This window comes from Gigantopelta aegis, chromosome 4, assembly GCF_016097555.1.
Source record: "Gigantopelta aegis isolate Gae_Host chromosome 4, Gae_host_genome, whole genome shotgun sequence".
In the NCBI taxonomy this organism is placed as follows: Eukaryota; Metazoa; Mollusca; class Gastropoda; order Neomphalida; family Peltospiridae; genus Gigantopelta; species Gigantopelta aegis.
Window position 1 is genome coordinate 16,590,198 of NC_054702.1, and position 130,744 is coordinate 16,720,941.

A 130,744-nucleotide genomic window follows, 5' to 3' on the forward strand; every position below is an offset into this window, starting at 1 on the left:
CTTCCCTTTTCCAAATGTCCATCAAATCTTCTATGGATTTGTCTATGAACAAAATTGATTAGAAACTAAAAAACCAAAACAAAAACAAAACAACAATGTTTATGCTCAAATATATGTTACTCCAACATGTTAAAATTTGCTTGACCCTACTTTGTTTGTAAAAAGTTAAAAGTTTGTGTTATTAAAAACACCACTAGAGCAGATTGACTTATTAATCATCAAACATTGGGTAATTTTGACATATACCGGTAGTCTTGGAGAAAATACTGCTACATTTTTTCATTAGTAGCACCATCCCATAGACAGGATAGCACATACCACTGCCATTGATATACCAGTCGTGATGCACTGGCTGGTATGATATACAACCCAATGGGGCCCACCAACGGGAATCGATCCCAGACCAACCGTGCATCAAATGAGCACTTTTACCACTGGGCTATGTTCTGCCATATGTTTGTAAAATACCTTCCAACTAACCCAGTATAAAAACAGAGGGTTGGGTAACCTGGTTACAGCAAAGTTTATTAAATACTAGCGATAGTTAAATATTCTGCTAGGGCCTAATCACAAAGTTCTCTTCAAAATTGCAAAGTTTAGTGAATTAGGTCCTGGGTTAGCATAACTAGTTTTTAGCCTACGGTATGTCTCAAGGAAATCATCCCCATCCCTGCCAGTTATGACAGGCGACAGACTAATCAAGTTTGTAAATACTTTATATAAGTTTAATATCAATATTATTTAAATATTAAATTAGCCACAAAGTCATAAATAAAACTATTTTCAAATTTTGATAGGGGTAATTACTTAACGACACATTTGACACATTTTAATTAAGGTGATATGGAGTCAGACATTTTAACTAAGGTTATAAGGACCGTTCAGATAATGAGATGAAATACACAGCCTCCATACCATGGGCTACTCTTTTTGTTTAGCAGCAAGGATTTTTTTTTTTTTATATATATATATTCAGCATCCCACAAACATAATAGTACATTCCACAGCCTTTGTTACCCCAACTGTGGAACACTGGCTGGAATGAAATGCTACCAGTAAAAGAGTTAAAACATATGTGCATGCACTTACCAGTGTCAAAGTGTGTTTTGTTTAATGACACCACTAGAGCACATTGATTTATTAATCATTAACTACTGGATGTCAAACATTTGGTAATTCTGACAGTCTTACAGAGGAAACCTGCTACATTTTTCTGTCAATAGCAAGGGATATTTTATATGCACCAATCCATACAGGATAGCACATACCATGTCCATTGGTATACCAGTTGTGGTGCACTGGCTGGAATGATAAATAGCTCAATGCCCCCCCCCCCCCCCCCCCCCCAAAACAGGATTCAATCTCAGACCGACCAACATCAATTAAGTGCTTTGCCACTGGGCTACGTCCCACCTATTTACCAGTGTATCAAAGTATTCCATGTCAAACTGCAACTAATAGAGATGATCATCAGGTGAGTGCTTTACCACTGGGCTACGTCTCTCCCCCACTTACCAGTGTATTCCACGTCAAACTGTAACCAATAGAGATGATCATCAGGTGAGTGCTTTACCACTGGGCTACGTCTCTCCCCCACTTACCAGTGTATTCCACGTCAAACTGTAACCAATAGAGATGATCATCAGGTGAGTGCTTTACCACTGGGCTACGTTCCGCCCCCACTTACCAGTGTATTCCACGTCAAACTGTAACCAATAGAGATGATCATCAGGTGAGTGCTTTACCACTGGGCTACGTCTCTCCCCCACTTACCAGTGTATTCCACGTCAAACTGTAACCAATAGAGATGATCATCAGGTGAGTGCTTTACCACTGGGCTACGTCTCTCCCCCACTTACCAGTGTATTCCACGTCAAACTGTAACCAATAGAGATGATCATCAGGTGAGTGCTTTACCACTGGGCTACGTCTCTCCCCCACTTACCAGTGTATTCCACGTCAAACTGTAACCAATAGAGATGATCATCAGGTGAGTGCTTTACCACTGGGCTACGTCTCTCCCCCACTTACCAGTGTATTCCACGTCAAACTGTAACCAATAGAGATGATCATCAGGTGAGTGCTTTACCACTGGGCTACGTCTCTCCCCCACTTACCAGTGTATTCCACGTCAAACTGTAACCAATAGAGATGATCATCAGGTGAGTGCTTTACCACTGGGATACGTCTCTCCCCCACTTACCAGTGTATTCCACGTCAAACTGTAACCAATAGAGATGATCATCAGGTGAGTGCTTTACCACTGGGCTACGTCTCTCCCCCACTTACCAGTGTATTCCACGTCAAACTGTAACCAATAGAGATGATCATCAGGTGAGTGCTTTACCACTGGGATACGTCTCTCCCCCACTTACCAGTGTATTCCACGTCAAACTGTAACCAATAGAGATGATCATCAGGTGAGTGCTTTACCACTGGGATACGTCTCTCCCCCACTTACCAGTGTATTCCACGTCAAACTGTAACCAATAGAGATGATCATCAGGTGAGTGCTTTACCACTGGGATACGTCTCTCCCCCACTTACCAGTGTATTCCACGTCAAACTGTAACCAATAGAGATGATCATCAGGTGAGTGCTTTACCACTGGGATACGTCTCTCCCCCACTTACCAGTGTATTCCACGTCAAACTGTAACCAATAGAGATGATCATCAGGTGAGTGCTTTACCACTGGGATACGTCTCTCCCCCACTTACCAGTGTATTCCACGTCAAACTGTAACCAATAGAGATGATCATCAGGTGAGTGCTTTACCACTGGGCTACGTCTCTCCCCCACTTACCAGTGTATTCCACGTCAAACTGTAACCAATAGAGATGATCATCAGGTGAGTGCTTTACCACTGGGCTACGTTCCGCCCCCACTTACCAGTGTATTCCACGTCAAACTGTAACCAATAGAGATGATCATCAGGTGAGTACTTTACCACTGGACTATGTCCCACCCCCACTTACCAGTGTATTCCACGTCAAACTGTAACCAGTAGAGATGATCATCAGGCAGCTCACTCTGGTTTAACTCTGTCAGTTTCGAGCTTGCCCCAAGGAACTTGGCAAAATTCTCGTAGGAAATTACTGGTGTCATGGTTACTTTCACTCCACCAAGGCGCCAAAGGCCAGAAATGGTACGTTCCATCCCAAGAATGTTCATTACTTCAAAAACTGTAAAAAAAAAATCAATAATAAAAATTAACATATCTAAGATAAAAAAAATACTGTGTACATTTGAACGTATCCATTTAACATATATTACTGAAAAATAAAACTATTTTCTTTACTTTTGTCCACGATTAAAGTACTGTACGTTTGAGATGATCACAATAAATAGGTTATTTCACCAGATGAATAGGAAATTAAATAAGAATCTATTATGCATTGTTTATATTTAAAGTGAAACGTTTTGTCATAACCTAAATGTTAATAGACAATATTTGGGTAGAGGGCCTATATTGACTAATAAGACGATAAAAATAATATCTCTACTGTAGAGGTATTACTTTTATCCTCTATTATTAGTCAATTTGGACTGAACATATACACATTGTTTGATATAAGCTGATAACAATAAATAGGTTATTACTTAACCAAATTTATATAAAAAAAAAAATTAGCTTTAAGTTTATGTTTAAAGTAAAAAAGGTTTGTCACAAGCTTTAGTAATAGACAACTGTCATAAGGGATATAAATTATGTTCAAATCCAACAATGTTAAAAGAGGCGTTTTTTATACCAGTGCAGGGGACAATATTTCAAAATCTTAGGTAATCGAAAGTCAGTTCTCATGAGGTTTACTCAGGTAACCGATTGTTCGGTTACATGAATATAGTTCTAGTAACCGATGAGTTAGACCTACCTAATTGTAAAACATCTGAACTACGGTTCTATGCTACATTGGTGGTTCAAATGTATTAAAAAAATAAACAAATTTTCAATTTGACTTCTAATCGGGTACTTTTAATTTTAGAAATTAATTGTTCACATGATTTAAAACTTGCCTAACTGACATGCGAACAAGACAATGATTCTCGTAAAATATTGTGTGCACTGCAGTGAGTCATACCACAGTAACATATGTATACCACGATATCTGGAACCACATACAGTTAATCATACAGTTTTCATAAATGTGAATAAAAAAACTCACATTTATATACGTTATGTAGGTAGTAAGTGATTATGATCCAACAGCCCTTCCACCCACCCCATATATTCAATTAATATTATTTAAAGTGACAGACCCTAGTCTCTATAAAAACGTTTAATCAGAGCTAACTCTGGCACTCGCCAAATTCAAAAACAATTGGTGAATTTTGTTTTAGTTTTGCAAAATAATTTCATGAAATAAATATTTCCGACATTTTTGAAGTTTAGTAGATAATTTGGTGAAATGTTCTGCTAACCCAGAGGTAGCCCTGCTTAGTGGTTATCGAGACAAACTAAAGTTATTTTTAGACGGTATTTCCCTGTTCCCTGTATACCCACAGACTTTAGCTTCTCTCCGTTATAACCATATCCAATGTGTTGCAGGTTTGTAGATTAACTAAACTTGATGTCCATTGTCATGGGTTGAAACTATGGTCTGCTCCTTTAAGGCTAAGATAGCTGATCTGGTACATGTAGCTAAGTCACTGCTATATTGGTAATGGTTCTGATTCTAGTAGACATAAGGTATCCATAAAATAAATTAAAACCATATTACCTTCTAATGCTACATATAACTTTACAATAGAATGGTAATAAACAATTATTTAAATGCAAAATTTATTTAAGTACATGTAGTTACATGCATTTTATAAATAATGTGTTACTACCATCATATTTATCATCTTAATTATGGTTGAATAGTGAATCCAGTCAAGTAAAATAAACCATTTAAATTTTTATAAAAAGACATTTTACGTTATGTCCGCTTAAATGGTGTCTTATATTTAAAGCACGAATGCAAAATTGATTACGCAAAATTATATTTGCACAAGCGACGCACAAACGAAATGATCATTCTCACAATTTTCAGGGGCCCGTTTTAGACATTTCTTCAATCAAAAACAATTAGTATCACCCACATGACTGAATCATAAGTTAAATGTTTTAATTATGTGTCTACATCAGACAAATAGTAGTACTTAATAGTATACTGGTGGCAGTGGACACACATGCAGTCTTACTGTTTACAAATAGAAAGATAATAAATGTGTCTAAGTTAGGGTACACAAATGACAAAATTAATCGTCATGCATGGTCAAACATTAATGTGGACACAGTTCACATAAAAATAATCCCTGTGGTAAACTGGAAAGCTTAAATGTTGTTTTTCCAAAAGCAACACATTTTTTTTTCAATCAATACAACTGTAGTACAGTGTACTTAAGTTACTAAAACATTGTGTTAATATATCCAGGGTTTTATTTCTTATATTTGACTTAATACACATAGCTTTGACATTCGGTTTAGTGTTATGTTATGTACAATAAAATAGAGAATTTTCAGTTTTATTAAAAAAACATCTCATTGAGCCAAGTTAGAATTTAAAAAGAGTAATACTATATATGCACTTGTATTTATTCAAATTAATATTATTACATTAGGAAACATAATATGAGAGGGAAGGGGTGTTTGTCAAGTGTTAGTATCATTCTCAAAATTTATCTTTATATAATAATAAAAAATGGAAACTATTTACTTTCAGATTGGGAATTTTTAACTCCAAAATTGGGAATAAAAACGACATAGCCTATAAATAAAAAGGATAGGCCTAAATAAATTAAATGCCTCTTCCATGTTTTTCATATTTCTGTACAAATGTAATAGGATTAATAATAATATCACCCACTTCACAATGTGGCTCAAAATAATTATGAAAAAATATCATAAAGCAAACAACATATAAAATAATATAAATAAATATAAAAAATAAGAAAAACTCACTAGCAACAATTTTGGACTCTCCCGAAACCTGTGAGCAAAAGTAAACAAATAAAAATGTTATTTCTTTATAATATATTAAAATCTGTACACATGTATTCAAGTAACGTTTGCATGCAACTACGCACATCTGTTCACAAATTTCATTACAATAGTATTCTTGTATTAAAGCAGCATAATAAGTTTCCTTGTTAACATATTTAAAGTGGTTCAATAATTTAATAAATGTACCTACAAATCAGGTAATATTTATAGTGTGGTCCAATAACGTAATAATTTCACCAATCAATAATGTAAGAAATTATTTGACAATCATACATAATGAACATAACTTAGTTTACATGTAGGAAAAGAATGTTTGATCAAGGACACCTGATCAAGCTATTGTTTGGTCTAGTGTGTTAACAGAAATACACTGACACTGCATAAGCGACTCACAAACTGCAAGACATATCAATTCCACATACATTACTAGTCCTTAAAGTTGCAGATATCTGGTCAATTGACTCGCAGAAATAGTTTTAAAATGGATTGTATTAACTTGAGGGGACTATAGGTTTTGTCACCATCCTTTTGTTTATCTGTCTGTCCCACATAGTTTTTCCGATTTTCCCCCCAGTGTCTCAAAATACTAAGCTGAAATATTGTGCATAGCTATATGCACCATCTTGTTACAGATAAAGTTCAACGTTCATGGCAATTTACCCATTTTTGACAATTATGGCCCTTGAACGAAGAATAAAATTCCAAACATTTTTTTCCAAAATTGCCTCCAGATATTAAGCTGAAATTTTGTGTATAGGTTTATTGTGTATAGTTACAGATCAAATTTGTCTTTTATGTCGATTTCCCCAATTTCCCCAGAGTTATGGCCCTTGAACTTAGGAGATTTATAAGTATTTATTGGTATGAACATAAAGCCTAGATCTGTAATGACAGTAAGTGAACCTACTTTTATAACAATTCCAATTTCTCTTTAAAAATATTTATCGAGTCTTTGTTCTGTATGCATATTTCAGAAACATTACCCCCTCAACCATGTAGTGACATTAAAACCTAAAACTGTTGAAGCACACATGCATGAAAAAAAATAATTCTCAACACGAAATTAGAAACCTAACATATCAATGCCTAGGAAGAAGTGGACCATTTCACACATTCTTTATTGTAAACAATTTTAAAACCCAAACAACAATTCAACATATTTCGTGGTGTCGTTAATACTGCTTAAAAGAAACAGAATATTGCCAACAGTCTTTGAAACTTAAATATTTCTGTTTTTATATGCTCAACTTTGCAGCAAAAAGCATCTATTTCAAAACAAAAAAAAGTATTGCAAAGGAGCATCAACTCCCACTCTCCTCCAAAGACAAAATATGCCAAACCAATAATTTGGGCCTGGGCATTTATTTTGTTTTCTTGATTAGGTTACACTTTATTTTGTTTTTCATAATAACTGGTTGTGATATATAGTGCCCACAAAAAGTAGCAGGGTTCGAGTTTTATCCTTGCAATGACAGCAAACGACATGGTTATGCTCTGAAAATCAGATGTCATAGACGGCACCAAGTCCTTCCCATACATTCCAGGTTGTACATGTAACATAATAAAATTATCACTAGCTTATATGATAAAAGAGCCCAAAACACCAGGGTGAAATAATTTTTATCTATATAAAGCTTGATAAGTAAATTGCCTGTGTGCCCTTTAAGGAAGTTTGCCTTGGTATCCCTCCAACTTACTTTGGTTCCCTAATTTCAGTTAAATATTTTTAATTCGACCTTTAATTAGGGAATATTGATTCACAGCTGCTCGTTGGCAACGTTCTCCAGGATTACATCAAACATACATGTTTGACTGTCATTAAATCTAGCATGAAACTGGATTCATCACTGAACATTACATGTGACCATTAAGCCTCGGTCCAATGTCTATGTTGTAGATGTAGATATCTGGCAGCGACGGGAAGAATGATATACAGTCAACATGATCTCAAATTGAAGACAATCTGAATACTCACTTGCATCCCAATAGACCTCTTTCACATTCCCATTGCACATGTGCCCGAATTGGACGGTATCGAGGCTATATACAAATTGGGGGGCATGATCGACAGTTGTCATGAGCGTCGGGCGTGAATCTCTAGAGACTAAGGTACATATTTCGTATAAGATGTTAAAATGGCTGTGAAAAACGGTCTACTAAAGTTGACATCGGAATGGTTTAAGACCAAAAACAGTGAAACTTTTACTTAGATGAAGTCTCTGGAGCCGCCTGTCAAGGGAATTTTAACAGTGCAAAATTAAAAGATTCATACAATAAAATTAACTTTAGTGGAATGTGTTTGCTACTTTTAACAATTAGAATTATAGTTAAATATTCACGCGGATTTACCAGTTATGTTTAATTCTCCACATGTATCAGTATTTAAAATTTAATAAAATATGCCTCCCCTTCCCCCTAAAAACCCCAACAAAACCACTAACTCACATAGACCTTTATCACAGCTCTATTTTCCCCTTATCGTTTCATTAAAAAAGACAGTCGTACAACTACTAATCAGTGTTACATGTCTATCCACAAATTATTTATGTATTTATTTATTTACTTATTTTTATTATCATTTATATCAGATACATACAACTTCACTTGAAATAATATCTGATATTTACGAAATTTTAAAACATATGAGCTGTCACAAGCGAAAACCTACAACCTAGCATGACGTCAGAAACCCGAGTAAACGCGGCTGTTCGCGTTGTTTGTTTTGAAGAATTTAGAAGATGACATCTTCTTCTTTACATGAAGATCAGTTTGAAGTAAACATATCTGTATGTACAATAGTGTTTGGTTACTATTTTGTATTTTGTACCTGAGAACATTGGTCGAGATCGTTAGCGATACCATCAGTACTTTGATACACACTTACAAGCATAAGGAGAAATCCTATATAACGATATGGTATGCAAGTATCACATGTTTTTATAACGTACATGATTATACATAACAAAGTTCAGCAACTTTCCCATGCAACCCGATATGATCCTAATTTGATGTCTGGTCTAACTTATGAATATTGTATATAACTTCAGGCCCGTAGCCAGCATGATTGGGGGGGGGGGGGGGGGGAGAGAGAGAGAGAGAGAGAGAGAGAGAGAGAGAATAGAAATTTCATATAAACGGAACTCATCAAACGCGAGCGCCAACGACGCAGAGCCCTAGACGGGGGGTGGCAGGGTGTCCCCAGATATATATATATATATATATATAGAACCCCTTGCCAAACAATGAGTTGACGCCGGTTACACTCGAGAATAATACACGAACTTTTGTTGCGAAATATATGTTAACAAGTTGCATTAAGTTGTGGTATGCATGTAAAATAGCCTGGTCACAGAGCCACGACAAGAAACCGTTTGTTTTCAGTCGTACCAATGTATTTATAATAAATGATACATGGCATACTTCTCACATCCCACAAACAGGATAGCATACACGACGTCTTTTGATGGATCATTGGTTGGGACGGGAAATAATCAAACGGGCCCACTGAGAAGGATTGAACTTTCAGCAAATGGAACCTCAGACAGACGTTCTTGCTACGTTATCCCGGTCATTTGGGGACAAGAACTTTTATATGTAAAATCCGATTTTTTTCTTCATTTGAGCGGAACTCTCAATCCTGCGTAGGGGGATTGTCCGATACCCTGACCCCCCACCCCCCACCCCCCACCCCCGGCTACGAGCCTGATATGGTACTTAATATGTTTGCTTCAAACATTCAAACGAAGTACCTTATGACTGGTACCTTATGACTGCGCATAATAAACTTCATATGTATAATTTAATTTTATTCCAAATACCGAACAAATTTTTTAACAACTTGGTGAAAAGAAATCCCGACAAAAATCCTGAATGTATTTTATCTGTATAATGCTTTATAAATATTTAAATCATGTTAAATACAATAAATATCTGCATAAATACATGCACGCACACATTAATATTATTTCAGCCTATATCCTATATTTATTGTGTACGATGCGTTAACAACCAAATATTTTTTATTTCGTGATACGCAATAATTCACAAATGTCTCCAATAAGTCTCGTTGTGGATGTCGACAGAATTTTCGGGTTCCCTACTGATAGAATAATTAATCATGGAGATATTCACATTCCTATTGCGTGGCCCTCACATTGTTCATGCCCCCCAACTTGTCCACAGGTCTATTTTTGCGAGATCTCGCGGTTTGCGTCCTCAAGTTACCCCTCAATGGGCACATGCGCAGTGGAATGTGAAAGAGGTCTATTGCATGTACATGCTGTTGTTTAAGTCGATTATCATTAATCTAATGAAGAAAGGCCAAGTAACTAAAAATCTGTCCTGGCAACAGGTTTTTACATTGGCTTGAACAAGAAATAGCCCACAAATGGAAAGCTATCCTTGAATAACCAGGCATCTTTTCTTTCAAAAAACTGAAATTATATTTATATACAACAATGCATGTGAATTTCAGGGTTTTCATGTCCTCATAAATGCGTGAAAGTCAGAATATTGGTTACTTTAAGTATGAATAGACTGAAAAAAATAAGGAAACACAGACATTGAATTAATTTTTTAAATTTATTTATAGAGTAAGACAAAAAACCAAGCATTTTCATCCTCAAGTATGTGTGTGTGTGGGCTGTTCAAACAAACTAACATTCGTTTTCCATGGTCTACAAAATTTCCCAGCCTCATTACCTCACTAAAGCTAGTCTACTTCCACCAATTAGGAGTAATGAATTTTAAAACTACTTCCCCATTTAGGGCAGTAGGCCTACACACAATCGTAGGGAAAAGTAAACTAAAGGTCATAATGGTAGGGATTCACGATATTTACAATAATAGTAGTGCTAAGATTGTTAATTTATTCCAAAAACTAGTGTGAAAAATATCATTCGTAATAAAACATTTTGATGAAAAAGTTACGTTTGTTTTGTTTAACGACACCACTAAAGCACATTGATTTATTTATCATCTGCTACTGGATATCAAATATTCTTAGAGGAAACCTGCTACATTAGTAGCAAGGGATCTTTTATATGCACAGACAGGATATCACATACCATGGTTTTTGATATACTAGTCGTGGTGCACTGACCAAAGTGAGAAATAGCCTAATGGACATTTCGATGATCATCAACTAATTTTCAGGATAATGGGCCATTTGACCGGTACATGGTTGGCTTTCGAGACGTTTCGGCCCTGGTCACGTCTCGATTTGTGTTTGATTAAATTAAACTATTTATCAATGTGTGTTTTGTTGTTTATTTTAGATATCATTAATTAATTTGTGTGCAATGCTTTGTGCTATTAATTATCAATTGATTTCCGACAAAGATGTGTGTGTGCTTGCATGCGTTTAAGTGTAAAATGGCTTTACAGATTGTAAGCAAACAATTCATATTAGCAGGCCATTATACTACATTAGAAATTAAAAAGAAATGTTTATAATATGCTTGTATCCCAATTATTTTGTTTTCCATAACATTTATCTTGGGGCAGGATATAGCTATCAGATGAGTGCTCACTTGAGGTACTTGCGTCACATGATCGAACTACCTTGGTGGAACCATTCAACTAATTGGGGTTTTTCTCGTTCCAACCAGTACACCACAACTGGACAAGGGCCGTGGTATGTGTTTTCCTGCATAGCGGCTGGGGAATGATCATCATGATGATGATGGCCACCATTAAATAACATGGTCTTGCTGGAGTTTTAATTTCAATATACTGTAACTCTACTTCTTCAAATACTACCAAATGGCAAAGTTCTACAAGATGAGGAATATTCTTTCCATACCTATCATATTCGATTTTTTATTACCCTAACTAAGTTTGGGACGTCCCTTAGCACTACATAGTTTGTGGGGGTTATAGCGAAAACGGAACCGTGCCAAAACGGCCTCAGGCGAAAACGGAACCAAATTGGAAAAACGGAACCTGTGTTGGCTAAAACGGCACCAAAATCTGTGGACAAAACGGAACCTGCGTTGGCTAAAACGGCACCAAAATCGATGACTAAAACAGCACCGAAATCAAAACCAAAATTAAGGCATATAAGGCATACACTTTTTAATGAACTTTGTTAGTTGCCTTTGATGACAACTTTATATAACTCGATAAGAAGTCCAAGCCTCCAAACCATTGTGTTTTGAGTTTAATTGTAGGCTATTATATAAGGGAAAAAAAGATCTGACAACTGGATCCTCTTACTTAACGCACAGCCATGGCCCAGTTCATGTAGACTAAACATCCATATTTGTTGGGGGGGGGGGGGGGGGGGGGGGAGAGATAATATGTGCTATTATAACATGATTGCTCATAGTTCATTTTTATGTGAATTAAATAAATGAAATTGTTTATATACCTAAGTGTTGTTATTTTAAACATGCACAAATAATCTCCATTATAGATGTAAATATTTTTTATAAATAAATAAATAGGCGAACAAAATAAATAAAAGTAACAACTATTCAGCTTGTTGGGTTGAAGTTATCCACTTTCAATATTTTCGCTAGTTCTTTTGCCATTTCAGTTAAAATTGGCCCAGATAACGGCATATCTTTCAGTGGGGCATTCGCAAACCACTCAGAAAGGTCTCCCTCAACATTCGCTACTTTTCCTGTTCTCTGCCGTTTCTATTTGGATTAGCATTGCTGTGATACTGGTTACGAATTTCCTCTCTTTTGGTGGATATTTGAGAAACTTGTGATTGGGAGCATTTGATTATCAAAACATCTATTGACTGTTATTCCAAGTAGGGCCTCGATTAGTGACGTCAAGCATCATCTTAGCACATGCTCAAGCTAAAAATAACAGTTATACTGAAGGCACTAATTTACTCTATTACCTTTTTAAATACAGCAACAACTGACAGATCTCATGAAGGAAGTCAGATGTAATAAAGTAAAATGATGTTTATTTATTTACAAAACAAGCAATCGATTGTTGTGTACTTAACCAAGCAAGCCCGGCAAGGCTGTGCAGTGAACACCGTCACCGTGAGCTTTGATGTTTTGTCTGCGACATTCCGGCTAGACGGAATCGGTGATGGGGATTAACATTAGCAATACAGGTGTAATTCTAGTAACTTAAATGCTTGACAATCAACAGTCGTCAGTCAGTCTCAGTCTCTCTCACTCTCTCTCGTGTGGTTCCGTTTTACCCAATACAGTGAGGTGCCGTTATAGCCACAATCGGTTCCGTTTTCGCCAACAAAAATGGTTCCCTTTTGGTAGTGGTTCCGTTTTAGCCTGATTCCGTTTGTGGTGCTTAATGCAAATTACGTTGATTCATACCCGGAGATGGGGGTTGATTTACAAAATTCTTTGCCTATTTTATAACCGCTGTAGTTAGTCTAAATGAATTTATAACTCACTTTAAATCGGTGAACAACTTTTGTAGCGTTCGAATATGCAGCAAAAATGCCGCACATTTTTTGAACAAATAAAGTGAAATCCATGGAATCCGTGCGTGGCAAAATATCTACAACAACTAAATACAATTTTGACATCTTGGTTCTTGTATAATAATAACTGACAACTCTGAAAAGCTAAAGCTAAAAAAAATATGAACTGTCTTCCTAAATAAATGTAATGCAAAAGAATAGAGAAAAAAAAATCAATCAACTAGCACACAACTAATTCTGCTGAATATTCCGCTGAATTATAGTATACATTAGTATAAATCTGAACAACAAAACGAAAATGACCGACAACCAGTTAGCATGGCCCCGCTCTTTGGTTATGTCCCTTCGTTCCTCAAAGTGCTCCAGGTTATAATATACCAAATAAAATCCCATAGGTGACAATGTTAACGTATGTGATTAAAATATTACAGTGTATAAATGCAATATATAAACGAAACTATCAGGGTTTCTGACAGAGGGTACGGAAACTAAAATCTTGTAAATGAATGTATACTTTTTTGTTGTTGAAAGAACTGCTATTAAAAATCTCCTAAAAAAACATTAATGAAACACAGTGTCCAATTTCAGAACACATATTCTACAATATTGTCAACTGTTGAACACATCCTACAGTACTGCCAACAATACAGCCAACTCAGAGATGCTCACTGGCCAACACCGAAAAACACCGAAGAAAAACTTTATGGAGACCAAGAATCCCTCCGTGTCACTGTCATATTCATTCTGGCAGCAAAGATCTCCCTATGATATCATTACAAGAAAAAACGAAAAGAATATCGAAGAAGATTTCAGAACATTTCAAACCCATAACTACCTATTCTGTTATGATCTGTTTTGGTTTGACACATCACGGAAGGCACCGAGCTAGTTGGGGACCATTTTACTGACATCAAAAATCAATTTTATTTTATTTTATTTTGTGGGAGAGCGATTTAGCTAATTCTCCGAGTGTTTTTCCCACCGTCCTAACCAGTGCCTCAAAAGCAGTGGTGTATCTGTAGGAAAAACGTGGCTAACGAGTTTATTATAAGCTAAACCATGAATTAAAAATACCAAATGTTTAATGATTCAAAAAATCAATCAACGAGCTCTACATTTTTCATTAGTTGTACTCAAGGGATCTTTAATAAGCAGCATATAGACAGGATAACACATACCAGTCGTGGTACACATAGAGAATAATACATGAATGGCCATTATATATATATATACCATTTACCTCACAACTAGTTGCTTTAAAATGTATCTAACGAGCAAAAGCGTGACTTACGCGTCACAGACACATATTCATGATTGCTTTTTTATTGGACGTACGTATGGCATATTGGTGACCAAGGGTCTCATTCACAAAGTTCTCTTTGGCTCTGCTAGACAACAAAGCATCCTCGTTGCAAGTCTTTTAGCATTGCACTACGAGATCGCAAAGTTGCGAGAGTTTAGTGTGACGGAACATGCTCTTAATTTTGTTTTCGCCTGTGGCGATATTAATTGTTTTAGAGGGCCGTGTGCAGTTCCAATATGCACTTAAGCCCAGGTGGGCACTTTGTTACGTAATACCTCCGCGCGACCGTGGTCGAGCTGTGCCTAATACACACCCAGCCCAGGTGCGCAGGCCATGTGGCCAGTAGTTACGTAATACCTCCGCGAGGTGGGCACTTTGTTACGTAATACCTCCGCGCGACCGTGGTCGAGCTGTGCCTAATACACACCCATCCCAGGTGCGGAGGCCATGTGGCCAGTAGTTACGTAATACCTCCGCAGGTGCGGTTTTTACGACTGTGATTTTGGCGACTAGGCGTCAGCAAGTCTGGCCATCTAAGGAAAATTGTCGTCTTGGTCCTTGTGGAAATATCACTTGTAGGTATTCGGTGCCGCCTTGTACCCCCAGGCGATATTAGGCTTTTATAATAAATAGCTAGGGTTTTAGAGATATCAGCGAGAAACATAGGAAGACTTCCAGGGGGAACGTTGTCCGTCCGGACTGGTAAATATATTATTTCTGCTCTGTTGTATAACCTTGATATGATTGATGTGACTTTAAATATTTTAATACTGTATTATACCAATATTATTTAGACGGTGCTGCCGGTAATCTGACGCAGTAAACTGTAGGCTCACTGTCTAATATATATAAAGCTTAACCAGTCATCCTAGAGGACCTAGGTAAACTGTAGGTTATTGTCTTTATTGTGATAGGTACTAGTATTAATTCTGTATTACAAGGTTATCGAATGAGTAGTTAAGGGTTAATTAAAAATTAACCAGTTAGGAATAGAGTTGTAATTCCTTTATTACTTAAGTTCCCCTGGAAGCGTTTCTCAATTATCACACGTGTGGGTGTTGTGTCACGGTGAAGTGATTAGAATATTGTATAAACTAGACACCTAGTGATTAACTCATTAAGTGATCAGTTCTGGGTTGTTGCTATTTGTTGTTGTTAATTAACTACTGCGGCAGTACATTTGTCAGCGTAGATTAATACAGATTCCAAAGTGTATTGTGTTTTTGTTGTGTTTTCTAGTGAACTAAACGTGCTATATTATATATACTTTATATAAGATCTTATCTCTGTTCATACCTAGAGACGAGCCACGCGGGTATATACTGCCCGATACAGAGAGATCTAATAGATATACAGTTAGGAGAGATATTTGGATAATCGTGTTTCATTCAGTTACGGGTATTATAGGATCCCCGTGACATTTAGTGAATTAGGCCCCTGGTCACCACCTATAGGAGCAGCCAGTCGTATGTCTTGAAATTGTTAACACACGTACGTGTTCAAACAACTGTGTTATAAAAAATGAGAAATAACCCAGTGGTCACATATCGACCGCGCATCAGGCGAGCGCTTTACCATTTGGCTATGTCCCAAAAAATAAGATATCTGCCTCCTGATATAATCTTAGAGAGGAAACCCGCTACATTTCTCCATTAGTAGCAGGGGCGTAGGAAGGTGCCAAAGTGTGTGTGTGGGGGGGGGGGGGAGGCACTCGCACACACATACAAATATATATATAAACCATCGCTGCTGCTACTGTATAAAGAAAAGCGTAAGGGGCACATACCCACTTATCCCTCCCCCGCTTCCTACGCCTGTGAGTAGAACCATGCCACAGGCAAGATAACACTTACCACGGCCTTTGTCCTGGTACACTGGCGTAAACGATCGAGAAATAGCCCAATGGGCCACCAACAGGCCTCAATTATACATCGAATGCTTTACTGTATACATCATTACAACAACAACTCATATATTTTATATATGGATGATATAAAATACATGTATAAAATGTATTATATGTTGTGTAATGTCAAATCGATAGAATTTGCAAGCTCATCCTTAATCACCCTGTAGATAAAAATGGTACCGTCCAAAGATGGAAGATGGTGGGTCTGTGGATGTGATTTGCAGACGATTTCTGTTACTTAACAGTTAGTTTGTTGTTTTTCATGTAATGAATTACAGAATATATTTCTAAAAATATATGTGCATTACTGACATTGTTATTATTTTGCAAATCGTGATGTAATGACTTTATTTCGTAAATCCCAAGTCCAAAATATTACCGTAAATGTTTCATTAAAAGTAGCATTATTAGTTGCTTTTAACATAAATAATATTGATTGAATCTTATAAAACCGAAAAGCGAGCGCAATAGCTAAATATTTTAGAATAACAAAACACTATGTTCTACGGATACACAAGCTGATACGAAATGACAGGTGTTACACACGAGGAAATCCAGGACAGCTGTATCGGGTCGTTTCGCCCTTATTCCCGATCAGATATAGGTTATCAATTTGTAACCCTTTATCAACCATAAACACCATTTATATGTATATATGTGCAATATTAAAAATTAAAGAACCCCTCCCCTCACACCATCCCAGTTCCTACGGGCCTGATGTATTTTATATTAATAAGTACAAAGACTAGCCTACACAATGATATTGTCGATAGGACATATTAGTTATAAAGTGCTTTGGTGTGTGTGTGTGTGTGGGGGGGGGGGGGGGGGGGGGACCACTTTTTTGCAAATTTGCGAAATTGGCCTCTGTAATATCTATGCAGAAGAAGATTTATGATGAAATATTAAAAGGTCCATTTGCTTCAGTATGCTATATATGGCATTGTTGTTGTCCTTATTATCAAAATATACCGGCCTCGGTGGCGTTGTGGTTAGGCCATCGGTCAACAGGCTGGTAGTTACTACCAAACGGGAATAAGGGCGAAACGTCTCAGGGTCGAATAGGAATAAGGGCGAAATGACCCAGATTCCAGGACAGCCCTGCAAACTGCCATTTTTTGACACGAAAGAAAGAAAGAAATGTTTTATTTAACGATGCACTCAACACATTTTATTTACGGTTATATGGTGTCAGACATATGGTTAAGGACCACACAGATTTGAGAGGAAACCCGCTGTCACCACTACATGGGCTACTCTTTCCGATTAGCAGCAAGGGATCTTCATTTGCACTTCCCACAGGCAGGATAGCACAAACCATGACCTTTGTTGAACCAGTTATGGATCACTGGTCAGTGCAAGTGGTTTACACCTACCCATTGAGCCTTACGGAGCACTCACTCAGGGTTTGGAGTCTGTATTTGGATTGAAAATCCCATGCCTCGACTGGGATACGAACCCAGTACCTACCAGCCTGTAGACCGATGGCCTAACCACGACGCCACCGAGGCTGGTTTTTTTTGACACGATGATCATAATAACACCCCTGATATGTTTGTGGTCAACAGTGACGGATCCAGAAAATCTATTTGTGGGGCCCCTGTGACATGAGGCGGAATACCAAGGGAACTTTGGGGGAGGTTTGGAGGGGATCATAAAAAAATGAAAATTAATATATGCCTATAATAAAATTATAACTGTCGCAAAAGTTATTGTGGGGGGGGGGGGGGCTGTGGCCTACTAGATCCGCCTCTGGTCAACATATCCCCAATAAATATCTTAGTAGAACAAAATCCACTCCTGCCATTGACTCACAGTTCACAGATGTCCAGACCTGCATTCATTTCTTTGGACAGGCTACAGAATTCTTTTCTGGTTGGTCTAGGATTGACCCCTGTCAGTGGGCCCCTTTGCGCAATTTCTCGTTTCAGCCAGTTGTACTTGTGTAACAAAGTCCATGGTATGTACTATTTTGTCTGGGATACTGCATTTAAAAGCTCCCTTGCTGCTAATCGTAAAGAATAACCCAGTGCCTTATGGCACTGGGTTTCCTCTCTCATTATCTGTGTAGTCCTCAACCATATGATTGATGCTATATATAACTAATTAAAATGTGTTGAGTTCGTTGTTAAATAAAATGTGCCTTCATTCAAGTTAGGGGGATGTTCCCTCTGCTGCCTCCCCTCAATTCCTTCTGGTCTTGTGATACATATTTAACACATGTATTTATAAACTATAATAAAACAAAATGCAAGATTCGTGTTTGATGTGGATGTAGATAGGTAAATCTTGCTGGGGGGGGGGGGGGGAGAGAGAGAGAGAGAGAGAGAGAGAGAGAGAGAGAGAGAGAGAGAGAGAGAGAGAGAGAGAGAGAGAGAGAGAGAGAGAGAGAGAGAGAGAGAGAGACAGACAGACAGACAGACAGACAGACAGACAGATGAAAATAGCTCTTGGATCAATGCAGTTTTTGATGGATTATAAATTTAATAATAAAAACAGACAAATTGTATGATTTTTAATGAGACTAAGCATTACAAATGTCACCATCAGATGACATCATTTGGTAATCAAAGAGCCGGGTAACTGAATTGTTTGTGGTTGTAATATGAAATATTTAATTATTAAATTAGCTCACCTGTGTGAACAAAGCCTAGCTAATTAAAACATAAGTTCTTTTTTCATTTTAAAAATTGTTCAATATTTAACAAATTCCATACATAATATATACACTTGAGAAATTGCCCCTTTTGGACTTCACCAATTTGCGACTAATATATCACAGGATATATACTCCCTGAAATTTTAGTAGACATCCAGTCAGATTTGTTGTTGAATTAGAATTACATGTTTATGAATATGTGTATTATATATAATGTCAGTTTCAGGTGGGTGTGGATGTTGACCGAAAAAAAGACAAGATATTGAAAATCTGACTCCAAACAGACATGGCGACAAGAGCTGCAACATGTAAGTTTCATCTCATTTTAAATATAATATGGGCTTATAGCCATTCAATGTTCCATTATGCTATCCTAGGATACAAGTCAGCTATGTAGGCTGCCTGTCCAGCACACAAGATTAATTGTTAGTGGTTAGTGAAAGAGAAGTAATGCTGTATTCAAGTGTGCACATAATTACTGTTTCGACCAACTTGAGACTGGAAAATAGTGTCTGAAAGTTAAAGTTAAAGTTTGTTTTGTTTACCGAGTACATAGATTTATTAATGATCATCTATTGGATGTCAAACATTTGGTACTATTGACAATGGGGATTGACCCAGACTGACATCAGGAGAGTGGTTTACCACTGGGCTATGTCCAAAATGCTTTGAAATGTGACCTTTATGCAGAAGAAAAATGGCGATGAAATATTTTTCTTAATATCATTTTTATGATAAAAATAAAGCATACACCTAAATGAACCATTAAAGACAATAAAATGTACAGATAAAATTATGTTTACTTTGGCCATAGAATTATTTATCAACCTTTTCAACTTTGAAGGGAGTTAGTCACTTTATGTTTTTAATCCTAGATTAGTGCCTGCTGTTGTAGTTTTGTTAATTTTATTTGGTGTGTGTATTTCTCTTTCAGTCACATCAAAGATTCGGAATCTGAAAGATTACCACTATCGCATCGTCAACAATTTAACACCACTGCCAACTGGTGCTGACATCGCCAACACACTGAAATATTTCTCAACAACCCTCTTGAAGTAAGATGTTTGTTTTTAGGAGTAACAATATGTGTATTACTTAATATTATTGGCATGTGTCTATCAGTTTTTAATTTATAATAGTGCAATATTTTTCTAAAGTTATATTTGAGATTACATATATCTATTTTGTATAATCAAACCTGTCTATAATGACCAGCAAGGAATCTAAAAAAATCTGAGGTGGATCTGAGTGCAATTCATAAAAAAGCAGGCAAAGAGGTTCATGTGATATTTATGTAGGTAACCGATTGTTCATTGAAAACGCACTATCCAATATTCTGTTATTACCACTATCGCATGTGTGAGGTTGCTATAAAACACACATTTAATTCTAACCCTTGTATAAAATCTTGTGGTTATTTCTTGTCTACCAGAATCCATCCAGTTATACAGAATCGATTGAATGTGTTTGTTTTTCTTTTCATATCCTTTTTAGAACTACAAATCTTGACATGCGTCTTCAGTGGTGTTCAGTATATTTATATTACTTGACTATTATCAAATGTTCCAAAAGTTGTCTAGAATACATAATTTTTAAAAGTATATTAATAAAGTTCTGGTCAGCCTTAAGTATGCAACTTTTAATTTTAGAATGTAACAATTCACCAGGTAACAGATTAGCAGTTTGTGTGAATTTGAATTTGTGTAACTGACTAACGTGAAATATTGTGCCCTGAAGAGGCACTTACTATGATGTTATTTGTTTTGTCTTTGCAAAACAAGGGGTTGGGTATAGTATGTATGTGTGTGTGTGGGTGGGGGGGGGGGGGGTATTAAACTTATGAAAGATAAAATTTGAGCTCTGTGGCTCTGCTTAAGACAATGTTCATTTGCTTATTTTTACCTTGAATTAGGATAACTTATGTGTAAATTATAGCTAAGACTTAGTCTCTGGTGTCCATAGTAGACAAGTGGTTGTTACAAAAGGTGTCCATTACAGCAGATTCAGCAGTATGTTAAAAAAGGTTTTAAAATATGTAACTCTTGAGTTAAAAACTACACCTGTTATTGTTCCAGTGTGTTAAAGGATGTACCGAACATTCCTGCTGAAAGTTACGGACCACGACAGCGTGACAGTGTCCGTCTGTCCGTCTTCCCCAACCTCAACTACTGTGGACTGTACCACTCTGTCATGAACATCATTGACCTCTTTCCCATGACACAGATTGAACCGACACAAGGTAAAATTTATGTCGCATTTATTTAGTGTTATTATATACATGTTCATCTAGATCAATACATTTTTAACTAATTTTCATTTATTCATTCATTTTTGATTGATTGATTGATTGATTGATTGGTTCGTTCATTCATTCATTCATTCATTCATTCATTCATTCATCCATCCATCCATATGACCGTAAATAAAATGAGTTGAGTGCGTCGTTAAATAAAACATTTTCTTCCATTCATACCTCCACCCATCCATACATATATCCACCCATCCATCCATCCATCTATCCATGCCCACCCATTCACATGTACTCATGCACTTGCTCAACCTACTCATATGGCTATTTGCTTTCCATATTATGGCAATTATCGCACAGATTGAAAATCTTAAGAGATTATTGGAGCAATTTTACTACATAGACTGTTAACTTATTAGTTATTTCTCATCTCAGCTAGTGTTAGACATTATGTAATGAAGAATACACAGTTAACTGTCGATTCTTGAAAAATAACCCACTCGCCCCTACCGTGTATTCTCCTACTTAATCCATTATTTATTTTTTTAAATTATGTGACTGCTAAATTAACGTCTATTTGATCTTTCTTAATGAAAATATTGGTTAAAATGGCATAGAATATTTACAAAACTAATAACCCAAAATGGTAGAATCCTTTTGGACCTAACCTGAACGATTCGGTCAAGTAAACCTCATCAGCGGATAGCTGGCATTAAGCATGATGCACGTGCTAAACGTGTAACCTGTGATTTCCAATGTAGCTTCTGACACTCTTCATTGTGTTCTGCCAGAATATATTACTATTACTAGTATCAGGTTTATAAGGCTTAAATTACATGTTCATTTGATGATGTAGATGCTTGGCCTCATGGCCTCATGTATTTGTTTACAATATACAAGTTCTGTCGGTAGTGGGTTCGAATCCCAGTCCCAAACTCATAAAAAGTTAAAATTGCATTGTTTCACAGGTGTTGATTCTTGAAAAATAATCTACACCTTGAACAATAGTGTGACATCACAGATATGGATTAAGCCAAATTATACACAGATAACAGCTTGCAGAATGAAATATTTTTAATGACTAAGAATTATTTGGTTTATGTTAAGTATTGTCTGTTTTTTCTTTTACGTTCATCGGGGTATGAACAAACAAAATCATCTGCAAACTGTGAATCGGCAAAGCCATTCTCACGTAAGTTTGCGGATGGTTTTTTTGTTCATACCGAGATGAACATAAAAGAAATAACAGCAATACTTATACTTAAATTTGAAACATACTAATAATAACATTAAAAGTTCATATTTTATTTTGAATTATTTTTTTGGTTAAAACAATAACGCTCAGTAAGACAAATTACCAATATAAAATGACATCATCAGGTATGACGACGTGATTTTCACAAACTCCTGTTGCTATAGCTGGACCTATGGGATGACGTTATATTGTAATGAATGTAATGGAAATTTAATTATAAGAGTTTGAAATGTGATTGAAATGTGATTGTAGTGAAAATGTTCTGTCTTGTTTGAAGGAGATTTTCTTCCAGTCTTTTTTGTTTCCTTTATCAGATGAAAATTTTTGTTTGTTTTATTTTTAGCTCTGAATGTTGGAGAAGCTGTTCTCAATGTTCTTGGATGGCTTGTGCCATTTCTCGAGCATGATCTTCTCGATTCCCTGCCCTACACCGTAGCATCAACCCTTGCCATCTTCCCACCAACTCTTCATAAGGATACCATTGATCTGCTGTGCAGTCGACTCCTACCAATGACGTTAGGTATTGTCATTATGAAGTATTTTCTTAAATAATGCAGTAACATTTTCAAAAAAGTCAGTGTGCCAAAACATCAGTGTGCTATCAGCTCTTAGACGTTTAAAATAATGTTATAAAGAAAGGGCCAATGATGTTATATTTTCCTGAACTCCAAATGTGTAAGTGAATCAAGAAGAACTAGTATTAAAAATAAATAAGTTTAATTATACAATTTTGTTTTATGATTTACATTATACAAACAGAGTCAAATATTGTTTATCTTCTATTGTAACAGAATTAAGATATGAAAAGGTAAAAACTAATCAATTTTTTTCTCTTTTTTTCTGTCTGATAATTATACATGGTATTAAAGTGATTTACATGGTATTTAACATGTGATAATTGTGATGACTTTTGTTGTAGGCTATGATGGGTGTACAGAACCAACATATGCTAGTGAGTCAGCTGCAGCTATTATAACCCTAGTCTTTCAGCATACTGAAAATGGAGGTATTAGCTAACATTTTGCTTTAAATTTTTACTGAAAATATTTTATTGTTAATATTTTAAATAACTCTACACATTAAAATCATCTGTGTTTCTCTTCCACTTTCTTCTTCTTTTTTTCTAAAAGAGATCACAATAAAAAAATTAATGTTTAAATAATATCCCAACATTAAAACAAATCAGCTATTGGTTGTCAAACAAAGGCAATCGTATTATAAACGTATAATTTTTGCTAACAATGATCTTTTTGTTTTGATTAACACCCAGTTACAGGGCTAGCTCTGGCACTCATCAAATTTGCTAATTGCAAATTTCAAAAACAATTGGTGAATTTTATTTTGATTTGGCAAAATAATTTTATGACATAATAGATATTTTGTTGGAAAATATCTGTGTTTGTGCAATTTTTGATGTTTAGTAGATAATTTGGCAAAATTTTCTGCTGACAAAAGCTAGCCCTGAGTTATTTTTGTCTCCCCCCCCCCCCCCCCCCCCCCCAAGGAGTTGGCAACCAAGATATAGGGTTAACTTTTCTAATGGCAGCAACATCAAGTGTTTAACTCTAAATTAAGTTTTTGTGTTGAGCTCTGTTTGTCACAAACTATAAATTGTAGGTCCGTGAAACTTGAGTCATAGTTGTACATGTACATGTATCTTATCTGTGCAGGTTCATCTTGGTACAAGTTTGAAAAGGATACCTGCTTATAAAAGTCATATTTAGCAGATGATTTGGTAAATGTTCTTTTTGTTTAATATTTCAGCATTCCACTCCCAGATTCTGGAGACGTTAATGAGCATGAAAAAGGATATTGTGAAGGTATCTGGATATTACTTTATATGTATAGTAGAACATTTTACTAAAACTAACCTGTAAAATCAACAGAGTGGAATCAAAGTTTTCTAGGTTTGTTTTGAATACATAATACAAAATGCCATTCTATTGAGACTGTTGAATCTGTCAGGTTCATCAATAGTAATAACGTGTCAGTTCAATTCACTTCTGCTTCACTGAACGATCTGTGAAAGCTTGTACTGAATTCAGTCTGGAGTTACAGTCAATGTGAATTTCATTAATAAAGGGGTGTTCTCACTGTATAATGTATACAACTTGTATTACATGATTTGTCATACTCTCTTATCATTTCTCATGACTTGTAATGTTAGGACTAAAATCTTAGCAGACAATATGATTTTTTGAGACAGTATATATGTGCTATTGGCCTGTCGCATGATATTTTAAAATCAATATGAAGATACTGTTTGCCATTCACATGATGTTTTGTCTGTTGTAGGATGTACTATTGTCCCAGTATGTGATATTTTAAGACAGTATGAATGTACTATATTGGTCAGTCAGATGCAGATGATGTTGTGAAACCGTGTCAACATACATTTTGCCAGTTATGTGATATTGTGTCTGTTGTAGGATGTGCTGAGTATCATGGCATATTTTGAGACAACATGAATATATACTATTTGCCTATCACATATTTGCCTATGTGTCTGTTGTAGGATGTGCTGAATATAATGGTGTATTTTGAGACAATATGAATATATACTATTTGCCTATCACATATTTGCCTACCGTATATCGCTGTGTATTAGCCGACTTTTTGATACAAAATTTATCAAGTCAAAGGCTGGGGTCGGCTTATCTAAGGAGTCAACATTTTATAGTAAATGTAAAGTTAGAATAGTGACGTCATGGCTCGACTCGATCTATTGTCATTATTGTGCTCTGCATTTCCGCTTTCATAAAGGTTTAATATTGCATTTTAACACAAGCTATTACAAATAAAAGATATTAAAATTGTATATATATGTTCATCTTTAATAAATGTTGGTGTTTAAAAGTTATTTAGTAATATTTATCTGTTTAAACAACAATAAATGGTGACCGATCAAAACAATTTCGGAAAACTTCGCAGGTCACGTGTCATTACAAAACTGCTTACTAAACCGGTGAACACGTTAATTGTTCCAGCTTCATTTGTTTTGTTTGTCGGCTTGGGATTAATCGACACGGGTGGTTGGGTATGGTAGGGTATAGCCGACTACATGTAGTAATGAAAAGACCGATTAGCACAATCAACAATGCAAACAGTCACTGTGTTTTTAACGTGTGGCTGCAATCAAGAATGTTTAGGTATATTTCGCTATCTTGGTACTTATATTTTACGAGAAATAAATTAACCGGACACCGTTTCTATAAACAGAAATCGGCTACTGCTTCCGGATAAGTTTGCTGTGACAAATGACGTTTGAAAGCAGATGTACTTTGTCATTTTGTAGACCACACAGACATCTGACTTGGTTAGTTTTATATAGGGGGGTCGGCTTATATACAAGGTCTATAATTTTAAAGCCGATTTGGATGGTGAAACTAGGGGGTCGGCTAATGCATGGAGTCGGCTAATACACAGCGATATACGGTATGTGTCTGTTGTAGGATTTGCTGAATATAATGGTGTATTTTGAGACAATATGAATATATACTATTTGCCTATCACATATTTGCCTATGTGTCTGTTGTAGGATGTGCTGAATATAATGGTGTATTTTGAGACAATATGAATATATACTATTTGCCTATGTGTCTGTTGTAGGATGTGCTGAGTATCATGGCGTATGGTCCGCCAGCCGCGCGTGCTCCTGCTGCACATCTCTTGTTTTACTACTGGCCGCAGCTGAACCCGAGTCTGAGCGATCGGCGTGGAATTCATTACAAGTACTGTGGTGAGTTCACGATTTCACAGCACTTTCTTCAGTTTACTCAAGCTTTCTGGCTTTGTGCTTATAAAGTCTAGACTTGAAATATAATAAAGTGTCTCCCATTATAACAGCATGAGATTAAACGTTTTAAAAACTTTGTTAGTCTTTTATTCTGGAACTCAACAGTTTTATGAGCACAGGCCCAGAACATAATAATATTGTTATGCTTATATAAAATAGTCTTTTAGTTACAGACAGAAGTAGAATTTAATAAAGCTTTATCTTAGTCATTTGCAAATTTAATTTACATATTTATGTGTACCACCATCTGGTTTTTAGATATGTTGTGTTCATAGTATGCAGTGAGTATTTGTTTTTATAATATTTTTATGGATATAGGACATATTCAAACTTTTAACTTAAGTCACTACCACACCATGAAAAAGAAATTAAATTATGGTTTGATTTACCATTAAGAATACAATGTTTTTTTTTTTATTGTTGCTTATCAGGAAAGGAATTTACTGGTAAGAAAGATGTGTTGAAACTCTTTAAATGTCATATATAGGTTCAAGTATCAATTGATGCATGGTTAGTGATTAATTTTCTGTTTTTATTATTTCATATTTGAAAACTTATTAATGGATTTGTTTTTTTAAAAAAAGAAAGAAGAAAAGAAAGAAAACAAACAACTTAAATGTAATTTGGAATAAAATAATTTTAATTTTATATTAGTCTTTGGCTATGTCTTGGGGATATGTTTTAGGAATCCATCGTCACCGTAAAATTATGTAATATTGATATAGATATATTTATTAATCCGATGCTTCCGATCTAAAATCTGGGATTTGTGAAAGCACAGTATCCTACTAAATTCACAGCTTTTCTAGGGTTAAATATTTAACCACCGATATTTGAGAAAATAAATATATTTTAATTTTTCCATTTTTGTTTACTTTTATGTTTTTAATATATGTGTGCAGTAGATGCTTATTCGTGTTTATTTATATTTTTGTCCTCTTTATTTTGGTAATAGATTTTTTTCCATATTCTCCTCCATTGCCAGTAATTGGTACTTTTTAGCATTATTATCATTGTTTGCAATAAAAGAAACTGACAAAATATCAGTACATTTTTACATGTAATGTACAAAAAATATATATCAATGGACATGTTAATCAAAATCATCAATCACTTTAACTGTTTGTATTGTTTGACATACATCAGTAATGTCATTAAGAACAGAAATAACAGGTGAAAATAAAAGTATAGCCAACTATTCCTGTCTGCTATGAATGTCCTGTGACATAATCAAGGTAATACTGACACCTAAGAATGAAGCTAATTTCATTGGCTTATTTTAAATATTAACATAATTATGCATTATCTACTGGCTAATTATACCAATCAGGAAAGAGCTTTCAGATGCATGTGATAGGGTTATCAACATGCGCAACTTAGAGATCATGTTATATATAATATATTATATATATGTCATCATCTTTCAGCCTGGCCTCCAGTGCTGTGTCAGAGGAAAGACTGTGTTAACTCAAATAATTGTCAAGCTGTCAAGGTTTGTTGTGGTATACATTGTTTATCTTTGTTTTATAAGCTATGGCATTTGTTATATTGAACATTACAGAGCTCAAATTTAATGTTGGCCATGTGGCAAATTGCCGCATGCCATGGTCATATGCTCCAATCCTCTGAAAATTTAACAATCTTGCAGCCAAACTGGCTGTGCATTATTTTGAATGATAATAACTGATCATCTCACTTAAATTGACTCCTGAAAGTTGTTTTATTACAAAAATATGAAATTACACACTTACTTTTTTTTTAATAGGTGCTAAAATAGAAAAATTGTCTTTCTAACTCTTATTCCAATTGTTTTCTCAAGGAACCTTAAACATCCATGTTTACTATTTTAATTAAAAATGAACTTACTGTTTTTTGGGCATTTTACATAATCGTGAATTATTTTATGTCATCATTCTCCATATTATTTTCAGAATTTAATTTTACATGTCAAGGAAAAATGTTTTCAAAATTTTTATCACTGACAGTTGCTTTCAACTTTAAAAACTGATTAACAAATGGTTTTTAACATTTTAGAATTGTGTAGCGAACTCTGAAACTTGATTACCAGATACTGAACAAAATGTTCCCTGCATATATGCAAACGTAATTTGATCTTTCGTCTTCTACTGTGTTTTGTTTCTGATTACACAGATGTGTGTCAACCCAGCTCTGGCTATCCAGTCAGGCAACACTCCGCCACCTCTCTACATCTGCGGTGACTGTGCGGAAGTACTGAGACGCGAACACAGTGACTACATGGTGGATCTTCTACTTCCAATGACACACGTCTCAACTATCTGTGAAAATAAGGTATCTGAATGACACATCTGTGTGAAAATAAGCTATCTAAGATATCAACTTGATATATCTCAACTATTGATCAAAATAAGGTATCTGCATGACATGTCTGTATGAAAATAAGGTATCTAAGATATCAGATAAATAGAGGTTATTACCAGAGTGTTTTTCGGTATAGTCAATATCATATATTAGGAATAAAAATTGTATTATGCAAGCCTCTGGCAAGCATAATACATTATTTTTATTCCTAATATATGATACACGATCATATGATACACGAGGGTAATAATCTCTTTATCACATAATCTCAAGCTTCATACAGCTTGTTTTTGTAAAGTGTACATGCAATTTTAATTCCAGTCAGCCATTACTAGATATTCAAATGACGTAAGAATATGTGGTGCGCTGTATTTTTGAATGGAAATGATACCAAACTCGAATGACGTCATTTTAGATGTCCTTACATCAAAATAAATTAGGGCATAACATTTTTTGTTTTCTGAAAGCTGGACAGCTTTCAGTGTCAAATTGCCATTGAAATGTTTTTATTTAAGGAATATGAATGCATACATCAATTATGGAGTGTCACCAAAGTACGTTTGCTTAAATGTCAATAAACCTACTGCCGTAACCTCGATTAATTTACATCTAATTTGCAAAGTTATCAAATTCTTAAAGTATGTGATCTGAAAAATATCACATACTTTGATTGCACTGAAAATGTAAGACATTTATATGATAAACATATATATCTCAACTATTTATGAAAATAAAGTATGTACATGTATATATTTGTAAGAGAATATTTTTATTACCATTTTCATGTTATTTGAACATGTAGTATATGTAATATGTGTGTTACAGTCAAACCAGTGTTTAGCAGCCACCAAAGGGAGTATCAAAAATTCACCCTTTAAGACAGGTGGCTGGTTAATAATGGTTAGTGTATTTGGAAGAATAAAAATGGGGCTTCTTTAACACAGGTGGCTACTTAATACTGGTCAGGTTATACTATATCAGATGATTTGGTAGAATGAAAATGGGGCCTGTTAACACAGGTGGCTGTTTTAATCTGGTTGCCACGCTGTACGTGCAAAGAATTTGTTTAAAAAAAAATAATTACTAGTATTCTTTTAGTAATACTTGGATTATAATTGTTTTGCTTTCCTCGCTATAGAACTGCAGATCTGAGAACAACATTGCTGAGTGTACATGTTTCTCCATTGAATGTGCCAGCTTCAATGGTAATCGACCAATCCGCTATTGCCGCTCATGCCATGAGTTTCGCCATGGTAACCACAGTGGGCAGAACCATGTGTTTCATCTGAGTATTACTGATATCTGGAGCTGTAATCAAGAGATACAGAGATACCTCATGGATGGCATTGTCAGGTATTACCAGATATGCCATAAGCCTAATATCTCTTTTGTGTGTTTATATATACTGTGTAACTATGTTGTACTGATAAGATTGTAGCTTAAAGCAATAAATGAATTGAATTGGTCTGTTGTCTAATTGTTGTTCTCTGTTCTAGTACAGTCAGTTTATTAGTAATAACATGATCCTGTAAAAACAATATGGTTTGTTTTGAAGAAAAAAAAACATTGTAAAAAAAAATTAACCTCCACACAATAATGCCTATTGAGATCCAATTGTCTATTTATCCATGCATGCATTTAATATAGTTAACATAAATTATTTGATAATGAACACTTTGACGCTTTCACTGATTTCTTAAATTATTGTGTCACATTTGCTTAATAGAATAATATATATACATGTGCCATTTTCAGCTTAATGAAAGAAGCTCAGCCAATTGAATCGAAGCGAATGGTAGAAATGGGTGAGGAACACCGTCGCCCAATGGAAGAGGAGGAATATTTTGAGGTGGAGGAAGGGGGAGAGCGCAAGCTGTTGAGCCGTTATGGAATATGGCTGCTTGTGGAACTGTGTCTTCCGGAAGATGAAGACATTCCAATTGTAGGTTTGACATGTGCTCTTGTCTAAACTGAGTAGGATGTAAATCAGAAGTTGAGCACTCACTTTAGGGCCCATGCTTATGAAATTTTACAATCTGGACTCAAATCTCAAATGACATGCATTGAATTTGGTAGGTGCTGCCATGATGTTAAAAGTCTCAAGACATTATTAGAGTCTTGAGTCTAGACTCTAGGTAGGCTTTGAGAGAGAGAGAGAGAGGGAGGGAGGGAGAGAGAGAGAGAGAGAGAGAGAGAGAGAGAGAGAGAGAGAGAGAGAGAGAGAGAGAGAGAGAGAGAGAGAGAGAGAGAGAGAGAGAGAGAGAGGAGGGAGGGGGAGGGAGGGTGGGTGGGTGGGTGGGAGGGAGGGGGAGAGAGAGAGAGAGAGAGAGAGAGAGAGAGAGAGAGAGAGAGAGAGAGAGAGAGAGAGAGAGAGGGAGCTTAGAATTTGGTTACTTATTATTGTTGTTGTTTTGTTGTTATTGTTATTGTTAGAGGCCTCAGGGAAGATTTGCAAAATGATGCTAACTGAATTAAATCTTACAATAAAGAATTTATTATTATTATTATTACTTGTTTAATCTGTATATTAGATTAAATACAATTCTTCTAATTTTATTAACTAATATAGAAAGTACAAGCAATATACTGTAATATTAAAATATTGCTACCCTCCACTCTCATTCCAGTAGTCCGAGTACATTATTCCATCTATCCTTCCATCCAAGCACTTCTTTGTCTACCCAGAAATTTTTTACACCTGGTTAGCTCAACACTTTGATGTTGTGCATCTGTCTTAAAGAATGATAATGATTACCGAATTTTACTTAGAAGCTCTATGAATAGATTAGAATAGTAGACACCATTTAATGAATCTGTATGACAAATTTATGTGTCTTTATGTTAAAACCATTTTGGCTTGTTCATGATAATTTAGAGACGTAGATTTTTGTTTTCTATTCATTACTGATTTCTATTCCAGAATGTCTGCATGTCATTTTCCTCCCTGTGGTGCCTTTCTTAGCAATGCATGTGTAATGACTCGTACCTTGTGGTTCAGTAATTAAAGGTATAATAGATTATGTATTATTTTAAGTTCATTTGACATTGCATGTTTTTTTGGTCCATCCTTTCCTTGTGTTTTACTTTGAGATAAAACTTACTTTTCAGACCCCCATCCTTTTTTTATTTTTTTAGTTAGATTAATTTTATTGGTTAGAGTTTTGTTTTATTTGAATTTTTGTTTTGTTGGACTTATTAGTGTAAGAAATTAAAATCTTCTGAACGTCTAATATTTTGTATTCTGATTCAGTCTTTTTTTTTTTTTAATAATACAAAATTTGATTGGCTAATCAAATCCAATTCCGACATTAAAATCAGCATTAACATTTAGAATATTGTGGATTTTCTAAGAGCCCATTTACATATTCATATGCTACTTCTTGCTGTTTATTTGGACATACATGTACTTACTTGAAGTAAAATACAAATTCCTCTAAATTTTATGATGTAAATGCTATTTATAAACATTTGTGTGATATTGTATGTGAAGCTGACAAGAATTCCAAAGTAAATAATGACAACTATGCCAAATTATGAATCTTCGCAATGTACTTGTTATTGAGCACTATTTGTTGTGATGAGTAAGCAGAATAAATGAAATCTGTATTAATAATTGATATTGTCGTTATTAAAACATTAAAATACAAAATTGAAATTAGGAACAACAGTTGTATTACTTGTGAAGATGTACATTTTAATTTGGTTGCTCTAGAGTTATGTTATATTCTTGAGAGACTCATAACCTATTTGTTGCAAAACTGACCCCTGAAATACAAATTTGGTCAAGCCCATTAAAAATATCTACACTCGTAGAAAGATCCTGATTGTCATGACCAAAATCCTTTCCAAGAGACACAGAATTCTCACACAGTTTAATCTCTTTATCAACATCATCTCCAACAACCAAAATATAATACAAGCAGAAGTACAACACAAACCTGACACTTCTAGTTCTAGTGGGGTCTTCTTCTTCTTGTCAGCTAGTGAGGTTTTAACAAAAATCTTCTCAAAGGGCTTGTCGTAAGACACGTACCATTGTTCAGGTTGAGATAAAAACTACAGAGAAAGGTAATCTGCTCAAGTGGGAAAAAAAAGAGAAAATATTAGTAAATGTTTTATTAAATTATTTCTTAGAATTTTTACCATTTAAAAAAATAATTTAAAAACATTTATCTACTATTCTGAAAAAGCTTCAAAATCTTACTTACTGTAAAACCAGTTTTGTTAATGTCAACGACAGTCACTTCTCACACCCTTGATTTGGCTTCATACACAATAAATATAATATATTCAATGGCAATTTTTGAATATGTTTTTTCTTCATCTTTTAAAATTTAAACATAATATTTGTTTTAAATTATGAAAAATAACATACCGACCTGTAAACGTCATTGTCTGCACAATAGAGAACAAACTATTCTGACACGGATAAAGGTAAGTAGACTACTTTCTTTTAATATGACAAAGCATTGTAGTAAGTAGACTACTTTCTTTTTAATATGACAAAGCATTGTAGTAAGTAGACTACTTTCTTTTTAATATGACAAAGCATTGTAGTAAGTAGACTACTTTCTTTTTAATATGACAAAGCATTGTAGTAAGTAGACTACTTTCTTTTTAATATGACAAAGCATTGTAGTAAGTAGACTACTTTCTTTTTAATATGACAAAGCATTGTAGTAAGTAGACTACTTTCTTTTAATATGACAAAGCATTGTAGTAAGTAGACTACTTTCTTTTTAATATGACAAAGCATTGTAGTAAGTAGACTACTTTCTTTTTAATATGACAAAGCATTGTAACACTGGAAAAATTTCAAAGCAAATTGCTATTGAAATTTTCTTTAAAAAACCCCCAAACTAATCTTGTAATTAAAAAATTGTACCATTTACATGATATGGATTTGAAGTGAAATTGCAGTAAGGTATGTTATATTTATTGTGTATGCAGCAAAAACAAGGATGCGAAAAGTGACATGTCGACCATAACACCATGAATAAAATACAACATCGGTGTCCTTATTTATTTTATACACGTAATAAAATGTATTTTGTATTTGAACAAAGAAAACACCTGCAGTTTTGCCAATTTGGCACTAAAATAATTTGTACTGTGATCATAACAGTGACTGCTTTTTTGTGACCACTGTCTTCTGATATTTTTGTCTTCTATTGTAAATTTAATTATAATTGGTCATAACTGATTTTTTCTCTAATTTATTAGTCCCCTACCAGTCCAACCGGAGGGGCATATAGGTTTCATCTCCGTCCTTCTGTCTGTCTGTCCAGCCGTCTGTCCCACATTAAATTTCACAATATCTTGAGATACTGAGAGCTGAAATTTTGTGTATAGCTACGTTCTGTTACAGATCAAGTTTGCGTACGTGGTGATTTACCCATTCTTGACATGTTATGGCCTTTGAAAAAAAAATTCCAGACTTTTTTTTGCAATGCCTGAAGATACTGAGATGAAATTTTGTCTATACATTGTATATATATCATGTACTGTTAAAGATAAAGTGTAACTTTCATGGCGATTTACCCATTTTTTACAGAGTTGTGGCCCTTGAATTTAGGAGATGAGAATTTGTTTGGTGTCCATTAGGGGACATATATTGCTAGGTCTCCTTGGTGTCCTGGTTAACCCATCGGACATAAGGCTGGTAGGTAGGCCTACAGGGTTCGCAGCCCGGTACTGGCTTCCACCCAGAGTGAGTTTTAACGACTCAATGGGTAGGTGTAAGACCACTACATCCTCTTTTTCTCTCACTAACCACTACCAACTAACCCACTGTCCTGGACAGACAGCCCAGATAGCTGAGGAGTGTGCCCAGGACTGCATGCTTGAACCTTAATTGGATATAAGCATGGAAATGAAATGAAATGAAATATTTGGGACCCATTCGGGGACATGTATTGCTTTAGCAGTACTCTCAGCATGCTTGTTTATTCTGCACTTTATAACAAAAGATTAGAAACTTTTCAGTTTGTTAGGGATATAAACTTTTATAAAAACAAAGGAAGTTGTTGTGTTTTTTGTTATGATTACATCTTGGGTGCTAAATAACATTTACACCACCTATAACAATGAAACTTTTCCTACATTTCACTTTTAGAAGATAAAACGAACTACTGTTACAGAACAATTTAACATCTCACATTTGGAGATCAGTGTCAAATATCTTTAATGTTGAAATCTTTATTAAATGGTATATGTACTTTGATGTGCTTCGCCATCAAAATTTTGACGGGCGTTTCATGTAGGCTACTCTTCATGACAGAGTTATGACCCTTGAACATAGGAGATATGAATCTTTGTTGAGACCAGAAGGGGACGTGTAGTTCTCTCAGATGCATGTTTTAATTATTAATCCTAGATATAATTTGCATGTTTGTTTGATTATGTACCCATATTCAGTATTTTTCTTTTCACCATCATTTCAACTTTAAAATACTGTAGATTCTGAAATAACACGTCCCTATATTAATGCGAGTGACAGTGGGCAGACTAAAATGTGACATGAAATTATTGCAAGTAGCCTCAATGAAAAATTACTAAGTACTTTCCTAATAACACGTCTGTGTACTTTTCAGTTAATTCCGAGTTACAGGTTTCTTCAATGAGATCAACTCACTAACATGTCAGTGTCCATATCAGTTAATCTGTTTAGTCCCTGGTGTTTTTGGTGAGATCAGCTAAAAGTGAAGAAAAGGTCGACCTCAGGATTAGCTAAAACTCTTTATGCACAATGAATCGTGTCAGTTTTTGCTGGACTATTAGACAATTAGGCTGTCTTGCCTATGATGAATTTTGCTCCAGTTATTTTATAAATGTGTTATAATTTTAATCTTTGTTTGTTTTAATAGCATGTGACACATAGCTTGCTGGACTATTTCTGGACAAAACATAGAAATAAATGCATCATATTATTAATGCGAATAACACAATTTCGCATTTTTTGCGTTATGATCGCATTAATTTCAGGATCTACAGTATATTGTTTGCTGTAATGTAGTTGTCTTCCTTCTCCCCTATGTTTTTCAATGTAAATAATAACGAAAAAAATAATTTATACATTTAAAATACTTTACACTAAAATGGTGGATTCAATGATAGCAAATCAAATTTTATTTTATGGGATAGCCCAACTTACTTGTTCCTACATACATGACTTGCATTTGACTCGTCCGGTTTTGTTTTATTTATTTTTGTGCATCATTGTGATATTTGTATAGTGTTACAAAATGTACTAGTCACTGGAGAGGCATTTTATTGTTTTGTGTATGTTACAGGAAGTGCTTGGTCGTCTACTCGGCATGCTGTTTCAGTGGTTTGATGCTACTGCTTATCTCCCAGATGGTGAGTACCACTTAAGGATGTATCACTGCATTATCTCAAGCTATTTTATTCAGTCCCTTCAAGATCGAGATAAGGATGTATCACTGTATTTAAGAGATTGTTTGATACCTCTGTGTTAATATTGTTTCCACTGTTTAGTTGAAAATAATTCTTGTATTTGGTTGTAGAATGTATTTTTTATTATTTATTTATTTATTATTGTTATTCAAGTTGTATATATGAGATAATTTTATTATTATTTGTTTATTATTGTCATTTTTGTCATTTAAGTTGTATATATGTAATGCAGTTTAGACTTAAAGGGCGGAATTTACAATGCCTGTTTTTATCTGATATGTGTGTAACTACATGTATGTTACAATGCTTAAACACTTGCATTTAAGACTTCATAAATTTGGTCCAAAATTATTATTTCAGATAATGTTGGGAATGCTCTTGAAAGACTAAAACCTGAGGTAAATATACTTTATTTTTATTGTGGTGACATGGTCAAAGTGATCTGGGGATTATTAACTACAATAATAATAAAATGGATTATTCATATAGCTATAGATTAAAATAAATTTTGGTAAAACTACTCTATTTGTAATAATAAGTTTTAAAATGACATTTTGACAGTAGATATGCTATTATTATTATTAAGAACGTAACATTAATTTTTACAAATTACGATATGTATGGCAATTTGCATTTTTTTTGGGGGGTGGGGCTCAAAAGGTTTTTGATTAATAAAACCCCCCCTCCCCCCACAAAAAGGCTGTTTTAAATAACTTGGCTTCAGATACACATATGCAATATAAAAGTCTGGCTAGGAATTTACGAAGATATCTTAGCTCTGCGAAATCGTAAAATCATTGGAGGCTACAGCACCCACCATAGTTTCATAGCTTCCAATGGTTTTACGATTTTGTAGTGATACGATAGCTTTGAAAATATGGGCCCTGATTTTTAAATATGTAGTACAAATATATAATATTTAAAATTGTAACATTTGACAATTCGTGTTGTGGTATTGATTTCAGTACATCTACAACTGGCTGCAGGAAGTGATGAAGACTCATTTTGAGGTGGTCGTTTCTTGTCTGCTGCCACATCCTGTAGAGTACTCGAGAATCGGAGGATTTTGGTAATTCTCAGTTTAAATCTTCAATGGACCTTTCTTTATAGTGACATATACATTAATATCTTAAGATTATATTTGACTAATTAAATTAGAAGTAGATTCTATTTCTGTATTATTTGTTGCAAGTTGACAATGAGATTATAAAAGTTTAAATATATAGTAAGAATAAATTACAAAGATAACAGTCTTTCATTTTCGAGAAACCTAGAAGAATGAAAACAATTGTGCTCCTAAAAATGTTACCGAAGGGGAAAATGACATTACTCAAACTAATCAGTATTATAGGGGAAGTATTTTTGGTTAAAATGAGGAGTGTGATATTTTGCAGAGTAATGCATTGAAAGTCATTATTAACTGTATGATTTTAGCTAAAAATTTAGAATTTTGGAAGAGATATTTTTTATTAGTTACTGTTATTTTAGATAAACTGTGTGGTGCAATAAATAAACTTTGTGATTAACAATTATTACCTGTTGGTTTACTATTTCAGGGATACTTTAGCCACTAGGACAACCCAGATTAAAGAAGGTCTAAACTGCTTTTTTTGTCTTGTTCCATACGACATCATTACTTTTGAGGTACTTTCATTTGTAACATTTATTTTACAGCAGAAGCTTCATATGCCAGTTATGGATCTTAATATACATATAAAGCAATTACTGTTATAAAACTTCACATGTTTGTAATTTATAGAATCAAAGACAAAACAATAATATAAAATATATATGGCACATGTTTGAATGCATTAACAAGTGGATAAGAGTTGTAATAGTTTTTTTCTACCAAAAAGTAGTTTGTCATATTTTAGCTGACAGTGTTAGTTGACAGTTGGTAGTCATTTTAAAAGTATTAAAGTAGCATTTGGTTACTAGGTAAGGTAAGTGCATTGTTTGAGCTTTTGTTGGTAGCACAATTGACTTTTAAATATGGATATTATGTCATGTTTTAAATGATCCATTGTCCCAAAATTTTCAAGCAATGATTTACTTTCAGCTTTCACAAATGATTAAAATATTAAAATGTATATTTAGATCTGGGACTATGTGATGCCATACTGGCTGGAGGCAATAAGAACAGAAATACCAGAAGAAGATCTTCACGAGCTGAAAGTGCTGCTCAGGTATGACACTTTGGATTTCTTCTCATGGTTGGGACACATGCTGCAAGGTGTCCCCATTTTGGTTTTATAACAACTTTAATCCCTAACATTAACAGTTTGCTATAATATTATTTTTTGCCATATATTGTCATTTCTTATCTGATATCCCAATATTACTTTAACATCTATGTGCAATTTTTATAAGATATAGTCTTGTGAAGGTTCACAATTAAACTGATAAGAAGAGTCTCTCTAGATGGTGCCACTAGTTTCACAATAGACATATGGTCATTGAAAAGATTAATGCTCATGAAAAAACAAACCCCAGGTTTCTACTCACAATTTCCATTGAATTCTGTGTTCTTTCTTGACACTTATAAAACTGCTTTCAGATATACTATTTATATCAAATTATATTATTTTTTTCACGATTAGAATAATTTTTGTCTCTCAAATTTAGTTTTATTGTTTACACTTTTAAAAATATTTATTTCAGCAAAGCATTTGACATTGACATGTGTCCCCTGCCGTTCACCCTAGACAAGATGTATCACTTCGTCTCCGATCGGTTTGCAGACAGCAGTGCTTGTGTCCAAGAACAAGCTCTTCAGTGGCTACAGGTTTAACTTCATGACATCGTTTTTTTGTAAATTTTGCAGTACTCTATGGCCATTATAACTTTCCTGGTTTTCGTTTATCTCCGAAAAAAAATCCATTAAAATTTTGGAGATTATGAATGCTTTAATCTTATTTATAGAAAAACATTTTAATACATTAATCTCACCTTAATTGCAGCTTTTGAAAAGGACAAATACTGAATGTTTCTGGCAGGATGTAGGCCAGTGGTAAAGTGCTCGCTTGATGCACGGTCTATTGAGGATCAATCCCATTGAGCTATTTCTGATTCCAGCCAATGCATATCCCTTGCTAGTAATGAAAACAAATATAGCGGGTTTCCTTTCTAAGACCATATGTCAAAATTATCAAATGTTTGTCATCCAATAGCCGATGATTAATAAATCAGTGTGCTCTAGTGGTGTTGTTAAACAAAACTAACACACTTTTGTATGTCCTCCTTTCCTCCCGAGCACTGCAAATATATGGAATTGGAAGATAAAGAAGGAACATAACAATAAGATTTCAAGTTTTACATTTTTGAAAAGGAGGAATTCTGAATGTTTTCCTCATTCTTTTCTTTTCTTTTGCAAATCAGATTCTGTCTGGACTGGACATCATAATTCCCATGCACCTGTTGCTGAAGATCTTCAAGAATGGAGTGGAGCAGATCAACTCTGACCCCGAGGGTGTGGATGCAGTGGGAGGGGAAGGCCAGCCTTACCATGTGCTTCCCGCATCCTCCCCTGTGGAGGAATATCCACCACCCCTCAGCCCAGAGAGACATCCACATGTGAACAACCCATTTGATGTGTACGAGCGAGAAACGGAGCTCATCCTTCCCTGCTTCATAATGTGTCTGGACATCTCCTTGAAACAGGTATCACACATTTTGATATTTGAGCTTGTTTCAAGTTGAAAACGAGCTTTGCAGTTGTTTTTATTTGGAAGTTAAAGAATCCTAATTTAAATTATCACTTATGAGTAAAGAAACTTTAATCATAGTTAAAATGCAATCCACGTTATATCGGAGTAATTTCTAATTTGAATATCACAATGTCAATTTATTTTTAATTTTAATTTCAGGAGAAGAAAATTAACCTTTTTTCATAAGGCTGAAGTTAAATGAAAATCCCATTATTACAGTATAATTTTAATTTCAGCATTTCATCCTTTTTATTTCAACCTCATTTTTTATTTTGAAAGTTAAAATGAAATTCCCATTATTACGGGATATCTCCCATTAGAATTGATTAGATACTGCCAACAGAATAACTAGCTTTTGGGTGAGTAGAACATTTTGCCAAAATAATCTATTTCGCTTCAAAAATAGCAAAAACCCAATTATTTTCTAACAGAATATCAATTTTTACATGCAATTATTTTGCCAAATTAAAATAAAATTCACCAACCGTTCTTAAAATTGGCAATTGACAAATTAGATAACTGACAGAGCTAGGCCTACTAAATGAGCAATGTTTTCAGATGGAGCTGCAAGAATCTCCCAAACACCTTGGAATCTACAACGAGACGAGTCGAGAGGTGATGCTGCTGTTGACCGGAATGCTGAGGAAGGAGTGGGATGGTTTCCACTCATGCGTCACGGAGCAGCTGCGTGTTAACTGCGTGTTCTGTCAGAACATCGCGCTGTGGCATCAGTTGGCGTCACAACTCATGGAACACATCTGTCCCAGAGATCCGCTCAAGCTGCCATCAAAAGACCTGCCGAAGGTGGATGATATTAAGCACCAGACAATACGCGAAACACCAGGTATGTACGCACATGCTGTGAAAACTGTAGGAAAGAAAGGAATGTTTGTTTAATGACACCTCTGAAGATTTTAAACTATGGCTATAATTAGGACCTGGTGTCTTATGGTTATTTTGACATTTGGTTGTAGGATACAGAGGAATCCCTCTACAAAAACATAGGCTACTACTACCAGTGAGGGATCTTTTATGTGCACTTTCTCTTGGGCAGGACAGTGCACACCATGGTCTTTGATGTACCATTCATGGTGCATTGATTGAACTAAATGAAAAAGAGTTAGGAGAGGGCATTTTTAGGGTATATATGCCCGTTGCCATAGACAGGATAAAACAGACTATGACCAGTCGTGGCTTAATGATGAAAGAGATCCTGAAAAGTTCTCCTGCTTGACTGGTATAAGTTTGTTTGTGAACTTTATTGATAGACTGACAAACAATTTGGCAGATTTTCTTGTGTTTTTCTTTTATAGATGATTCGACTTCTCAGGTTGATAAAGAAGAGCGTGATCCGGAGTTTGATGTTATGTCTATGCCAGTCTATCTACAGCTGTATGACATGTTGCTAAAGGTAAACATACTGTAATAAAAATCTCTCTTTGTCTTGTGTATGTTAATGTTACAGACAGTAAATTATTACCCAAATGGTTAAAAATATCTTGGTACATATCAAAGTGATACGTCAACGAAACGAGATGAGTGCTATAAATTAAGATCGCTAATGCTCGTGACAATTGAAAATTATTTCACTTGGAACATAAACATGATATAAAATGAAAACTTGTTTAAAATCCTATAAATAATATATAACGCTTTCAGTATATTTGTGTTGGTACTTATTAATTTTGTTTTTTTAAAGTGATTACTTCATCAAGATGTAAAAGCCCATGTTTTATTGCCATCAGTATAAAATACTCAAAAACACTGCAAAAAATCCTGTGAAACTCAAAAAACATTTAGTAAATGAGCTAAAGATATAGAAGCATAATGATCCATCTCTGCGTTGAAAATGAATAAGCTATCATTGTAATTTCAAAATGTGTTATTGAAAAAAGGTATCTTTCATCTTATGGGGTGGTGGGAAATCCTCATTTAGATCCATTACTGAAAAGTGTTATTTAATGTTTTCTTTGTATTGCCAGAGTTTATGCAGTGTCACTGATGTGGATGCTCTGTTTTCTTTGTTTGTATTGCCAAAGTTTATGCAGTGTCACTGATGTGGATGCTCTGTTTCTTTGTTTGTATTGGCAGAGTTTATGCAGTGTCACTGATGTGGATGCTCTGTTTTCTTTATTTGTATTGCCAGAGTTTTTGCAGTGTATTGCCAGAGTTTATGCAGTGTCACTGATGTGAATGCTCTGTTTCTTTGTTTGTATTGGCAGAGTTTATGCAGTGTCACTGATATGGATGCTCTGTTTTCTTTGTTTGTATTGCCAGAGTTTATGCAGTGTCACTGATGTGGATGCTCTGTTTTCTTTGTTTGTATTGCCAGAGTTTATGCAGTGTCACTGATGTGGATGCTCTGTTTTCTTTGTTTGTATTGCCAGAGTTTATGCAGTGTCACTGATGTGGATGCTCTGTTTCTTTGTTTGTATTGGCAGAGTTTATGCAGTGTCACTGATGTGGATGCTCTGTTTTCTTTGTTTGTATTGCCAGAGTTTATGCAGTGTCACTGATGTGGATGCTCTGTTTTCTTTGTATTGCCAAAGTTTATGCAGTGTCACTGATGTGGATGCTCTGTTTTCTTTGTATTGCCAGAGTTTATGCAGTGTCACTGATGTGGATGCTCTGTTTTCTTTGTTTGTATTGCCAGAGTTTATGCAGTGTCACTGATGTGGATGCTCTGTTTCTTTGTTTGTATTGGCAGAGTTTATGCAGTGTCACTGATGTGGATGCTCTGTTTTCTTTGTATTGCCAAAGTTTATGCAGTGTCACTGATGTGGATGCTCTGTTTTCTTTGTATTGCCAGAGTTTATGCAGTGTCACTGATGTGGATGCTCTGTTTTCTTTGTATTGCCAGAGTTTATGCAGTGTCACTGATGTGGATGCTCTGTTTCTTTGTTTGTATTGCCAGAGTTTATGCAGTGTCACTGATGTGGATACTCTGTTTTCTTTGTTTGTATTGCCAGAGTTTATGCAGTGTCACTGATGTGGATGCTCTGTTTTCTTTCTTGGTATTGTCAGAGTTTATGCAGTGTCACTGATGTGGATGCTCTGTTTTCTTTGTTTGTATTGCCAGAGTTTATGCAATGTCACTGATGTGGATGCTCTGTTTTCTTTGTGTTGTATTGCCAGAGTTTATGCAGTGTCACTGATGTGGATGTTCTGTTTTCTTTCTTGGTATTGTCAGAGTTTATGCAGTGTCACTGATGTGGATGCTCTGCCAGAGTTTATGCAGTGTCACTGATGTGGATGCTCTGTTTTCTTTGTTTGTATTGCCAGAGTTTATGCAGTGTCACTGATGTGGATGCTCTGTTTTCTTTGTTTGTATTGCCAGAGTTTATGCAGTGTCACTGATGTGGATGCTCTGGGGTTTTTTTTTGTATTGCCAGAGTTTATGCAGTGTCACTGATGTGGATACTCTGTTTTCTTTGTTTGTATTGCCAGAGTTTATGCAGTGTCACTGATGTGGATGCTCTGTTTTCTTTCTTGGTATTGTCAGAGTTTATGCAGTGTCACTGATGTGGATGCTCTGTTTTCTTTGTTTGTATTGCCAGAGTTTATGCAATGTCACTGATGTGGATGCTCTGTTTTCTTTGTGTTGTATTGCCAGAGTTTATGCAGTGTCACTGATGTGGATGTTCTGTTTTCTTTCTTGGTATTGTCAGAGTTTATGCAGTGTCACTGATGTGGATGCTCTGCCAGAGTTTATGCAGTGTCACTGATGTGGATGCTCTGTTTTCTTTGTTTGTATTGCCAGAGTTTATGCAGTGTCACTGATGTGGATGCTCTGTTTTCTTTGTTTGTATTGCCAGAGTTTATGCAGTGTCACTGATGTGGATGCTCTGGGTTTTTTTTTTGTATTGCCAGAGTTTATGCAGTGTCACTGATGTGGATGCTCTGTTTTCTTTGTTTGTATTGCCAGAGTTTATGCAGTGTCACTGATGTGGATGTTCTGTTTTCTTTGTTTGTATTGCCAGAGTTTATGCAGTGTCACTGATGTGGATGCTCTGTTTTCTTTGTATTGTCAGAATTTATGCAGTGTCACTGATGTGGATGCTCTGTTTTCTTTGTTTGTATTGTCAGAGTTTATGCAGTGTCACTGATGTGGATGCTCTATTTTCTTTCTTGGTATTGTCAGAGTTTATGCAGTGTTAATGATGTGGATGCTCTGTTTTCTTTGTTTGTATTGCCAGAGTTTATGCAGTGTCACTGATGTGGATGCTCTGTTTTCTTTGTTTGTATTGCCAGAGTTTATGCAGTGTCACTGATGTGGATGCTCTGTTTTCTTTGTTTGTATTGCCAGAGTTTATGCAGTGTCACTGATGTGGATGTTCTGTTTTCTTTGTTTGTATTGCCAGAGTTTATGCAGTGTCACTGATGTGGATGCTCTGTTTTCTTTGTTTGTATTGCCAGAGTTTATGCAGTGTCACTGATGTGGATGCTCTGTTTTCTTTGTATTGCCAGAGTTTATGCAGTGTCACTGATGTGGATGCTTTGTTTTCTTTGTTTGTATTGCCAGAGTTTATGCAGTGTCACTGATGTGGATGCTCTGTTTTCTTTCTTTGTATTGTCAGAGTTTATGCAGTGTCACTGATGTGGATGCTCCGTTTTCTTTTTTTGTATTGCCAGAGTTTATGCAGTGTCACTGATGTGGATGCTCTGTTTTCTTTTTTTGTATTGCCAGAGTTTATGCAGTGTCACTGATGTGGATGCTCCGTTTTCTTTTTTTGTATTGCCAGAGTTTATGCAGTGTCACTGATGTGGATGCTCCGTTTTCTTTTTTTGTATTGCCAGAGTTTATGCAGTGTCACTGATGTGGATGTTCTGTTTTCTTTTTTTGTATTGCCAGAGTTTATGCAGTGTCACTGATGTGGATGCTCTGTTTTCTTTCTTTGTATTGTCAGAGTTTATGCAGTGTCACTGATGTGGATGCTCTGTTTTCTTTTTTTGTATTGCCAGAGTTTATGCAGTGTCACTGATGTGGATGCTCTGTTTTCTTTCTTTGTATTGTCAGAGTTTATGCAGTGTCACTGATGTGGATGCTCTGTTTTCTTTTTTTGTATTGCCAGAGTTTATGCAGTGTCACTGATGTGGATGCTCTGTTTTCTTTGTTTGTATTGCCAGAGTTTATGCAGTGTCACTGATGTGGATGCTCTGTTTTCTTTGTTTGTATTGCCAGAGTTTATGCAGTGTCACTGATGTGGATGTTCTGTTTTCTTTGTTTGTATTGCCAGAGTTTATGCAGTGTCACTGATGTGGATGCTCTGTTTTCTTTGTATTGCCAGAGTTTATGCAGTGTCACTGATGTGGATGCTTTGTTTTCTTTGTTTGTATTGCCAGAGTTTATGCAGTGTCACTGATGTGGATGCTCTGTTTTCTTTCTTTGTATTGTCAGAGTTTATGCAGTGTCACTGATGTGGATGCTCTGTTTTCTTTGTTTGTATTGCCAGAGTTTATGCAGTGTCACTGATGTGGATGCTCTGGGGTTTTTTTTTGTATTGCCAGAGTTTATGCAGTGTCACTGATGTGGATACTCTGTTTTCTTTGTTTGTATTGCCAGAGTTTATGCAGTGTCACTGATGTGGATGCTCTGTTTTCTTTCTTGGTATTGTCAGAGTTTATGCAGTGTCACTGATGTGGATGCTCTGTTTTCTTTGTTTGTATTGCCAGAGTTTATGCAATGTCACTGATGTGGATGCTCTGTTTTCTTTGTTTGTATTGCCAGAGTTTATGCAGTGTCACTGATGTGGATGTTCTGTTTTCTTTCTTGGTATTGTCAGAGTTTATGCAGTGTCACTGATGTGGATGCTCTGCCAGAGTTTATGCAGTGTCACTGATGTGGATGCTCTGTTTTCTTTGTTTGTATTGCCAGAGTTTATGCAGTGTCACTGATGTGGATGCTCTGTTTTCTTTGTTTGTATTGCCAGAGTTTATGCAGTGTCACTGATGTGGATGCTCTGGGTTTTTTTTTTGTATTGCCAGAGTTTATGCAGTGTCACTGATGTGGATGCTCTGTTTTCTTTGTTTGTATTGCCAGAGTTTATGCAGTGTCACTGATGTGGATGTTCTGTTTTCTTTGTTTGTATTGCCAGAGTTTATGCAGTGTCACTGATGTGGATGCTCTGTTTTCTTTGTATTGTCAGAATTTATGCAGTGTCACTGATGTGGATGCTCTGTTTTCTTTGTTTGTATTGTCAGAGTTTATGCAGTGTCACTGATGTGGATGCTCTATTTTCTTTCTTGGTATTGTCAGAGTTTATGCAGTGTTAATGATGTGGATGCTCTGTTTTCTTTGTTTGTATTGCCAGAGTTTATGCAGTGTCACTGATGTGGATGCTCTGTTTTCTTTGTTTGTATTGCCAGAGTTTATGCAGTGTCACTGATGTGGATGCTCTGTTTTCTTTGTTTGTATTGCCAGAGTTTATGCAGTGTCACTGATGTGGATGTTCTGTTTTCTTTGTTTGTATTGCCAGAGTTTATGCAGTGTCACTGATGTGGATGCTCTGTTTTCTTTGTTTGTATTGCCAGAGTTTATGCAGTGTCACTGATGTGGATGCTCTGTTTTCTTTGTATTGCCAGAGTTTATGCAGTGTCACTGATGTGGATGCTTTGTTTTCTTTGTTTGTATTGCCAGAGTTTATGCAGTGTCACTGATGTGGATGCTCTGTTTTCTTTCTTTGTATTGTCAGAGTTTATGCAGTGTCACTGATGTGGATGCTCCGTTTTCTTTTTTTGTATTGCCAGAGTTTATGCAGTGTCACTGATGTGGATGTTCTGTTTCTTTTTTTGTATTGCCAGAGTTTATGCAGTGTCACTGATGTGGATGCTCCGTTTTCTTTTTTTGTATTGCCAGAGTTTATGCAGTGTCACTGATGTGGATGCTCCGTTTTCTTTTTTTGTATTGCCAGAGTTTATGCAGTGTCACTGATGTGGATGTTCTGTTTTCTTTTTTTGTATTGCCAGAGTTTATGCAGTGTCACTGATGTGGATGCTCTGTTTTCTTTCTTTGTATTGTCAGAGTTTATGCAGTGTCACTGATGTGGATGCTCTGTTTTCTTTTTTTGTATTGCCAGAGTTTATGCAGTGTCACTGATGTGGATGCTCTGTTTTCTTTCTTTGTATTGTCAGAGTTTATGCAGTGTCACTGATGTGGATGCTCTGTTTTCTTTTTTTGTATTGCCAGAGTTTATGCAGTGTCACTGATGTGGATGCTCTGTTTTCTTTGTTTGTATTGCCAGAGTTTATGCAGTGTCACTGATGTGGATGCTCTGTTTTCTTTGTTTGTATTGCCAGAGTTTATGCAGTGTCACTGATGTGGATGTTCTGTTTTCTTTGTTTGTATTGCCAGAGTTTATGCAGTGTCACTGATGTGGATGCTCTGTTTCTTTGTATTGCCAGAGTTTATGCAGTGTCACTGATGTGGATGCTTTGTTTTCTTTGTTTGTATTGCCAGAGTTTATGCAGTGTCACTGATGTGGATGCTCTGTTTTCTTTTTTGTATTGTCAGAGTTTATGCAGTGTCACTGATGTGGATGCTCCGTTTTCTTTTTTTGTATTGCCAGAGTTTATGCAGTGTCACTGATGTGGATGTTCTGTTTTCTTTTTTTGTATTGTCAGAGTTTATGCAGTGTCACTGATGTGGATGCTCCGTTTTCTTTTTTTGTATTGCCAGAGTTTATGCAGTGTCACTGATGTGGATGCTCCGTTTTCTTTTTTTGTATTGCCAGAGTTTATGCAGTGTCACTGATGTGGATGCTCCGTTTTCTTTTTTTGTATTGCCAGAGTTTATGCAGTGTCACTGATGTGGATGTTCTGTTTTCTTTTTTTGTATTGCCAGAGTTTATGCAGTGTCACTGATGTGGATGCTCTGTTTTCTTTCTTTGTATTGTCAGAGTTTATGCAGTGTCACTGATGTGGATGCTCTGTTTTCTTTTTTTGTATTGCCAGAGTTTATGCAGTGTTACTGAAGTGGATGCTCTGTTTTCTTTCTTTGTATTGCCAGAGTTTATGCAGTGTCACTGATGTGGATGCTCTGTTTTCTTTGCTGACGTCGATGAAGTATCTCATCCTTCATGGAGAGTGTCTCAACTACACGATCAACCAATACAATGTCTTCATCACCTTCATATTTAAGAAATACTTCGTACCAAAGTATGAAATTAAATTTTTATTACTTTTATTGGTGGTAGTTAGTCTGTAGGTTGCCATTCAAACAAAATGTCAAAAGAAGGCAGAAATGGGAGGCTGCAAACAAATGGGACAGAGGTATAAATTCAGATTGTCTATAACTATAAAATAAATCTGTGAGAATGTGGTTTTAAAACAAAACACATGTCGATTGATTGCATGGAGATGGCAAACAATTTTTTCAACCACAAAATGACATTTTATTTGAAACCAGTGTGCATAGAGAAAAGAAAATGTACCTGTATGTGATAAATCTTGAACAGCCTGAAGGTAATAACATTTTTGAAAAATGGTTTAGTCAAAATTAGCATATAACTGATCCAGTGCTTTTACTATAAATCTAAGACTGACAATTGGAATTGGTGATATCCAGTTCATGGTTATGGGTAAAACACTGAGAAAAATCTGAAAAGAAGGGAATTTTATATATTTATTGTAATAATATAGCTTTACATTACTTCTATTACATGAATGTCCTCTTAAAAAATCTACATTTTAATTCAATCAGCATATAACACAAAATTTGATTGGCTAATCCATTTCATGTTGTGAACAAAACTTGGTTTGCCACAGTAAAATGAGCATTAACATCTGCAAACGGTCAAATACAACATAGCAAAGAACCATAGCAAAATAGCAGATTAGTCTTCTCATATCATGACTGGTTTTCTGCTGTCTAAATGAGCAGCATGATGAGACATTATTTTCCTCATTCTCTTTCAGTCTTTGGAAACTGCTGCAGGCCGAGCACTCCCAGCTTGCTACAGTGAGTGTTCCACTGATGCTGCATGTTATCACCCTGCCTTCAGGGGCTGACCTCTTGTGGAAACTGGTGGAGGACGACTTCGGGAATGATGACTGGAAAGCTAGGTTTGCTGCAGGTCTGTTCATAGTATTGTTAAATTAAGTTAGTTTGGACCCTAGTGGATGATGTCATTCTTAAATGAAAATGTAGCATAATTTAAAATATTATTTGGTTGATTTGTTTTTGTTCATTCATTTGTTTTGTTTTTCTCTCTCTCTCTCTCTCTCTCTCTCTCTCTCTCTCTCTCTCTCTCTCTCTCTCTCTCTCTCTCTCTCTCTCTCTCTCTCTCTCATTCAACTCACTTGTTCAGCCACTCACTCACTCACTCTCAAACCTTCCAACTTGCATGATTAATTATGATTAAATCTTTACATTAGTATTAAAGCCATAAGTGATGGTTTAGTGTTTAAACCATTGGATCTATGGCTCCCCTCAATATTTTTAACAACGGGCAACGAGCAACTCTATTAACGTGCCCCTATCCAGAGAAGTTCAGGCACGCCTACTTCGGATTTAGCCTCTGACTTCGCCAGTGACACCTCCGGAGCAGGGGGGGGGGGAGAATTGAGTTTGAAGTGGGCAGAATTTGGAAAAAAGCCATTTAGTAAAGTCAAACGCGAGCGCGGACCGACTAGCAGACACTTAGCAGACCTCAAGTAACACCGAGTGGGAGCCGTGCTCTGATTGGCTAAGTTTCAATTCCTTGGTAAAAACTGACAAGTACTTGAGTCTACATAGGGTAACTGTGTCCAAACCTGTCTGGACTAAAAAGTTAAATCGAAAAGAAGTTTTGACTGCTCGACCGAAAAGGTTTTAAGGTGATTTGAGCAATTTAGACGGACTGCCGAAAACAAAAGGTTACCGACTGTTTACAAAAAAATTAAACAAAGTTTTTGAGATGGCGGCCTAAAAAATTAAAGTCTAGTAAAGTCCATACTCACGGAGGCAAAGGAGGTTGGTAGGAGTTGGCGTAACAGGACTCATGGCGAGGTGATGGACTGCTCAGGCCTGAAGTTGGTGAGTCCTTCAGTCAAGATCTTGATGTTCCTGTCGATGGCTCCCGGATATATATCTCGCAGCACTATCTTAAGGATGCGATGAATCGTAGAGTTGGTCATATCCGGTATCAGGAGTCCTTGCCTGAACAGTCCGTCCTGTTGTGTAGTCACGTGGATCTGGTTGCCAGATCCTGCTGAATGAAGTTGGTATTTTCCGATACCATTGGGTAGTTTTCGCCAATTGTTTTCTTTCCAAAGTCCCTTAAGTTGGTTGGTGTCGGTGAAGTCGCTGTGGACAGCTCCCTGCCACTTGGATGGTATGTTGTCGCAGACGATAGTCCATTCGAGTTGGTCGAGTCCCTCCGGTTCGGAAACCGTCGACATCTTCCTTCTCTTGGACTCCCGTCCGGCTGCAGGGTCAACAACAGCAGCAGTGGAAGGCGCTTGTGGGCTCGCTGGGGGGTCCGTCATGATGACGTGCCCAGTTTCCATAACAGCAGGTGGGTTGTCAGGACGGATCGCCACTGTCAGTGGAGCTGACAGCTTTGGTCCCCCCTGTTCTGCTCCTGGCGAGTGCTTCCGGTCAGAAACTGGGAGCAGCTGCGCAGAATGAACCACCCCCGGTGGTTTAGCCACCGGGTTTGGATCACCCTGCCTCGCTCCCATTGGTCTCATCCTCCTCTTCGGGGCAGGTGGGACCGCCCCTAGCGGTTGAGCCGCCAAGTTTGGTCCCCCCTGTGAAGTGTTAGGTCGCCGCCTCCGGGTCCTCCTCTTCGATACTGGTGAGTTGGTAGCTCCGTAACTCAAGGTTACAACAGCACTGTCTCCGTTGTGTTCAATGCGGTACTTGACTAGCGGGCCAAGTACACGCAGCACAGCCCCCAGGGTGGGGGGGGAGAGAAATCACCACATATTTTTAACAGCTGAGTAGGATGGGGTAAGCCCACTATACCAACTTCTCTTTCACAAGCCACTAACTCTGACCTGGATAGACAGCCAGACAGCCAGACAGCTGAGGTATGTGTGCAGGATAACAAGCTTGAACATTACTTGGATGGATGTATGAAAATAAAAGGTGTACACTCCTGAAAAAAGGTATATTATTTACTATTGTTTCACTATTGTTTTCAGTTGAAAAGGTCACGGTCCTGGCTCGTTGCTTGGACACGGATTCGATCAGTAAAAACCAAGTGATTCAGACGAGTCTCTCGCACGCCTTCTGTCAGCTGATTGGATCAGTGGAAGACATCAATGCAGCTGTCGCTCAGAAAGCCATCATGTTTCTCGAAACAATAAGACCCGTGGCTCTCAAGGTGGGTGTCATCATTTTAATGACATTATTTCATATTACTATTGTCTGTGGAAATTGTTATTTAAAGGGGTCTTTCACATTTGTCAAAATTTAAAAAAGTGTACAAAGATTGTACTCCTTTTTAAATTTACTAATATCATAGCATCTATATTTAAATCTATTCCAGTGTTAGCACCAGTGTCTGGATTTGCGTTTACTGGTTTTTTACATATCATTTTTACATATCTATATTTATTTCAGTGTTTGTGCCAGTGCCTGGAGTTTCAGTTTGACAGTGTGATTAATGACCGCGGAATGATCCTGCACCGCATGCAGCTGTTGTCGTCAGTTCTGCCCAACGAGCAGATTCTCAGCTGGAAGTTCTTCCTGAACCGCTTCGACACACTGTCCCTCGAGGCCCAGATTGACTTGGAAAGCAGTGGTGATATAGCTTATCTTACAGGTTTTTATCCCCTCCTACCCTTCCTTTAAGAGCGGTTGATGCTCAATGTATTTTCTCACCGGCACTCACCCTGTTGTCTTGTTGTCTGCTCACGCTTAGAAATAGAATCACTTTTTGTGAACACATACACACACACACACGCAGTCAGGACATTTATCATTCTGAAATGTTGTGACGGTAAACAATATGGTTCGTACAGTCAAACCTGCAGTAATTCAGTCATCTGTTTGTTGATAATGTTTACTACATTGATTTTTTTTGCTACACATATACCAAATTACCAGTTTGGGAACCAGTCGAACTAATTTGCACTCATTTAGCCAAAAACAGTAGGATGTAAGCTTGATAAGCAGCTATTTTGTTAAAGATCCACCTGTCTTAAGAGTATGTCTTTGTTAAGAGGGCACTTATTTGTCTTTAATCATTCAGCAGTATGAACTAACCTGTATTAAGCAGCCACGTGTCCTACGAGACCACATTGACTAATGTGAACTAATTCACAAAGCTCTCTGAAGCAACATTGTGTTGCCTCCGCAAGTATTTTTTCATTGCACTGCGAGATAGCAAAGTTGTGAGAGTACTGAATTAGGCCCCTGGTGGCTGTTTATTACAGATTTGACTGTATTTCACTAGTCATAAGAGGACAGCTTATGTGGAAACTGCTTTGTCAGCAAGCAAGCAAGCACTTCTTTATTCTCTATTTATCTAAGTTAGGAGGAGTTAGAATTAGTTTCCTTCCATCTATCAAGCAGTCAGATCATTCATACAGTTTCTTTGTATTTGTGACATACTCAATACTTCATTAAAACTTTAAAAATTTTGATTTTATTGTTTTAAAGGGTTTGAAATATATTTAAATATATTAAACATGTTTCTTTAAAAATTCTAAATGTACTGCACATCTTTGAAGATATTATTGCAAAGACATACACAATATTATTTTTACAAGCAATATTATATTAGAATGTTGTACAATTTATTTTATGTAGTTATCATTATACGGTTTAGATAGCAATAGTTATTCTATCAGTGTTATTCTTGCCCACAGGGCTGAAGTAATCAGCTTTTAAACAGAGCTAGGAAATCATGTCTACCTCTAATGTTTAAGTGATTTCTAAATATGCAAGGTATTGGCAACTGATGTTATAACTTACTTTTTTCTGGATTTTGTTGAATGACTTATTCACCAAGTTGCCATTTTTATGTTGAATCATTGTTTTAAAATTGTTTAACAAATTAATTATTTTGAACGTTATATTTAAAGAATAAACAAAGCTTTCTTTTGTTGTGATTAAGTGGGTAAGAAAAAGCATCAATCACCATTGTGATGTGCAATTCCAACCTGCAGGACAAAATGTTATTTGTAAAGGACTCGATAAACATTGGCCCTGATAAACTACAGTAATTTGTCCATTGGTGATAGATTCTATTAATCCAGGGTCAGAATAATGTGAATAGCCTGTGGTATGTGCTGTCCTATGTGTAGCAAAGTTAATATAAAATATAAAAGATCCTTTGCTGGTAGTACCTATGTTTGGCATCCAAATGTTGATGATCAATTAATCAATATGCTCTAGATTTTAACAAGATCTCTTGTACAAGTGAAGGCGTATCAAAACATGTTTTATTAATTTTCCACTTAGATCCATTAAGTGATGTAGTTTTTTATTTGTGTGGATGAATGTCTTAGATCAAGACCTTTTACTCATTCTAAATCTTATTTAAAATCTTCTTCAATTTCCCTAGATAACATATCTTCGAGAATAATCAATAGTTGTAGATTTGAAGCAGGCATCAAAATAAGTTGAAAATGATCATTCAATTTACCAGGAGATTACCAAATGTCAAGGAGATTGAGAACAGTACTTTGTTCTCCTCAAAATGTTATTTAACAAAAACACGACCACCTAAATTTTTATCAATTCTATATTATTCAAATACAAGCTATGCATACCAGTATCAGTACAATGAGAACAGTGATTTGAAATAACAGTATCAGTACAATGAGAACAGTGATTTGAAATACCAGTATCAGTAGAATGAAAACGGTGATTTGAAATACCAGTATCAGTACAATGAGAACAGTGATTTGAAATACCAGTATCAGTACAATGAGAACAGTGATTTGAAATACCAATATCAGTACAATGAAAACGGTGATTTGAAATACCAGTATCAGTACAATGAAAACAGTGATTTGAAATACCAGTATCAGTACAATGAGAACAGTGATTTGAAATAACAGTATCAGTACAATGAGAACAGTGATTTGAAATACCAGTATCAGTACAATGAGAACAGTGATTTGAAATAACAGTATCAGTACAATGAGAACAGTGATGTGAAATAACAGTATCAGTACAATGAGAACAGTGATTTGAAATAACAGTATCAGTACAATGAGAACAGTGATTTGAAATACCAGTATCAGTACAATGAGAACAGTGATTTGAAATACCAGTATTAGTACAATGAAAACGGTGATTTGAATGAATAATAAAATATCAGTGTGTCGGTGCAGGGATTTTATAGTAATAGTAATTGGAATTGAAAACTTGATAAATGTGTCATTACCAGACCTGTATTTTATGGTAACTTGTACCTGGATTATCACATGCCTGTACTACCGGGCACTAATCTAGTCGGTGAAATGGCGGATATATTAAAAAATTTCTGCTTAAAGTTGGCTCAGGTCGCAAAGTTGTTAACAGTAGTGAGAAATCAAATAGCCATAATATTTTGGTCAGAATTTGATTTTAGAAACAAAATCACACAAAAGATGCCAAGACACCAACATGTTCAGTGTCAAAGCCTATTTTGATGCCTGATAATGTAATTAAGATATCAAAAGCCTCCACCAACCCCCACTTCCACTTTCACCACCAGCCTGCTATAGACTGCAATTAATGCCTATTTCTTGTAAAGAGTTGCTTTTCAGTGGTCAGTGCTGGCAATGTGTTGTGTATTGATTGACGTAAAACGTTCTATTGACATGATGCAGTTAGACAGTGCACTGTGTTTTCAGATTTTGATTGTGTAAAGAATCAATCTGACACAAAGGTTGCAGCTGGTATGTATGTCGTACTCTGTCTTTATAAGATTTCTCTCTCTAGTGTGCATGGACTTATTTATGAAGTACCACAAGCTAAGCTTTTGTTTGCACATTTTAAAATTATTTTTACACTTATTAGTAACACCTGGTAGTTATTCAGGCTACAAAATAGTAAAATAACAAGTCATATTTTCTTTTGTTATTAGAAAAATAATATGCATCTATGCTTTAGAAAATATTTTAAGTAAATTATTTTTAATGATATTTTATGTTTCATTGTTTATTATTATTATTTTTTTAAATCTTATTATTTATTAACCAGCTTGATTTGCTAGAACAGACAGAAGCACACAACAGTGTAGTCACACAATGCAACAGATCACTTAGTGTTATATGATGAACATCATCTATCTGCTGTGTTTATTTAGATTTGACGAGTAGCGACAGACAGAGTGAACATTTTCTACGCAAATTAAATCGAGCTCGGTTTGCCCTGGCCAGGACAGACAGCATCCGGTCGCTGAGTGAGAGTATGAAGGGAAAACCACCGTACAGACGAGCAGTTTCTGTACCTCTGCATCTCCTTGCCAAAGGAATTCCTGTTCCGAAAAGTAACTACATGATATTTCTTTTTATAAAGTAACTGCAGGAATAGTTTAGTGTATGCTCTTCTTATTCAAATTATCTAATTTAATGCATTACTATAAATGAAATTATCATAGAAGATTTATTTGCACAAATGAATTGTTTTTGACGATTTACAACCATTAGCATATTTTTGTTGGTGCTGAGATTTAATAGGGGATAATATTTAAAAATATTAGGTATCAGAATGTTTGTTTATGTGGTTTTAACTCAGAAAACCAATGGTTTGGTTATGTGAATCATATTTAAAGTGAGTTACTTAACTAAGGCATTGTATTATAGTTTTGTACTATACTGATAATCCAATTTTTAAAAATTAATTAATTAAGTATTTTAAGTAATTGTTCTTCAATTAACATCAAACAAGTTTATGATGGGTAAAACATTCTTGTTTACGATTTTTATAATGCTATTTTAAAAACTGAATTTAAAAAAAACCCCAAAACATCTTTGATTTTGTGCACATTAATGTTAAAAAGTTTTAATACACGTATGAAATTTAAGGTAAGTTAGAGTAAAAGAGGTCGATTTGAATTTTGTACCTATTAATATATGACGTTGTCCCCTTATGAAAGATAGGGTACATTAATGCAAATAAGTAGTCAATTTGAGTTTCTGCATATTGATATATCAAACCATGATATGGATCCCCACACAGATGTTAAGGTAAGTTACTGTGAAAGGGGATGTATTAAAATGGAATTTGTTTTACAGTTGACGTGTCTGAGAGGAAAAGACACCACTCGTCCATGGCATTTTGGTATAAATGTTTGTCATGTAAGTCCCGATAAGGAGTGCCGTGTCAAGCTTTGGATCTAACGCCACTTCCTTGCTTCTTTACATAATCTCGCCACTTCACCACTTTGCGAATGAAAACCATGCTTTTTATTTAGAAAAACCACAGAAATTTATGGCATATTATTGACACAATTTAAAATTTGTATCAATATAGTATATTACTATGTCATAAAAATATTAAAAATTACATACCCATTTAGTTTTATTATAGTAATTAACAACTAGACCTTTCTGATTGATGAAATATTGTTTTATATTTTATGTGTTTGTATGATAAAGTTGGGATTATATCAATAATATTTACCTAATTTTCTTTTTATGACAGCAAAGCTCAAGCATGTCATTTGTCATGTTAAAGAATAGGCAAGTCATATTACACTCTACAGTAATAATAAAATGTATACCAATAACATAAATAGTGTAACAAACAAAAAAACCCCTTCTTCCTAATGTTTGACTGTAGGAAGTTTCAGAAATATCTTATATTACACAATTGTGTTTACTTCTCAAAACCAAGTGTTAATGATACATAGAGGTGACTTTTCAAAATGTGATCATCATTCAAGTCTTAAATGCAGACAGAATAATATATATATGCATGTGGATAAACTCTGATTGATCATTCCTTTCTTTCATTTCCATCTGTCAGAATGCTGAATACTGGTAACTTGGAATTGGTGTTTTTGAAATAAGATTTTTTTTTTTATGGTACTCTATAATGCAACAATGATGAATGTTTATTTTAAGTCCCAGCAATCAGAATATTTTCTGTTTTGATAATTAATGTGAAAAAATTGTCCTATTCAGAAATGGTATATAATAAATTCCATAATAGCATATACAATTTTGTCCCATCTTATTTACTGCATTTTGTTTATTACAATCTCATTGTTTATACATTCAAACTATGTTCATTGTACAGCCATCTAGTAATCTGTTGACCTCTGACACAGTACTTCTGCACCGGCCTCGGTGGCATCGTGGTTAGGCCATCGGTCTACAGGCTGGTAGGTACTGGGTTCGGATCCCAGTCAAGGCATGGGATTTTTAATCCAGGTACCGACTCCAAACCCTGAGTGAGTGCTCCGCAAGGCTCAATGGGTAGGTGTAAACCACTTGCACCGACCAGTGATCCATAACTGGTTCAACAAAGGCCATGGTTTGTGCTATCCTGCCTGTGGGAAGCACAAATAAAAGATCCCTTGCTGCTAATCGGAAAGAGTAGCCCATGTAGTGGCGACAGCAGGTTTCCTCTCAAAATCTGTGTGGTCCTTAACCATATGTCTGACGCCATATAACCGTAAATAAATGTGTTGAGTGCGTTGTTAAATAAAACATTTCTTTCTTTTCTTTCAATACATCTGCTGACGTGACAATAATCTATTGACCTCTGACATAATACATCTACATGGCTGACAATAATCTGTTGACGTGTGACCAATCTATTAAAATCTGACAATCCGTTGACCTCCTACACAACACATCTACTGACCTCTTGACAACACATTACTGATTTCTGACAATCTGTTCACCCCTGATAACACATCTACTGACCTCTGACACAACACATCTAGTGACCTCTGACAATCTGCTGACCTTTGACACAACACATCTACAGACCTCTACCAATATGTTGACCTCTGACACAACACATCTACTGACCTCTGACAATATGTTTTGACCTCACACTATGTATTTATTGTCATCTTATGCAATATAACTGTTTTGGACATATTATCTACAAACCTCTAACACATTTGGACACTTGAGACGATTTGTCTGTATCATTCAGTAATAAATTCATTCAGTAAATAAAATGGGATACAAGTGTGTATTTGAAGCTTTTTAAAAGAAGTTTTATTTTAATTTTAAGCATGCTAGTTAATTTTAAAGATTTAGGGCTATTAAATCTTTACAGACAATGCACAAATAATTAGATTAGTAATTTAGTAATGTATGGTAGTAGTATTTCATAATTAAGCACAAAACAACATAGTGGATACAACATTTGAACTGTTATTGCACAAAGTTTCAATTAACATGGAATATTACGTAGAATTAGCATTTGTCTCCAAACCTTCACTGCATGTTACTGTAAATTAGCATTATATTGACAATATCTTCACATTTGATACTTATCTAATTTGATGCATTAGGCTGCAAAAATCAATACTAAAATATACTGGTCTGTGCATCTAAGAAAATGTGACTGTGCAAAAACAGTTAAAAAATGTATACATATTTCCACATGATAAAACTTCAGCATTTCTATTTGAACTAGAGTGGGTTGATTTTCTTTCACATTTAATATACACGTAAGTCATTACATTTTTTTATATTAATATTAATAGATTTTTTGGTAAAATGTAGTCCTAATAATTAAATATTTATTTTAAAATATGGAAAACTGATAAATATTACGATCTAGCTGTTAAGCATTTTACCCAGCTAAAACTGTTTATTAAACAATGCATGTCAAGTTAGTGGCTATGCTCATTTTATTTTTTCTCACTGTTTTGGGGGTCTACTATTATTTTTTAATACTTAACAAATCTATAGAACTTTTCTATACTAAACATAAATTCTGACTCTGTTTGCCTGTAAGTAGCATGTCTGAAAATAGTAATCATTGTCTTTTTAAGTACCTTTGAACCAAACCCAACCATTAGTGATTATAAATACGAATATTTGTAAAAGTGGTCTCATTTTCAAATCAAAATGAATAGATTTAGGGATTATTTGTGCAGTTATCTGTACAGTGTTCAGTTCGTTGGCCACAGGATGGTCTGTACCATTATCTACTGGAATCTTTGCCAGGGTGTCTACAGGTTACACACCACCATTAATTACTCCTTGCAGTTCAATACAATTTCTGTGTCAGAATATATTGTGTGAAAAATACAACACTGTCGAGAGGGTAATGTGACTACTAATTTTAAGGAGTGCTCTCAGTTAATATGTACTGTGTAAAAAAATCTACATAAGTCGACCACAAAAGTTTTCAGTTAATGTCCCCTATGCCTGACCACTGACTTGTGTTGCTGTTATACAAGTGGCACCATATCACTTGCACAGTTGTTATCAGTTAGTACTACACATATAACAAGTTACTTCAAACCAATGGGTTATTTAAATACTCATCAAAGAAAGATTTCAAAAAGCATATCAGAATTTTGTAGTATTTTTTTTTATGAGGAACTATTTCCTAAACTGGACTATATTAAGCTGCTAATTGCAAGTAACAACACGACAAATTGTGGTGTGTTGCCTACAGTGCTTTGTACTATGGTCTGTACTGTAGTCGATACAGTGGTATGTTGTGTGGTCTTTACCATGGTCTGTATCATGGTATCCACAGTGGGCTGTAGTGAGGTTCATACCATAGTCACTACAGTAATCTGTATTGGAGTTGTTACGATTGTCTTAACAGTGGTCTGTACTGAGGTTCATACCATGGTCTGTACAGTGGTCTGTACTGGGGTTGTTACCATTGTTTTAACAGTGGTCTGTACTGAGGTTCATACCATGGTCTGTACAGTGGTCTGTACTGCATTGTCTTAACAGTGGTCTGTACTGAGGTTCATACCATGGTCTGTACAGTGGTCTGTACTGCATTGTCTTAACTGGTCTGTAGTGAGATGCATACCATTATATTAACAGTGGTCTGTACTGAGATTCATACCATGGTCTGTACAGTGGTCTGTACTGCATTGTCTTAACAATGGTCTGTACTGAGATTCATACCATGGTCTGTACAGTGGTCTGCACTGCATTGTATTAACAGTGGTCTGTAATGATGTTCATACCATGATCAATACAGTGGTCTGTACTGCTTTTGAATACCTAAGAATACTTAAACATTCACTTACTGAATTATAAGAGACAAATTATTTAATAATTTTTATTCAAAAGTATGTAAACACACAACCTATGTAATATTGACAGTGTATACCGTATATATTCTAATATATTAATATATTTTGCTGTAATAAAATGTTGTATATCATTGTATCATATTTTTAACAATGTGGATATATTTTCATGTGTATTACAGCACATACTATTTTAATATTTATTATAATTGTGATATGGACACATTACAAGGAATTGTACGCTGACCACCAAACACTGGTAGTCCGTGTGCTGAAGGGGCCCACCTTGCACCCCCCCCCCCCCCACCACGAATTGACTAAACTATGTTTTTCTAACAGTTTCAGACCTATATTTTAGGATTATAAATGTTAACATTGGATAAACAGGGACACACTATGGTTTTGGAGGGGTTAAAGTGAACCATGACGCAAGATTTTTGGAATTAGAATTATGGGGTAGGGATAACAAAAATGGACATAACTTAGGTTTAAATTGACAGAGAATACTCTGTGACCACTCAAAATATTGGTATTGGTGGCCTCTGTTCGTTGGTATGTATATTATAATAATTGTGTTACTATGTAGGTCACCAAAGGTCAAACGGTCACAGATTTCAGGCAATGCTTAAAATCTCATATAAGCATTTATTTGATTAGTACTCTCTTAATATTCGATTATTTTGGTGTTAATAACTTGAAAACTGTAGGGGACACATCTTGCAACAAATCCAAAGAGTTAGTGTTCATTTATTTTGCAAAGTAGTGTTTGCGTGACAAATGGAAAAAGGTCGTATTTTTAACGTTAACAAAAATGTAGCTTTTGCTAAGGGGAAATAAAAATGGTCATATCTCTAAACCAGATCAGTGTTTACTAGCAAGCTGACAGTCCACATATTGATATTGGTGAGAGGTACACGCATACCAGTGAAAGATTCAATTGGGGTCAATAGGTAGGTCATCAGAGGTCAAAAGGTCACGGATGTCAGGCAACAATGCTTAAAATCTGAAATATAAGCATTTATTTGATTAGTATTCTCTTAATATTCACTTCTTTTTTGTGTTAACAACTTGAACACTGTAGGGGACATATCTTGTAACAAATCCGAAGTGTTAGTGTTCATTTATTTTGCAAAGTAGTGTGCGTGACAAATGGAAAAAGGTCGTATTTTTAACGTTAACAAAAATGTAGCTGTAGCTAAGGGGAAATAAAAATGGTCATATCTCTAAAACAGATCAGTGTATACTAGCAAGCTGACATTCCACATATTGATATTGGGGAGAGGTACACACACACCAGTGATATATTCAATTGGGGTCAATAAGTAGGTCATCAAAGGTCACAGATTTCAGACGACGCTCAAAATCATACACCTAATCAAGTATTTGATTTGTACTTTATTGATGGTCAATTATTTGTATGCTAACAAGTTAAAAACTGTAAGTTAGATACCTTACAGTACGTACAAGACATCAGTGTTCATTAATGTTTATAAACTTGGTTTGCATGACATTAACAAAAAAATTAAATAAAAATACTGTCATACTGTCACACACACACACACACACACACACACACAGAGAGGTGTGTGTGGGGGGTGGGGGGGTGGGGTGTAGAGCACAGCACAGACACACATGTAAAATATCTTGGTTCACCAGAGGTTAATATTTAATCACTGTTGCTATACTTGTTAACCACATAGAGAGAGAGAGAGAGAGAGAGAGAGAGAGAGAGAGAGAGAGAGAGAGAGAGAGAGAGAGAGAGAGAGAGAGAGAGAGAGAGAGAGAGAGAGAGAGAGAGAGAGAGAGAGAGGGAGGGAGGGAGGGAGGGAGGGAGGGAGGGGCGGATGGAGGGAGGGAGGAGGCAGTAGAGTACAGCACAGATACACCTGTAAAATATCTTGGTTCACCAGAGATTAATAATTAATCACTGTCGCTATCACTACTTGATACTTCTTTACTGTCACTACAGCTGTCATCATCATTGTCATCATCACTGCCTTCCTCTTCGTTGTCTGTGTTGTATTGAACCTCATGTAGGATATCAGCCAATGTAGGTGGCAGGATTTCCCCATCACACCACTTTGGTTCCAGCCTTTCTCCGTGTCCACCAGTGGCAATCCACCCATTATTGTCTGTGGGTTCAGGAATATCAGGTTTGGGTGTATGAGCTCTCTTCCAAATCCCTACTTTACTTCATAGTTTATTCTTTTAATGTGTTTTTGAGTATATACTGATATGGTGTATTGTTACAACAATTCATAGTTCTCTCAAAGCATGACAGTATTTCTTTTTTTTTGCTAATGTCATGCAAACCAACTTTAAAAACATTAATGAACACTGATGTCTTGCACGTGCTGTAAGGTATCTATCTTACAGTTTTTAAGTTGTTAGCATGCAAATCAAATACTTGATTAGGTGTATGATTTTGAATATTAAGAGAATACTAATCAAATAAATGCTTATATTTCAGATTTTAAGCATTGCCTGAAATCCGTGACGTTTTGACCTTTGATGACCTACATAGTGGCACAATAATTATAATATACATACCAACGAACAGAGGCCACCAATTCCAATATTTTGAGTGGTCACAGAGTATTCTCTGTCAATTTAAACCTAAGTTATGTCCATTTTTGTTATCCCTACCCCATAATTCTAATTCCAAAAATCTTGCGTCATGGTTCACTTTAACCCCTCCAAAACCATAGTGTGTCCCTGCTTATCCAATGTTAACATTCATAATTCTAAAATATAGGTCCGAAACTGTTAGAAAAACATAGTTTAGTCAATTCGTGGGGGGGGGGGGGGGGAGTGCAAGGTGGGCCCCTTCAGCCTACGGACTATGGGTGTTAACACAGTGACATACCCTAGTTTTTTAAAAAGCACATTCGTCTAAGAAGAAATGGTTAATGAGACAAGCTCTAGTTATTTTTGATGGTATTTCCCTGTTTAAACATCACAGACTTTAGCCTCTCTTTGTTATAACCATATCCAAATGTGTGTTGCAGGTTTGTAGATTAACTAAACTTAGTGTCAATTTTTTCGGGCTGAAACTAGTGTTTTTCCTTTAACATGTTACTGTACTGTTATTGGTGAATGTTTCTAGTGGACAAGGAGAAGTCTTGTATCCGCCAGCAGTCGGCTCCACAGTTCACGCTCGGTCGGAGAATGGGATCGAAGCTCAATCTTGGCTCTTTTGGTACCAACATGTTTCCAGGTACACCTTCAAGTGATGCTATTTTAAGATAGGAAGTATTAATGGTCTTTAGAAGTAACACTATTACAGCCATCGAAATTCAGATCATTTTGGCGGAGATAATTTTGTACAAATAATAACATAGTAAATACTCGATAATGATAAAAACTGAAGTCAGTTTTGTGTATTACATGTCTTCCTAATTTCTCTGTCCGTTTTTTATTTGTAGTATATATGACAGTAGTAATACAAAGAGATGCCATAAATAAATTACAGGCTATGTCATTTGTCATTTATCTAATAAATGCTCACTGGATATCAAATATTAAAATATAAATGCTTCTGGACATGATTCTGATTTTTTAAATGTAAATTACACAGGTTGATTACCCTATCATAAGTACTTAAAAGTTTTTAAAATTTCTTAATTTTAGCTGATAATAATAATAATTTCAATATTAAAAAAAACTAATGAAATAGTACCTTAGTATCAACCTGATTTTACCACATGACAATTATAGTAGATGGTTATATTTAGCTTTGATTTAATTATCATCAGCTATCTCTATTCTTAAAGCCGCTGACCCTAGATTTTAGGCAGTGTAAATTACTTCTGACTATTATTGCATTCTTAGTGTTAACTTGCACACTACTTAAAACACTTGCTTAAATTATCAGTTTGGCAAATTTTCGGGTCATCCTGGTATGTATACAATGTAGTAGCTTCAATATATTTTTTTTGCAAAACAAAAATGGTATATGCCTCGAAAACTGTGGTCTGTGGCTTTAATGTCATCACTGGTAATGTATTTATAAAGGTGGCCAGTTAAAAGAATTCACTGATGAAGAAAGCAACTTCACTGCCCTCCTGCAGCGAGCGATGGATCTTGATGGAGTGGACCGGGATACAGTCTATCTACTAGTGGCTTTACTTATGAAAGTAAGATATATTTTGACATATAAGTATATTCATTTTTTGGAGACATTTTTTTTTTTCATTTTCTTGCATTAACAATTAACATACTTTGATTTGAGTTTTTAGAGGGTGGGATGCAAATCAAGTGTTAGAGTGTTGGTCTGAGGTGCAATGTGTTGTAAGATCAATTGCCCTCAGTGGACTCACCACCCACCCATCCTTGTCACTGACACACAATTGAAATATGGTATGTGCTGTCCTTTTTGTGGAAATATGCATATAAAACAGCCTTTGTTACTTTTTGGTAAGATTAACACAGTGACTTTCCTCTCTATGTAAACCAGTTGTCGAAATAACAATATACTAGACAACAAATATCTGTCTAATATGTGCTGAATCATCTTCAAGCAAATAATCATTTTCTTTGATGTTATTTTTAGTTTATAATAACAGTATATTGACTAACTTGTGCTTATGTTGATAGTATTTATGCTATTCATGATAAGAATATTTGTTTCATTTGTATCGTACAAACCAGTATCATAAGTATTGTCTAATAATCTATGGTTTCAAAGCAAATTTAGGCTAATTAATCTTTTTCAGCTTTATAATGGTTAATAGTGTAATAGTTGTTTATGTAACCTATATTAAAGATGGTTGTCAATTCAAATTGAAGAATAATATTTAATGGGAAGAAATGTGAACTGGATAATCTGGTCTGAATGTTTAAATATTAAACATGCTTAAAATTGCTGCTTTAAGGAGGAACCAAATATGCTTAGCATAGGTTTACTATATTTCTAGGTTTAATACAGATTTAATACCAATGATTTTTTTTTTTTTTTTTTTTTTTTTATTATTTATTGTCCCCAAATCACTGGCAATGTCAAGGTTGGGGTGCCTTGAATCATTGTCTTACATTTCATAATATTTACTTATAGTTATACATACGTAGTGCATGCATACATACATACATACATACATACATACATACATACATACATACATATATATGTACATTCATATTACATATGCCAATACTTCATATATACTTTCAAAACATAGTCATACCCTATTAATGTATATGTACACCCATAATTATCTGACATGATTTTGATCTGAGAGTCAAAGAAAAAAAAAGAAAAAAAAAAAAGAAAAAAAAAAAAAGAGAAATAGGGAAGAAAAGGAAAGAAAGACAGAAAAGACAGAGGGGAGAAAGAAACAATTGGGTTAATAGCTATTCTCTATTATAACATTTTGAATGTATGGCATTAAATTATTAGAAAGCAGGAAGAAATCTAATCTAGCTAGTTTTAATGGATTCGATTTCCTCCACGTATATCTCCTTAATGTAGGATACAGTTCTCTGAAAGGGTCTTTCATATCAAAAGTTTCAATATTTTCCAAAATTGTTTTTTGAGCTTTAGGATGGTTGATATGTAAATAGTTTTTTGTGTCAAGATATTGATCTAATACCAAATTATAATCGCCACATACTAAGTACTGGTCGTTTTCGAACTCTTCAATACAATTTAAAATATGTAAGAAAAACTGGATTGTAGTTATTTGGTCCATATATATTTATAAATGTTATTCGCGCTTCCTCTATGGTAATGTCTAATGCAATAAAGTTACCTGAGTTATCGACTTTGCTTTTGTGTAATTTGTATTCAAAAGTATTGTTTAGCATAACGGCAACCCCTCTAGAATTACTTGAAAGAGAGTTAAATATGCATTTATACCCCCATTGGGACTGGACATATGGTTCTAATCCATGGTTAAAATGCGTGTCTTGGAGGCAGTAAATATCAAAATGTTTGCATTTTAGATAGTGCAGTACATCTTTTCTTTTGTTACAATCTCCAAGTCCCTGACAGTTTAGAGTCATTATTCGTAGGCAAGCCATGCTAAGTTAATAATTCATTGAAAAGTAGTTTCTTATTTCTTAATTTAACTTATTTGGAAATGACATTTTCTAACTTTAATAAATTCATTGGTAGATAGCAATGTAATAAATAGTGTTCACAAATTATAACCTGACAAAAAAGAAAGAAATACTCAGTGTTTCTGGTTGTAAAGAGAAAGAAGTGAAAAAATCTGAAGCAAGGAAAATATATAAACAAATAACTAAAAAGAGACTAAAAAGACAGCGAGGTCGAGGATCACGTGATTCCCGTCCCCAGATCTCTAGGAGGTGTTAATACTGAAGGAGTTTCTTATATAGAGTAAATGTTACACCCATACAGCATATAAAGTGTTATTCATTGTAATTATTATACTTGGTGTTACACAGTCATGCCCACGCTCGCACACATGCACCCACGCGATCACGTATTAATATGTACTCAATCGAGTATAAACACACACACACACACACACACACACACACACACACACACACACACACACACACACACACACAAAAATAGTTATGGTTACATGTATCTGAATGGATTAAGTAATAAAAATGTTTTATAAATATACAATGTATTAACATGATTCAGGACACACGATAGGTGTATCTGCGCTATAATCGGTTACTCAATACTCACACATACACTTGCATGCGTACATGTCGTTCTGATACATTATGCCGAAGTTGTAAAGATACTAGCAAAAACACGTCAAACAACCTACTGTGTAAAACTACAATTCTGCACCTATCCTATCAAACATATAAGATTATACCTATAAACACTGAAGTTTCTTTGGTAATTATTAATGATATAATCTGTCACAGGCTTAATTTGTATTGTTATATAAGTTTACCTTTTTGTGTGTACAGGAAAGCAGGTAAACGTATACATACTGTTGTACATTTTCCTTTTATCTCAGCTCAACAAACCAATAGTACCAATAACAGTACTTTGATTTCAATAATTTTTGAATATTGAATGAATTGAAAATATTAAAATATATGTGTCTATTCCATAAGTTAAAAACATTTAATACTATATCACACATGCAAACGCAGCCCCACCCTCCCTCTCCACAAACACAAGCACACACCTGTACACACAGTGTGGTAGATGTTTACAGCATAATCAGTCCACGCATCTACCTATAAAATATACTTAGCAAATTATTTAAATTACACAGTAAGTGTAAACCTGAAACAAAGAGTATTTAGTTGTCGTCGTCCTCCGTGTCCAAGTCGTATGCTTCTTTGTGGAGATATTTTACTGGATTGACTTTTATTACGCGTCCGTCACTTTTCAGTTTCACGAAGAAACTGGTGTCACGTGTCCAAGCTGCGTCCATACTTTGGTCTTCTTTTAACTGTTTTAAGTAGGCGAGGTTTTTGGCAGTTAAATCTTCGGCAATCCCTATTCCTGTTCCCTTTAGTTTCCGTCTGTTGTAGAGAGCCTGTTGCTTATGTAGTCTAGAGACAAATTTTACTATCATCAGGCGTGGACTTCCTTCTTTAAAGTTTCCGAGTCGATGTGCAATATTAAATTCTGTTATTTTAACATTCACATCAATTTTTTTCATTACACCTACCGCCACTTCCATTGTCTGTTCTGCCGTCTCATTTTTTTTTTGATCGCTTACGCCAAAAATACGGATGCTGTTTTTTCTCGTATACTGTTCAAGATCATTCAACTTCTGGAGCGCTACAGTACTTGAGAAAACTGACGAATTAACATCACACTGCATTCTGTCGGATTGTTTTTTTAGCAGCTGGTTCTCTTTTTTCAGTTTGTCATTTTCAATCTCTAAAGTGAGAATACGCAATTCTAATTTGTCAAGTTTTTCATCCAATCGCGTCAGAATGTCAGTTTTTGTGGCATCTAATTCAGCTTTTAGATCGTCACGGGTGATAATTTTTTTATTCATGGTGTTTAACTGTTCGAGAATGCTTTTAGTAACTGTCATCGAAACATCGGGCAGGGCTGTATTCTCGGTGTACTGTGTGATACTAGTTTGGTCAAACGATTCTTTACTGTCTTCTGGCCGTGACTTTTTTGCATCAGGTTTCTTCTTTTGGCCACTTTGGCTAGATTTAGTCAATTCGAAACTGGAGTTGCTCGATGACATATTCCGCTTTTTAGGATCCTTGATATTTACACGAGCCGCCATTATGGTACACAGTTTAATCCCACTTGCAAAGTTCAGTTTGTTCTGTTTACATTTGTATAATTAACTGGCATTAACAGCCTGTTGCTAAAAGTGTATAATGCATTGTATTCTGAGTAATGAGCTGTTATCACGGCTTTGGCTTTCAATCCTAGATCTGGGGCTTGGGGTCTGTTGCGAGTAACGCTGTTTCACATATCAGATTAGAGATGAAATTGATATAAAACTATCAAAATCATTGTGCAACGTTTTTTAAAAAGACTCCTGTACTTTCAACAGTTTATCTCATGCAGTGTATTTCAATTTCAAACAATAGCTTACTTTAGTTCTGTCACAAACATTAATGTTTGTACGGAGCTTTTCTCACAGCGTCTTCCCCAATACTCGTTAAAATTAATTTGTCTAAAAAACAAAACAAAACAAAAAAAAAAAAAACCAATGATATATTTATGGGTTTAATACCAATGATATTTGTGTTGTTTCAGTTCATGGTAAATATAAAGGAGGAGGAAGATACATCAGAAGAAAAAGATTCAGGCAAATCTCAGGTTTGAATGAACTGTAACAGGAAGTCAACCCCTGCACTTACAAAAATGTCCACGGCAAACATTTTGCCATGGAAGAAATCTGATATAGTCGACGGAAAAAAAAAAAGCACCAGAGAATTAAAAAGTCTTCTGCAATCTCCAATCTCTTAAATTACTATAAATATATTTTTAATTTACAAATTTTTTCAAAATTAGATGTATTCCTTCAATACAAATTCCCTCTTTCTGTCCTGGACAGGAGATCTGGTGCAAATCAGATCTCGTGCACCGGATGAACATGTCTGAACTTTCAGTAGATATGGACATGTTAATAGAGTTCTCCTTTCCATTCCAATCTCCACAGCATTGCCGAGTGCTGCAGGTAGTTGCAGGGGTTGCAAGTAAAGCCTGGTTCCCATAAAATGTGTAACACACAACAGATAGCTGTAAACAGTCACAGTCTTGAGTAATCTGTGATGCATTACAACTATTTGAACCAGCCGTAATGAGTAATCAAACAACAAAAGAGTATAATAAACAAGAGCTCACTTGTCAAGTTTGTCATACGGGTAATCATTTTCATTTGATATGTGTTTTAGTGACCAGTGAAAATTGTTTTATAAGGGACATAAACCTTTTTGAGTACCAGGTTTGTTATGCGAAATCTATTATTCAAGTTGTTATATTTTCTTTATGATTTACATAGAGAAAATTTATGTAAAGTACTTTACATGCTGTTTTTAGTAAAAAAACAAATTCAGACAGAATATTATTTGATGTAACATTTGAATGTTCTATTTGTTTTACAGGGTATTGCTTTGCAAAATTTGAATATTTTTTTATTGTAATGAGTATTAATCACATGACATTTGAATTTTCTATTTGTTCTACAGACTACTGTTTTGTGACATTTGAATGATTTCCTTGATGTTGTAAAGTATTTGAAAATTTGAGTTCTGTTTGTTTTACAACATTTGAGTGTTCTCCTTGTTTTGCAAAGTATTGTTTTACAACATATTGCTATGTTCTACATATTTTGCAACATTTAAATATTCAACTTCTTTTTTACAAAGTATTGTTTTGGCAACATTTATGTTCTACTTATTTTACATAGTACTGTTTTGTGACATTTGAATGTTCTTGTTTTACAGAGTATTGTTTTGCGCCATTTGAATGTTCTACTTGGCTACAATCAAACAGAGAAGTCATTCAGTGTTCCACCTTACAAACTGAGGTAATTGTGAATCAGGACAGTAGGTAGTACTTAAAATTCATGTGATTCCCATTCAGTGACTTGTTTCTTGTGTTTTAAGGACATTTTCTCTTTAAAATTGGTTTTGTTTAACAACACTACTAGAGCACATTGATTAATTAATCATCGGCTATTGGATGTCAAACATTTGGTAATTCTGACGCAGTCATCAAAGAAAACCTGCTACATTTTCCCATTTTTTTCATTCCAACTTATTTTCATGCTTATATCCAATTAAGGTTCAAGCACACTGTTCTGGGCACTCACCTCAGCTCTCTGGGCTAACAGAGAGGGTTAGTTGTTAGTGGTTAGCGAGAGAGAAGAGGATGTAGTGGTCTTACACTTGCCCATTGAGTCGTTAAAACTCACTCTGGGTGGGAGCCGGTACTGGGCTGCGAACTCAGTACCTACCAAGCTTATATCCGATGGCTTAACCACGACACCACTGAGGCCAGTATTTTGCCATTAGTAACAAGGGATCTGTTATATGCACTTTACACAAACACGCCCTCGGGCAAGCTCTCAACCGACTGAGCTAACTCCTGCCCCATTTTTTCTTTACGTGCTGACAGTATCGGTGTGTTTAAAAATTTATTATGAGCAGTAATTCTAGACATTTACAGTTGTATGTATGTTAATTATATGCATTAAAATTTGATGTTGCTGATATTATTCTTTTAAAATTTCAGATCTTCAGCTGTTTTCAATTCATTTTTAAGTGGCATATCATTTGTAAGTACTGTTTAATGTATTAATATTTTCCTTCTTGAAACACTTTTTTTTTAAATTCATGATATTTAATGTAAGATGATCAGACATATCAAACATCTTTATATTTTGTTTATAAATGTTACATGTTAAGTTTTACAGCTAATTATGTTTTTTGAATGGAGACTATATGTTTTGTGTGTATGGTTGATTGAGTTTGAATGCACAGTATTTATGAGCTGTTGTAAATGGAACAGAAAAGAAAAGAAAAGAATTAAAGGGAATCCCCTGAGTTTGCAACCATTGAGTAGTCACATCTTGAATACTGCTTGTTGTTTACAATATCTGTTTCTGTATAATGAATAAAAAAAGAGTTTGTTTTGTTTAACGACACCACTGGAGCACACCGATTAATTAATCATCGGCTATTGGATGTCGGATTTTTGGTAATTCTGACTTGTAGTCATCCGAGGAAACCAGCTACATTTTTTTCACATGCAGAAAGGGATCTTTTATATGCACTTTCCCACAGACAGGAAAACACATACCATGGCTTTTGTCCAGTTGTGGTGCACAGGTTGGAACGAGAAAAAACCCAATCAGCTGAAATTAATCCACCTAGGTGGTTCGATCCTGCGACGCAAGCACCTCAGGCGAGCACTCAACCGACTGAGCTTAATCCTGCCCTCCTGTACATTAAATATGTTTTTGGTCGTCCTAATGTTTGTAGGAACTTTAATTTCTTTTTTGTACATACAAATTTATTTGGAGGTAAAATACAGCTTTAGCTACTGCAAACATTACTCATTAGAATAAAAAAAAACACATTGTACAGACAGAGACTGATATTTTAAACATGAAAATGTACTTAATATGTACTTTCAGTTGTGAATATGGTAGTAATCTTAGGACAGTCTCTTTAATCTCAGCTTTGTTTGATATACATAAAGCAATTTTAATCCACAGGAGAACATTTCCTCTCTGTGGTTACAATTGACTAATCTATAGCTCATAATAGTTCTTATCCTTTTTGATGTAAATGATATATATTGAGTTCTGTAACAAGAATATTGGTGGACTGGTCAGTGGTGTAGCACAAAATTTGTTGATTAATCTGTATGTAAATAATAAATAAATAAATTATGCTGAGTTATGGAACTTGTATAAAGGTATTGTAGTCATGTTTTCTCTGTTCCCAGGTGTTGGATCATAACTCCCAGCTAGGGAATTAATCTGGATGTAAATGATATATGTTGAGTTCTGTATCTAATATATAACATATTGTTGTCGTGTTTTCTCTATTCACAGGTGTTGTATAATAACTTCCAGCTAGGGAATTAATCTGAATGTAAATGATATATGTTAAGTTCTGTATCTAATATATAACATATTGTTGTCATGTTTTCTCTGTTCCCAGGTGTTGGACCGTAACTTCCAGCTGGGGAATGTGGTGTTGCCAATCACATTGCTTCTGCTGCAGTACAGCCCGTCTCCCCAGCGATATGCCTCTGACTACCAGCCCCCCAACTACACACTGTGGTACCTGGAGCCCCACACTCGGCTGTCCTGGCTTCAGACGCTGCTCGTCATACTCTACAAGGTAGTCTAGCTCATACAGATGTAACCGAAAAATCAACTTCCACTGAGGGGATCAGAGTCCAGTGCTCTACCAACTGAGCTAATAGGGAAATTCCCACTAGCTACTGCCAGTAGAGGCACTTTATACCAACACTACTACATACTCCCCCCTCAAGTGAAGCTACGTCACAGAGCTGTGGGCCACGGGCAGTTGACTGTTATGGGTTCTAACTGGGTTATAATTGTATTCTTGTGTTAAGAACACACCCAGTCCCTACGTCGGCTCCAAATGTAACAGAAAAATCAATATTCACTGAGGGGAATTGAACTACAGACTCTCAGTACGAGAGTCCAGTGCTCTACCAACTGAGCTAATAGGGAAATTCCCACTAGCTTCTGCAAGTAGGAGCACTTTATACCAACACTACTACACAGACAAAACTCAGTTTTCAACAAGGTCTGCTAGAAAGCATCACTGGAATTCATGTTGGCCCCCAACACAAAAATAAGAACAAATGGCTATTTTAGTTTTGATCTTTTTGTCCAGCTGGAACATTCCTGTACTACTATGCCAAGCACGGACATGGGTTCTCACAACTTTATGTCACCAGAATTTATGTTGCCCCACCCCACCAAAAATAATAAAAAGTGCCCATTTTAGATTAAAAGTAGTTATTATGCCACCCTCCACACCCACCCTAAGTTGTTTTAGGCTAGGTTTGGCCATGGTTGAGGAAATGCAGTGTATTAAAATTTGTCTTTAGTTCAGTATTAAATCAGCATTTCACCAGTGTTTTTAATATTTTTCTTCTTTCGTTTCAGTATCAGATCAGCACTTCCCCTGTGTCTGCCATAATACAGACGTTGGTACAGCTGGTGGTGAACACAGTTGATGCCCAGCATCACAAGTGTAAGATCCCGGATGATGGATTCCCACCTCCCAGCCCCACCATCAGAGAAAGAAGTAAGATCCATGAAATTAATATTATGACCAACCAACCAAAACTATTTACTTACTTATATCCACTGAAGGTTCGAAGACATCCTTCCCAATGACCACTTCCGAAATATTCTCTTTTATTATCCACTTGGTTCAACATAACTGAGTTAACAAAAATCATATGAAGCTCATGTGTAATAACAAGTGTAATAACAAGTGTAATAACAAGTGTAATGATGTAAGTTTGGGAAGCAAGGTCATGACATGATGTTGTTTAACCAGTCCTCGTTCAGACTGCATTTGAAATATGACGTCATTTTGTCATCTCCTAGTTGTGGTTGAAACATTTTGAGACTGTGCTTGTTATTCATAAAAAAAAATAACAATGATAATGTGGATAATAAAGAATATGCATATCAGTCATAGTGATTTTACATAGTGATAGCTCGGGAATACAAATATCGTGACTCGTAAAATTAGTATGACACACAAGCTCATATAATAATCAAGATTATATTATGACTGATTTCCTGACTAAATATTTTATCCCGCAGATCCCAGTAAGATGTCGGCTAACGACCTTGAAAACATTCAAGAGACGGACACCCCTCCACAGAGCCCGCTGACTTCCAAACCAACGGGTGAAGACAAGGCGACGATCCACGTGTCATCCACCCCATCGTCGAGTGTAGTCAAGTATCTGAAAGGACAGAATGATGGCGCTGACAGCAGCGAGGGTGTTCTGTCTGACGCTGAGTGTACGCCAACACTGCCGGGAGCCAGGAAGGATGGAGTGCGTAAGATGGCAAAGTTCCGACAGCCGAGACGGCTCATTGACTACTCGGAACCTGAGTCGGCTGATGATGATTCCAAGGAGTCGTCAAGGAGACCCGAGTCTTCAGAGGTATAGATTCAATATTGATGTGTCTCTCTTAATTATTTTATATGCAGATGATAAGAAAAATTATTATTGAAATACAGTGTATATCTTAAAATATGTGTTTCTGAAGGTGTGTATGACACCCATATGCACTCCAGAATGCATATAAACAACTAAAATTAATTTTTTGGAGTGGGAAGCAATCTTTGTTTCTCAGATTTTAATTTGGAATCAAATGTTACAAATTAAGAAGCAATTGTAGAAAATACTGTAGTCTGAAAATTGGACCATTTGTTCACCAGCAATGCTGCAAATTTGAAACAAATGCAGATAAAAGCTTACAATTAATATTATCACTCCTGAAAATGAGCAATTTTGAATATATCTGGAATACTGTAAAACATAAAGTGCAAAGCAAAAGTTTGCTTCCTGTCTTCTGTCAATTTCTAACTTTGCAGATCCTTAAAATTAAAAATTGTAGTGTATTGTTATGGTTCAACTTGGTCATTTACAGAGACTAATGACTACTGTAATTTATGTGATATCTATTAGGAAAAACCGTTAAAGGAAAAAATCCTTCATTTAAAATTAAAGTAAAGGGATATTTGAGTTAATAACATCTTGGTACATTTTAAGCTTTTGATATTTGATATTTAACAGTTTTATAATAAGAAACTCTTTTGTTTGTTCTGCTGTAATAAAAAACAACTTTTTCTTCTTGGAATGAAGACCATAGTTTTCTGGCCGTGTGCTTGATTTACAATTTACTGTAACGTGCACGTCTGTCTTTCAGAAATCTTCTGAATCAGAAAAAGCACCTATTGATGTTTCAAACATCCAGATCACTGAAGAAATGACATCATCACCGGGATATTCTTCGACTGTGGAGCGAAAAATGGCTCAACAGCTAAAAGAGTTCCAGGCATCACAGTCAGACCCTGTGAAGACCAGCCAGACCTCGTCTCAAGCCGCGAGCAGCAGCACGACTGAGGGTTCGAGCAACCGTGACGGCATGACGACATCGGAGATAAGTCGTGACGCACCGTCGGAGCTGGAGAGTACGGAGAGCGAGAAGACGCAGACGTCGGACTGTGAGTCGGAGAAACACACGGTCGGCACCGACTCTGGAGGTGATGGGGCGCATGAAGACGGCAGAGGTAAAGGAAAGGAATATACAGTGAAACCTGTCTAAACCGGACCCTGAATAAACCATAATCATCTTAAAACCAATCCAAGTTTATGGTCCAAAAGTTTATAAATTCTAAATTGTTACCCTCTAAAAACTGGATTCTGTCTAAATTGGATAAATATTAGGTCCCCAGTGTAGTCTGGTTTTGACAGGTTTCACTGTATTTCAAATACAATAACATGTTGAAGCCAGCATCTTGTATAATGAGTTAATTTATCAATTTGGTTGGGGAAAAAAACCTATTACTGATCTCTTATTTTTCAATTTATCAACCATTCTTGAATTCACAACCCTAATAGTCTGTTTTTATTATTATTCCCTACTTATAGCATGCAAAGTTGTTCCATAAAGTATCATAATTACCAGCAATCAAATGCCATTATTTACTTCTCAAAATGACGGAAACAGAACACAAATGTTAGGTTGTTAACGTACATGTCCCAGTTTTCTGCAAAGCGGGACAAGAATATGTTTTTGTATCCTCTTTTTTTTTCTTGTCCACTAACACCACCTCCACCACCTCATCAGTATTTGTTAACGATACTTCAACACCATAGTTTAGTCAAAGGTTAAAAATAGTTATTGAATATTACTATTATTAGTAAAAGTGTTAACTTCCTGACATTGTGGATGACAGTTTTGGATACAGTCACTCTTTCCCATTAATGTTGATGTAATCCCTTACGTCCTTCCATAAAAATACATGCTTATTATTGACTTAAACAAAAATTTATGATGTGTAATTTCAGATGAGAACAAACACAGCAAGTCCGGGCAGGTGTTGAAACCTAATTTCCGCCAGCGTAAGTCGAGGAAGACTGGACTGACCACCGTGGAGTTGCAGAAGATATTTCCTGAGCTGAACGAGACTTGTCCGGAGAAAGAAGAGGACAAATCTAATACCAACAGACATTCCGGGTGAGACTCTACTTAGTCTGGTGCTTCTGTTTGAGTGTAAAAACACCTGGCATATAATTTAAGGATTTTGGGTTATGTGGGTCGATGTCCAAAATGTTGAATCGTTAAAGTTAGGGGGTAACTATAACTGTTGTTAACTATAACGATTTAACACAAATTTTGGATATTGGGACGAGACGAAAACACCACACATGAAGCTAAGTGACAGCACACCGAACAAGTTCTTGAAATCTTGTCAGTTTAAATCATCTGATTTAACATGAAAATTAACCAGTGGAAAAAAAGGCTTATATGCCAATTGTATTAAAATCTAAAATTAAAAGTTATAGTCTTTGGGATCACTTGAACTTCATAGCAAAATCAGTTTGTTTAAAACATATTTGTAACATCAAGTGTACTACAAGTGTGTTACGGTTAGGTAATTTACCAGTTACACAAATGTAATTCATGTAGTCAAACGGTTGGTTATTTAGATAAAAATCATGTCAACCTAAATATTTTGAAATATTGTTTGATGTTCATTGGTGCGCATAGAAAATATTTTTAGAATCATAATCAGTTCTCGTGAATACTCACTTGAGGTGCTTGCATCGCAGGATTGAACCACCTCAATCGAACCATTCAACAGATTGGGTTTTTTCCCCATTCCAACAGATTGGGTTTTTTCCCCATTCCAACCAGTGCACCACAACTGGTCAAAGTCCTGAGGTGTTCTTTCGTGTTTGTGGGAAAGTGCATATAAAAGATTCTTGGCTGCATTAAGAAAAATGTAGTGGGTTTTCTCTGATGACTACAAGTCAGAACTACCAAATGTTTGACATCCAATAGCCGATGATTAATCAATCAATGTGCTCTAATGTGTTGTTAAACAAAACAAACTTTAACAGTTGTTCTTGCAATATATAATTAAAATAATATTTTTTTCTATTAATTTCTGCTATCAGGAGAAGAACCCGCAAAGCAGCACTTCTTGCTAAAAGTCAGGCGGGTGCCAAAAAGCAGTCTGCATCTCGTTTTGGGGACAACATCATGATCGAGAAATGCACGGAATGTGGAGCCATATTGGAGCAGTATGATGATGACACGATCGGCCTGGCCATCACCGTCCTGGCAACCTTCATACACCGGGAGCCGGCCCTGGCCACGCCCATGTTGCTGGACATGCTCAAGGGTGTCTCTTGGTAAGTGCAAATGAGTTTTGTCTCTTGGTAAGTGCAAGTGAGTTTCGTCTCTTGGTAAGTAAAAATGAGTTTTGTCTCTTGGTATTGAAAATAAGTTTTGTCTCTTGGTAAGTCCAAATGAATTTTATTCCATCTGGCGTCATTGTGAACATTTGAACACTAAATCTAAATGCTTTTATTCTTATTTGAATTAAAATTGTTTCCTTGCATTCTTAACTAGCACGTTTAAATTTTGTGTTTCATTACATGTTGTAACACCAGGGTCGGCATAAGAAAAAACTTCCCATTTGTTATATACACATGTATATGAAAATACAACAAGTATATATGAAAATACACAACTGTTTGTAATCCACACATTTTTGTACATTAAAAAAAAACGAGGAAAAATATGCAGAAATGAGGAATTACATTAAATTATTGAATTCCACAATGACATACTTTGTTTTCATATTCACTGAAAGTCACTTGATATGAATACATTATATGCAAGTAGAAATAATATATATTAATAAATCTACATTATGGTGTATGGATAATTTATTTTTGTTAAAGATTTACATCGAAAAAAATAAAGTAGGTTTTGTTATATGCACAATCAGAATGTTCTGCATCTTTTTGTGCCTTTAAACATTTTATGGAGTTGTGTTGAGACTGATTAAAATTGAGATTCAGAGAAATATTAAAGCTCATTGACCAAAGCCCTGTTATTTAAATTACAGTATAATTATTTTATTTTTAATTTTAGCATTGCATCTAACAGTCAGTATTCTTGGCAGGCAGAAAGGTAAGAAATAATGTCTTTTTGAAGAAAAGCTAAATAAAAGTAGCAGCATTCTCCGTACATTTCATAGGCTAGCTGCCAAATGTGTTGTCCTATTGAAATTTGAGTAAAGAGTGTTTCAGAATCTTTGTTATTTGATTTATTTTCTCAAAGCTTGAAAGGGTGGGATGTAGCTCAATGGTAGAGCACTTGCCTGAGGTGTTATGGTTCATAGGATTGTTGAACTTCATTGTACTTGTTCGGTTACACACACACACGTACACATGCAGGCACACACACACACGTGCGTGCGTGCACACACACATACACGCACACACACACATACATGCACATGCACACACACACATGCACACGCACATGCACAAACACACATACATACACACACCCATCCCAACCAGTGCCATAGTATGTGCTATCTTGTCTATGGGAAAATTCAAATTTAAAGATATGTTTTACTGCTATTTAGTAGCCTATGGTTGGATGGGACTAGGAATAAACTTGATGTTTGCTGTAACGGGCTAACTATTTTCAAACTGTAAGAAAATACATTGATCCTATGACCCATCACATATCTAGTGAGCACTATGGGTTGAAGTTGATATACACCAAAGACCTGTGTGACTAATGCTCCTAACACCTTTGTGTCTTAAACCAGTATCTTAATCACATGATTTCATCAAATTTTACATTTTAAGTTTATATATTCTGGTTGTCAATAAACAAGTAATTTATCTTTTTGTCCCCCAGCAATCTAATGATGCCAGGTAACTGTGTGAGCATTGCACGGCAGTTTCTGCGATGTGTGTTGCACCATCTTGCTCCAAATGGAATCTTTCCCATGCTGTTTCAGAGTCGATTTGATGGTAGGTATCATAAACAAGTGGAAATGTAGTGTATAAATAGATAAAGTGTGGGGTTTTCTTTTTAGTTACTCATATGATGTTATACTTATTCTTATTTTTGGACAATTCAGCTAATACAAACTGAAACACGTTTTATGTGTTATGAACAACCTATAAGTGTCCATAAAGTGAAAATGTAGTTACAAATTGATACAATTTTGGGTTTTAAATTTTTAAAATATTTTTGGTTGTTGAATATTTCAAGCAGCAAATACAAACTCAGTAGGTTATATATATATTTTTTTAAATGTTTCAGAAACAGCAATCTTTATTGTCTTGCTGCATATATTAAAGTATTGTTAACATTAAAGGAACAATTATTAAAAAAAAATTCAAATAAAATAAAATCATCTGGATTTAAAATCTGTTTTCTCTTGTAGATCCTCATTTCTTCAAAACCATGGCAACTGCTCTGGTTGATTTTAACGAGCTGACATCACACGCTCCATTACAGCTTGTGCTAGAGGTAATATACACTGACACAGCATCCTGAAGTCTGAGACGTCATGTTAGATATTGATGTCACTATAAAACTAAGGCTGTGAAATTGCATTATTAATCAAGTTACAATCTTTGTAATTTTGGCATCTTGTTAAAGTGGGAATTTTTGTTTGGATTCATTTGTCCATCTATCCTTTAAAAAAAAAAATTGTCCTGTTTTAGTAGCAAAGATGAAAATTCTGGATTTCCAGATTGGTAATCATCTGTATAAAATTTTCACTGTTTGTCAAAAAAAATTCCTTAATCTCCGTCGAAACCTTACAATATGATTTCGGCTGATGCTTTGAATCCACTTTGAATAAGTACTATACCTCCATTTCAAATCATTGTACAACCCTAACCCTAGGGTCAATCTCAGTATCTGATAACCAATATTAAAATATTCAGGTGGGTTTTTGTTTTCAGAACCCACTTTAATCACTTTACTAGTTGCTTTTTCTTTTCTTTTTTTATGTTTATATTATATTTTATGGCATTGCATTTCATTTCATTATTTCATTACTTATATTTTATTGCATTTCATTTTTTTTAATTATAAAATTTAATTTTTTCTCAAGGGTCTGAACCAAAGAAAGACTCTTCCCCACGAGAACATCATGTTGTTGCTGTCCAACATCTCCATCTACCTGAACTGCATCACACTGGAGAGCTCCACTCCCATGTGGGCCAACATCCTCGCACAGTTCGACCTCTTCTTCCGCAGACTGCCAACCATCCTGCCAAACCCGTGTGACATTAAAGAAGTCCTCAAGATCATCCTCTCATTGCTGAAAATACCTGCTATTGCAAATGTCCGAGTAAGTGTTTAAAAATAGATTGAAATTCACTGAGTCTTAACAATTTTGAAATTCGTTATGTACATAAAATGTTTTTTGTTTTTGTTTATTCACAGAATCCCTGTACATAGATTATCCTGAGTGTTAAGTGTGGAAATAAAGTTTAATTTCATCCTCTCCGTGTGATGGTTTTGCTGCTACTACAGAAAATATTAATTCATTACATTTCTTATCAAATTTTAAGTAGTAGCACATTGGTTTAAGTTTTATTTCTTTTTTAAACTGACAAACCGTAGTCTCAGAATCATTTGTTTATAAAATAACATTTATACTTCATTTTATTACTTCCATTATCATATAAAAACGCCTAACTTTTTATTATAGACATTAAAAATATTTGTCAGTGGCTTTATTTAAAGTCTGTATTTTGTTATCTATAAACTTTCAGAACATTTTGGAGCCGTTCTCGAAGCTGCTGAGTTTCACAGTACAGAACTGTTCATTCAAGTTACAGGATCTTCTCGACATCTGCTCCATGTGTAACAGAGTTTTTACCAGGGTTTGTACGGTTAATCATTACTCGTATTTATATTGACATGTTATGTGCAGTGTTTTATTTGAGAAAGGACAGAAAGAGACCTCGCATTTTTATTAAAAAAGTAGCCAGTGTTGTGGGTATGTATTAATTCTTAGATTAAGGGTGGGATGCAGCTCAGTGATAAATTGCATGTCTGAAGTGTGGTGAGTCCGAGGACTTGGGGACATGTAGGCTTTTTTTAATCCTATCTTAGCCAATGCTCCACAGCTAGTACTGTGAAACCCCTCTAAACCAGACGCCCTCGGGACCAAGTAAAATGTCCAGTTTTAGAGGTATTCGGTTTAGAGAGGTTAAGTTATGTACTGATTTAAAAAAAAACGGACCATAAAAATGTCCGGTTTTGGGGGAATACTGGTTTACAGAGGGTCCGGTTTTGAGAGGTGTCACTGTGTATCGAAAGCCATGGTATGCCCTTTCCTGTATATGAAAACATTCTTATAAAAGATTCCTTGTTGCTATTTAATAGAAAAAATCTTTTAAATTGTGTTAGCATGTTATCACGTGTTGAAATAACTGTATGTTTGACATCAAATAGTTGTAGTTTAACCCAAGTATAACTTTCAAACTCTGGAAGGTGATTTCTTGATACTTGACACACATTTATTATTTTTTCTTTTAGGAGCGTGATAAGCTGATATTAACACGTACAGTGATTTTTGAACTTGTTCAGGCACTCAAATTCAAATCCATTCTTCCTGATGAAAACTTGCTTATGCTTGTTCAGGTAAAACAGTATTTTGTGTTAGTATGAAGTATTGCTCATATCTTATTATATTCAACATTCACATTATAATTATTATCCATACCTTTTCATCATCATCATAAATTTTGTACAACACAAATGCCTATGGAATAAGTTTTATATTAGTGATACATCTATAGTATTCCTAAATTTTTATCAGTTCTTTCACTTGGGATTACAATAATAAACGTCTCATTTTATGCTCAATTAATAATTTGAATATTATTTGTAGATTTTTATTACTACACTCAGGATTAAAATAATTTACAGTTCGTGTTATAAGAGATAAACAAAAACCTGCAGATGTTTCTGGAAATTTGGCTTTTTATTCCACCAAAAAACTGTTTCTATTCTTATTGTGTTATGAAAAGTTACCAAAATATTTTTTAGATTTGTTTTTGTCCATGATCATTATCATGTCTGTTTTGTAAACCATATACGACACACATGATCATGTAATAATTTCTGTATTTCCCCTCAGTTCCTTGTTCTTGACACGGGCGGCACGATTTGTCCATCACACTCGATTGGCGACGTAGGCATGCTGTTCTTCCAGTCACAGTCAATGATCAGCACGTGTGCGGCAGAGTGTATGAGACACTACATCAACGACTGCATGGAGTTCATCGCCGATCTACACACGCTCACCAAGGTCAAGGTAAACGGGTTTCCCAAACAATCACACAGAATTGGTTTGCATGCAGCTCTGTTTCTTTAATGTTTCTGTCACCATCTTAAATAATACTAAGACTGTCTGACTGACTGTCAGTCTCATGATCTTAGTGTTATTAGGAAGGTGTGAATGAAGACGCTTGACAAACCAGTAAAGATTGCAGTTTACTGTTGTCATATGCAAACATCAACATGAAACAAAAATTGAAGGGAGTTATTAATTGCTCCCCAAAGTTAGATTGTGGGGAGCTATTTAAGATGTTACCATATTGATAACAAATAAATTCACATGCTAAGGGAGATAAAAATTATGCTCCTTTAATTAGTTTCATTGTGATGGGGGTCGAGAGATAACTCCCCTTAAACGACAATGTCTGAAGTTTGTTTATTTATTATTATCTTGCTTTCTGGCATTCAGATGACAGTCAGTCAGACAGTCGTAGTGTTATTTAAGGTGGTGTGAATAAGGCTTGACAAACATGTTTGATGTGTAAAATGTGTTGTTTCAGAGTAACATGAAAGGAGGTTCTAACAGCCTGAACGAGGACACACTTGGAAGTCAGCTCAAGTCGGGAATAGCCCAGTACATTGCTCTGGAGATCACACGGGGGAATGGCAGAGACAACCGAGCCATCTCCCGCTACCTGCCCTGGCTTTACCACCCACCCACCACCATGCAACAAGGGTATGTGGATTTGTCTTGACCTGTATGAAACCTGTTATTCAGTATAATGAGCTCCGATAGCATAACAAGCAGATCTTTATGCACTCCATGCCACCAGCCAGTAACATCAGAGGATTGTATACATATAATAAATAAATATATACAGTAGAATCTTGTTGGGTCAAACTCGAAAGGGTCAAATACACTGCAACATTCGAACCAAAAACAAAGTTCCAAGTTGCACTTACACGTTGTTGACCGAATAGTTAGATGGGTCGAACACTTTCTCAAACAGCAACGGAGTTCGAGCCAACAGGATTCAACTGTGTATATGTATGTGTGTGTATATATGTATATATATATATATATATATATATATATATATATATATATATATACATATACATATACATATACATATACATATACATATACATATACATATACATACATACATACATACATACATACATACATACACACACACACACACACACACACACACACACACACACACACATATATACACACACACATACATATATATATATATATATACAGTTCAATCCCGTTGGCTCAAACCCTGTCGGTGCCCGAGTAAGTGTTCGACCCATCGAGTAGTTCGACCTAACCAATCAGTCAACAACGTATAAGTGTAACTTGGGACTTCATATGTGTGTGTGTATGTGTATGTGTATGTGTATATATATATATATATACCCATACATACATACATACATACATACATATATAGATATATATATGGCTACTAGTTTCATTGAAAAACCTCAAATTATTCCAGCTCATAAAAAAGACTTCATATAATCATTATAATTAGTATCATCATTACTCAAGTGAGATATACATCAGCTGAAATGTGACATCTGGTTTACATTGTCTTTGTCTGTTTGTCAGATTTATTTTTTAAAATGTTTTTTAAGGTAAAGCAAATAACAGGAATCATATTAAGATATTAAATTAAACAGTCAGATTGAAATTTTCAGAATGTTACAGTCCTTATGGTTTGACTCGAGTAATTGATAATTATTGTGAATTTGACTTCGAGAGCAGTTGCTCGCCTACATAATTTTAAGAGAGCAGTTCAAAGTTCCATCAGTTTTTAAACCATGAGCACTGATGTTAGATATATGAATATAATTTCTGCATAAATTACTTTATTTTTGACAAAATCTATATAGGAGAGTAGATGAAAAAGTTAAATATCTTTACGAAGTAAAAAAAAAAATATATATATGTTAAATATGATATATTTAAAATGTTGTTTAAATTCTAATACAGGTAGTTGTTTTTTCAAAACATAATAACTGGTTTAGTACTATTTAAATTGTTTTCAGGCCCAAAGAGTTCATTGACTGCATTGGTCATGTGAGATTACTGTCGTGGCTTCTGATTGGCTCGCTGACTCACACGGCCGTCACAGAGGGTTCGGCTCCCATCTCGTGTTTACCTGTACCACTGGAAGCCTGCAGCCACATCGCAGAGCACATTATGGTCATCATGACAGGCTTCGCAGAACAGTCCAAGGTATTGTCTCCTTTATGCTTCTAGTTCTGAGAGAGATTTCTACCATAGACTACATTTTAGGTTTACAGATGGTAGTAGCTGCACAAACAACACATAAGTTTTGTTTTTTCAATTTAATAATGAAATATATTTGGCAGATTCATAATTTGCATTTGGTGATGTGATGAGTGACAGCTAAAACCCTTAATAGTTAATTTGTTTTAAAAATATATATTGCAGAATTCTTGAATAGTATTTGGGAATGTGTATTACATTGCCATGTTTTAAACACAGAAACTTGAGACAATACTTTCTTTGGAATAGTAATAATAATATTGTTGCAATGTCGATGTGGCTGAGGCTAATTGAATTTGTTTTTTCTTTTAGGCTTCTGTTCTTCACATGTCTTCTTTGTTTCATGCATTTATTTTCTGCCAGGTAGGTCAATGTTTACAAACATATAATTATATATTTATTATTTTGATAGTATGTTTATTTGATGTTTTTAAATATTACATATATATTAAACTTTAAAAATAAATGTTTAAATGTTATTATGCACACATGTTATTGAGGTTAGATGTCTAATTCTGTTCATGCACACATAGTTTATCACTTATCCATCCATCCATGTACCCATCCATCCATCTTAATTGATACATCTATTTATCTGTTCATACATCTGTTTGTCTGTTTACCTATCTATCCTTTCATTCACCAACCCGCACATCCATATATCCCTTTCTGTTCATCCATATTCATGTGCTGAGGTGTCAAACAAACATTCCATTCCTTTTTCTCCCTGCTATTCCATCCATCCTGTCATCCTTCCATCACACCATCCATTTATCCATCCCTCTCCATCTGTCTTATATGCCCATAAATTCATCCATCCATCCATCCAAGTGTGAATAAATTAAAGAAGTTCTGTACTATGTTACGGTGTTGTTGTCACAGCTGTGGACGATGTACTGTGAGTCTGCAGCAGCTCTACACCCACCAAGCAGTGAGCAGCATCAGACCGCATCGTGTATGATCATGGACTTCTGGGCACGTGTCACACCCGGAATACTGCAGCTCCTGTCGCACTCTAAAGTGGTAAATAATGCCTTTCGGTTCTTCTGTAATAAACACAGTGTCCTAGTTAATCTTCCTTAATAAACATAGTATCCTAGTTTATCTTCAATAATCAATAATAAACAGTATCCTAGTCAATCTTCAATGATAAACAGTATCCCAGTTAATTTTCATTGATAAACAGTATCCTAGTTAATATTATGATACAGTGTCCTAGTTAATCTGTGATAAACACAATATCCTAGTTAACGTTTTTTTAATAAACACAGTATCCTAGTTAATGTTTTACCCTGGTTAATTTGCTTTAATAAACAGTATCCTAGTTAATCTTCTGTAATAAACACAGTATTCTAGTTAATTGTCCATAATAAACAGCATCCTAGTTAATCTATAATAAGCACAGTATCCAAGTTCATCTATAATAAACACAGTATCTTAGTTAATATTTAATAAACACAGTATCTTAGTTAATCTATAATAAACACAATGTCCTAGTTAATGTTTTATCCTAGTTAATCTTCTATAATAAACACAGTATCCTAGTTAATCTTCTATAATAAAAACAGTATCCTAGTTAATATTCTATAATAAACACAGTATCCTAGTTACTCTTCATATAATGTGGAAATTGATTGGCTAATCAAATTCATTTGCATCATTTAAACCAGTTTTAACATGTCAGAGATTTAGGGGAGTCTGTGTGAGCCTATTTCTATTTTACAAATTTTCAAACCACATTCTTTCTTTAAACATCACCTTTGCTTTCTGGAGTAAAATGAGAATGTTTGTAAGGTTTGTCATGTAAATGCTGTTAACAGCAGAGCTTAAATAAATGATTGTAACTATGTGGAATGTAACATTTTTTAGCACCAATTATCACGATAAGTGTTCAAGTAACACATTTTGATCATGCTAATGAAAAACCCCATGAACTAGAGAAATAGAACCGGTTAGATATGTTCAACTGTCATCAACACTTACTTAAAACCAGTACACTTCACCAGTTACTAGTTCTTTTTATTTATTTATTTTTGACTAGTCTCTTGTTCGAGTATATTTACCATTTGCAATAGTCTTTTTAATTTAAAAGCATTTTGTAAACAAGAAAAAGAATATATGCATGTTGAATTTTTTAGATAAATAATGCAAATCAGAACAAATGGTATTAGCTGTGTGAATATTATTGCATGGTTTTATCCTGAGCTTTGCATAATATTACTAGTTATGTTTTTTTTATTCTAAATAACCCTGTACCAAGAATGTTAAGAAATAACACATTTTCTTGCTTTTCTTTCAATTAAGTGGATTCTGTCCATGTCTGGGTGTTGCTTTGGCACAGGTAGAAGATTTTGAAGTTAAAGCTGTAGTCTCACGTCATTGTGTCATAACATCATTTATCCTATAACTTACCCATGATATCCATGTCATAAACCCATGTGATAATTTACTTTATTAACCCGGTTAATAATGGTATGCAAATTTGCAAGGTCTCTAAGTAATGTGTTGCTGTGGATGGGTCATTTGCTTATAAGCCAACAAGACCCGTGTACCTGAGTGAAACGTTTTCAAAGATTTGTTTAAAATGCGTGACGTCAAACTAATCCATGCTAATCGTGATGACGTCATATTATCGATGGCGGTGACTGTGATTTACTATTTTTTTTATTAAAATGTTATTTTAGAAGTGTTATAGGATAAATAGAATTCGCTACTCGTGTTTTTTAATATGGAAAATATCAACCTCATCTAGTTAATCGGTATTTGTCTCAACAGAGCCTTGACAAATACCAATTAACATAGACTCGGTTGATATTTTCCATATTAAAAAATACTTGTGACGAATCCTCTATTTATTAATGCAAAATACAAACAAAAATAGTTTTAATAAACTTATGTTATCACTGTCAGCGGTTATTGTTAGCTGCAGTCATACAGCATTTATACAGCATACAAGCCAGTGCACCACGACTGGTATATCAACGGGCAAATACTGAATGTTTCGGACGAGATGTAGCATATTGGTAAATCGAGGATTGATCCCCGTTGATGGGCCTATGGAGCTATTTCTTGTTCCAGCCAGTGCACCACGACTGGTATATAAAAGATCCCATGCTGCTAATGGAAGAAAGTAGAGGGTTTCCTCTCTAAGACTATATGTCAGAATTACCAAATACTTGACATCCAGTAATAATAAGTGGTGCCGCTAAACAAAACAAACTTTATATCATACAGCATACAAATTCAGAGCCAAGTTTTTAATACTTGGTAACAAAACTGTGCAATAGCTCCCCACTTCAGTGTTAAAACTAAATTAGCAAGTACAACCCAAGGATGGCGAATAATGGCTTACAACAGTAAAAAAAAATGAATGTTGATGTTCTATTCTTAATAATAAAAATGTACTCGTGATTTCAGCTTTAACAATTACTTTAGCACACCAATAAAAAACAAAATAATAGTCATGTCCTATATTCTTTCTGCTGAACTAAAATAGCACTCATTCCTGGACAGAACCCTTAGACATTGTAAGATATGCTTTACGATTAGAATATGAACATATTAATAACATGAAGTGTCTTCTTTTCTGCTGTCTGTCACTTAAGGATAAATCCACCTATGAGGTTTGCTTGCACTATAGTTGTTAACTCTCGACATTTTTAGCTCAGACTTGCCTATGGATGCATGCTTGCTAAAAATCTACATAGCTTTAACTCATCTTGGCAGAATGTGGCTCAGCTGTAGAAGACTTGACTGAGGTGTGATGGGTCATAGGATCGATCACCCTCGGCGGTGGACCTATTGGATATTTTCCATCCTACTCTTTGCCCTACAATAAGTATATCAAAGACTATGGTATGTGCTGTCATGCTCGCCTGAGGTGTGATGGGTCATAGGATCGATCACCCTTGGCGGTGGACCTATTGGATATTTTCCATCCTACTCTTTACCCTACAATAAGTATATCAAAGACTATATGGTATGTGCTGTCATGTTCGCCTGAGGTGATGGGTCATAGGATCGATTACCCTCAGCGGTGGATTTTCCATCCTACTCTGTGCCTCAAAGACTATGGTATGTGCTGTCATGCTCGCCTGAGGTGTGATGGGTTATGGGATCAACCTTGCACAAATATGTTGTGACTGACTTGGTCACAGCTTCTCATATAAATTTCTCATGGAAGTGTTCCAAGATTCAAAGCTAAAAATTGCTGAGAGGATTGACGTGGATTTTCCCTCCATCGTGGTTCAGTTGAATTGTTTTGGGTGATACAACAGCGAGGTTTTGGTATCGCCAAACAAACGTAGTTTTCATTTGTAATCCATTTCTTCTCGAGAACCTAGCTTCTGTATATGTGTGATAATATGTCTTTAAGATAGCTGAGGTGTCATCAGTTAAACAAACATTTCTTACCTTTCCTGTTTGTTTAACATGTCCTGCTCATTGTCTTTAATCATATTAATATATGGCTTAGATATTAGAAGCTCTGATTTGCACATTTTCTAAGTGGCTTTTGGCTTTTAAATCAGCTGCTTTTAAAATAATGCTGAAATGCTGAATCTGATCTCTTTATTTCCCTAGATCAAGTATCAGAATTATTCTATTAGACATTTAATGGCCACTAATTAAACAGTGTGCTGAGGTGTCATCAAATAAATGTTTTCTTTTTTCTGGCACTGTTTTATACTTGTCAAAAATGAAAAAGGACAGCATTAGTAAAATGTGTTTTTGTTTTGTTTAGTGGATAGTGTTTCTGGTAGAAATAGATTTAAAGCTGGTGATTATTTTTTCATTTGCATGGATATGCATGTTTGAGCATACATGAATTATAGTCTTAGTCATACACGGGAGGATTTAGTGCACAACCAAATTAATGTTTTCTTCTAACCTCTTTTGTGTTGTTTTTTTCTTTTTCTTTTTTAATTTTGTATAAGAAATCAAAGTTGTTTGTACAAGGAGTTTTTTTAGTCTTTGTTTTTATAACTTTTTTTTATAGAAATTTATGTGCACTTTATTAAAAAAGAAAAAAAGAAAAAAGGAATATTTTGCCAGATTTTAAAATATTTTTATTTCTAAGCATTGATAAGTAATTGTATTATAAAAAATAATTAACCATAGGTTTTAACCATAATGAGCTTGGACCCTTTGGGTTATATCCCATTCCAGACAACAATCCATGATTTGTTTATTTTATTACTGAGTACCGTAAAATGAATTTAGTTTTGAACTAGGCAGACTTAGTGGCAGGATTTAACTCGGTGGTAAAATTCTCACCTGAGGTGCAGTGGGTCATAGGATCGATCTCTCTTGGTAGACTTCATGGGTCTTCTCCTGTCCCAGTCAGTACCACTGATACTAAAGTACATGGTATGTACTTTCCTGTCTATGGTCATTGTTTGAAATGTACTGAGATATCATTAAACTTAATTGTATTGTATGTACATGTACATGATATATCAAATTAGCAGCTAATTGTGGGGGTGGGTAAGTTTTAGTTTTTTCCTTCTTTACATCTATTAATAGTAAATATTCAATTATGTATTATAAGATGTCTTTTCATAAAATATATTTTACCTTTTTTCATCACAATAATCACATATTCCCTAAATTGTTTTCATCTGTATATGCATGACTACTGTGCTATTAAAATTAAATATTGATTTTTCTTTTTTCTTCTCTATCTCAGCTTTTCTTTTAAAATTATTTATAAGTTAGTAAATTGTTACAGTAAAATAATAATTCTTTTTTGATAAAAGATTTTCATTATATATATTTTTTCACTACTTCAATGCTTTGTGTTATTTTTAGGGATTCTTAATATAAAATTATTGCAAATACATGCATTCACAGCGTGTTTCGTGGCTCAGCGATCATTACTTCTAAGTTTACTTGAATTAAATGAAGAGTATGTAAATTCAGTGAAATACACAATATATGAATTGAATGTAAAGTACATCTGAAGTCAATATCAGGCCTGTAGGAATGGTGGGGGTGGGGTGGGGGGGGGGGGGGTGAGAGTTGGTAGGAAAAATCACATTTGAGCCATCCACTGATAAACAATTTGTGTGAAACATGCCCCAACACCACCCCAACACTAAGTAGCTTATTAAATTCCTACTTCAAATATTATTTCTATGGATCTTAGGCCCAAAACACACTGATGCTGGGTCTGGGTCTGGTGAGTGTTACCAGTAAAAAAAACAGTAACACACTGAATCGAATGTGATAAAACACATCACATCTGTGCTGGCGTGATCTTCAGATCTGACAGATGACATGTGCTGTATTTTTACACTGCCAGACTGCCAAACATGGGGTCTTTACCTGGTACCTCATTTGCTAGACAGAGATCCAGACCAAGCTTTGGTATGTTTTGGCCCCAAGTGTATTAATTCACATGATTTCAGTGTGAATTACTAACACCTTCAGTGAAGTAATGGCCTGCATTGCCTTATTCATATAACAGTATTCAAAACATCATGCCACCAGAAAAAAAATGAAAAAATTCTATTAACACATTTCTGGTGTTGTATAGAGATGTAAGGATAATGTAAGGATACCTGTACCAGCATTAATGAATTTTTAAGTGGTTTAAATTAAAACAGAAATTAAATGTACGGTTAATTGTTTTTAAACTGTTTTTCAGCTTGCAGAGATGGTGAACTTACATTTCTTGAGTCTGATGGAGGCATTGCAAGAATGTAACTCATCTGTGCTCGCCAAGGTAAGCGTACGAAATGGGGGGGGGGGGGGGGGGGAGATCATCAAATTCAGGCTAAAAAGATAGAGATATTTGGGTAAAATGAGCTTGCCTAAAACCTTTTTACCATGTATTTCCATCATTCTACCTCAATATTAGTTGTAAGGTATAAACACATAGTGATTCCTCTAACCCTTCCTGTCCCGAGTCAGACCCCCGATCCTATCGGAGGCTGGACTCGGGATAGGCGTGTTCAAAACCATAGTGGTACATGGACACGTTAAACCACTTAATAAGAATAATTTACAACCCTATATACACAATGTAGCTGTTTGGCAGTAATGCTAATATGAATAAATGTTGTTATCCAGATTCAGTCATTTTCCTTTAATTCGGGCACAAATCAGCCTGCACCTCTACAAAAATAGCAGACAGTAAGTCTATGAAAGTAAGGGCAAGTCAGTTAAGAAAATAAATAATTCATGTTAAATACGTTTCTCTTTAAATAGCTAGTTTGTATGATATTTATTTTAACTATTTGCAGTCTTTTGTTTGGAGTGACATTTCTGTCCATCAGCTATGATCAGGTGTATTTTCTATTGTTCCAATGTTTATAGAAAATCAAAAGAGTTTTCAAGTTGAAAGTTTTGGATCATGCTGCTATTGACTTTTGTGTTAGCAGCTATTATTTTTCAAAACGAGTGGGGTTTTTCTGTATGAAGTACCTCAGATTTAATTATTAGAAAGGATTTTAATAATGATGACTTTTGCTGTTTATTTTTTTCATTGTTTCCTGTTTAAATCTGAAATAAAATAATGTGGCTATTATACATGTACCATACTAAAAAAAAAAAAGTGACTCATTGGCATTTTGTGTGGAGGAACTTGTGGAGGAAATGAGTACAATATTTTGTTCCGAACTAGTTCAGTCACCATGCATTTCAACTCTCTAACTAAATATGGTTCAGTCATTAGACATTTTTGCCAAAAATCAGAATTATAGTCAACATTACCCGGAATATTTAGATTTGTGAAGTGGACCAAGCACTATTAAAACAATTTTAGCTTTTATTAGTCAATCATAGAATATTTGTTTACCAACAGATTTTTATAAATATGACAGTGCTGACATTAGTTCTTAGATAGTGTTAAATATGTTTAGCAATTACATTATTTTTACCATTTCTTGCTTAAATGTATTAAATTAGTAAAATCCATTGTGTTTTTGCTTATCCTGTTTGTAGCAGTTCAAAATGTATTTTATAGAAAATAAAAACATCGCAGGAACTAGATTCTATGACTTGAAGAAACTTTATTTGTCAGTTTTTAATTTAATATTATTTTCTTCATGTTCATACTTTAACATTGTCCTCTATTGCAGTTATTTCCCATGTGGACGCCCATCTTATTTGCGTATCATGCCCAGGTGAGCTTATTTTACCATCAAGCACACTGTGTCGTGATGAAAAAGAAACTAATGCAATTTTTGTATTGTTGAAACATAGACTTTCAGTGTGTTGCAGTTGCTGTCATATTTAAGATTTAATTTGTGAAAACCAATTTGAAGAAAGATGGATTCACTGAAAATATATTTTGAACTGACCGTGGGTTCTTTTGTTAATTCTCAGACTAAAATGGCACAGTTCAAAATATGTGTGACATTTTACAGTTGCTCATTAAACAAGATTTTGATTTTTCTTTTTATATGCATCTTTTCTCTCTTTTTTTCATTTAAAGGTTTCACAAGCCTTAAATTTCAGTGTGCTGCATATAAATGCTTGAATTTTGTAAATATGGATTTTCTGCTTTAAATGTTTTTAAATTTTATGTTTAAGTGCTTGAATTTTATATCAACTTTATAATAACTGCTTATTAAAACAATGTCCTGAGGTGTTGTTAAAGAAATATTCTTTTCCATTCATAATATTTTATCCTATAACTTACCCATGATATCCATGTCATGAACCCATTGATAATTTAGTGTATTAATGGTATGCAAATTTAAAGGTATATGCAAATTTGCAAGGTCTTTAGATAATAATGTGTTGCTGTGAATGGGTCATTTGTTTACAAGCAAACAAGATCTGTATACCCGAGCATAACGTTTTCATAAGATTTAGTTAAAATGTGTACCATCAAACTAAATTGTGCTAATCATGATGATGTCATATTACCGATGGAGGCGACTTTAGTACCGTGATTTACTAAAAATCACATTAAAATGTTAAATTGTTATAGTATAAATAGAATTCGCTACTTGTGTTATTTAATATGTAAAATATGAACCTTGTCCAATTAATCGGTATTTGTCTTGGCAGCCTAGACACATACTGTTTAACATAGATTCGGTTGATATTTTTCATATAAAAAATATTTGTGATGAATCATCTATATATCCTCTGTCTAATTGAAATCTGATCTTAGTTCTTTGATTTTAAAAAATCACAGTATCTCTACTTTTCACAGCGCTCGCCTGATGCACAATCGATCTAGGATCGAACCCCGTCGGTGGGCCCATTGGGCCATTTCTCGTTCTAGCCAGTGCTCCACAACTGGTGTTACAAATGCTGTGGTATGTACTGTCCTGTCTGTGGGATAGTGCATATAAAAGATTTCTTGCTGCTAATCGAAGAGAGTAGCCAATGAAGTGGCGACAGCAGGTTTCCTCTCTCAATATCTGTGTGGTCCTTAACCATATGTCCGCCATATAACCGTAAATAAAATGTGTTGGGTGCATCGTTAATTAAAATATTTCCTTCCTTCCTCTACTGTTCAAGATAATGCTAGGATTTCAGAATTTTTTGGTCTAGTCTCATTTTTCACTTCTGGATTTAAAGCAATGTAATGTTTTCCCTAGAAATTTGGCAAGGCATAGTAGACTAAACACTTTTGGGGCATTTTCACTATGTTTAGAGCACTTTTTGTTTTCATTAAAGCAATTTTTTTTTATATAAAAATCAAAATAATAGTGAAATATATAACAGGGATATTTTATTAATTAATAATAAATTTTCTGATTGTGTTATAAAGGCAATTTTAGAATTCTTCTTTTTACTTATTTTCGTGCTTACATCCAATTAATGTTCAAGCACTCTGTCCTGGGCACACACCTCAGCTATCTGGGCTGTTTGTCCAGGACAGCGGGTTAGTTGTTAGTGGTTAGTGAGAGAGAAGTCGGTGTAGTGGTTTTACACCTACCCATTGTGTCGTTAAAACTCGCTCTGGGTGGGTGCCAATACCAGGCTTGAGAACTAATTATTGAAATAGTTTGTTTAATGTTAGGACAGCATGATGTTGATTAAGGCAAGATGGCGCTGGACTATTGAGGCATGGTGCCACACCATGCTAAAACAAGCTAGGGGAAAGACTACATGTGATGAAGTGTGATTAAACAAACATTCATTTTCTTTTCTAGCTTCCTGGTCACCTCCAGGTCCGACTACAGACATGCCAGTGTTGGGAGCCGCCTCATCCCACCAAGGACCAGTCCTCGTTCAACTCGAGTATTCTGCTCACCTGGCTGAAGAGAATTCAGTTTAAACTTGGCCAGATCGAAATACAGTCATCGGCTGCCACTCAGTTCTACACTGTTTAAATGTGGTTAATTCTGGTACATAAACTGTAGGTCAGAGTGCAGAGTTTGCAATTCAGTTCTACAGTCTAAGTATGGTTAATTCTGCAACATAAACTGTAGATCAAAGTGCAGTGTCTGCAATTCTGTTCTACAGTCTACGTGTGGTTAATTCTGCAACATAAACTGTAGATCAAAGTGCAGTGTCTGCAATTCAGTTCTACAGTCTACGTGTGGTTAATTCTGCAACATAAACTGTAGATCAAAGTGCAGTGTCTACAATTCAGTTCTACAGTCTAAGTGTGGTTAATTCTGATACATAAACTGTAGATTGAAGTTCTGCCACTCAGTTCTACACTGTCTAAATGTGGTTAATTCTGTTACATAAACTGTAGCTGAAAATGCAGTCCTTGTCTGCAATTCAGGTTTAATTCCACTTATGCCTAAAAATAATTTGTAAATTTGTTGTCCTACACACAAATACATATTATTTATATCTATACAGATAATCCTAAAATTAAAAAAAAAATGATTTGCATATTTTGTATACTAAGTTATAATTAACGTATGAAGTATTCCATATTTTGATCAATAGATGTTGCATGCATATTCATTTTATGACTGTATTTAGGAAATACTTTGTATAGTATCTAATTATTGATTATTGTTGGAGGGGTGGTGGTGTACTACCCCAGACTAGACCACTTTGGTAGTTATTTGTGTTTCTCCCTGTTTTGTTGTCTGTACAGTTGTAATGAGGACAGCAGTGAATATATGTAATCAATGTTAGAAATAATGTGTAAAGTCAAACTATCAAATTTCAAAAATAAATTTAATCAAACATAGTGTAGTAACCGAGTAATATGTTTGTTATGAATGTAAATAATTTAATATCTTGTTTTATTCCAAAAGGGTTTGTCTTTTTGTCCTATATAGAGAAATGATTATATTGCTAATGAATATAAATATATGTGCAGTTTTTTAAATACACACATACTGCCAAACTGTTGAAAATCTTCCCATTATTTTTATGTAGTGTGGGACGTACCCAGTTGTCAAGCACTACTGGCCTTGGTGGTTAAGCCATAGAACTACAGGCTGGTCGGTACAGGGTTCGCACCCCGGTACCAGTTCCAATCCATAGTGAGTTCTTAAGGCCACTACACCCTCTTCTCTCTCACTAACCACTAACCAATTAACAACTAACCCACTGTCCTGGACAGACAGCCCAGATAGCTGAAGTATGTGCACAGGACAGCGTGCTTGAACCTTAATTGGATATAAGCACGAAAATAAGTTGAAATGAATGAATGGTAAAGCACTTGCCTGATGCATGGTCGGTTTAGGATTGATCCCTGTCATCCTAGCCAATACACCACAACTGGTATATCAAAGGCTGTGGAATGTGCTATCCTGTCTGTGGGATGATGCATATAAAAGATGTAGTGGGTTTCTGAGACTAAGACTGTATTATGTCAAAATTATCAAATGTTTGACATTCAATAGCCGATGATTAATATTCAATGTGTTCTAGTGTTGTCATTAAACAAAACAAATTGACTTTTAACATTTTCTTTTATACAAGCAGTTTGTCCTGTTGGGTACCACGTATGCAAATGAACCACATCAGATGACCATGTATGCAAATTAGTTAGGTCACTTGAGGGTCATATCCATTGGTTGATTTCCCATGACACAGCCTAGAAACATTTTGAATGTGATTGGTTTTCAACCTAAGATTGACTGCCAATTTCATACTAAAACTGACCGATGCAAACATCCTGGTATCACTCCATTCCTGAAAAATTCTGTATGTCTTGGACAGGGTTTTTGGTGCAGATAATATTGTGCTTTGCAGGTGTGGACCCAGGAATGCTTGCAGTCTGCATGTAACTACTTGAATGGAAGTTGTATATTAGTGATCAAAAGCATTTTCTTGTAGACAATATTTTGTCCTTGTTTGACACTGTCTAGAAAGGAAGAAGGAAGGAAATGTTTTATTTAACGACACACTCAACACATTTTATTTACGGTTATATGGCGTCGGACATATGGTTGAGGACCATATAGCTATTGAGAGAGGAAACCTGCTGTCGCCACTTCATGGGCTACTCTTTTTGATTAGCAGCAAGGGATCTTATACATATATATGCATCATCCCAAAGACAGGATAGTACATATCACAGCCTGGAACGAGAAACCGATAGGAATCGATCCAAGATCGATCGCGCATCAGGTGAGCGCTATACCACTGAGCTATGTCTAGGAAGATTTTGAGTTTCCATGTTATACCATGCACACAATCTTAGCTCATGTGTCTTGCAGGAGTTTTTCAAAGCAGTCTAAATTGGTGAACGAAATTCATGTGGGTGGTTTGAGTCGTGCAATGCTTTGAATAAAAAGAAGTGCAAATTTGCTTCAACTCCTCCCCAAACCCATCCTCCATAAACAGGAATAGCCTAATTTATGAAGTTTGTTTTTCATAAACACGGGTGTTGAAGCATTGTAAATACATGTATATGTAGTTACATGAATGTAAGTCAACAGACTTCATAAATTCGGCCTGATAACACTAATTATATATACATGTATGTACCTATCATTTGGGAAACTGCTATTGTACTGTTAATTTGGCTGAAAAACATGCATATTTGTTATTTATTTATTATTTAATTTTACTTGTTTTATAATCTGCTATCTTATAAGTTATAAATAATGTATGTATGTATGTTCAGAACAAATAAAAATGTATTAAATTATTGGTCAAGTCACGTTGTACAGTATTTATTGGTTATTGTTTGTTGAGAAATAAAACAAGTAAACTTTCACTGGCTCTGGTTTTCTTTTCTTTGCTAAAGACATCTTTAAGTCTTCCATTAATTTACATTTATAAAAGTATGCATGTTAAACATGTTAATAGTGAATTGTATTTTATTATTACTGCCTGTTTATTTCTGGGTAATTATCAAGAGGATTAATCTTATTTAAGCTTTTTATTTTCATGCTTATATCCAATTGAGCTCCAAACATGCTGTTCTGGGCACTCACCTCGGCTATCTGGGCTGGCTATTTAGAACAGTGGGAGGTTAGTGGTTAGTGAGAGTGCGAGTGCGAATAATTTTTACATGCTCATATACCACTAGATTTTCGAGCATGTCTGTCCCGGGGCCTGTCTCTGGATAGCCAGGGGCTTGTCCTGGGACAATAAAAAATTAAGCAAACAATTTTGAAATTTGCATCCAAAAATTAAATGGTGGGCCTTTAAAATTTTGATGCGCATTTCTAATTAATAAAGAAAATTCTACTCATTACATTTGGTTGCCAGATTAGATCTGGTGGTCAAAAAGAAATTAGATAAGATCGGTGGCCTGACTCGGGATGGTGGGGGGGGGGGGGGGGGGGGGGGGGGGTAGAGTTAAAAATGGGCAGAATTTTGAAAATGGCAGAATTTTTTTTAATAGAATTTAAAAAAAAGAAGTTACAAGCCAAAAATAATAATAATTAACTGCTCGGTCGAATGTTTATATAATTTGGAGCATGTTAGAAGGACAGTCCAAAAATAAATAAGAGAAAGAAGAGAGGATCGGACTATTTAATAATATTAAAAAACAAACTTTTGTACGAAGGTCTAAAAGTTTAAAGTCCGATCTATATGTCCACATGAGTGGCCTCGTTAAGGCCGTTAGGGTGCACAGCTTGTAGGGACGAAATGGGTTGCATCCCGTCAAGAAAACCCCTAGATTGACAATCAACAGACGTTGAAGTTGTAGTGCTGTGCTGAAATACAGATCTTGAGAAGCCGGATCCGTCTGAACGAGAGAGATAATCGGACTAGGGTATAGTCCAGTCGTCATGGGTTGGTATAGTGGTGCGGACGGGCCCGACTCTGGAGGATACGAGATGGTATCACAATAAAACAACCCCTGCATGTGCTGTAACCTTACCGTGGTGCAGGGGTGTAACATTCTCTTTGAGAATGGCCAATACAGCACAAAATTGAAGTTTTGAGTAAAATTCTGTGATATTTGTGTTTTTGCACAGTTCTTTACACTGTTTTTGTTTAAGTCTTGAATTTTTATATTGATGTTGATCATCACTTTATTTATTTGCATTACCATAGTTTGACACCCAATAGCCGATGTATTTTTCGTGCTGGGGTGTCGTTAAACATTCATTCATTCATTCATTCATTCACAATAAAACAAAGTTAAGTCTAGAAAAGAACCCGCTTCCTATTTCTTCTTAAAGTGGGGCGGTCAATCTTCCAGTGCTGCTAGGACAGGCTCGAACATGTAGAGACTAAACTCGAACAACCGTGGCGTTCTGTCACGAAAAAAACAAGTCAAGATAGTCGGACGGAGAAATGACGTGGAGGCAAGGAATCTCGTTAAAAAAGAATTCAACCTGGTGGTGCAGATTGTCAAAACGAGAAGCGTTCCAGCATTCAATCAGTTCCAATGGCCGCATACATCCCAGTAGAAAACTTCACTTTGCTGACAAAAACAACGAAGTGAAGGATCCCCAAGTTGAGCCGCGAAAGCACGTGCAGTGTGCACAAGCGAAACAAACACGTCTTACCGCGTCGAGCTCCAGACTGGGAATGGTTAGTAAGAGAGAAGTCGGTATACTTGCCTTACATCTGAGTCATTAAAATTGGCTCTGGGTGGAAGCCAGTACCTGGGGTGAATCCAGTACCTACCAGCCTCAAGTTCGATGGCTTAAGCACTATACTACTAAGGCTGGTATCAAGTGGATGCAAGGAAGGAAGGAATAAATGTTTTAACAATATACTTGATACATTTTAATTACAGTTAATGTTTAAGGACCACACAGAAATGAGATGAAACATGCTGCCAAGCAATGGATTATGCTTATATGCAGCATTCTACAGATGTAGCACAGCATTTGTTGCACCACATCCAGTGCACCACGACTGGTATATCAAAGGCTGTGGTATGTGCTATCCTGCCTGGGATGATGCGACATCCAATAACTGATGATTAATCAATCAATCAATGTGCTCTAGTGGTGTCGTTAAAGAAAACTTTGTTACACCAGTTGTGGTAGCACCGACTACGATCCATCCTAGACCCACCGCGCATCAAGCGAGCACTTTACAACTGGCTACGTCCCGACCCAAAAAGTAGATGGAGGGAAACATAATTAGGGGGCCTAAGTATATGTTAATTTGTATCTTCTTTCGTTTCCAATACAAATCAATTTTAATTGCTGATAACATTTAAAATGTTCTCATTAAACTGATATAACCTTGTTAGATTGGTTGAATAATTAAAAAATACAGTTTAAATGAAATATGTATTGAAAATATATAATTAAGTTACAAATTATCAAAAATGTTTACAGTAGCGGCCACTGTAACTGTTTTGGTCGTCATTAATTTAAAGGCCCATTCTTAGATGAAACACACGTTTTAAATCACTGGTGCAAACACACCACTTATAATATATAATATGTCGATGTATGATGTGATATTTTGTATAAAAATGGAATTGATCATGAGATGCCCCAAAAAATATTTTGTAAAAATTTATTACATTGGAAACCATCTGGATGTTTTAATTATTATTATTATTTGAAATTTTTGATTGATTTGTTACTTTAGTTGCATTCTAGAACATTTTAAATTTGGCATTACTATAATTTTAATGCCTTGGTGTAATTACCCCCACCCACCTCCTTCCTCGATTTATGTCCATCTTTATGAATTAAAGTGCTGGCGAACCGGAAAGCGAGTGGATACGGTTAAAAAGCCGGTATTAATTAAAGTAATCAGGAATTAATGTAGTAGTATTAACCACGTGGTGTAATTGTACATTTAAGTAATCTATTACAACATTCCGTCTATATTTAACTCGCTAATCGGATCAAGAAAATGCGGTCGACGTCATTACAAGATTGCAGCTACGATTGTTTTCCTCTAAATATACATTTCAAGTTATATATAATTACTTGAATGTATGATTCACCAGCGTCGATGGCCTAGTGGTTAGGCCGTTGACTCCACATACACCGACCAATGTTTCGCACATGTACCCTACAAATAATAGTATGTATGCGTAAAACGGGGACTTTTGATGAATTGGCATTATCATATTTAAAAGGTGTGAAAAATGAATAAAAGCCAGGTTCGGTGTGTTTTTCGACGGAATCCTTTAAATTTTTCTGGATGGATCTGGAACATTTTCATAGTTCGATCTATTAACTATAGTTATCATGTTAAAGACATGTCTAATGTACAAAAGTTAGGTGTAATCATATATGTATTCCAAGAGAAAATAAATAAACAACAATATCTTGAAAATCGGAGGCCCTTAACGTTATTAAACTGTACTTACAAAATGGCATCAGGTTTTATTGCTTACACATTAAAGCAGATATTACATGTAAGATAAAGATCAAACTGGTTTCACAAAAGGACGGTACATTGGAGAAAATATAACAATAAGGAAGAAAGGAAATGTTTAATTTAACGACGCACTCAACACATTTTATTTACGGTTATATGGCGTCAGACATATTGTTAATGATCACACAGATATAGACAGAGGAAACCCGCTGTCGGCACTTCATGGGCTACTCTTTTCGATTAGAAGCAAGGTATCTTTTATATACACCATCCCACAGACAGGATAATACATACCACGGCCTTTGTTACACCAGTTGTGGAGCACTGACTGGAACGAGAATACAAGAATAATACATGTATATGATATTATGCAGCATACCGAAACGCACCAAATTCTTGGATTACTGTTACTAATATACTTTGAAAACACTTTTGATTCTGTATCCTGGTCAATCAAAGATCAAGTAATTGATATATTTAATTTTAAATCATCTATTGAAAACTGGATCCAGAGTAATACAAAACTGATTTTTATCTGAACCAATTCTATTAGAAAGGGTCATCAAGCGGGGTGACCCGTTATCGCCATCATCTTCATGATATGTGCTGAAATCCTTGCAATTATTATTAGAAATAACCCAACTATTAAAGGCATAAATATAGGTTCCCTGTACAGTACATTTATGGTATTATATTATTATGAACATATTTCAGGTCTGAAATTAAACTTTTAACTTGGAAAATATTAATTAACTAAATTTTAACCCTGAGCTACTGGAAATTCAAAATTAATTGAAAAGATGGTGGTCTATAAGAAAACGAACAGTCTTAGGTAAAATAACTGTTCTTAAAAATTAATAATACATATATACAATATCACGTCTTTTGATATCATTACTGGACCCAGGAGAAATGATTTTAATTTTTAATATTTATTAGGCAGAATAAACCTAAAAAATTTAAACGTGATCTAACTCAAAATTATAAAGTAGGAGGACTCAACATTATAAACGTAAGTAACGTCATGATTGCTTAAAACCCCCTCATGTATACAAGATTGTTTGTGAATAATTCTAAGTGGGTTAATCTTTTAAAGTCTGTTATAAACATATCAACAGATGAGCTAATGATATATGGATATTATTTCACCACGGGGAAAGCCAACAAATTTCCAAATACGTTTTGGAGAGATATTACTTATTTGGGTAAAGATAGAAAATAAACATAATCCTAAAAATGTAAACAATATTTTATGCACTAATATCTGGCATAACAGTGGAATACATGTTTATATTCTACAATTATGTCTGCAAAGGTTTTGTTTTCATAAGTGATGAACAATATGATATTTTGTCTTATGAGAAATTTAAAACAAATATCACAATTTATATATATATATATATATATATATATATATATATATATATATATATCTGTGTGTGTGTGTGTGTGTGTGTGTGTGTGTGTGTGTGTGTGTGTGTGTGTGTGTGTGTGTGTACTATGTTTCACTGGTAAAAGCAGTAAAGCCATACATACAATTGGATGCTTTGAAAGAAGGCAGTTTCTCAACAATAAGTAATCCAATTCTTCCATTTCAGCTACAACTATTGTTAAAAAGCCAAGGAGGATTCAAAGATATGTACGGTTTAATAAACTTCAAACCAGTAACGTTAACATCACAGACTAAATACACGAATAACGATTTTTTTTTACATAAGATTCATTACATTGATTCGAATGTTGTAATCATCCCGAAACCATATCACATTTATTCATTGAGTGCAATGAGACAAAAAAGAATCTGGAAGCAGTACGAGACTGGATATTATTTAAGACAGGGAATATAATTAATTTGAATACAAATAATACCATGTTTGGTTTCATAAATAATGAAAAAGATAACCTTTGGCTAATTATTAATAGAAAAAATACTATGTTTATTGTACAACAATACAGAATGTTTAATTAGAAATCATTGGCCGTAACAATTTATTGCAAAATAATTTTATAATAGAAAAATTATAATCTATTTAAAAGTTGACATTATGAAAAAAAATAAAAAAATAAAGAATGGGCCCCGTGGCTGCAATGGCTGCAATGGCAACGTAAAATAAAACAGGGTCACGACGAGGCTTTGATGCTGGCGGATGCAATTGTTTCATATTGTTACAATATTGTTACATTGCTTAGAATGGGACATGGCACCTACGGTATTCAGACGTACACAACAATGTTGATTTAAACTGAATGTTGAACGACTCCCCACCACGAAATTACATCGGCTATTGGGTGTCAATACATAACAAGGTTAGTAACACATATTAGCTATATGACAATCTTCCACAAAAATAACAAGTTGACCATTGTAAACATTTTTCCCACTAAAAAAAACAACCGAAAAACCCCCACAAGAAAATATGTTCCTTTGTTAAATATTGGAGTTTTTCGGGGAAATTCGAATTTCTCGAGGGCAGTTCTTACTATTAAATTAATGCAATAAACTGAATTCAACTGAATTAAATAATAGAATTAAACTCGCGAACATTAAAATTCGTATTAATAAGCATCGTTGTAGCTAGAGGGAAGCACGAAGGCCATGACGCTCCCCAGTCACATCTACAGTACCCCTCCCCCAATGAGTGTGGCCCTTCAATATGAAAACCTGGCTACGCACCCCCCACCTCCCGACTTCATCGGTCCTAATAAACAAACACACAACAAACAAACAAACACTTACCTCTGCTGATATATCCACTGAGTCATTAGGTAGTATTAGATCCTAATACATTTTACATTTAAAATACATATGCTTTTAAAAGTCAAACAGCGATCTATTGGCACATTTCTTATTTTAAATTATATTAAGAATAATGTACGTAGTATCGCTTTGACATCAATAAGCATATTAAAACGTCAAAGCATTGTTGACGTCGCCTTTTTATGGTAACGTTTCCGGCCATTTTCGTAAATATCAGAACAGAACATAATTTTATTACACTCAGGCCGTTCCACAACGTCGTTAGAGAAACATAATAAATAGAATAAACATGACAATATGGTTTACAGGAGGATGAAATAATAAAATATAATAATACATAATAATAGTATTTCCGTGTACATGATACTAATATAACTGTACAGTAGTAGTAGTAGTAGTAGTAGTAGTAGTAGTAGTAGTAGTAGTAGTAGTATATTATTATTAATATTAGTATAGAAATGATAATGGCAGTAACTGGTACAACAACAACAACAACAACAACAATAATAATAATAATAATAATAAATAATAATAGGCTAATAATAATAATAATAATAATAATAAATATAATAATAATAATTGTAATATAGATAGGAAACAGTTTTGATTGTGACATGAGGTATTCAGTTACCAGGGCGTTTAAAAACCTGGCAAATTACATTTATAAATTTCGTCAACTTCTTTAATACACTTATTTTCTTAATGCTTATTAGTTCTTTAAATTTGTAGGTGCTTGGTCTTGTATATTAATAAGAAGGTAAAAACTTTACTCAGGAATTATGAAAAAATTTACATACAAATAAATAATGGAATTCATCACCGGTGTCACTTTCATCACATAAAGTACACAATCTGTCTTTAAATAATGTTATTCCACCTCCCAGTTTCTACAAGTAAATAGTGATTTGACATTCTAAATTTTATATTTAATCTCCACAACTTTTCAGGAATTATATTTAATTGTTCTTTGAAAGGTTGCTAGGTATTGCCTCTTAATTTATTTGTAAATATTGATTATTTTGCCTAATTTTAATTTGTTGTAAGAGCCAAGTTAACGATAAAAAAAAGTATGTGATATCCAAACATCGCTCATTCCTAAATGCTCCAAAATATTTGTAATACTAGTAAGTCAATTATAATTAATTCTATTTATAACATGATCTGTCAACATAAATCTGTCGAAATAACATTGAAATGCGCACCCCTACCCCAACCCCGTTTTATTGGTACCTGCTAGGGTAGCGCAGGACTGTGTGCAGTAATCATCCATTGTCCGTCACCGGCACGATTGATGATGCCAAAAATATAAAGAACATGAAAAATAGGCAGCCTTTTTTATTACTGTATTATTATTTTATATTATTAATATTATTATTATTATTATTAATTTTTAAAAATTATTATTATTTTTTTTAAATATTTGGTCAAATTCATAACGTAACGTCAAATACTAACCTGTCGGTCATCATTACTGGGTATTTAAAAAATATAAATAAATACAAATATTACAATGTAGTAACATGAAATTATTTGACTGTATTTTCTTTTATTACTTTTGTTTGCTTGTTTTTGTTTTTGTTTTTTTGTTTGTTTATTTTTTTCCGACCTGAGTGTGAAGAGACATGTAATTCTCACACTTCACAAGAACAATAACAATTGTGCAAGTTTGAGACTGCCGCTGTAAGTGCATGCACTTTAAAGCTGCAATCTCTGAGTTTATATGTATTATACCATTTAGAATAGACCATCAACACTATATATTTTTAAACGTTTTTTTTCACTGTCGAACGCCATTCTTCTATATAGCATGCGCTCGCTCGATGCGCGGTCGGTCTGGGATCGATCCCCGTCGGTGGGCCCATTGGGCTATTTTTCGTCACAGCCAGTGTACCACGACTGGTATATCAAAGGCCGTGGTATGTGCTATCCTGTCTGTGGGATGGTGCATATAAAAGATCCCTTGCTGCTAATCGGAAAGAGTAGCCCATGAAGTGGCGACAGCGGGTTTCCTCTCTCAATATCTGTGTGGTCCTTAACCATATGTCTGACGCCATATAACCGTAATTAAAATGTGTTGAGTGCGTCGTTAAATAAAACATTTCTTTCTTTCTTTCTATATAGCATTTGTCTATACTCGTTATACGGCACCCGTAAAATGTATTCTTCTCCATTTTAAAACCAATAAGCGGGCTGCCATTTTATAGTTTTTGTCTGCATCTGCGAATGTATATGTATGATAAGTTATTAAATAAACAATAAAAGAGTAGATTTAGTTTAAATGTAATGTATTCCTAATGTAGGTGCTTGCTCAGTTTGTTGAGCTTAGACTAATGTTGTAATAAATATTTAGGGGTCACTCGAGGCTTGTAACCCTTAATATTTTTCAAAGGAGATGTTACGGGACACCTGTGAACCCCCCCCCCCCCACCCCTGGATTTGCACCTCTCTGTATATAATACCTGTTTTATTAAAGGGACATTCCTGAGTTTTCTGCAATTTTAAAAATGTTATCGACTAACAAAGACTGTTTAGCGACTGTAATTACATATCAAATATATTTTTCTGCATAAAATATTAGTGACTGTATATTAAACATGTTTCTGATCGTGCTAATATTTATACTATATTAAATTTCATTTTATTTTCTAAAGAAAAAATCCAGTTTGGGTGTCTTACAAATATCAAGACGACCAGAAACACATTGAATATACAGACACTGATATTCTAAACTAGAAAATACATTTGATATGTCAGTTTAATCGTAGAAATATTTTATTAGTCGGAAACATTTTACAATGCAGCAAAGTCAGGAATGTCCCTTTAAAATATGGTATATACGGATACAATATGTATTTAGTGTATGGCTTGTTTTGAGATAGCTTGGTATCAGGTAAGGTTACAGCACACGCAGGGGCAAACGGACAATGGCATACAATTAATATTTTCTGTGTTAGTAAAATGTAATAGTGTGTAAGCCCTGTAGTAATGGAAAATTCAATTGTTACATTTTAATTTAATATATTTAGCTTTAGCTCTGTTTTTTTAACAACCAGTATGACCTCTTATCAGACGTGCACAAGTTTTGTTTTTTAATGTCCCACAAAGATTTAGTTTTTAATACTGTTAAAACCCTATTTTTAATTTTGGCCCGACGTCGGGCACTGTTGTATTCTTAAATTTGTATTATTTATATTTTAATATGGTTAAAAAATAATGTTCTACTTTAACTCGACGTCAAGTCCCTTTTTTATTCTCTTAATTTTTTTTTTTTTTAAATTTTTTTTTTATATTATGTAATAATTATTTGGTGTGTGTGTGTGTGTGTGTGTATATATATATATATATATATATATATATATATATATATATATATATATATATATATATATATATATATATATATATACACACACAAATGTATATATATACAATTTATAGATTTTATTAAAAGTGTTATTTTAATGTCAGTCTCTCGTAATTCCGTATGGAGTGGCTTGTGTAATTTTATTCTTGTATTTTTGTATTTTAATGTTTTTAAACCTGTTTTTAAATCTGTCTGTCTGTCTGTTATTTTTATAGGAGCGCATGTTAGTGTGAGTTGGAACTACATATAGGACAGATTTTGATTTTGTCACATAATAATATAAGCTAATTAAATATGATTTTTTTTTTTTTTACCATAACATTGAATAACAATTGAATAATAGCAACTCTACTGGATAATTATGGTGTATCCAGTCCATTCCAAAAAGCTGACGACTTCCAGATTTTAAAAATATATGCCGTGTCTTCAATACGTTTTGAGCTCTATTTTTTAGAACGACCCGGCCCAAAACCACAGAAGCTGAGTCAGGCGCTGTCAAAATATAGAGCATGGTCTGTGTCTTCTGCTGTCGGATATGTAATTCGCGCCAGCACAGACGCGGTGTGTTTTGTCACAACTCGGTTCAGTTTCAGTGTGTGTTTTTTTTTAACTGGAACCATGCTTGCCAGACCCTAAAATCGGTGGTCGCCGCACTTAGCCAATTTCAACCCTGGACAAATGTTCACATTAAAACATATGTTACCATAATCGCGTGCTGGATTTAATTTGGTGTTGTGTGGTGTGTACCCTCCTGTATTGACATTCACTTTTAATACAACTACAACACGATCGATAAAGAGCTGACCGTGAAGATAGCATTCATGTGTGTCAGAAACTACAACTGTTTAGTTTAAATATACTCAGAATCGCTGCTGATGGAGAAGACTTTTGAGTTTAAAAGTCAACGTAGCATACCGCACGTACGGAATGGTCAGGTCCGGATTTAGACCTTGTGGGGCTCGGGGCACGTCAGGTTTGGGAGCCCCTCAACATAGAAATTAAATTACACGAAAAAAACTAAAATTTTATTTGATTGAACGACAACGTGTCAAACCAAAGTGAAAGAAAACAGCTGTGCCTAGTGTCGATCAGTTTGCAACGGGAACAAGACCAGTTCGCCAATTCCACCATATGGATAGCTTCAAGATCCTGGCCCATATTCGGATGGGATTATCCGACATATAAATTGAATGCACTTCTGAATTTTAGAAATGACAAAACTACATGTATATTCATTGTTTATCAACTATGTTTTATCTGATCAAAACAAAAACATTTTAAAATGGTCAAATAATCATGTACTTTTTCAGTTATCAATATCCGAGGAGGAACAGCCAATGCAGTATCATAATGACAAAGAAGAGACAAATGAACAATTCAATCAACAATTCAACTGAATTGAAAACAATATTTCATATTTCTGAATGTAATGTGTTAGATGGCCTGTGATGATGATATTGGCTGGTTTGGTGACGAATAAACTATTTGAGTATTGTAATATTTTTACAGTACATAACAAAAGAGCACTCATTATTAAACTTAAATGCGTCTTGCAAATGAGTAATTAGCATTACCCAATAATATCAACTGAATTGTAAACAATAATCTGGATCAAGAGGAATGGATGTTTCAAATGTTGAATAGGTATCAGTACTACACAATCGAAAATTAACAATATTCTTAAATAAAAATTAAAAAGCCAAATGATTAACTTAAAGCTACAACAGAAGTTTCTGGTGTACTCGTGCATAGTTTCTTTGCGACATAGGTTTTAAACAAGTTGTATTTGGCCAATTTTACACATCGTCCTGTGTCGTGGAAACTATGGACGCCAGTAAATGTTTTACCACATCCACACATTTTGTTCATATCACCCAATCTAATTAAAATTAGCTCCACTGGTTAATTACTATTACCTGTGGATCTAACAGCACCCTGTTGGAGCTCATGTCCAGTTGACCTTTCATTCGACCAATCAAAACCTTACTTGCAAAATCATGCCAGTGATTTGAAAAGAATTTGAAAACATTCAGGATTATGACGAAGGTATACGAAATGATTCGGGTGAATTACGAAGTATGCCGGACACAAATTTCAATAAAAAGTTTTAAGAGTAATTGGTCGATATTTAAATTGTTATTTATAGATGAAATGTCACCTAGATATGGGAGTCCACGCAATGCTGTTAGATCTACTGGTAGACCAGTAGAGCTAATTTTAATCAGATTGCATATCACCGTGTTTACCAACAGTGTGATCTTGCAGGGACGCTGATGTTTTGAGTTTTGATCCACATTCGTGACATGCATATTTTCAGGGTCATCACCGATACATGGTCCTTTGTGTTTTCGCATACTTGAAACATATGCAAAATATTTTGAGTATTTAGGGCATTTGTAAGGCTTGTTTCCGATATGGTTATTCAAATGGCCGAAATAAAGTGACTCATCACAATATGTCTTATCACAATATGTACACGAATATTTGTATGTCTTAGCATGGTAATGGTATAGAAAGTCCCTGTCGAGTTTTATAAACCTTGAAGCACACCTCACATAGCAGTTTGGCATCACCGTGCGAGAAAGTAGCATGCTGCCTTAAATCAAATTTACTGGAATATCTTCTCGAACATTTGTCATAACTGTTTTAGCCTTGACATGTCGTTTCAAATTATTGCCAACTGGACTTTCATAAGTACAAAGATAATTTTTTTGTCTTTAATACTCCACTAACCTTTGATTTTGGGGTTGATGTTATAACAGGTTTACAGTTGTTAATGTCAACATTAATATCAGTACAGTTGTCAGAATTAGTGATATAGTTTTCTTTGACATCTGGCAAAAACATTTCATTGATATATCAGTTTCATTAATGATAACAGACGATTCCATAATCAAACTAATTCGGTAAACACGCCGTAACCTCGTTGGAAAAACGCAGTAACCTATAAATAGAAATCGTCAAAATTCCGTATCGTTTCTGTTTTGATTAAGAAAAGGTAAACATGCATTTTCTGATATTTTAAAGCAATGTTTTGACAATAAATGCTAATATATTTATTCTATACACAAAATGTAATGCTTGTATGGAAGTTACAGTGAACACAGGTAGTCCTGACATATTTTTATACAGATCTTTTTTTTTTTAGCATACTCTATTGCATAACACTGTATTAAAATATTACTTTAAACTATGCTATACACCGCTATGCACTAAATTAAACACATGCATATATGCACGGTACGTTAAAATTAATATCTGAGTGGTTTGAATAATTAAATATGAAAGTTACCTTATAACCATGAACAATATTGTCTAAAAATCTACTGGAGCTCGAGCATGAAACAAGCAACACGCCGTAACAAAAATCGTCAACAGTCCACTCTCGCTGTAACCAAGTACCGATACAGTGATTTTTATCTTCTTTTTGTTTTTGCAGTTAAAAAAAATACCACACGCTGACATGCCTTCCTTCTCAGGGTACCCTAGTAAAAATTATTATATTGTGAATTACTTCCGAGATAAGCACATCAGTCAGTATTTCTATGTATGCCTCCACCCCATCCACCTTTCAACTTTACTCCACAATATATGCATACGTTTATTTCTCTGTCTCGTTTATTCTTCCATCCTCTATCATTTTCTCAGAGTCTGTATTGTATGTCCACCCACCCGTCCGTTAACTTTCTTTTCTATCTTTATCAGTCTCTGTCTGTATAGCTCTACCTCTCTGTCTGTCTGTCTCTCTATCGCTGTATATCTCTGTCTTGGTCTCAATATCTGTCTGTCTATCCGTCTGTCAGTCTCTCTATCTCTGTCTGTCTGTCTGTCTGTTTTCTCTCTCTCTCTCTCTCTCTCTCTCTCTCTCTCTCTCTCTCTCTCTCTCTCTCTCTCTCTCTCTCTCTAGCTGTATCTGTATGTCTGTCTATCTGGCTGGTTGTCTGTCTGTCTCGATTTATAATTGTACTGTATTTCCTATTATATTAATCGATTATACGGTCGTAATAGTATTTAAGTAGAAACTGTTGAAGATGGTACCAATTACGTTTCGGTTATCGATCACACACAGCATAGGCATGTGAATGAATCAGACATGTATTAAAACAGGTTCTAATTATTTATAAGTCCCATCAGCAGTTAAATCAGGCAAATTCTGGTTGGACAATTGGCAGCATGTCACCAGGTGCGACAACTGTCATCAGCCTGTTACAATTCATCTGGTGTTCAGATGTTGTTAGCTATGATACAGGTAGTTAGACAAATTGTCGTAGTTCGGGGGAGCATGACGTGTATTCTCAAGAGACGTGTCCACACATCTATGACGTGCTTGTTGTTGTTTTTGATCGCTTGTCAGCTAATTGTCACTTACTACATCATAACCCGCGCCAAAGAGTTATCAATCTTTACCAATTGGAAGCAGAATCATATGAACGGAAATGTTCAAACTATAGTAACTGATAGCACCAGGGTCAAACTTGGAGTTGAATATAAATTTTGGCTGAATTCAAAGAACAGTTTTAAAAGTGATCTTCACAATAACTATCGAGTTGCCAAGATCCGCTTCAGACCTAATTTGCAGGATCCGTCACCACCGTCACATCCTGTGCTAAACATTGCACCGTACAACGAATTTACATACGAGACGTTTCAACCAAAAGAGCCCAATTTCATTTTAACAGAAGACAGAAGAAAATTTTATACGGTGAAGATTAATCGAGAGTTGATGCGTCCGATTCCAAAAAGCAAACTGACGGGCGTGGTTGAGGTCATACGAGACGGTACCTTCCACCTCCCCAATGACTGCGGGTGGGCCAGTTCCAACAAATCTTTCTTAGACCAGTCCCAACATCCCGACGTATCAGCTGACTTTCTGTGTCCTTTAATAATTCCTGATGGCTGGGCTTTTCAGAGTTTTATGGACAGCACACTGCCGAAGATTATGCAGGTTTACGAACTTCTGCGCCACCCTTCTATGAAAATATTGTTAGAAGAACCCCGGGACGCCATAATATATGAAATATTGGATAAACTTGGCATTCGTAGAAAACAGCTAATCTTTCAAAAGCGTAATTTAAGTATAGTTTACCGCGCAAAATACATGCTTTTCACGTGTATTACTCCACCTCTTCATCCGGCCTTGTGGAAAAGAGCCCGTGCAGCGTTGGGAGTATCGGAGGTTTTAAGTACAGCGCGAAAAGACGCTAAAATTATTGTTCTGTCTCGAAGATTTGCTAGTAATGCTGGTCGTAAAATAACAAATATGTCCGATTTATTGGCTATGCTTCAGACTCGTTACGGAGATAATAGCGTGCTTGTATATGATGGTCACTACAACTTAACGTCAACAATCGATTTCTTTAAACAGGCTCGTCTAATAATCGGTGTTCACGGTGGTGCTTTTTACAACATGAACTTTGCCCCAAGTGACACAGCGCTAATCGAAATTTCACCCTCCGACGAAACAGGATTGCCCGTACCGCGATCTTTAGGACATACGATATTCTGGACAATGTCCACACTGTTAAAACAAACCTACTGGAGGATTTACCATACTACGGACAACCTGTACTCCAATATGCAGCTCAATTTAGACATACTGCAGCTGGTGCTTGACAAAGTTGATGTACAGTGGACACAGGGTTCCAAATGATACCACTCATGCCCAAAACTGATCACGAAAAGAACGACATAGCACAGTTTAAGCTAGTACGTCTGTTTGGTGTTTGGCATATGGTTATTTCGACACTTGGTCGAGAGGGTGACAGAAAAGGAGAAAGAAAACTCGCAACCCCCATTTGACACCTGCTGAGAACTGACCACGTTGTGTGCTTGTATTCAAACATGACCAGTGGTCAAACGTAGTATCCATGAGGACCGTGCCTCCACCCTCCCCATCACACCTCCGACACACAAACAATATACATACGCATGCACACACATATATACTATACCCACAAGATCTCTCTCAAAAAAAAAAGAGAGAAAAAAAAGGACAAAAACCCAAATAACAGTGCTACACCCAGGACCAAATCCTATCGGACATAAACCCAAACTGACAAGAGGCCATTGGACAAAATCCCAAAATCTTATTTCCAATGTGGGCAAAACACCAATGCTGCCTAGAATGTTTTGGGATATCATAAGTACTCGTCACTCTGTATAGGATGTGGGTGTGAATTCGATAATCTGCACCACATTCTATTTGTATACCATGAACTCCAACACAGGATTCCTGGAAAGTGCCAAAGAACTGATCCAGTTGCCAAGTATCTGGAAATCAATTTCACTATCTAGGGAAATTATCATCCAGTTTATGATGGACTGTTTAGAATTTAAGCTACACATACCGCATCATAAACTCTATCCACTTGGAACCATAACTAGACAATATCTATATACAGGGGAAGGCATGAGATCTACACGCTTCATCACCAAGATCTCCACCCGATGATGGTTCTCCTGATTGAGGAGGAAACTACAGTTACCAGTTTCAAGTAAACTCAAACTCCCCACTCCAAGTAAAAATAACTGGATTTAATGAGCAGGCATACAACCAAATCCTGACGATGATGAAGACATGTATGCTACAAGACTACATCTGTGAACATCCAACCAAGCGATGCCACCGACCTGACAATAACCTGTGCAATGAATGACATGAGACGCAAGAATGTTCAAGAATTCCTAGAAGGTACATATTGGCATCCCTATCACTAACAGAGCAAGTGAAATCCACAAAAACCTGCTATGCATAACTATTAGTTTGTCGTTCCACCATTGTCTAAGACAGGATACAGCCCACCGACCATAAATGGGTTTGATTGCGCAGATTTTCAAATCAACAAGCATTTTTGAAATGTCAACATACCACTCGGTAAACTTTCAATATATTACATATAGCTGTAAGTCCATCGGGCGATTCCTTGATATTTGGGAAATCTCATGTTTGGTTAGTTAAGATGTGCACTATGTTGTCAGATAATTCAACTTTTAGGATTTAAATTTTTCATGGAAAAAATTCTGATGAAAACTTATAATATTGGATTTATCCACATAACAAAGGGAAAGAATTGCTACGGACGGGACAATCATTTTCTGGCAATATCTTCCTTAATTTTAAAACTTTGGGGTTGTTTTTTTTCTTACAAAAAGGTCATTTAGGAGATAGATTCCAAACATGGAAGAGCCAAGAATACCATCAAAAGATTTACATTATTTTGGTTTTTCAATATGCTTCATTAGTGACATTTCAAAATTGAAAAGTTTTAATAACTTTGATCCTGAAATATTTGAATTTGGGAGGTGTGTTTTATTATCATATTGCTGCTTCCGTCTAAGCAAAAGATAATTTAAAAACTAAAATATTTTTAAGATATTGGAAATTTCAAACGGTCCCGTCCGCAATAAAATATTTATTTATTTATTTGTGTAACGTCCTAAATACTATCACCAAGCTTTAGATAACCAAATGTATGTTGTCTAAGCACCAATTAACACACCCATTTAGAATGCTCAGACAGTCACAAACAAGGAAAAATTGTCATTAAACCTACTGTTTTATATAGAACGTGACATTATGTATCATTAATAACATATACATTAGTACTGTTATTGACACACACCAGTTTCTTTACAATTTATTCGGTGTTTTACTTTTTCACTTGCAGTTTTTAGTAATGTTGTCAAATTATCTTGTCCGCAACATTTTTAATCTGTACTGTCCAATATTGTTCATGTTGTTTTGTTTTTAAAATAGTTAACATATCTCTCTAGGAATATTATTATGTTATCAGTTATTCAGTTCAAACTAGCTTCAAATTATTTAATTTTTATTTGCAATATGCTTTATTAAATGTCAAGTTTGTCCTGTCCACAACATTTCAATATTAATTGATTTTTAATAACTTAAAATAAATAATAATAATATATTGCTGCTTCCAAAAAGAAAATTTAAAAACTGAAATACACATAGTACAAATACTTTTATAATAATTGCATTTTAAAATTATACCGCCATTTTGTTGCAGATGCATGTAGGATATGTTAAAACCTCCTTTTAAAAAAACTGTTTATATGTTTTCATTTGCTTAAATACATGCACCATTACCAGTCTGATAAGCAAATGTGTTTGGTCTAGACACCAATCAACACACCCATTTAAAATGTTCAGACAAGGAGTCAAATATTGCATGGTTAGTCATTAATAACGTATACATTAGTACTGTTATTAACATACACCACTGTGACCAGGTACTTGCAATATATTGATCTGTTAGCTGTTCACTGACAATTTTTAAGTATAGTACCAAACTGCTGTCCGCAACATAATATCGTTGTTGATGTTGTTTTGTTTTTAAAATTGTTAACATATCTACTTAGGAATATTATTCAGTTATCTGGCAATATCTTCCTTAATTTATTTCAGTGTCATTATTTAAGATCAATTAGAAATGTGATTTTTTTTAAACAGATCCCTGCGCGCAAATTTATTTTTAAAAATCAAACAAACAACAACAACAACTACTACAACAACAAAATAATAAATAAATAAATAAAAAACCCAACTCCCTCCCCCCAACCCCCCCCCCCCCCCAAACCCAACAAACCCAACAACAACCTAGAACACCAAACAAACAAACGACGAACAAACAAGAACAAATCAAATGTTTTGTTTAAAAAAAATTGCGACAGAGAATACAACATACAAAGTATAGTAAATACACGAGAAATATAAGTGAATAACTCGACATGTTATAAAAAGGTCTCCTACGTAGGGTGTTACATGGATTTTATAAATCTGTTAATACATTCTGTATATATGCATTTTATAATATAAACTAAATAGTTGTAAAATATAAATGCATATTGTACTCTATATTTTAGATCATACGTTCTATCCAAATATTCCATTTTCTTCAAATTTAATTGCTTGATGTTATTTATTATAAAAATATACTTTACTATATTATACGATGTCCAGATTATTTTGATTTTACATGTGTTGTTTTAAATCGATATTATCATAAATTTTTGTTTAATAGTACTAGTTAGAGTTGCCTTAAATAATTTTAGTTTTCAAGAATGTCCAGTTTATAAAATTCTAAAATGTCTGTACATAACCAAACAGATGCATTAAAATATTTACTAAATATATGACACAATTCACATTTGTCTAAAAAGAATTTTACTATATTTTACTAAGTGTGTACTTGTTGTTATAATACATTTTAAATTCTAGCCCTGTCAGTTTGATTGAAACATATTTTATTTTATATAAGGTACAAATGGATTAGGCACAAGTTATCCAATTTACGAGGCCCTCTCCTAATAACATACAATAATGACAATAAGACAATAACGGCGACTACAGTTATTACAATTATATACAAAAAATTAAATAGTCAAAGAGAAGTATATACATGTGAGAAAAACAAAACACAGAAAAACAAAACAAAATAATAAATAAATAAAAAATGAATGAAAAAATTAAGAAAAAAAGCAAACGAAGGTGATTCATTTTCCAATCAGACAACCCAATTTATAAAATATTCTTAGCAGACAGGTTCCTGCGTAACTAATTTAGAATGAATTAGACATTATTATTATTATTATTATTATTATTATTATTATTATTATTATTATTATTATTATTCAAAACGCTGTGTTTGTTTAATATATTTATGTACAATATAGAATATTTATTTGTTAATAGTACCATTTACAACAGTACTGCCATGCAATACTAATTGCAAATTAACCGGTGAAAACGTTTTAAAATAATCTAAAAGAGGTTGTCTCTATGGTAAAAAGATTACATTCAAAGTAATAATAATAGCAGTTTTCAGAGTGGTATACACAATTACAAGAGGGATCTGGTATAAGTCCACAACGATATAAAGTACTGCAACCATGTCGTAATCTAGTGCGGGAGATATTTTCCTTTCGATTGTCATATGAATATAATGAAATTACCTTGCCGCTCTGGGGTGCTACTGCTTTTCTGAAAGTGGAAATTCCTTCACTGTTTCAAATTTCTAATGGCAAGGCATTCCACAGGTCTAAAAATTACATTTTAAGTAACTTAGTTCTTGCGAAAGGAATTGATATGTCAGTAGTAAGGTTGAAAAGGTGAAGATAAAACATTACAGTTTTTCACTGTTTCAATATTTGTCAATTAGCTCTTAATAAATGAATGAATGAATGAATGAATGTTTAACGACACCCCAGCACAAAAAATACATTGGCTGTTGAGTGCACAAAGCTTTATGCCAAAACTATGATGTCACTTTATTTGTGCATACATTTGAATTTGAAACTGGTAGACACAAAAATTTGGAGATTCACAAAATAATTTATTTTGTCTTAATTATGGACAATCCGAAGAACATGTTCTTATTCACTGTCCTCTTTATTATATTTGAGTAGATCTCTCTTTTTTTAAAGTAGAAGCTACTGTAGTAAACTTTCATAACTTTTTAGATAAAGAAAAACTGTTTTTAGTTTTAAACCACCCGGTTATTGTTAAAATTACAGCCAAAAGTTGCCGCCTTATTGTATTACGTCGCCAAAGATTTTATTAGATATAGACACGTACATAATTTATGATTTTTAATGTAACTACCAAACTTTAAAAATATTTCTGATAGTCTTGTAATAAATCTAAGGTATCTCATAACTCATAGGAGTAGCTTGTACACTTTTATTGATGTAATATTATATTATGTTTTTTATTTGTACAAAAGGTGAGATATAAATAAAGTATTTTCGTTCATAAAAATTTTGTAAAAATTGTTGTTGTTTTTCTACAAATATTTGTTTTAAGATTGTTTTCTTCAGAATACTATGTATTGTTGGTGGTTTTAAAGTTATACCCACTTTTAACAAAACAAAGGCCACCAGACGTTTTTGTAGTCTTGGTCTGTCAACTATTATTAATTATCTACATTTCAGGGCCCGCGTATAATATTTGAAAGTGTACGCGCGCACGTGCGTGCGTGTGCGTGTGTGTGTGTGTGTGTTTCTGAGGGGAAGGCGGCAAATTCAGTGCGAGAGTTCGGAGATGGAAATGTGATGGCTTAATAAACCCGAACATGTTAATTTTACCCGAACATTTGAATATTAGGTGTTTAAATAACCTTTAATCATGATAACAGCGGTATATAGATAGTTTCATAATATTTTTAACTGGCAAAATCAAATCATTATTAAACTGTAAACGGTGGCCATATTAATTTATAAAAAAGTCATTATTATATGTAACCCAAATGTTATTATTAAGCAGCTCTTTTTAAGAATATAATTCCTTTATTTGCCCAAGTTTTTTAATAAACATATTTATTAATGATTTTATTATTGATTTTATTACGAGGGTTAATTCCATGTCGACCAATTTTGTATAAACGTTATAAAAAATTTGTAGACTTGGAATTTTTGTCTTGTCTCTTGTAAATTTACATTGTTATAAATCTATTCAGTATAGTACTATTCGTTTACATGTATATTAAACCATTTATCTCTCAGTATACTAAATAATGACTTGTATGTATTAAATAATATAAGCCAATAGAACCTTAATTAATTATTATTATTATTATTATTATTATTAATATTATTGTTTACTAAATCATTCTCCACCACAATCCTATACATATCCTGTATATATTTATTATTTTGTTGTACATTGTATTATGTTGATAAGTTGTAAAAACATAAAGCAATAAAGAACTTGAACTTGACCATTATATTTAACACAGTAGTTTCTCTTTATTGTAAACGGACACGAAAGTTAATATCAATAAAATTCTAGACTGTAAACAGGTAATGTCTTGGTTTAAATATCCAAGATATTTTTCTGCGTTACAGGATAGTTTAACATCTATGGCTCTAAGACAAACATTTCGTAATCTCGAATAAATGTTTTCTAGCTATTTTATCCAGATTTTTATCCCATTTAAACCGAACGAAGTATGCTTCTAATTAATTAAATAAAACCACACTTGATCATAGCAATTGTTATTAATCTTTCTAAAGAATGTTTAGACCATTATTCGTGCGATTTTTAAACTATTTTTTAACTTTGCGTTATAGTATAGTTCTATTTAATATAGATTAATAGAAAACTGTAAAACAATAAATGTCAATTCAGCAACTTGCTGGTTACTAATTACTTTTTATCAATAATTTTCATACAGTTAAAACAAAATACATTTTCAACACCAATTAAGAAAACTGTATACATTTATTTAATAAAAACAGAAATAGAAATACAACACAAAAACATACACGGACGCACGCACGCACGCACGCACGCACACACACATAGGTGCGCGCACGAAACACAAAATAATTAATAACATGAACCTCTTCTGGCCATACATTATACCAGTTCATTACAAAAGCGAACCCCTTTGAACATTTCACAGTGATCTATGTAATCTATGATCTGTTATAAAATACATTTCTGTGATTGTAAGTGCTAGTTTCGGTGCATTACAGCTTACCCGGATTTTAGTGATCACTGAAAACAAATACATATTATTTTCTTTAGTTTACACATATTCACACTGATACAAAAACTAACAATCGTACGTGCATGTGGCTGTAATTTATAAAACGCGTATAGAATTGTAATATTAAAGGAACATTCCTGAGTTTGCTGCACTTTTTAAGATGTTATCGACTAACAGAGACTTTTTAACGATTGTAATTACATATCAAATATATTTTTCTGCATGAAATATTAGTGGCTGTATATTAAACGTTTGCTTCTGATATTAAGATGACCAGAAACACATTGACTATACAGACACTGATATTCTAAACAAGAACATATATTTAATATGTAAGTTTAATCGTAGACGTATTGTATTAGTTGGAAACATCTTGCAATGCAGCAAACTCAGGAATGTCCCTTTAATGTGACAGACGCTAGTTTTTAAACACTATGACGTATTTTTCACTATTAAAGCCGTTTTTGATCATTTAAATTTGAAGTACATGTACTTACATTTTATTATAATTCTAAAAACGCACGTTCGTCTGAGAAGTAATGGTTATTGAGACAAGCTCTGGTTATTTTTGAACGGTATTTCACTGTTTAAACATCACACAGACTTTAGCTTTTCACTGTTATAACTTTATACAAAGGTGTGTTGCAGGTTTGTAGATTAACCAAACTTAGTGTCTATTTTCATGGGCTGAAACTAGGGTCTGCGACTTTAAAAACTGCGGGGCGGGATTTAGCTCTGTCGGTTGAGCGTTCGCCTGAGGTGCTTACGTCACAGGATCAAACCACCTTGGTGGATTCATTCAACAGATCGGGGGTTTTCTCGTTCAACCAGTGCACACAATTGATCAAAGACTGTGGTATGTGCTATCTCTTACTGCATTGGGAAAATGTAGCAGGTTTCCTCTGATGACTACGAGTCATAATTATCAAATGACATCCAACAGCCGATAATTAATTAATCAATATGTTCTTGTGGTGTCGTTAAACAAAACCAACTTGTTTTATTAAATAATTATTAACAATGCTCTCGCTAACATTTCTCAGTCCTTGTCGGTCAGGTTATAGGTTTTAAAGCGCACATTCAGAGCAAGCCCTTTTTATAATGTGACACCTGTTACAAAATTCATGATCCGCCCCTGGTGATAGACAGTTATTATTAATCAATCAATGTTTTATTTTTCAAATCGTTGTGTTTGTTTAATGTATTTCTGAATATAACGGAGTATTAAATTTTGTTTGTTAGTATCACCATTTAATATGGTTAGACTACATTTTAGTTCTAACTGCAGATTAACTGCTATAAAAATGTTTAAACAATCTAGAATAAATTGTCTTTACTGGTTATACAGTTTACATTGTAAAAAATAACGATAATATAAATTTATAGAAAAAGATGTAAAAATAGTTAAATACATGTATTATTGTTCCATAACAAATTTGTTTGTGTTTTTTATCACGTTTTACTGGGTATGGCGGTTGAAGGTTTTTGTATTTTTAGTTCTATTTTATAAAGTATTATAAGATAACTTTAAAATATCATAAAATTCGCTATATTATATTTATAAAAGACGCAAATATACTTTTGTATATATATCTACATTTGTATATCTATTTTTATGAACCTTTTTCTAAACCCTTGTTTAACATTTTAACATTTTATTTTATTGATTCCCATAACTATTATATGCATTATGAATTTGTGTGTTGTATTGAATATAGTCTTTCGTGTAACTCTATTAAGAGTAGCCTGTATAATATGTTTTTATTGTACAGTTTTATATTTGTACTATGTTTATACTGGGTGAGACTTAGATAACATATCTGTCTGTCTGTCTGTCTGTCTGTCTGTTTGGAACGTTCTAGATCTATTATTAAGCGAACTCATCAGATCTAAGTTACTCGCCAGACGACCGCGGAAGTTTGTTTTGTTTAACGCCACCACTAGAGCACATGATTAATTAATCATGTCATCCATTTGGTAATTATGACTCGTAGTCATCAGAGGAAACCCGTATATTTTTCCATTAGCAGCAAGGGTTCTTTTATATGCACTTTCCCAGAGACATGAAAGCACATACCATGGTCTTTGACCAGTTGTGGTGCATTGTTTGGAACGAGAGAAAAAAACCCAGTTAGCTGAATGGATCCACCGAGGTGATTTGATCCTACAACGTAAAGCAGCGCTCATGCAGACAACCACAATGTCTGCTGTATTTTACAACTATTCTGATCAAACTGTTTATTTTGCTACAGTGAAAACATCTGTCACGCGTTCTATATTCATGTGGCAAATTGTTAATTGAACGATGATGAGCGTGTAACACATTTGCGAAATAAATTAGTATGCCTGTTTTCATCATGCTATCATACATTGTGTGTCACCAAAGAACATTTTAACATGATAGGCTATTTAATTGTAGATTTTTTTTCTTTCATAATGAACTTGTACATCATATAGATGTTATGGCTGATATATATATATATATATTAAATGTCTAAAGGGAAGTATTGGCACAAAATCACACATTTCATTTCAACTTATAATCGTATTTATATCCAATTAAGGTTCAAGCACGCTGTTCTGTAGCGGTAGCGATACGTGTTATTTTAACAGATTACTGACATCATATATCAAGGAGTCCTAATCACGGCAAACATCATTCCATATTTTACATCATACAATGTCGAAAAGCGAAACACACCAAATCAAAATATTTTATAGGTACATATATAATTAAAACAAAAAATTCTGATGTATTTTAAATGATTTTATAAATTTTCAAACTAAATATGATGTTTTATGTCATGTTTTATATCATATCGTGTTTTATATCATGTTGTATGTAAAATCATCATGTATTAGTTACATGTCACCGAGTGAATTTGCCAACTTCACTGAGTGAGATTTCATATGTAACTGAAAACACGAGTTATCTTTATTATGAAACTTTCATTGATTTTCCTGTATTGTTAAAAGTTTATTTTGTTTAATGACACCACTAGAGCACATTGATTTATTAATCATCGGCTATTGGATGTCAAACATTCGGTAATTTTGACATATATAGTCTCAGAGAGAGCAATGGATTTTTTTATATGCACCATCCCACAGACAGAATAACACATACCACGGCCTTTGATATACCAGTTGTGGTGCACTTGCAGGAACAATAAATAGCCCAACTGATCCACCGATGGGGATCGATCCCAAACCGACCACGCATCAAGCGAGCGCTTTACCAATTCAATTCAATTCAATTTATAATACCAAACAAGCTGGTGTCAGCAAACAGATAAAAGAAAAATATTAAAAACCCCACCTCAAAACATACAACATCTATAACAACAACAACAATTAATAATAACAATATTAATGTACATGCCAGACGGAGAAACAAAGTTTGTATTATATTTGTAGGAATAAAGTATATTAAAAAAATAAATGGTTAAAGTACTTGGAAATAATTAAATTAAATTACTGCCCAACTGATAGCTGGAACAAGAACTTTACGTTTAGAAATACAGCCGTCAATAAATGTTAATACTTGGTTAAGAATTTCAATGTTACCATTATTGTATGATACAATAAATTTAAATTGTAAATTACTATTTATAGTAAAGAAGTCAGAAAAGGAGTTTAACTTATCAAATAGTTGTTGCCTTTCAACATAATAAATAGGGCAGTCTAAAATAAAATGTTTTTCATCTTCCACACCTTGAGAATTACAAACAAAACAAGTCCTCTGTTCAATTACATTTTTAGGTTTACAGAATCTTCCAAGTTCAATATGAAGATTGTGCGCACTGATTCTCATTTTAGTAAATTGTCTGCTACGTCCTGCCCCGTATTGTTAAAAAGCCAGCAACTGTAAGAGTCATTCACATTAATTGGCCTCTCATCTGATGTGTGTGTGTGTGTGTGTGTGTGTGTGTGTGTCTGTGTGAGAGTGTCTGTGTGTGTGTCTGTGTGTGTGTGTGTCTGTGTGTGTGTCTGTGTGTGTGTGTGTCTGTCTGTGTGTGTGTGTCTGTGTGTGTGTGTGTGTGTCTGTCTGTGTGTGTGTGTGTGTCTGTGTGTGTGTGTGTGTGTGTGTGTGTGTGTGTGTGTGTGTGTGTGTATGCCTTTTTAACCCAATATATATATATGGGTGTTGAAGGCGGGAGAAGGGCAGCCCCACACCCAAACTTGGAAGATTACACACACACGCACACGCACACACGCACACGCACACACTCTCACTCACACACACGCACACGCACACGCACGCACACAGACGCACACACACGCACACGTACACACATACACACACAGAGACACTCACACAGACACTCACACACACACACAGAGAGACACTCACACAGACACTCACACACAGACACACACACACACACACACACACACACACACATACACACAGACACTCACACAGACACACACACAGACACACAGACACACACACACACACAGACACACACACACACACACACACACACACACACACACACACACAGACACACACAGACACACACACACACAGACACACACACATACACAACACACACACACACACACACACACACACTCACACACACACACACACACACACACACACACACACACACACACAAAAGCAACAAACAAACAAACAAAATAAACAAACAAAAAACAACAACGATTTAACTAAATAGAGTTTATTTCAGCTTTAGTTGACAATGTATGATCTATCGTTTTCGTAACTTTGGAGTACAATTTTTACAGTTGTTAATGTAAATAAAATAAGTAACAAGGTCGCATATCGATTACTTTGCATTATGTCAGACGTTTGATGATTCTGATATCTTTTAGTTATCTTAAATTGTAAATAAAAATGAAACGACAGTGAAAACCAAGAAATAAAGAAAAGTAAACTTGTTATAGCGACTGGCCTGAGTTTGCGCTGCTAGTGTAGTATGTTTCCAACGAACACATTCTATTGGCGTGGCCAGAATTTCGGGGGGGGGGGGGGGGGGGCTGTCTATGAGTCGTGTTATGGGATGACAGGAAAATATATAAAAAAGTGAGGGGGGGGGGGAGGTGTGATTGGGAGGGTGATGACTCCATGCTACATCACTGCCTATTTACCGCCTAACATTACATACAAATTACATTTTGTGTATATAAACTGGATTTTATCTCCCGTTAATTTCGTACGGGAAAATATATATACTGAATGACAAAAGAAACGCGTATATTAAAGTAAAGTTTGTTTTATTCAACGACGCCACTAGAGCACATTGATTTTATCTTATCATCGGCTATTGGATGTCAAACATATGGTCATTCTGACATATTTCTTTAGAGAAAACCCGCTGCCGCCACACAGGCTACTCTTTCCTATAAGCAGCAAGGGGTCTTTTATATGCACTTTCCCACAGTAAGGACAGCACATGACACGGCCTTTGATGAACCAGATGTGGACCAGTGGTTCGCGTATATTAATTTAGTTTTCTTTAGTTTATTTAAATTTATTAAGTTTGAATGCCATTAATTCTTGTGTCTATTATTAATAGTATCAACGTCTTGTGCACATTTTAAGCCCATTCTTAAAGTGACAGACTCTAGTTTTTAAACACTAAGGCATATTTTTCACCAATAGAGCCGTTTATGATCACTGAAACAAATCAAACATTACTTACATTTTAGTGTTTAGATTATTTCCGTACAACCGAAGTGTTTTTGGTTATCCTGGTGTTTGTAATACCACAAAATGCATTTTTCGTATTTTTAAAAACGCACGTGCATCTGAGAAGTAATGATTATGGAGTCGCGTTTTAGTCTATTTTTAAGAGTATTTCAACGACACAGACTCTTGTTTCACTCTGTTGTATCCAAATTTGTTTCAGGTTTGTAAATTAACCAAACTTAGTGTCCATTTTTACGGGCTGACAGTCTAGGTGAAAAAATATGCCTTAGTGTTTAAAAACTAGGGTCTGTCCTTTTAACAGTCTATTTGTCGAATTACTCTTATCGTGAAAAAAAAAATCATGTTAAAATATCCGCGTTTCTTTTCTTGTTTAGTATATATTATCTAGTGAACCGATGTTTCAGCTGTCACAAATAATCCATAGAGCGACCTGAAAGACAGTGGGAATACAGAAACTGTTCTAAACATGAACATTTATTTAATATACTAGTAATTATGTTTAGTCGTTGATGGGGGGGGGGGGGGGGGGCGAGACTAATCCATCTCAGTGGTAAAGCGCACTCCTGGTGCACCGTCGGTATAGGTTTGATCCTCATTAAGCTATTTCTCGTTCCAGCCAGTGTTACTATCATATCTGTATGGTGATGTATATAAAAGAGCCCTTGCAGGTTTTCTTTACGTGGTTCTTGACCCTATGTTCGGGTTAAAGGTTGTTTTGTTTAACGACACAACTAGAACAAATTGATTGTGGATGTCAAACATAGTGTTAGAGAGAAAAGCCACTACTTTTTTCCATTAGTATCAAGGGATCTTTTATATGCACCATCACACAAACAGGGTAGATTAGAACATCCCACGGCCTTTGATATACTAGTTGTGGTGCACTGGATAGAACGAGAAATATCCCAATGGGCCCACAGACAGGGATCGATCCTAGGCCGACCGCGCATCAATCGAGTGCTTTACCACTGGGCTACGTCCCGCCCTTACCATGTGACACCCAACAGCTGATGTGTATTTTTGTGCTAGGGTATCGTTAAACATTCATTCATTCATTCATTCATTCATTTATTCATTCATTCATTTATTTATTTATTAATTCATTCATTCATTTATTCATTCATTCATTCATTCATTCATTCATTCATTCATTCATTTATTTATTTATTTATTCATTCATTCATTCATTCATTCATTCATTTATTCATTCATTCATTTATTTATTTATTCATTCATTCATTCATTCATTCATTCATTTATTCATTCATTCATTCATTCATTCATTTATTTATTCATTCATTCATTCATTTATTTATTCATTCATTCATTCATTTATTCATTCATTCATTCATTCATTCGTTCATTCATTTACCGGCCTCGGTGGCGTCGTGGTTAGACCATCGGTCTACAGGCTGGTAGGTACTGGATTCGGATCCCAGTCGAGGCATGGGATTTCTAATCCAGATACCGACTCCAAACCCTGAGTGAGTGCGGGTTTCCTCTCAAAATCTGTGTGGTCCTTAACCATATGTCTGACGCCATATAACCGTAAATAAAATGTGTTGAGTGCGTCGTTAACTAAAACATTTCTTTCTTTCATTCATTCATTTATTCATCCATTCATTCATTCATTCATTCGCGTCCCGCCCTCTACCATATGTTCGAAAAAAAAGAGTGTTTGTTTAACGACACCACTAGAGCACATTGATTTATCAATCATCCTTAATGTATGTTCGACGCCATAAAACAGTAATTAAAATGTTTTGAGAGCATCTAAACTGAACTGAACTGAACCTTTAGTTCTCTTAGGCCGTAATCCACGGCATATGTCATTAACTACAACACTTCTTTCTTTTTTTCTTTCCTTCTTTCTTTCTTCTTTTTATCTTTCTTTCTATTAGATTAAAAAATCTTATAATGGCATTCAGTGTCATGACAGTCACTTTAAACAACCAAACAATTACAAACTGCTGAGTGTCATTTCACTAAATTCACATATACCTTTGTTTCACTTTTCATTAAAAAAGAATTGAATGTTTTAATGTTGGACGTGCTACACAAGAAAGGAGTATGTCGAATGGTATCACAAGCCACCAGCCTATGATAAAGGCAACACGCACAATGTAGTTTCTTTAAGTAGAAAACAAATACGATATGAACATGCTATAATTTACCTGGTACAGTACATCACGTGTCATGTCGTCTAGTTAGTCATATCTGATTACAACACTGGCTTACCCAGCTTACTCACTTAAAAATAAAACAATATATTTTATTAGACTCACATAACCCCATCTAAACGTCAAGTGGTGTACAGTGGAGATATCATTGTTAAGAGTGACAAAAAAAGTATTATCTTCACTAATGACTAATAACGTTATCTGTGACAGCAGCGCATGTGTGTGTGTGTGTGTGTGTGTGTGTGTGTGTGTGTGTGTGTGTGTGTGTGTGTCTTATGGGTCTGAAGAAACCCCTAGGCCACGGAAGGAGGGTCTAAGGTCCCCACCCCCACCCCGTGTAAAATATTTAAGATGGACAAAATATAGTGTGTAGGCCATAATATATAACACTAAAATAATCACTATATGTACATTAATGAAACTACGGTTAGCCGTGTATATAACCTACATAGAATCGTTTCCTAAAGTTGTTACCTTTAACATTTATGGTCATTTGTCAACGTTAGGTAATAATATATAGGGCACAAGGAAGAACGGAGGAAATGTTTTATTTAACGACGCACTCAACACATTTTATTTACGGTTTTATGGCGTCGGACATATGGTTAAGGACCACACAGATATTGAGAGAGAAAACCCGCTGTCGCTACATCATGGGCTACTCTTTTCGATTAGCAGATAGGGATCTTTTATATGCACCATCTCATAGACAGGATAGCACATACCACGGCCTTTAATGTACCAGTCGTGGTACACTGGCTGGAGCGAGAAATAGGACACAAGGTGTCTGTAAGCTAATTACATTTATGTCAGCAAGGTACAAAATACTGGATACCCAGGCTGTGGCATACTGAAGCTTGCTTGTTATACCTGGTACCAGCAAAAACTGTTTAGTGGTGATTTTTGATTTTTGATTGATTGATTTATTTATTTTATGATTCCACTTTAGGTAGTAAAAAGAAATGGAAAAGTATTTTGGAATAAACCCCCCTCCCCCTCAAACAAAAAGAAAGAAAAAAAGAAAAAAAGTTTTATTTAACGACACCACTAGATAATATATCACGTTTTAGAGTGTCGACTTCACTGGAATCCACACTGTACCACACCCTGACATACAGCAAATATTACATAGTAACCTAACGTGACAGCTGCGGTTGTAGTGGGGTCTTAGGGGTCTGAAGACAGCCCCCCCCCCCCCCCCCAGGCCATGAAAGAAGGGTCTAAGATCCCCTCCAGAACACATTGATTTATTAATCATCGGCTATAATTGGATGTCAAACATTTGGTAATTTTGACCAGCCTCATGGTGTCGTGGTTAAGCCATTGGATATAAGACTGGTAGGTACATGGTTCGCAGCTCGGTACGGTTGTGTCGTGATTAAACCATGGGAGGTACTGGGTTCACAGCTCGGTACCTGACCCCACCCGGAGATACTTTGAACGACTCAATGGGTAGATGTAAGACCAATACACCCTCTTCTCTCCCACTGACCACTAATAACTAACAACTAACTCACTGTCCTGGATGGACAACCCAGATAGCTGAGGTGTATGCCCAGGACAGCGTGCTTGAACCTTAATTAGGTATAAACACGAAAATAAGTTCAAATGAAATGGTAATTTTGGTATTTTAGTTTTACAAAGGAAACCCGCTGCATGTATCTATTAGTAACAAAGGATCTTTTGTATGCACCATCCTACAGACAGATAGCACATACGACGACCGTCGATGTGCCAATAGTGGTGCACTGGAAATCCGTTTTCAGTACGTGTATGGTTGTGCTTTTCCTTTCATTAGATATATATATCTATATATACATGTATATATATATATGTATGTATGTGTTTGGGTGTGGGTGGGTGTTTGCGGGTGTAGGTGTGTGTACGTGCGTGCGCGTATGCACGCGTTCTAGTGTTATCAGCGCTTTTTAAATAACTTTTTCTTTCTTGTTTTCTTTTGTTCTTTTTTTTTTCTTTTTTAATTTACATTGTGTGTGTTTTTGGTTAATCCTCCCAGACTTGTTTCGACGAGTCGGAGCTGACCGCGACTAGGTCCTACATACAGACATGTAAAGGCTCAGTCTGTTTACAGTGTTCTGCGGCATCTATCATTTTGACAAACAAACTCTTTGAAAGCGTTTAGTTTATTTATTTCCCCCCTCAACTAGAACGTGTCTGTTAGCACGCAGTCATGACTTAAATGATCCCGGTGGACTCGGTTACCTCTTGTATTGTTAATGATCATTCAAAACAGCAACACACGTCGACCAGGTTTTGTACAGATGCTGAAGACTTTTAGATACGGAACACGCACTACGACATACATTAACACATTCTTTCATTCATTCATTCATTCATTCATTCATTCATTCATTCATTCATTTTATAACTCAAATTCATTCATTCATGCATTCATTCATTCATTTATTCATTCATTCATTCATTCATTCATTCATTCATTCATTCATTCATCCACCCATCCATCCACCCATCCATCCATCAATTTATTCATATACGTTACATATATTTATACATCTTCCCAGACACTAATTTGTGATCTATTATCATTACCCCCTCCCCCCCCCCCCCAACTCTCCCACCATATTTCCTTAATACATGTATTAAATCCTATTTATATCCATGATATTATTTATTATATATGGCAAACACTTTTACAACATACCACAGTATTTGACAACATGCCAGCAAAACAGTATTTACATAAACATTTGTCATGGGATTAAAGTAGTTAATAAAGCTAAACAACAACCAAAAAAAAGAAGAAAAAAGGACAAAGATTGGGAAAATGTGGGAAATAAGGAAGAGACAAATTAGATAAAAAAAAGAAAGAAAGAAGGAAGGAAAAACA

At 35.0% G+C, this 130,744-nt stretch overlaps 2 protein-coding genes across 7 annotated transcripts in view; one reads left to right on the top strand and one right to left on the bottom strand.

Annotated features, from left to right (window-relative positions):
* LOC121372733 overlaps positions 1 to 13,694 on the bottom strand; it is a 21,634-nt gene extending 7,940 nt beyond the window's left edge. The window contains exons 1-4 of the mRNA XM_041499208.1: positions 13,370 to 13,694; positions 5,947 to 5,974; positions 2,978 to 3,184; positions 1 to 42 (exon numbers count right to left, since the gene is read on the bottom strand). The exon at positions 1 to 42 is cut by the window's left edge and continues 74 nt beyond it. Coding sequence (XP_041355142.1) covers positions 1 to 42; positions 2,978 to 3,184; positions 5,947 to 5,974; positions 13,370 to 13,504 — 412 coding nt within the window. The 5' untranslated portion in view covers positions 13,505 to 13,694. The remainder of the gene's footprint in view (positions 43 to 2,977; positions 3,185 to 5,946; positions 5,975 to 13,369) is intronic.
* A 3,087-nt stretch (positions 13,695 to 16,781) lies between these two features.
* LOC121372734 (protein unc-79 homolog) lies at positions 16,782 to 96,202 on the top strand. Of its 6 annotated transcripts, none has more exons than XM_041499209.1 (54): positions 16,782 to 16,855; positions 19,491 to 19,578; positions 20,205 to 20,325; positions 21,346 to 21,509; positions 23,117 to 23,293; positions 23,693 to 23,779; positions 24,538 to 24,593; positions 26,383 to 26,512; positions 27,001 to 27,015; positions 27,997 to 28,061; positions 28,721 to 28,879; positions 30,048 to 30,262; positions 30,665 to 30,851; positions 36,202 to 36,268; positions 36,686 to 36,723; positions 37,291 to 37,394; positions 37,882 to 37,969; positions 38,423 to 38,511; positions 38,987 to 39,110; positions 39,704 to 39,985; positions 40,591 to 40,876; positions 41,346 to 41,443; positions 48,038 to 48,186; positions 48,946 to 49,103; positions 51,157 to 51,338; positions 51,578 to 51,779; positions 55,260 to 55,442; positions 56,191 to 56,253; positions 63,253 to 63,363; positions 64,161 to 64,282; positions 68,821 to 68,883; positions 70,014 to 70,096; positions 70,804 to 70,846; positions 72,240 to 72,422; positions 73,223 to 73,364; positions 73,895 to 74,244; positions 75,014 to 75,377; positions 76,159 to 76,327; positions 77,272 to 77,508; positions 78,257 to 78,295; positions 79,040 to 79,155; positions 79,575 to 79,660; positions 80,253 to 80,492; positions 80,920 to 81,030; positions 81,689 to 81,793; positions 82,293 to 82,469; positions 82,993 to 83,168; positions 84,503 to 84,692; positions 85,059 to 85,109; positions 85,629 to 85,769; positions 88,352 to 88,369; positions 91,393 to 91,470; positions 92,828 to 92,872; positions 94,862 to 96,202. In XM_041499209.1, the coding sequence occupies exons 2-54, from the start codon at positions 19,557 to 19,559 to the stop codon at positions 95,039 to 95,041; spliced, it is 7,131 nt and encodes a 2,376-aa protein (XP_041355143.1). In that variant the 5' UTR covers positions 16,782 to 16,855; positions 19,491 to 19,556; the 3' UTR covers positions 95,042 to 96,202. The 6 variants fall into 6 exon arrangements, with proteins under 6 accessions (XP_041355143.1, XP_041355147.1, XP_041355146.1 ...); XM_041499213.1 differs by having other exon boundaries at positions 51,578 to 51,758; XM_041499212.1 differs by lacking the exon at positions 88,352 to 88,369.
* The last annotated feature ends 34,542 nt before the right edge of the window (positions 96,203 to 130,744 follow it).

What these genes read in the sequence shown, in the direction of transcription:
- LOC121372734 (XM_041499209.1), top strand. Translation starts at nt 19,557, where the DNA reads ATGGCGACAAGAGCTGCAACAT. An exon ending in GGAGACCCGAGTCTTCAGAG is followed by an intron (nt 74,245 to 75,013) that starts GTATAGATTCAA and finishes TCTGTCTTTCAG; the next exon opens with AAATCTTCTGAATCAGAAAA. An exon ending in ATGCATTTATTTTCTGCCAG is followed by an intron (nt 85,110 to 85,628) that starts GTAGGTCAATGT and finishes TTGTTGTCACAG; the next exon opens with CTGTGGACGATGTACTGTGA.